Source organism: Pelophylax lessonae (genome assembly GCF_965119305.1).
Source record: "Pelophylax lessonae genome assembly, chromosome: 6".
Classification (NCBI taxonomy): domain Eukaryota; kingdom Metazoa; phylum Chordata; class Amphibia; order Anura; family Ranidae; genus Pelophylax; species Pelophylax lessonae.
The window spans coordinates 34,470,247-34,614,425 of NC_138773.1; the positions used below are offsets into that span (position 1 = coordinate 34,470,247).

At 46.0% G+C, this 144,179-nt stretch overlaps 2 protein-coding genes across 3 annotated transcripts; both read right to left on the reverse strand.

The window, feature by feature from the left end:
• Positions 1 to 731: 731 nt before the first annotated feature.
• LOC309558525 (sulfotransferase 1A3-like) lies at positions 732 to 53,161 on the reverse strand (the record flags this gene model as incomplete). Its single annotated transcript, XM_082261605.1, has 8 exons — positions 732 to 854; positions 6,091 to 6,271; positions 8,623 to 8,717; positions 14,575 to 14,755; positions 17,107 to 17,201; positions 40,632 to 40,757; positions 40,960 to 41,116; positions 53,090 to 53,161. 8 exons carry the CDS (start codon positions 53,159 to 53,161, stop codon positions 742 to 744), a joined length of 1,020 nt encoding a protein of 339 aa, XP_082117731.1. The 3' UTR covers positions 732 to 741.
• Positions 53,162 to 73,982: 20,821 nt separating this feature from the next.
• On the reverse strand, positions 73,983 to 120,745 carry LOC309558163 (sulfotransferase 1 family member D1-like). Of its 2 annotated transcripts, none has more exons than XM_082261173.1 (8): positions 120,626 to 120,745; positions 109,128 to 109,271; positions 108,804 to 108,929; positions 92,791 to 92,888; positions 88,742 to 88,868; positions 81,856 to 81,950; positions 78,020 to 78,200; positions 73,983 to 74,114 (listed from the first exon to the last, which is right to left on the reverse strand). In XM_082261173.1, exons 2-8 carry the CDS (start codon positions 109,255 to 109,257, stop codon positions 74,002 to 74,004), a joined length of 870 nt encoding a protein of 289 aa, XP_082117299.1. In that variant the 5' UTR covers positions 109,258 to 109,271; positions 120,626 to 120,745; the 3' UTR covers positions 73,983 to 74,001. The 2 variants fall into 2 exon arrangements, with proteins under 2 accessions (XP_082117299.1, XP_082117298.1); XM_082261172.1 differs by having other exon boundaries at positions 109,128 to 109,274.
• Between the last annotated feature and the right edge of the window lie 23,434 nt (positions 120,746 to 144,179).

The window sequence follows — 144,179 nt, forward strand, 5'->3', positions numbered from 1 at the left end:
AAATAAAAAATTACTTGATACAATGTAATCTGTTAGGATTACAACTTTGTATCATGCCATTTCACCTAGTGGCTTTTCCAGTGCTATGCCTGTACTTTTTGCGGTTCTTTGTGCCTGGAAAATTGAGAACGTCCATGGCGTCCAAAAAAGTGTTCTTTTAGCTCAAAAACGCTTTTGGACGAACTGGAAAACAGCGACGGTGAATCGGAATTATTTGAAGAACTGAGCGATAGCGATTCGTGGAAAAATTAGTCATCAGGTACGGAAAGTGACAACAGCGACTGAGCCCAGCGATGTGCGGACTTGGTGCTCTATTGACTGCGGTACAGATCAGGCTGCGCCCCCGAGCACAGATTCTCCCTCATAATGAAAAATCTCCACTTGGAAAACAATGAAGAATTTGATGAAATGTATTATTATTGCATTAAAATTTATGATTTCGTGTTTTAAACTTTATCATACCCGGGATGTCTACTAGACTCTTGTTTGGACAGATTTAAGAGAGTTTATTCCTAAGAATTACAGGCCTAAAATATAAAACATATTTCCATGCAAAACAATGTACTGCTTTTTAGCACAGAAATTCTGACATAATCAGACCGCCAGGGAGGTTAACCGGATATGGCGTCACTGGGGAGCCGGGATCTGCTTTGACGCGTTTCGCCCCTCCTACAGGACGTTATCAAAGACATCCGACAAGACAAGATATTTGAAAGGGTGCCTTGACAGAATAATGCATCATCAGTCTTGGAATCGGAAAGTTAGATCCGTGTCGGACATCTCCCGCTCCAAATATGCATCAAAGATTTCATTCTGAGCCACCGTGAGATGATTCTTCCAGTCCCCGCAGACACCTGGAGACAGAGAAACACAGAGGCTGATCCATTAAAGCCGAATTAAGCCGTATCTGAGCACCACAAACCCAAAACGCATTTTAATTCATTTTTTATATTCAAAGCAAACTCCCCCCATCCGTCCATGTCTCCATGATTTGTCCTGCTGATCTCTGGAAAAATTTCCCCCCTTCATGATCAGGCCATTTTTTTTGCGATACGGCACTGCGTACAAACGGTCCTACAACGCTGTACCCAAATAAAATTGATGTCTTTTTTCTCACAAATAGAGCTTACTTTTGGTGGTATTGTATTTAATCACCACTGGGTTTTTTTTTTTTTTTTTTGTGCTATAAAAAAAAAAAAAAAAGACCAACATTTTTTTTACTTTCTGCTATAAAACATATCCCATAAAAAAAAAAAATGTAAAAAATCTAATTTCGGCCTTTTCTACTTGTGCCTTGGAAGGTTTTTTCCCCCTTAATGACCACTGCGCTACTTTAACCACCGGAGGATTTTGCTGTCTTCCGTCCAGGCCACTTTTTGCGATTCGGCGCTGTGCGAATTTAACTGACAATTGCGCGGTCGTGCGACGCCGTACCCAAACGAAATTTACGTCCTTTTTTTCCCACAAACAGAGCTTTCTTTTGGTGGTATTTGATCACCTGTGCGATTTTTACTTTTTGCGCTATAAACAAAAAAAGAGCGTTTATGTTGAAAAAATAACAATATTTTTCACATTTTTTATATGAAATTCCCCCCCCCCCCCCAAAAAAATGTAAAAATCAAATTTTTTTAAAATTTTTGGCCAATTTGTTTTCTGCTACCTATGTTTAGTAAAAAAAAAAAAAATCGCAATAAGCGTATTTTGATTGGTTTGCGCAAAAGTTATTGCGTTTACTAACTAAGGGAAAGATTTCTGTCATTTTTGGTGTTTTTTTTTTTAACGTGTAATGGCGGCGATCTGCGATTTTTTTTTTGCGGGACTGCGACATTGCGGCGGACAGATCGGACCCTTGACTGACATTTTTGACACTTTTGGGGGTACCAGTGACATTTCTACAGTAATCAGTGCTATAAATATGCACTGTTACTGTAAAAATGACACTGGCAGGGAAGGGGTTAATTTTATTGGAGAGGGAGGGGTTAATGTATGCCTGGTGCTTACTGACGTGACAGGGGGGGAGGCGACTGTGTGACAGAAGGACAGATTGGATGTCCAGCTATCACTATGGAGATCCGCCCGCTCTGTTTACACACAGCGGGCGGATCTCCAGACTCGATCCCCGACGATCGGGGCAGAGCAGCGGCAATCGCCGCTGCTCCTCCCCTGGCCCGACTCCCGCTGTGAATGAACACAGCGGGAGCGAGCCTCCGGCGGCGCGCGAGCGCCGCCCACAAGGGGCGGAGTCCAGCGACGTAGGTCTACGTCGCTGGACGGGATCGCGGCACTTTGCCGCAGTAGCCTCCATGTGAGCGGAGTGAAGTGGTTAACTGATAATTGCGCAGTCATGCGATGCCCAAATAAAATTGATGTATTTTTTCCCACAAATAGAGCTTTCTTTTGGTGGTATTGTATTTAATCACCACTGGGTTTTTTTTTTTTGTGCTATAAAAAAAAAAAGATCAACAATTAAAAAAAAAAAAAAATAATAATAATATTTTTTAATTTCTGCTATAAAACATATCCCATAAAAAAAATGTAAAAAATCTAATTTTGGCCCTATCCACTTGTGCCCTGGAAGGTTTTACCCCATTTATGACCAGGCCATTTTTTGCAATGTGGCACTGTGTTACTTTAACTGATAATTGCACAGTCATGCGACCCAAATAAAATTGATGTCCTTTTTATCCCCACAAATAGAGCTTTCTTTTGTTGGTATTTGATCACCTCTACGGTTTTTATTTTTTGCGCTATAAACAAATTAAAAAAATATATATATTTTTTGCTTTCTGCGATAAAACATCCAATAAAAAAGTAAAAAAAAAAAAAAAATCTAATTTCTTCATCAGTTTAGGCAATAATGTATTCTGCTACATATTTCTGGTAAAAAAAATCCCAATAAGTGTATATTGATTGGTTTGCACAAAATGTATAGCATCTACAAGCTATGGGATATTTTTATGGAAATTCTTTTTTTTTTTTTTTCTTGTAATGGTGGCGATCAGCGACTTATAGCGCTATAAACGAAAAAAGACCGACAATTTTGAAAAAAAAAAAAACAATATTTTTTGCTTTCTGCTATAAAACATATCCAATAACAAAATTAAAAAAAAAAAATCGAATTTCTTCATCAACTTAGGCCAATATGCATTCTGCTACATATTTCTGGTAAAAAAAATCCCAATAAGTGTATATTTATTGGTTTGCACAAAAATGTATAGCATCTACAAAACTATGGTATATTTTTATGGAAATTTTTATTTATTTTCTTTTCTTGTAATGGTGGCGATCAGCGACTTATAGCGCTATAAACAAAAAAAGACCGACAATTTTGAAAAAAAAAAAACAAAATTTTTTGCTTTCTGCTATAAAACATATCCAATAAAAAATGTTAAAAAATCTAATTTCTTCATCAATTTAGGCCAATATATATATTCTGCTACATATTTCTGGTAAAGTAAGTGTATATTGATTGGTTTGCACAAAAGTTAGAGCCTCTTCGGCTCTCCTGGCCCCTCCCTCCTGTTAAGTGCCCCCCGAGCAAGCAACTTGCTATGGGGGGCACCTGAGCTGAGTCACTGCTCCCTGTGTCCATTCAGACATGGAGTCGGGGTTTGTTCCCGCCCCTTTCTCTCCTCATTGGCTGACTGACTTTGATTGACAGCAGCGGGACCCAATAGCACTGCGCTGCTGTCTCAGTCAATGAGGAGGGGAGTCTGCAACATCACTGGATCTACAAGGAGCTCAGGTAAGCATTGGGGGGGGGGGGGGGGGTGAGGGGGGCAGCCGCACACAGAAGGTTTTTTATCTTAACACATAGAATGCATTAGGATCAAAAACCTTCTGGCTTTACAACTCCTTTATTTGTCAAAGCAAACTCCCCATCCATCCATGTCTCCATGCTTTATTACGCTGAGAAATCACTTTGAAAAACACCCCCTATCATTTCTGGCTATGGCCATCTTTAATAAGGGCAGATGATACAGGTAGCATTTACTTCCTGGAATCCATCTGCTCTTAGCTCAGGCATGCAGGCAGGAGGGTGTTCTTAGCTAAGAAAACCCCTCCTTCCCTCCTGAAGACTCCTGGGATGTATGACATCATTTGCCTAGGCAAGAAACCAGGAAGTAACTAAAAAAAAAAAAAAAGAAATAAAAAAAAAAAGGTTAAAACAAGTAAATATGGTATACATTCCTATCCATTTACTAATGCTAGCAGCATAAAGAGCCAAAATAGTCAATGCTGATTTAGAGAGTGAAGTTCCGCTTTAAGCTGTAGTGTCCCTAACTTGGTTTCAGTTGTCCAAGTGAGAAGAATAATTAACGTGAGTAATGAATATTTATTCTTCCTAGCCAATCACAGAGGAGTTGGCACAATGGTGTAAGCTTAGGATTGGTGATAAGTGCTTGAAATATCACTCCAGAGTGTTCTGTCCTTTTCTAGGCTCTGCCCAGAGTAAGTTCCTTCTTCTTCTTCTGGGTTTCCCCCAAAGAGAGCCTGTGCTGAGAGTTTTATGTTACTCTTGGCCCTATTTAGCGGATACCAAAATAAATATACTTGCTAGAGTCCTGTCTAGAGGAAGATGTGCTGATGCCGCGACTGAAATATTGAGAGATGCACTGCAACCTGAGGAAGCCCCTGTGACTGCCTGTAAAGAGTAAGCGGAACTGAACCAGCCACAGGAGGAAGCAAGCACAAGAACCTCCTGGCTGACCTGCAGTTACTGATAGAGTAACCAAGCAGACCCAAGAGCCTTGGTTCTGGGTCTCCTGTCTTTCTCTGCTGCATTGGGTGGTACAAGAGCCTTCTACACTTTCTGAAGTTGTTGCATGTGAAAAGCCATAGGGCTGCTGTACATAGAAGTACTGCTATGGTGTTTTGGGGTATACTCTTCCCCAGGGCTTTTTTTCCTCAGAGAATAGGTGCAGGAACTCCTTCCTTCTGAGTCACCTCTTAACTCTGTCCCCTACCCACCCCCGAGCACCATTCCTTGGTTTCACCTCCTAACCACCTCCCAGTATCGCCCCTTTTAGAGAATTAATGATAACAAAAAGGCGATATAATAGATCTAGAAACAATGGACACCACCCCAGCAACAATAGATCCACCCCTGCAACAATGGACTTCCAACATCCAGCATCAATAGACTCTCCAGCAGCATAAGACCCCTCTCTCAACAGTAGATCCCTCCCAGCAATGATTGATTCCCTGCAACATGATACCCCACCAGCAACAACAGACTTCCCCAGCAACAATAGACCTTCTGCGCAAATAGATCCCCTCTAGCAGCAAATAGATCCCCTCCAGCAACAAAAAGATCCCCTCCAGCAACACTAGATTCCCCAGTAGCCAGCATCAATAGACCCTCCAGCAGCCAGCAACAAAGACCCCTCCCTGAACAATATATCCCTCCCAGCAACAACTGACCCACCAGCAGCAAAAGACCCACCCCAGCAACAATAAATCCCTATGAGCAACAGAAGACCTCCCCAGCAACAATAGACCCCCATCCTCCGCAGCAATAGATTCCCTATTAGCCAGCATCAATAGACCCTCCAGCACTCCCCAGCACCCCTTGCCATTACATACATTCAGATCTGGGAGGTGCTGGAAGTGCGTTCCCCAGCGTTCCCACTGAAAAAAAGCCCTGCTTTTCCCTCACCCTCGCCTCTACCTCTTCAATGCTCAATAATAAATCTACTAAAGTAACCAGCGCCCCTTTGTTGTTTGACCGACTACACGCCAAGGATCCAACCATGAGAGTGGATGTGACCAAGGAGCTTTTACTCAAGTAATTGGACGGACTAGGACTTTTGGAGTGTACACCTAGTGGGACACTTGGATGTCTTCTCATATGAACCTGTACTAGTGTTACATACAGTAAGTAATAAGGTGATATAACTGTACCCCGTGTATGTACACAATTACAAACTATATAGTGAAACTCATCAGGGTGATTAAATCAATGTTTATCTTCAAAAAAAAAAAAAAATTGAGATCTTGTAAGCTTTTAAAACAAAGATGAATTTCTACTAGTAAGTATAGATCTGTGGATTTTATCATTTGGAATGGAGTGGGGCTGAGGGTCTTTACCTTTCCGCATAAAAGGGGAGACTTTATGGTCCATGCGTGATGAGGGTAAGGTAGAATAATTGGACATTTTGTTTTCCTTCATAGCCTTGAACGTTGTGTGCTGGTGGATCTTCTCCAGAACATCGTCGGGAAGTTCTTTCTCTATGAACTTTAAAACCTTCTTGATCTCACGCTTTGGATCCTTCACCCAGAGAGAAGGAGATGGAGACAATGAGTCTGATCTTAGCGGAAAGGACAGATACATTCATGAAGTACTTCTCCGATCTCAGAACTAGAAGACCTGAAATCTGCCATCACCAAGAAGGTGATCGGACATCATAAGGATCAGTTGTGGCTGGGAAAACTGAACTTGAAAGGTTTAATGCTGAAATTTTAAAATATGACAGCTTCAACTAATGGTATTTATTAGGGATGCACCGATACCCTTTTTTTTTTTTAATCGGCGAGTACGAGTACCAATGCTTTCAGTCAAGTACTCCCCGATACCGAGTACCGATATTATGTGATGCGAATTGCGTCCATTCTAAATGAATGGGGGCAAACTGCACTGCAAAGAATTAAATGTGATTTAAACAGGAATGCAGTGTGATTACTGTCCTAATCATGTGTGTTTTCCCCATCGCTCCTGAGTGAACCCAGGCTTGTCATAGTGATTTTGAGCCTGCATTCACACAGGAGTGGGGAAACCTCCCTGCATGATGTGTTCCACCAGCTCCGGCTTCCATCCAACTATGGACATCTGCAGCTCCTCCTGCCTCTCCCATGGCTTTGTTCCTCCTAGCCTCCCGCGGCTCTCTCTCCCCAGCCTCCAGGGGTTCAAGCCATCCACAGGACCACCTCCCTATCCCCCTGGTCCTGCTGTACTAGATTGGCACAGAAGGGAAGCTGCTTCACCAGTCTGGGGATTTGAAATCAATGCGCCTTTCTCTCCTTTCCTGACAGTTTGGGCTAGACAGCTTCTGATTGGTCAGCGCTGTCCATGTGACGGTGCTGTCCACCTAGAATCCCTGTATTCTAATCTGTACTGTCAGCACTGGAAGGAGATGGCTCGTACCCCTGGAGGCTTGGGGGAGAGAGCCGCTGGAGGCTGGGGAGAGAGAGCCAGTGAAGGCTGGAGAGAGAGAGACAGTGGAGGCTGGAGAGAGAGAGAGACAGTGGAGGCTGGAGAGAGAGAGCAAGTGCAGGCTGGAGAGAGAGAGCCAGTGGAGGCTGGAGAGAGAGAGCAAGTGCAGGCTGGAGAGAGAGAGCCAGTGAAGGCTGGAGAGAGAGAGCCAGTGGAGGCTGGAGAGAGAGAGCCAGTGGAGGCTGAAGAGAGAGAGCCAGTGGAGGCTGGGGAGAGAGCCATTGGAGGCTGAAGAGAGAGAGCCAGTGGAGGCTGGGGAGAGAGCCATTGGATGCTGGGGAGAGAGAGCCATTGGATGCTGGGGAGAGAGAGCCATTGGATGCTGGGGAGAGAGAGCCATTGGATGCTGGGGAGAGAGAGCCATTGGATGCTGGGGAGAGAGAGACACTGGAGGCTGGGGAGGGAGAGCCGCTGGAGGCTGGGGAGAGAGAGCCGCTGGAGGCTGGGGGGAACAAAGCCAAGGGAGAAGCAGGAGGAGCCGCATATGTGCACAGTCGGATGGGAGTGGGAGCTGGTGTAACCTGTCATGCATGGAGGTTTTACACACTGCTACTGTGTGAACTTCATTTTGACAAGCTTGGGATCACACAAGATCAATCTGGAGACCACATGCGATCACACAGGAATTGCACTACAATCCTGTTCAAATCAAATGCAATTCTTTGCAGTGCAATTTGCATCCATTCATTTTGTATGGACGCAAATTGCATTGCAAAGTATCAGGATCGGGAGCGTTTTCTTGTTAAAATAGTCAGTATCAACACTGATACCGGTATCGGTGCATCCCTAGTATTTATACTGCAGTTATTGAGCTGCTGATCCATTGTTCAGTGGGAGACCTTGTCCATCTTGAAACATTTATGTTTGTCCTATTCACTCTTGTATGAAGGATAGGAAGTTTGTCTTCTGGGAGAAATAAAAAGAAAAGTGTCTTACAATAGGGAGATGAATTTCTCAAAGGTTTTTTTTTTAAGACTACAACTAAAGGTTCTTGTATGAGATGTCTAAACATATACCAAATCCAGGTACTATGTAATGCACAAGCCTCAAAAAGTAAATGTAAAACCTCCTTTACCTCTGTTGAGAGAAATCCTCCTTGATTTGTGTCTCACACGCTCCCCCTCCCAGACACTGCAGCTTCCAGTGGGAGAGTTTCAGCAGCAGAGGCAGTGCTGTCAATCCAGAAGGCAGTGGATGGGACCAGGTGTGGCCAGGTCTAATCAGCATACCCCCAGCAGCCATAGAAACAAGAGCAAAGGACCAGCTAATTGGTTGTTATACACAGGGTTGCTTGGGGGGACAAGGGGGCCTTTGGATGGGAGGTTCATGAAAGTGTACCTGTCCTTTAAGGATCACATGAAGTAACAATTTCCCCTATCCTCTTATAGCAGTTTAGGAGACTATCTCACCTCCAGCATATCCTCATAGAAAATATAGAGCACATTTCTCTGCTGTCTGATCTTCCACCAGCCCTTCACATGCTGGCTCCAGGAGCCAAAGGCAACTGCAAAAAAGAATTCGACAATTTCAGATCACTTACAGCTAGAACCTAAGTTCCAGTTTTATGTGTTTGCTGGAAAGATGAACCCTACACTTGCTTCTTATATCCCTTAGGGAATGGAGTTTTGAGGTGCCCCCAATTATTTCAAATGTTTTTTTTTTTTTTTTTTTTTTTTTTTACCACTTACCCATTGGACACTTTCACCCCCTTACTGCCTAGGTCAATTTCCAGATTTTAGTGCTCTCGCATTTTGAATGACAATTGCGCAGTCGTGCAAAACTGTACCCAAATTCGTTTTTTATCAATTTTTTCCTCAAATAGAGCTTGTTGCCTCGCTGTAGATACGCCCCTGCCTTGGACAAAAAAAAAATATCTGCTACTCTGCTATATAACTAATTGTTGGCAGTGAAAGCACTGTACTGCTTTAAAAAATTGTCATGTAGTGAAAGAATGGCCTTGCAATCTATGTTTGCCAAGAAATTGGAATGGGCATCATTCTTTATTGCAGGAGATACTAACTGGGACTAATTAACCTACCAGCACACTATTACAAGGACACTGTGGCAGGGGTGAACATACAAACTCCATGCAGCTAATGTTCCCAGTGGGAATGCAAAGTTGAAGAGCTAACCAGTTAGTCATGGTGTTGTCTGCTGATAGATCCTAGCTTCATAAATCTCACCCTAGGCAAGGGTACTGTCCAAAAAAACACAGCACTTTCAAAAATTTAGAGTAAAGGACTGGTGATTTTTGTAGTTTTATAGTTACATAGTTTGTGAGGTTGAAAAAGGATATCAGTCCATCCAGTTCAACCTATGATGTGTGTGCATGTGTGTTTGCTGTTAACCGTACATTGTATACCCCTGTATGTTGTGGTCTTTAAGGTGCCCATCTAATAGTTTTTTGAAACTATCGACGCTCCCTGCTGATACCACTGCTTGTGGAAGAGAATTCCACATCCTTACTGCTCTGACAGTAAAGAACCCCTTATGTACTTTAAAGTTAAACTGTTTTTCCTCTAGTTTTAGTGAGTGGCTACGTGTCTTATTGTATTCCCTTTCTCTGAAAAGTTTGTTCCTTATGCTAGGGTCATCACCAGTACAGTATTTGTACATTGATATCATATCCCCTCTCAAGCGTCTCTTCTCCAGAGTGAAAAAGTTCAATGCCTGTAGTCTTTCCTCATAGCTGATGTCCTCCATTCCCCTAATTATTTTTGTTGCCTTTCTCTGGACTTTCTCCAGTTCCAGCACATCCTTCCTGAGGACCGGTGCCCAGAACTGGACAGCATACTCCAGATGTGGCCGGACCAGAGTCTTGTAGAGCGGGAGAATAATCTCTTTATTTCTGGAGTGAATCCCCTTTTTTATACATGCCAGTATTTTGTTGGCTTTAACATAAAACAGAAATAAATTGCGCTAGGACATGAATATATTAGAAATATTAAAAAGGAAAAAAGGAAAAGTCCATGAAGGGCAAATGAGCAGCAGACACAATGTCCTCTTGGTGAAGGATAATCAGAAATTCAAAATAAATTAGCCACGCTCAAAGGAGATACAAAGTCCCAAAACGATCCCCCAGTGAAATTAAAAACAAACTCGTGCTGTCGGTATATCCACCACCAGGAAGGTATAAACATGCAGCCTCTTACCAGATGGTCTAAGGGAAACCGCATTCAATCAGGATGAACCAAATGAAGCAGGCATCTGTTACAGACCAACAGGCGAATCCAACCAGGTAGCATAGATATCAATCATATAAAAGTGTATGTCAAGGGAATTGGACCCAACATTTCGCCTTTACATTTCTTATTACACTCTTTGTAATGCTTGAATGCTGCCAATGACCCCTCAGCCTTGTATTTTTTGAAGGCCTTTTCTTTAGTATTAATATGCATTTTTATGTTTGAGTTTAGCCACCCAGGATTTAGTTTTGCTCTTTTAAATGTATTTCCCTTTGGAATGCACTGGCCAATCCCTTTGTTTAGTATGCTCTTGAAGCACTCACATTTTTCCTCCGTGTTCTTTGTTCCCAGGGTTCTATCCCATTTGATATTTTCTAGCAAAGAGCGCAGTTTTGGGAAATTGGCTCTTTTGAAATTCAGTGTCCTTATATTACCCTTGTGTTTCCTATTACTATGATTAATACTGAAACTAATTGACCTATGGTCACTGTTTCCTAAGTTGCCCCGTATTTCTATATCTGTGATCAGGTCTGTATTGTTGGTAATCAGTAGGTCTAGTACCACATTGTTTCTTGTCGGTGCATTCACCATCTGACCCATGAAATTGTCCTGCAAAACATTTAGGAACTGCCGAGCCTTGGATGAATTTGCGGTTTCTTCTGCCCAGTCTGGATAATTAAAGTCCCCCATTATAATTACATTTCCCATCCTTGCTGCCAATCCAATCTGTGAAAGGAGGTCCGCCTCCCCCTCCTCTCTCTGGTTGGGGGGCCTATAGCATACGCCCAATATTACTTTCCCCATAGTTCTACCCATAGGGATTCTACCTCATCCATAGCTCCATTATTAACCGCTTGCCGATAGTAGGAACCCCTCTTAATGGGCACAGCATGTGTACAGACCTGGGAACTCAAGTGATGCCCTCTCTTCTCCCCTGGGCTCCCCCGTACCCTCGGAGCCTGCTCTGTCTGTGGATAGGCCCGAACCTACCCTGTCTGCCATAATGGACGCTATTCAGCACTGTCAGACCTCGCTTGCCACACAGATTGAGTCTGTCCAGATGGACATGTCGTTTCTCAAACAGGATGTGCACAACCTTCGCCACAGGGTGGGCAACGCGGAGCAGCGTATTAGTGACATGGAAGATGCCCACCGCCCCATGCAGTCCACTGTGTCAGAGTTACAGAGGGGTCATGTCGCTACTACAGACAAGCTAACGGACATGGAGGACCGCCTCAGGCGCAATAATTTGCGTTTTTTGGGCTTTCCGGAGGGATCGGAGGGTAAAAATCCTGAATCATTCATGGAACATTGGCTTATCGATACTTTTGGGAAGGAAGTTTTCTCCCCCTTGTTTGCCATTGAAAGGGCGCACAGAGTGCCATTGCGCCCCTTGCCGCCCGGGGCCCCACCCCGTCCTCTTCTCATCAAGCTCCTGCGCTTTCTGCTATAAAACATATCCAATAAAAAATGTTAAAAAATCTAATTTCTTCATCAATTTAGGCCAATATATATATTCTGCTACATATTTCTGGTAAAGTAAGTGTATATTGATTGGTTTGCACAAAAGTTAGAGCCTCTTCGGCTCTCCTGGCCCCTCCCTCCTGTTAAGTGCCCCCCGAGCAAGCAACTTGCTATGGGGGGCACCTGAGCTGAGTCACTGCTCCCTGTGTCCATTCAGACATGGAGTCGGGGTTTGTTCCCGCCCCTTTCTCTCCTCATTGGCTGACTGACTTTGATTGACAGCAGCGGGACCCAATAGCACTGCGCTGCTGTCTCAGTCAATGAGGAGGGGAGTCTGCAACATCACTGGATCTACAAGGAGCTCAGGTAAGCATTGGGGGGGGGGGGGGGGGGTGAGGGGGGCAGCCGCACACAGAAGGTTTTTTATCTTAACACATAGAATGCATTAGGATCAAAAACCTTCTGGCTTTACAACTCCTTTATTTGTCAAAGCAAACTCCCCATCCATCCATGTCTCCATGCTTTATTACGCTGAGAAATCACTTTGAAAAACACCCCCTATCATTTCTGGCTATGGCCATCTTTAATAAGGGCAGATGATACAGGTAGCATTTACTTCCTGGAATCCATCTGCTCTTAGCTCAGGCATGCAGGCAGGAGGGTGTTCTTAGCTAAGAAAACCCCTCCTTCCCTCCTGAAGACTCCTGGGATGTATGACATCATTTGCCTAGGCAAGAAACCAGGAAGTAACTAAAAAAAAAAAAAAAGAAATAAAAAAAAAAAGGTTAAAACAAGTAAATATGGTATACATTCCTATCCATTTACTAATGCTAGCAGCATAAAGAGCCAAAATAGTCAATGCTGATTTAGAGAGTGAAGTTCCGCTTTAAGCTGTAGTGTCCCTAACTTGGTTTCAGTTGTCCAAGTGAGAAGAATAATTAACGTGAGTAATGAATATTTATTCTTCCTAGCCAATCACAGAGGAGTTGGCACAATGGTGTAAGCTTAGGATTGGTGATAAGTGCTTGAAATATCACTCCAGAGTGTTCTGTCCTTTTCTAGGCTCTGCCCAGAGTAAGTTCCTTCTTCTTCTTCTGGGTTTCCCCCAAAGAGAGCCTGTGCTGAGAGTTTTATGTTACTCTTGGCCCTATTTAGCGGATACCAAAATAAATATACTTGCTAGAGTCCTGTCTAGAGGAAGATGTGCTGATGCCGCGACTGAAATATTGAGAGATGCACTGCAACCTGAGGAAGCCCCTGTGACTGCCTGTAAAGAGTAAGCGGAACTGAACCAGCCACAGGAGGAAGCAAGCACAAGAACCTCCTGGCTGACCTGCAGTTACTGATAGAGTAACCAAGCAGACCCAAGAGCCTTGGTTCTGGGTCTCCTGTCTTTCTCTGCTGCATTGGGTGGTACAAGAGCCTTCTACACTTTCTGAAGTTGTTGCATGTGAAAAGCCATAGGGCTGCTGTACATAGAAGTACTGCTATGGTGTTTTGGGGTATACTCTTCCCCAGGGCTTTTTTTCCTCAGAGAATAGGTGCAGGAACTCCTTCCTTCTGAGTCACCTCTTAACTCTGTCCCCTACCCACCCCCGAGCACCATTCCTTGGTTTCACCTCCTAACCACCTCCCAGTATCGCCCCTTTTAGAGAATTAATGATAACAAAAAGGCGATATAATAGATCTAGAAACAATGGACACCACCCCAGCAACAATAGATCCACCCCTGCAACAATGGACTTCCAACATCCAGCATCAATAGACTCTCCAGCAGCATAAGACCCCTCTCTCAACAGTAGATCCCTCCCAGCAATGATTGATTCCCTGCAACATGATACCCCACCAGCAACAACAGACTTCCCCAGCAACAATAGACCTTCTGCGCAAATAGATCCCCTCTAGCAGCAAATAGATCCCCTCCAGCAACAAAAAGATCCCCTCCAGCAACACTAGATTCCCCAGTAGCCAGCATCAATAGACCCTCCAGCAGCCAGCAACAAAGACCCCTCCCTGAACAATATATCCCTCCCAGCAACAACTGACCCACCAGCAGCAAAAGACCCACCCCAGCAACAATAAATCCCTATGAGCAACAGAAGACCTCCCCAGCAACAATAGACCCCCATCCTCCGCAGCAATAGATTCCCTATTAGCCAGCATCAATAGACCCTCCAGCACTCCCCAGCACCCCTTGCCATTACATACATTCAGATCTGGGAGGTGCTGGAAGTGCGTTCCCCAGCGTTCCCACTGAAAAAAAGCCCTGCTTTTCCCTCACCCTCGCCTCTACCTCTTCAATGCTCAATAATAAATCTACTAAAGTAACCAGCGCCCCTTTGTTGTTTGACCGACTACACGCCAAGGATCCAACCATGAGAGTGGATGTGACCAAGGAGCTTTTACTCAAGTAATTGGACGGACTAGGACTTTTGGAGTGTACACCTAGTGGGACACTTGGATGTCTTCTCATATGAACCTGTACTAGTGTTACATACAGTAAGTAATAAGGTGATATAACTGTACCCCGTGTATGTACACAATTACAAACTATATAGTGAAACTCATCAGGGTGATTAAATCAATGTTTATCTTCAAAAAAAAAAAAAAATTGAGATCTTGTAAGCTTTTAAAACAAAGATGAATTTCTACTAGTAAGTATAGATCTGTGGATTTTATCATTTGGAATGGAGTGGGGCTGAGGGTCTTTACCTTTCCGCATAAAAGGGGAGACTTTATGGTCCATGCGTGATGAGGGTAAGGTAGAATAATTGGACATTTTGTTTTCCTTCATAGCCTTGAACGTTGTGTGCTGGTGGATCTTCTCCAGAACATCGTCGGGAAGTTCTTTCTCTATGAACTTTAAAACCTTCTTGATCTCACGCTTTGGATCCTTCACCCAGAGAGAAGGAGATGGAGACAATGAGTCTGATCTTAGCGGAAAGGACAGATACATTCATGAAGTACTTCTCCGATCTCAGAACTAGAAGACCTGAAATCTGCCATCACCAAGAAGGTGATCGGACATCATAAGGATCAGTTGTGGCTGGGAAAACTGAACTTGAAAGGTTTAATGCTGAAATTTTAAAATATGACAGCTTCAACTAATGGTATTTATTAGGGATGCACCGATACCCTTTTTTTTTTTTAATCGGCGAGTACGAGTACCAATGCTTTCAGTCAAGTACTCCCCGATACCGAGTACCGATATTATGTGATGCGAATTGCGTCCATTCTAAATGAATGGGGGCAAACTGCACTGCAAAGAATTAAATGTGATTTAAACAGGAATGCAGTGTGATTACTGTCCTAATCATGTGTGTTTTCCCCATCGCTCCTGAGTGAACCCAGGCTTGTCATAGTGATTTTGAGCCTGCATTCACACAGGAGTGGGGAAACCTCCCTGCATGATGTGTTCCACCAGCTCCGGCTTCCATCCAACTATGGACATCTGCAGCTCCTCCTGCCTCTCCCATGGCTTTGTTCCTCCTAGCCTCCCGCGGCTCTCTCTCCCCAGCCTCCAGGGGTTCAAGCCATCCACAGGACCACCTCCCTATCCCCCTGGTCCTGCTGTACTAGATTGGCACAGAAGGGAAGCTGCTTCACCAGTCTGGGGATTTGAAATCAATGCGCCTTTCTCTCCTTTCCTGACAGTTTGGGCTAGACAGCTTCTGATTGGTCAGCGCTGTCCATGTGACGGTGCTGTCCACCTAGAATCCCTGTATTCTAATCTGTACTGTCAGCACTGGAAGGAGATGGCTCGTACCCCTGGAGGCTTGGGGGAGAGAGCCGCTGGAGGCTGGGGAGAGAGAGCCAGTGAAGGCTGGAGAGAGAGAGACAGTGGAGGCTGGAGAGAGAGAGAGACAGTGGAGGCTGGAGAGAGAGAGCAAGTGCAGGCTGGAGAGAGAGAGCCAGTGGAGGCTGGAGAGAGAGAGCAAGTGCAGGCTGGAGAGAGAGAGCCAGTGAAGGCTGGAGAGAGAGAGCCAGTGGAGGCTGGAGAGAGAGAGCCAGTGGAGGCTGAAGAGAGAGAGCCAGTGGAGGCTGGGGAGAGAGCCATTGGAGGCTGAAGAGAGAGAGCCAGTGGAGGCTGGGGAGAGAGCCATTGGATGCTGGGGAGAGAGAGCCATTGGATGCTGGGGAGAGAGAGCCATTGGATGCTGGGGAGAGAGAGCCATTGGATGCTGGGGAGAGAGAGCCATTGGATGCTGGGGAGAGAGAGACACTGGAGGCTGGGGAGGGAGAGCCGCTGGAGGCTGGGGAGAGAGAGCCGCTGGAGGCTGGGGGGAACAAAGCCAAGGGAGAAGCAGGAGGAGCCGCATATGTGCACAGTCGGATGGGAGTGGGAGCTGGTGTAACCTGTCATGCATGGAGGTTTTACACACTGCTACTGTGTGAACTTCATTTTGACAAGCTTGGGATCACACAAGATCAATCTGGAGACCACATGCGATCACACAGGAATTGCACTACAATCCTGTTCAAATCAAATGCAATTCTTTGCAGTGCAATTTGCATCCATTCATTTTGTATGGACGCAAATTGCATTGCAAAGTATCAGGATCGGGAGCGTTTTCTTGTTAAAATAGTCAGTATCAACACTGATACCGGTATCGGTGCATCCCTAGTATTTATACTGCAGTTATTGAGCTGCTGATCCATTGTTCAGTGGGAGACCTTGTCCATCTTGAAACATTTATGTTTGTCCTATTCACTCTTGTATGAAGGATAGGAAGTTTGTCTTCTGGGAGAAATAAAAAGAAAAGTGTCTTACAATAGGGAGATGAATTTCTCAAAGGTTTTTTTTTTAAGACTACAACTAAAGGTTCTTGTATGAGATGTCTAAACATATACCAAATCCAGGTACTATGTAATGCACAAGCCTCAAAAAGTAAATGTAAAACCTCCTTTACCTCTGTTGAGAGAAATCCTCCTTGATTTGTGTCTCACACGCTCCCCCTCCCAGACACTGCAGCTTCCAGTGGGAGAGTTTCAGCAGCAGAGGCAGTGCTGTCAATCCAGAAGGCAGTGGATGGGACCAGGTGTGGCCAGGTCTAATCAGCATACCCCCAGCAGCCATAGAAACAAGAGCAAAGGACCAGCTAATTGGTTGTTATACACAGGGTTGCTTGGGGGGACAAGGGGGCCTTTGGATGGGAGGTTCATGAAAGTGTACCTGTCCTTTAAGGATCACATGAAGTAACAATTTCCCCTATCCTCTTATAGCAGTTTAGGAGACTATCTCACCTCCAGCATATCCTCATAGAAAATATAGAGCACATTTCTCTGCTGTCTGATCTTCCACCAGCCCTTCACATGCTGGCTCCAGGAGCCAAAGGCAACTGCAAAAAAGAATTCGACAATTTCAGATCACTTACAGCTAGAACCTAAGTTCCAGTTTTATGTGTTTGCTGGAAAGATGAACCCTACACTTGCTTCTTATATCCCTTAGGGAATGGAGTTTTGAGGTGCCCCCAATTATTTCAAATGTTTTTTTTTTTTTTTTTTTTTTTTTTTACCACTTACCCATTGGACACTTTCACCCCCTTACTGCCTAGGTCAATTTCCAGATTTTAGTGCTCTCGCATTTTGAATGACAATTGCGCAGTCGTGCAAAACTGTACCCAAATTCGTTTTTTATCAATTTTTTCCTCAAATAGAGCTTGTTGCCTCGCTGTAGATACGCCCCTGCCTTGGACAAAAAAAAAATATCTGCTACTCTGCTATATAACTAATTGTTGGCAGTGAAAGCACTGTACTGCTTTAAAAAATTGTCATGTAGTGAAAGAATGGCCTTGCAATCTATGTTTGCCAAGAAATTGGAATGGGCATCATTCTTTATTGCAGGAGATACTAACTGGGACTAATTAACCTACCAGCACACTATTACAAGGACACTGTGGCAGGGGTGAACATACAAACTCCATGCAGCTAATGTTCCCAGTGGGAATGCAAAGTTGAAGAGCTAACCAGTTAGTCATGGTGTTGTCTGCTGATAGATCCTAGCTTCATAAATCTCACCCTAGGCAAGGGTACTGTCCAAAAAAACACAGCACTTTCAAAAATTTAGAGTAAAGGACTGGTGATTTTTGTAGTTTTATAGTTACATAGTTTGTGAGGTTGAAAAAGGATATCAGTCCATCCAGTTCAACCTATGATGTGTGTGCATGTGTGTTTGCTGTTAACCGTACATTGTATACCCCTGTATGTTGTGGTCTTTAAGGTGCCCATCTAATAGTTTTTTGAAACTATCGACGCTCCCTGCTGATACCACTGCTTGTGGAAGAGAATTCCACATCCTTACTGCTCTGACAGTAAAGAACCCCTTATGTACTTTAAAGTTAAACTGTTTTTCCTCTAGTTTTAGTGAGTGGCTACGTGTCTTATTGTATTCCCTTTCTCTGAAAAGTTTGTTCCTTATGCTAGGGTCATCACCAGTACAGTATTTGTACATTGATATCATATCCCCTCTCAAGCGTCTCTTCTCCAGAGTGAAAAAGTTCAATGCCTGTAGTCTTTCCTCATAGCTGATGTCCTCCATTCCCCTAATTATTTTTGTTGCCTTTCTCTGGACTTTCTCCAGTTCCAGCACATCCTTCCTGAGGACCGGTGCCCAGAACTGGACAGCATACTCCAGATGTGGCCGGACCAGAGTCTTGTAGAGCGGGAGAATAATCTCTTTATTTCTGGAGTGAATCCCCTTTTTTATACATGCCAGTATTTTGTTGGCTTTAACATAAAACAGAAATAAATTGCGCTAGGACATGAATATATTAGAAATATTAAAAAGGAAAAAAGGAAAAGTCCATGAAGGGCAAATGAGCAGCAGACACAATGTCCTCTTGGTGAAGGATAATCAGAAATTCAAAATAAATTAGCCACGCTCAAAGGAGATACAAAGTCCCAAAACGATCCCCCAGTGAAATTAAAAACAAACTCGTGCTGTCGGTATATCCACCACCAGGAAGGTATAAACATGCAGCCTCTTACCAGATGGTCTAAGGGAAACCGCATTCAATCAGGATGAACCAAATGAAGCAGGCATCTGTTACAGACCAACAGGCGAATCCAACCAGGTAGCATAGATATCAATCATATAAAAGTGTATGTCAAGGGAATTGGACCCAACATTTCGCCTTTACATTTCTTATTACACTCTTTGTAATGCTTGAATGCTGCCAATGACCCCTCAGCCTTGTATTTTTTGAAGGCCTTTTCTTTAGTATTAATATGCATTTTTATGTTTGAGTTTAGCCACCCAGGATTTAGTTTTGCTCTTTTAAATGTATTTCCCTTTGGAATGCACTGGCCAATCCCTTTGTTTAGTATGCTCTTGAAGCACTCACATTTTTCCTCCGTGTTCTTTGTTCCCAGGGTTCTATCCCATTTGATATTTTCTAGCAAAGAGCGCAGTTTTGGGAAATTGGCTCTTTTGAAATTCAGTGTCCTTATATTACCCTTGTGTTTCCTATTACTATGATTAATACTGAAACTAATTGACCTATGGTCACTGTTTCCTAAGTTGCCCCGTATTTCTATATCTGTGATCAGGTCTGTATTGTTGGTAATCAGTAGGTCTAGTACCACATTGTTTCTTGTCGGTGCATTCACCATCTGACCCATGAAATTGTCCTGCAAAACATTTAGGAACTGCCGAGCCTTGGATGAATTTGCGGTTTCTTCTGCCCAGTCTGGATAATTAAAGTCCCCCATTATAATTACATTTCCCATCCTTGCTGCCAATCCAATCTGTGAAAGGAGGTCCGCCTCCCCCTCCTCTCTCTGGTTGGGGGGCCTATAGCATACGCCCAATATTACTTTCCCCATAGTTCTACCCATAGGGATTCTACCTCATCCATAGCTCCATTATTAACCGCTTGCCGATAGTAGGAACCCCTCTTAATGGGCACAGCATGTGTACAGACCTGGGAACTCAATGTGGGGATAGTAGGAATTCCTCATAATGGGCACAGCAGGTGTACAGACCTGGGAACTCAAGAGTGGGGATAACGGGAACCCCTAATAATGGGCACAGCAGGTGTACAGACCTGGGAACTCAATGTGAGGATAGCAGGAATCCCTCATAATGGGCACAGCAGGTTTGCAAATGCGGAAACAGCCCAGAGGTCTCACAGACAGATCTCCAGGTTGTTTGAAGTAGATTTAAACCCAATAAATACATTCTAATCTAAGATTCAACATGTTAATATCATTCCAAACGTTGCTTTTATTTTTTTTTTAGAACTGTAATTTTCATTAAAGTTATCCCTGGTGATCCTACCATGTCCTTGTTGATGCCCTTCCTGTTATAGGGTGACAACTGTCTCATAGTTGTACTTTTGCATTGACACCCTGTAACAAACTGCTGTGATGGAGAATTTGAGTGGCTGTGCAGAAACACATCATAGAGGCATGGTCCACCATTGACTTTAGACCTACTTTAAATCTCCAAAATCCACCAAGCAATGAAAACAATGTTAAGCCCCTCATACCTTCAAGATAGGTATATAAAAGAAATACATACTTGTCCCCTCCATAAAGCCTTGAAAAAATTCCTCGAATGTCCCAGGATCTGGGTGGAGAACGGCCATTTGATAGAAGTGATAATAGGACACCAACACATCTTTAGGATTGCGTGCCACATAGATCACCTGCACAGAGATGGGAAGGAATCTGTAAAATGAAATCAGATTTTTGCAAAGTGTGAGATATTCTGGCTACAGTATATAGTGGCAGCAAGCATCTGGATTGAACAGGTTCCCCAGAAAAGAAAGAGATAATTTTGGATCTCCAGAATAAGGAATAGAGCAGGCTATCCAGAAACAGGGATAGAACAGGCTCTCAGAATGAGGGATAGACCAGAATTTTCAGAAACATAGATAGGACAGGCTCTCCAGAATAAAATTTATACTGGGCTCTCAGGAACCAAAAGATATGCAGGATCTTTAGAGGGATAGAAGAGATTCTCCAGAATGAGGAATAGACCTGGATGTCCAAAAAGCAGGGATAAGGCAGGCTCCTCAGATTTCCTTTTCATAAGTGGAGAGTATTGAGTGACTTTGTGGGTTTGGTCCCTGAAGGGACAACACCCTGTTGGCTGATACATACAGTGCCTTGCGAAAGTATTCGGCCTCCTTGAACTTAGCGACCTTTTGCCACATTTTAGGGTTCAAACAAAAAGATATAAAACTGTAATTTTTTGTGAAGAATCAACAACAAGTGGGACACAATCATGAAGTGGAACGAAATTTTGTTAACAAATAAAAAACTGAAAAATTGGGCGTGCAAAATTATTCAGCCCCTTTACTTTCAGTGCAGCAAACTCTCTCCAGAAGTTCAGTGAGGATCTCTGAGTTATCCAATGTTGACCTAAATGACTAATGATGATAAATAGAATCCACCTGTGTGTAATCAAGTCTCCGTATAAATACACCTGCACTGTGACAGTCTCAGAGGTCTGTTTAAAGCGCAGAGAGCATCATGAAGAACAAGGAACACACCAGGCAGGTCCGAGATACTGTTGTGGAGAAGTTTAAAGCCGGATTTAAATACAAAAAGATTTCCCAAGCTTTAAACATCCCAAGGAGCACTGTGCAAGCGATAATATTGAAATGGAAGGAGTATCAGACCACTGCAAATCTACGAAGACCTGGCCGTCCCTCTAAACTTTCAGCTCATACAAGGAGAAGACTGATCAGAGATGCAGCCAAGGGGGGGCGTGGCCGGAACTCGGATGTGAAAGCAGCGCGGCTCCGGAGCTCTGTCCCATCTGCCCTGATCCTTCCGTGATCCTGCTGGAACCCGACATCCTACTCACCTGATTCCGACGTCTCCTGTCTCCTGACATCCCGGTGCACCCACGGCGATGGTCAAAATAGGTCCTCCCGGTCCAGAGGCACTCGGTATCCGCCCGCCGGACCTCACGCTGCCACGATCCCAAGATGGCGCCGGCCCGGCGCGTGCTGCGGGCCCTTCCTCCCAGGTCGCTCGCTCTTCGGCTGTGCGGATGGCATCGGCCTCTGTGGAGGGGGAAGCGGTCTCTCCTGGAACGTCTCAGCTGGCGGTGACTGTAAGTGATGCCCTCTCTTCTCCCCTGGGCTCCCCCGTACCCTCGGAGCCTGCTCTGTCTGTGGATAGGCCCGAACCTACCCTGTCTGCCATAATGGACGCTATTCAGCACTGTCAGACCTCGCTTGCCACACAGATTGAGTCTGTCCAGATGGACATGTCGTTTCTCAAACAGGATGTGCACAACCTTCGCCACAGGGTGGGCAACGCGGAGCAGCGTATTAGTGACATGGAAGATGCCCACCGCCCCATGCAGTCCACTGTGTCAGAGTTACAGAGGGGTCATGTCGCTACTACAGACAAGCTAACGGACATGGAGGACCGCCTCAGGCGCAATAATTTGCGTTTTTTGGGCTTTCCGGAGGGATCGGAGGGTAAAAATCCTGAATCATTCATGGAACATTGGCTTATCGATACTTTTGGGAAGGAAGTTTTCTCCCCCTTGTTTGCCATTGAAAGGGCGCACAGAGTGCCATTGCGCCCCTTGCCGCCCGGGGCCCCACCCCGTCCTCTTCTCATCAAGCTCCTGCACTTCCGTGATAGGGAGGCTGTGCTCCGGGCCTCTAGGGACAAGGGCCGAATCCTGTATAATAACCACGCTGTATCTATCTTCCCGGACTTCTCTGCTGCGACCCAGAAACAGCGGGCCTCCTTCATGGCAGTTAAGAGGAGACTGCGGGATTTACAATTGCCGTATAGTATCCTGTACCCGGCTCGTTTGAGGGTCATCTATCAAGGTAAAGCCCACTTTTTTCAGGATCCTCAGGACGCTGCGCAGTGGGTGGATTCCTTGGGACGCCGCTCCCCTCCCTCCCAGGATCATAGGTCTCCTCGTCGGTGATCGCTGGCCTGTGTCCTGCAACTGCTGCTAGGTTTCCCTTTCTTCCTCCTGGATGTCGTTGGGATACACCTTTATACTCTATGATCCTCCTTGCAACTCTTTTTTGTGATTGTCGGGTGTCCTCCTGAATGGGGGGACCCTCCTTGTTCCTCTGGAAGGGCATTTTTGGGGATGGTTGCTCCCCTTCCCCCCCTTTTTTCCTTTTTTTTTGCTACCATTCCTGTCTGCTTCGGGACGAGCAGATCCACGTTTCCCTGAACTACACTGTTTTCTGGTTATGGGATTTCAAGCTCTCAACTGTTGGGGACTGAGGGCCGGGTGGGTTAGGGTGGGATGGGTGTTGGGTTACTATTGTTTTTGTGTTTATCTGGGATTGTGGGGGTCTCTCCCCCCTTTTTTTGATTTGCGTTTACTCCGTCATGTCTTCTTGGACTCTTATCAGGGGTTTTTTTTACGCCTAGGTGCTACGATTTTCATTTCTGCCTTGCTGTACTTGATAATATTTTGGTTCTTGTCTGTGCCTTCTCCTCCTATGCATATTGCCTGCCAGTGGTTTTGCCTGCCATATTGTGAGGTCTTGGTGCTCGGGGGGGGGCCTCCCCCTTTTTTGGGACCCCCCCGGTCACCAACGCTGATTTTTAACATATCACTATGTCTACTCTCCGTTTAGTCTCTTGGAACGTCAGGGGGCTAAATTCTAAAGTCAAGCGTTCCCTGGTTTTCGAATATTTAAAACGTCATAACCCACACATTGTTTTATTGCAGGAAACCCATCTCCAGGGGTCCAGGGTGATGGCCCTAAAGAGGGCGCATGTGGCGTACGCGCTACACTCTACGTATTCCTCGTATGCTCGCGGTACTTCGATTCTAATTGCAAAATCAGCCCCTGTCACCATCAAGCATTTGAAGACTGACCCTTCGGGGTGTTTTATTATTCTTGTCTTCGAATTTCTGGGTAAGCCCTATACCCTGGTTAACGTTTATGTCCCTCCGCCGTTTACTAGACAGTTTTTTGACCGTATGCTGGGTCTGGTCTTGGAAATGGCTGAGGGTCCCCTTATTATGGCGGGTGACTTTAATACGGTCCTCGATGCTGCTCTGGACAGGTCTGGAGCTGTCTCCTCCGCACCAACTCCTTTATGCTCCTACTTGGACAAATTGGATCTCCTGGACGCCTGGAGATGGAAACATGGGGGGATTACTGAGTATTCCTGTTATTCCAGCTCCCATAATACATTGTCCCGCATTGATCTCTGCCTGCTCCCTCGGGAACTGCTAAGTCTTCTTTCGGGTGTCAGGTATCTGCCCCGCGCAGTATCGGATCACTCCCCTTTACTGGTGGATCTCGCATTGGGGTCCCCCCCTAATTATAAACTTTGGAGGCTCAGCCCCCTGTGGCTGGCGGACCAGGCAGTGACTGACCAGGGGTCGGCGGAGATGAACTCATATTGGGCACTCAATAAACAAGCTGGATCTGAATTGTTGACCTGGGAGGCCTTTAAGGCGACCATGAGAGGTACCTTTTCGTCTGCCGTGGGCGGTGCCAGGAAGGCTCGCCAGACTAAGTTGGTTGACGCCGAACTGGCGCTGCATGCGGCTGAACGACAATATACTGATGACCCTACTCCCCAGCACCATGCCTCTTGGCGGGCCAGGGCTCGGGACTTGGATCTGGTGGTTGTGGAGCGTACACAGAAGAAACTCCTTTATCAAAATCAGCGCATTTTTGAACTGGGCGATAAGAACAGTCGCCTCTTGGCTTATTTGGCTAGGCCGGAATACCAGCCCTGTGTCATCCCTCGGATTACCAGCCACGCCGGTGTCATTGTGGAACAAACCCCCGATGTTCTGGCCAGTTTTGTTGCTTTTTATTCCTCCTTGTACCAATCTAGAGCTCATTATATCATTGTTGAACTTGATGATTTCTTATATGATATTACTTTGCCTAAGTTGTCGGCCGGCCAATCTAGTTTTCTGGATTCGCCCCTGACTGCGGATGAGATAAACAAGGCCCTAGCCACTTTCGCACACAATAAGACACCTGGCCTGGATGGTTTTCCTATCGAATGGTACTTGCACTATAGAGAATTGCTGGTCCCCCATTTACTGACTGTGTTCAATTGTGCTCTGAAGGAGGGACGTCTGCCACCCTCTATGACGGAAGCTCTCATTGTGCTCATCCCCAAGCCACGTAAAGACCCCCTTCTCTGTGAGTCATACCGCCCGATCTCGCTTATTAATACTGATGTCAAGATTCTCGCCAAAGTCCTCGCGAGGCGTCTGAATACGGTTGTCACGGACTTGGTGGGTGCGGATCAGTCGGGATTTATTCCTGGCCGTTCTACATCGATCAACCTGCGTAGACTTTTTACTAACCTTCAGACGACTCATGCCTCTGTGGGGTCCAGGGTCGTTGTGACCCTGGACACTCATAAGGCTTTCGACTCCGTGGAATGGCCTTATTTATTGGAAGTGTTGGCGAAATTTGGCTTTGGGCCCGGATTTATAAATTGGGTCCGCCTTCTGTATTATCTACCTCGTGCTCGTCTTCGGGTGAACGGTTTTGTGTCGGACCCCTTTCCCATTTTTCGGGGCACCAGGCAGGGGTGTCCGCTATCTCCGCTGTTGTTTGCCCTGGCCATTGAGCCCTTGGCTGCGCAGATCCGCCTTTGTGAGGGTATTGCGGGCTTTGTGATCAATGGCTTGGAAGAAAAGGTCTCCCTGTACGCGGACGATATGTTGATATATCTGGCGGATCCCTATCAATCCCTCCCTATTCTGTTGAATGTTATCGAACGCTTTGGTCACTTCTCTGGTTTCAGGGTGAATTGGAGTAAGTCCACGCTGTTCCCCCTGGATCCCCAGGCTCTGCCCCCTTCCCTTGCCTCTTGTCCCCTCCAGGTTGTGGATCGGTTTCGATATTTGGGGATTGAGATTCAGCTCCCCTTGTCTCGATTCTTTTCCAACAACCTGGATCCCCTGGTTGCCCGTCTTAGGTCCTCGCTGCGGCTTTGGTCTACGCTTCCCCTCACGGTGCTAGGCCGGATTAATATTTTTAAAATGATTTTTCTCCCCCGTTTTTTGTATGTGCTCAGCCATTCCCCGGTATATGTCCCTAAGCGCCGCTTTCAGGCCATTGACTCGCTCCTGACCTCCTTTATTTGGGGGGGTCGGGCGGCGCGTGTGGCCAGGGATGCTCTGCAGCTGCCGGTTCTCGCGGGCGGGCTGGCTGCGCCTAACTTGCGTCTATACTACTTCGCGTCTCAATTGGCCCATGCTCATTGGTGGTTCCACCCGGAGGATGCTAATGCTGCGGCTTCATTGGAGGCGGCTATTTTCACCTCCTATGAATCACTGCAAAACTTGGTACATCGAAGGTCCGTTATGGGCAGACCGAACACTGCTCTTGTTTCTGTCACCCTGCGGATTTTCGCGGCTGCGGCCTTGGATGGTTCCGACCCTCCAGAGCTGCATTCCCCCAATGCCCCCCTTTGGAGCAATCCGCGGCTGAAGGAGTTCTTTAGTCGGGATGATGGCCTTTTCTGGTCCCGCCTAGGGGTGAAATCTATTTCTCATTTGTATGTCCGGGGAACCTTCAGGTCCTTTGCGGACATGCAATCTACCTTTGGTCTGCCCCCCACGGCTTACTACCGATACTTGCAATTGAGACACACGGCGGCCGCACAGTTTGGCCTCCGTGATGTCTCGCTTGAACCGACCCCCTTGGAAAACCTTCTTTCTGACTCTTCACATGAGAAGCTGGTCTCTACATATTATACTCGACTTTTACATTCTCACTCCAAACGGCTCGCGGTGGTTGAGTCTCAGTGGCGGGAGGATATTCCGGAATTGTCGGATGAGGTGTGGCAAGACGTCCTTCCGGAACAAATACCTGTTGTTATCTCCTCTAGGGATAGGGTTATCCAATTGAAGCTTCTTTACAGGGCGTACTATACCCCAGTACTCCTGCACAAAATGGGTACATTGCCTTCTCCGCTATGCTCCAAGTGTAATGCTGCTGATGGTTCATTTTTTCATATGTTCTGGGACTGTCCACCTGTCCGGGCCTTTTGGTCGGAAGTCACAGCTTTTATTGCAGATATCTCTCAGTTATCCAATATTTGTAGCCCCCTTCGTTGTCTGCTGGGTTATGTGGATGACGAGGACGTCCCTGCTCGTACTAAATTGTTTCTCCGCTTGACATTCTTTTATGCTAGGAAGACTATAGCTACTAGATGGAAGTCTACTGCTCCCCCTGACGTTCCATTATGGATTGCTCTCATTAATCAGGCATTGCCTCTGTATAAAATGACGTATGAGGCCAGAGGCTGCCCCAAGAAGTTCCGGAAAATTTGGTCTTTTTGGGTGGACTCTGACCGGACTGCTTCTTCAGTTTCTGACTAGGGTTCTATACTAATGGTACGGCTGACAGTTATGTATGTTATTTTTGTCATGGCTTTTGTTGTGCAATGGAGTCTTGTGTGTGTCTCTTTTGGCTCCTCAATTGACATGGTTCCGGTTATTTCTCTGTTATGTATTGTTTTGTTTGTTCAATAAAATACCTTTAAAAAAAAAAAAAGAGATGCAGCCAAGAGGCCCATGATCACTCTGGATGAACTGCAGAGATCTACAGCTGAGGTGGGAGACTCTGTCCATAGGACAACAATCAGTCGTATACTGCACAAATCTGGCCTTTATGGAAGAGTGGCAAGAAGAAAGCCATTTCTTAAAGATATCCATTAAAAGTGTCGTTTAAAGTTTGCCACAAGCCACCTGGGAGACACACCAAACATGGGGAAGAAGGTGCTCTGGTCAGATGAAACCAAAAATCGAACTTTTTGGCAACAATGCAAAACGTTATGTTTAGCGTAAAAACAACACAGCTCATCACCCTGAACACACCATCCCCACTGTCAAACATGGTGGTGGCAGCATCATGGTTTGGGCCTGCTTTTCTTCAGAAGGGACAGGGAAGATGGTTCAAATTGATGGGAAGATGTATGGAGCCAAATACAGGACCATTCTGGAAGAAAACCTGATGGAGTGGATGGAGAAGACCTGAGACTGGGACGGAGATTTGTCTTCCAACAAGACAATGATCCAAAACATAAAGCAAAATCTACAATGGAATGGTTCACAAATAAAAATATCCAGGTGTTAGAATGGCCAAGTCAAAGTCCAGACCTGAATCCAATCGAGAATCTGTGGAAAGAACTGAAAACTGATAATCACAAACGCTCTCCATCCAACCTCACTGAGCTCAAACTGTTTTGCAAGGAGGAATGGGCAAAAATTTCAGTCTCTCCGTGTGCAAAACTGATAGAGACATACCCCAAGCGACTTACAGCTGTAATCGCAGCAAAAGGTGGCGCTACAAAGTATTAACTTAAGGGGGCTGAATAATTTTACACGCCCAATTTTTCGGTTTTTTATTTGTTAAAGTTTGAAATATCCAATAAATTTCGTTCCACTTCATGATTGTGTCCCACTTGTTGATTCTTCACAAAAAATTACAGTTGTATATCTTTATGTTTGAAGCCTGAAATGTGGCAAAAGGTCGCAAAGTTCAAGGGGGCCGAATACTTTCGCAAGGCACTGTATGTACATATTATTTGTCTTTTGGAGAATGCTATAATTAGATTTGTTGCACCCACCTATGCTTAAATCTGTTTTACATGTATATACAACTATATGGGTACCTTTGAGATGATCCTCAGGATTATGTGTTGGTTGGGTATACAGTATACACTATGTGACTTTTGTGAGTGATAGTAGCAGTCTCACTTTATTTTATACATCTTGGAGCTCCATTGAGCCCAAAGCCAGGTGGGTGTTGCTTGCTTTTGTTACTTTTTGTACCAGGGGCACCACACTTCTACAATCCTATTCAGTATGTAAGACCTTGAGACACCTTTTTGATATTCTGAAGTTTTATAGACCCATAACTCCAGAAAGAGGGCTTAACCAGCTCTGCAAAAGAATTTGTATCACACCCAAGCCTTGCACCTTGCAGTTCTTTTCCCAGAAGCTCTGTGGGACAAGCTCCACGGGTAGGTGAGATTTGATCACGCGCTGAGTCTTCATTGAATTCAGGATTTCAGTTCCTGGGGGTGAAGAAGCAACCAAATGTAAATTTTTTCTTTGCAATTCCATATTGGTGTACATTTCTCTCCTCCATTTCTGGCCTTTCAAACATTTGCTGTTTCTTGGTGTTTTCAATTCACTATCCAAATATACTATTGCTATTGCCAGAGGAATGGGCCATGGATGATTTTTAAGCTGGACCAATGTAACTATGTATGAAATATCCATACCTTCTTTAAAGCTGAGATTTATCTAAAATCACATTCTTTTTTTCTACAGTTATAGTTACAATATTTACCAATAAAATGTCCAATTTTACTATTTTACTGATTAGACTGCCTTTAACACAATCTGTGAATGGGGGGGAAGAATCTGGGGCCCTGTTCAGACTACTCCATTCACAGATCCTCTTATAGGTGTATTGCTACCCCCTCAGGAGCTGCTGATAGTATTGGGTCCTCTGCTCTTTCCCTTGGCCCTAGGTGGAACCTCATTCCTGCTGACCAGTGGCGGCCCGTCTATTGGGGGTGCAAGGGCGCCGCGCCCCTATCCATGCGTCCGGCCCCCTAATCTACATGCAGGGCGCCGGACACATGGAGTTCAATGGGGTTTTTTTTTTTGAAGCACGTGATTAGAGCCAGAGGCTCTAATAGGCTTAAAAAAAGGGTGGGCTTGAGGCGCAGAACACTGCGCCCCAAGCCCACCCAGTTATGTGATAATAGCGAATGAATATTCGCTATTGTTACACGAATCCTCCTCCTGGCCAGTCAGGAGGTGGGTCCTGAGACCTGTTTCCCGATTGGCCAAAAGGAAAAGCCATGCCATTGGCCATGGAGGAGGAGGGAGGAGACGCAGACGACTGAGGGGGAAGAAGCCGCTGCTGCTGACTGCCCTCCCTCCACATGTCCAGGCATGGTGAGTAAGCCGGCGACCAGGGGGGGGTTGGGTATGGTGTTCAGTCTGGTATGGTCCGGAGGGGGGGGGTATGGTGTGGTCCATCTAATGCCAACACCACCCCCCCCCCCGGCCCATGGAGCAGCAGCCGCCACAGATGCTGACACAACCAGAATACCCTTGTCAGTGGCCTCCCAGCAGTTACTGAAGAAGGGCACACACTGATTGTGGTAAAGCAAACCAGTTGTATTGGCAAAACTAGAAGGGTAGGGCAATACAGCAGTTCAAAGGTTCAAAGTTTACACACAAGGAGTCAAAGCAATGACATTACAATGCTATTACCATCAGTCCCTTTAAGGTGAGGCTATACATGTACTGTACTACCCAGAGTGTAAACAACAGTTCTCTGATTGGGATATAATGCTCCAAGTGTCTTAAAATGGCTAACAAATAGAAAACAAGCTAGCTCACTTAGGAGCTCTCAGTTGGGAGAGTCTGGGCTTAGTCCTGAAAAGTCTGGCAAGTCTCCTGTACACCAGTACTGCTACCAGATAGACCCTTGGATCTGTGTAGCTCTTGAATGCAGCTTCAACCGACTTAGTTGGGGTCCTTTACATTGGTGCGCAAAACAGGGTGATGTTGCTTTAACAACTATAATACTCTGCACTTTCACCCCCTTCATGCCCAGGACAATTTTCATCTTTTAGTGCTATCGCGCTTGGAATGACAATTGCACGGTCATGAAAAACTGTACTAAAATTACCTTTTATCATTTTTTTGAGACATATAAAGCTTTCTTTGGTGGCATTTAATCATGACTGGGTTTTTATATTTTTTTGCTAAACAAATAAAAAAATACCAGAAATTTTGAAAATAAAGAAAGTTTTTCTTAGTATATGTTATAAAATTTTGCTAATAAGTAATTTTTCTTCTTCACTGATGTGCACTGATAAGACTATACTGATGGGCAATGGGCAGTGTAAATGTGCCCTGTAAGCCTTGCTAGTTACTGGCTCTGCTTTCCTCACACAGTGACAGCGTGTGAGGAAAGGAATGTTGATAACCGACAAGTTTGTTTACATGTCATCAGCTGTGATTGGACACAGCTGATCACATGGTAAAGGGCCACTGTGACACAGTGGTCCCAGAGCATGCCCGATGCGCACCCCAGGGGGTACGTGGAAGGCACATACTGAGAAGACACCCATGGACTCCCTCCCAGAACTAGAGAGTTGTGCTGTAGCCGTCTTTTGGCTATGGTGCCATACTGAGGTGGTTAGGTACTATGGCTGTACCTAAATAAAATTGATGTCCTTTTTTTCCCACAAATAGAGCTTTCTTTTGGTGGTATTTGATCACCTGTGTGATTTTTTTATTTTTTGCGCTATAAACAAAAAAAGAGCGACAATTGTGAAAAAAAAAATATATATTTCACATTCCTACAGTAATCAGTGCTAAAAAATATGCACTGTTACTGTAATAATGCCAATGGCAGGGAAGGGGTTAAATGTGAGCCTAGGGGAGTGATTCTAACTGTGGGGGGGCGTGGCTTGTGAAATGACCATAGAGACCTGTGTTCCTATATAGAAGGATCACAGGAGCTCTGTGATCATTCCAGGGAGAAGAACGGTCACAGCTGACCGTTCTTCTCTCTCAGCGGGGAACGATCGCGGGTGTAAGGCAATCAGAGCTGCCTGCCCACTGCATTGGCTTCCCCGCGCTCGCCCCCTAGCCTCCTGCGCGCGACCAACGTATAGCTACGTTGGTTCACCCAGGAGCGGCTGCCTGCTGCAGTATAACTAAAGCGGTTAAGATGGGAGGTCAGTAGGGAAGTTCACTTTAAAATATGAAGTCAATGGGAAAGTTCCATAAAGAAAGGGTAGAACTTAGTCAGTTGGAGTGCCCCTTATGTCTAAGCAAAGGTAAAAGGCTGTTGAAGCAAGGGGTCTGTTAAGCAGGAAGGAAATTGTGAATCCGGTACAGCTATCTGGGTTCAATGGTAGCTTCAGTGTAAAAAGGGTGGCAGCTTAAAGCAATAAATGGCAGCAATATTTTTTACAATATTATTTAATATTTATTTTAACTCTAATCAAAGACAGTGTCCAGAAATTACTATGACCCAAGTAGGTCTGTGAAGCAGCAAAAAATAGCTGTTTTGAGTAGCAGTGAAATAGGGGTCGGTGACCCCCTCACCCAGTGCTCCTGTGGCAGTCTGGGAGGGATGCAGGTTGTCATGCAGCAAGAGGCCCCCTTAAATGGCGATGCAGCTTTGGCAGTCTGCGGGCAGACACTCCTCCCTGGGGCTGGATGATGAAGGATCTCCCAAGAACTGTCTCCTTGGATCAGCACACAGCACAACAGTCCACTTCTTGGCTCTCCAACAGTTCTGGTAAATGGAGCTTGACCTAGCCTGGTACAGACAGCACAGCTTGGAACAGTCATACACACACTCCTTCTAGCTGGCATGTCTCTCCCCAGCTGCCTGGCTTCTTCTCTGGCTTTTCCTTTTGCAATGCCCTTCCTCTTGGCTGGTGCTTGTGGACTTTGCAGTTGTACTGTAACTTCAGCATTACTGTGTACAAAGTCCTGCTTCCAGACTACATCTCCCAGAATGCTTTGATTTTTTTGTATTAAGGCATTGGCAAAGCAAAGTGCTGGATGCTGCCATCTTGTGGGCAAATAGAGTTCTGCATCTCAGTAACTGTGCACAGTGTTACATAGATTATGCAGTTATTAAAAGAACCTCTCTCAATAAGGAGAGGGAAGGAGAGGGTGAATTATCGGCTCATCTTTAGTGCAGTTGAGTCCAGAGATTTAAAGCTGTTAACCCCTACAGCACCAGTAGTTTAGCAGCAGGAAGAGGACAGGGCAGCCCTGCAGAGAAGATTTCCACAGAATCCAGCAGCCTGCACATCATGGGACATACTTCATTACAGTTAAGTAACGTAACTAAAGATGTAGAGAAAAGTTTTTTAAGCTAAAGTTCAACTTTAAGTGTTCAAGTGATAACCACTTGCGGACCGCCCACCGTACATTTTCTGCAGCAGTACGGCCGCTCTGTATCAAATCATGTACCTAGTATGTGATCTGACACTTCCGGGTCTGGGGCGCCCGTGTGCTGCTGGCTACTGTAATGTTCTGGTACCTTTGGTACCCTAATTCCACTTTTCCTAAGTGTATGCACCCCACCATTCTCTTTTGGTAAGGTGCGCATACACCTTTAAGACCGATGCTGTCATCACTGAGCGCCGCTGGAGCGGCTATTTCAACCTCCAGCGGTCTCACTCACATGTTCGTTCAACGCCGCATAATCTGCCTTGAAGCTCTCATGCTTGCAAGCATACCTCGCTATCGGAACCACGCTGCTGATCCCTGTATCCCGTTACCGGATCATCCGCTCTTGCCGAACCTCTCCTCTACTACATTGCTACTAGTGATAAGTACCCCACAGGGGAAACCTCTATAACCTTCATACTAAAGCTTACACTATCTAGCTCTGCATACTAAGGACTATTACTACATCTGCACTAACTAAGATTGCTAGCTCTTGAGCCTAATACCATCTGCTCTTGCACTGGGTTGGTCTATCCTGTATGCTCACCTGCTACTCTATCATCTGCTACCATACATGATTGCTAAACCTATCTGCATCCCATCTGCTACTATCTTACTTTCAAGAACATTCCTTTCAAGTGTCTGTCATCTACCACCTCTACCCAACCTGTCTCTTCAGCCTATCATCACTATATTACTATACATATAAGTCACTCTAGGAACATCTTATTGAGTGTGTGTATTTACTTGCTGAATTGAGACTATCCATACATGATGAGTCTTGGGAGTTGGGATTGGTGTCTCAGCGTTTCTCTACATGACTACTGAAGTGGAATATTTCTGCAGCTGTAAATCCACATTATACATAAAACGCAGGAGCGTTACAGATTGAACGAACCTCAAATGGATTCAGCAGAAATAACCACTCAGGTGACACAATTAACCACTTAAGCCCCGGAAGATTTTACCCCCTTCCTGACCAGGGGGTATTTTGCGATTCGGCACTGCGTGACTTTAACGGACAATTGCGCGGTCGTGCGACGCTGTACCTAAACGAATTTGACGTCCTTTTTTTCCCACAAACAGAGCTTTCTTTTGGTGGTATTTGATCACCTGTGCGATTTTTTGATCACGCGCTATAAACAAAAAAAGAGCGTCAATTTTGCAAAAATAACAATATTTTTCACATTTTTTTATATGAAATTCCCCCCAAAAAAAAAGTAAAAATCAAAAGTTTTTAAAATTTTCGGCCAATTTGTTTTATGCTACCTATGTTTGGTAAAAAAAAAAAATCGCAAAAAGCGTATTTTGATTGGTTTGCGCAAAAGTTATCGCGTTTACTAACAAAGGGAAAGATTTTTGTCATTTTTGTTGTTTTTTTTTTTAACGCGTAATGGCGGCGATCTGCGATTTTTTTTGCGGTACTGCGACATTGGGGCGGACAGATCGGACCCTTGACTGACATTTGTGACACTTTTGGGGTTACCAGTGACATTTCTACAGTAATCAGTGCTATACATATGCACTGTTACTGTAAAAATACACTGGTTGTGAAGGGGTTAACTTTATTTGGAAGGGAGGGGCTGTGTGTATCCCTAGGGGCATGCTTTCTACTGTGATTGGCTGTGGCTTGAGCTGTAAGGACACTGATCAACGGATCTACATACTAGATCCGTTTTATCAGTGTCTTTACAGCGAGGAGAATGACAGGCAGCTTGTTTACACAAGCTGCCTGACATTCTCCCTCTCCCCCGCCGATCGCCGAGCTGGTCACACGCGCGGGGGGGTCCGTGACCACGCGGGAGCGGGAGCGCGCCTCCGGGGGCGCGCGCTCGCTCCCTAGACCCTCACAAGCTAGTGACGTAGCCCTACGTCACTTTGCCTGTGAGGGGCTGACTGCCGACGTAGATCGGCGTTAGGCAGTCGGCAAGTGGTTAAAACAGCAAGTAACTGCATTAATACACGCACTTGCTGAATTAAGAGAAAAAAATCAGGCTCTGACGCAGCAGGTAACCAGACTGACACAACTTACCACTGCTCAATCCCCTGAACCCAAAATAAATCCTCCTTCGGTATTTACAGGCGATCGCAAAAAATTTCGCGAATTTAAAAACGCATGTGAGTTACTTTTCTTGCTAAAACCCCGTACCTACCTTACTGATCACATTAAGGTTTGTACTATTATTTCTTACCTAACAGGCGATCCTCGGGCCTGGGCAGACTCTCAAGAAAAACGATCAGCTTCTCAAATCCTATGCCTTATTTCTAGCAGAACTTACTAGCCTATATGATGATCCCAATAGGCAGAGTACTGCCGATCTTCAATTAAGGTCCTTGAAACAAGGTAGGAGACCTGTGGAAGACTTTGTCGCAGAATTCAAGAGATGGACCCTTGATTCAGAATGGAATGATGCATCTCTGAAAACTCAATTTAGGCTTTGCCTATCAGAGGCCGTTAAAGACGAGCTCGCCCGAGCGGATCTGCCAAAAACCCTGGATGCATTGATACAACTCAGTATCACCATAGATAGAAAACTACGAGAAAGAAAGGCTGAAAAAATGGGAATGCCATTATCCAGTTCTTCTCAGATTTCGGCCGATGACCCCACTCCTATGGAGGTAGGAACCATACGCCCACCTCTATCAACTGTGGAAAGAGCCAGAAGACGATCTGGTAATCTCTGCTTGTACTGTGCATCCCCGGATCACAAGATAAACGTCTGTCCCCTAGTCTACAAAAAGAAGGGTGAGTGTTCACATGTCCTCCTAGGGGGATTGACAACTTCAATTACTAACCCTTACCTTTTTGTTTGCTTAACATTACAGTGGGACCAGAACAGGATTACTACTAAGGCCATGATTGACACAGGATCTTGTGGAAATTATATTGACATACGTTTTGCTGCTTTAAATAAAGTCCCTATTATTTCTAAACCTAAACCTGTCTCAGTGAGTCTTATTAACGGTGTTCCTTTATCCTCTGGTCCGATCACTGATCAGACACAGGCACTCCTAGTCACTACTAACGGGTCTCATATGGAGACCACTACCTTCGATCTAATACCTTCACCCCACTTTCCCATTGTTTTGGGACTTCCCTGGTTACACACACATTAACCAACCATAGATTGGAAGGAACGGACCCTGGCCTTCCTCTCTTGCTATTGCGAGGGTACGTGTAACCTCCCGTCTTCCGGGAAGATTCTGTCTATGGTGACAGATGAGATTGCGCCACTATGTTATCAGGATCTCTCTGAGGTTTTTCTTGAGAAAAATGCTCAAGCACTACCTCCCCATCGAGACTATGATTGTAGTATTGATCTACTCCCAAATAGCAAATTGCCGTTCGGTCATGTTTATCCTCTTTCACAGGATGAACTTTCCCATCTCAAAGAATATTTGGATGAGAATTTGAAAAAAGGTTTTATTAGACCTTCCACTTCTTCCACAGCAGCAGGACTCTTTTTTGTCCGCAATAAGGACTCAAGTCTCAGGCCCATCATCGACTATAGGCAATTGAATGCTATTACAATAAAAGATCGCTATCCTCTACCGCTTATCCCTGAGCTCATTGAGCAGGTGCGTGGAGCTACCTATTTTTCAAAATTGGACCTGAAAGGGGCATACAATCTTATTTGAATCCGTGATGGACACGAGTGGAAGACTGCATTCAGAACCAGATACGGATTGTTCGAATATCTTGTAATGCCATTCGGGCTATGCAACGCCCCTGCAGCCTTTCAACGATTTATAAACGATATTTTCAGAGACTTACTAGATGTCTGTGTTGTGGTTTATCTGGACGATATACTTATATATTCACGATCCTTGTCTGAACACATAAGACATGTAAGACTAGTATTATCGAGATTGCTTGCACACAACCTATACGTGAAACTGAAAAAATGCTTGTTTCATAAAGAAGAGGTACTGTTTCTAGGCTACATCATATCCAAAACAGGAATCAAGATGGACATGAGTAAGATATCCTGCATTCAGGATTGGCCTACACCAACCACCCGCAAGGCGCTACAGCGATTCCTTGGATTTTCTAATTTCTACAGGAAATTCATCAGGAACTTCTCTGCCATTGTGAGACCCCTCACACAGCTCACTAGCATTAAGAGACCATTCAAATGGTCAGATGAAGCAAATAAAGCTTTTCACCTGTTAAAGACAAGGTTTACTTCTGCTCCCATACTACGCCATCCAGACCCATCCCTCCAATACAATCTGGAAGTAGATGCGTCAAACATGGCAGTAGGAGCAATACTCTCCCAACGACCAACTAACACTTCACCACTCCATCCAGTCGCTTCTTTTCTAAATCCTTAAGCAGTCCAGAGGTAAACTACCCCGTGGGTGAAAAGGAACTGCTTGCTATAAAATTGGCTCTGGAGAATTGGCGACATCTACTCGAAGGCACCCGATTACCAATACTTATATACAAGGACCATAAAAATCTTCAATATCTTCAGACTAACAAAACTCTCTCTCTCACCGACAGGTACGATGGTCACTATTCTTTCTAAGGTTTAACTTCCTAGTGACCTACACACCTGCAGATAAGAACAAAAAGGCGAATGCACTATCACGACTAACTGAAGAAAACTACTTCGAAATCCCTTCCGTTCCTATAATACCTCACAAGCGTATTATTGGAGTTGTCCGTTCCTTGAAGGAAGAGGTTTTGCATGGTATAAGTTTGGATTCACCCCCACCACAACTAAATACCGATGCAGAAGGCTTCCTCTACTACAACGACAAACTTTACATACCACCTACCATGCGCACCAAGATCTTGGAATTATCGCATGATGTGCCTATGGCAGGACTTATGAGTATGACAAAGACTCTTAATCTGATTACCAGACAATTCTGGTGGCCTGACATGAAAACATCTATACAAAAATTCGTCTCTTCATGCAATGTCTGTGCCAGGTCCAAAATTGACACTACGAGACCATCCGGTCTACTATGCAGTCTACCAATACCCCAAACTCCATGGGAACTTGTGTCCTTGGACTTTATAGTAGAACTACCTCCTTCCAAAGGATTTAATACCATCTTGGTGTCAGTGGACCATCTGACAAAGATGGCACATTTCATTGCTTTTCGCAGACTACCTTCGTCCAAACAAACGGTAGAACTCCTGATGAAACATGTCTTTAAGTTACATGGTATCCCAAAAACTCTTCTGTCTGACCGTGGATCACAATTTATTTCCAAGTTCTGGCAAGAACTATGTCACATACTACGAATTGAGCGGAAGCTCACTTCTCCTTACCATCCGCAGACCAACGGACAGACTGAAAGAGTCAACCAATGCATCGAGCAATATTTACATTGTTACACTTCTTACCAACAGGATGATTGGGTGGATCTTCTCCCTCTGGCAGAATTTGCCTACAACAACGCAACCCACAGTACGACCAAGCAGAGTCCATTCTACTTGAACTATGGGTTTCATCCCTCTATTCTTCCACCATGCATCCTTCCTTCAAATAACCCAGTAGCCTCAGACTATCTTACCCAAATAAAGGACTCTCTTGGTTTGCTTAATACTACCATTGCACACGCTCACAGTCAACAAAAGAAGTACTATGATCTTCACAGAAGACCTTCTCCTCAGTATGCTATTGGGGACCTCGTTTGGCTCTCAACAAAAAATTTAAGACTGAAAATCCCTAGCAAAAAGCTTGGACCTCTCTTCTTGGGACCTTTCCCAATCAAGAAACTTATTGGAAAAGCTGCAGTACAGCTTACATTGCCAATAGACCTCAAAATACATCCCATTTTCCATGTGTCGCTACTGAAGCCCCATGTTCCTGACCAAGGAATAAGGCCTACTATCCCACTTCCTCCTCCTGTACAAGTTGAAGGTGGAGAAGAATATGAGATAAAAGAGATTCTGGATTCTGGTATCCACAGAAGAAAACTTCAATACTTAGTTCGATGGAAGAACTATGGGCCCCAAGACGACACCTGGCTAAACACCTCTGACATACATGCCCCTAGATTAATCCGCAACTTTCATGCGAAGTACCCAGACAAACCAGCTCCAGAGGCCTTCAGGAGCCGGCCTTAAGGGGGGGTACTGTAATGTTCTGGTACCTTTGGTACCCTAATTCCACTTTTCCTAAGTGTATGCGCCCCACCATTCTCTTTTGGTAAGGTGCGCATACACCTTTAAGACCGATGCTGTCATCACTGAGCGCCGCTGAGCGGCTATTTCAACCTCCGGCGGTCTCACTCGCATGTTCGTTCAACGCCGCATAATCTGCCTTGAAGCTCTCATGCTTGCAAGCATACCTCGCTATCGGAACCACGCTGCTGATCCCTGTATCCCGTTACCGGATCAGCCGCTCTTGCCGAACCTCTCCTCTACTACATTGCTACTAGTGATAAGTACCCCACAGGGGAAACCTCTATAACCTTCATACTAAAGCTTACACTATCTGGCTCTGCATACTAAGGACTATTACTACATCTGCACTAACTAAGATTGCTAGCTCTTGAGCCTAATACCATCTGCTCTTGCACTGGGTTGGTCTATCCTGTATGTTCACCTGCTACGCTATCATCTGCTACCATACATGATTGCTAAACCTATCTGCATCCCATCTGCTACTATCTTACTTTCAAGAACATTCCTTTCAAGTGTCTGTCATCTACCACCTCTACCCAACCTGTCTCTTCAGCCTATCATCACTATATTACTATACATATAAGTCACTCTAGGAACATCTTATTGAGTGTGTGTATTTACTTGCTGAATTGAGACTATCCATACATAATGAGTCTTGGGAGTTGGGATTGGTGTCTCAGCGTTTCTCTACATGACTACTGAAGTGGAATATTTCTGCAGCTGTAAATCCACATTATACATAAAACGCAGGAGCGTTACAGCTACCCGCTTCCACTGTGACCACACACAGCGGGAGCCCAGCGGCAGGTACCGTGGACCCAATGTCCGTAGGCACCTATTGATTACTCATGACATAGGCAGAACGACAATCTGCCTATGTAAATAAGGCAGATTATCATTTTGTCAGAAGGGACGGCATTGATCCTGTGTTTCTGCAAATAAAAAATAAAAAAATATATAATTTTTTTTCAAAATTGTTTGTCTTTTTTTGTTTATAGCGCAAAAAATAAATAAATCGTAGAGGTGATCAAATCCCACCAAAAGAAAGCTCTATTTGTGTGAAAAAAAGGACGTACATTTTATTTGGGTACAGTGTCGCACGACTACGCAATTGTCAGTTATCTATATATAACTTGTTTTTAGTCATGCACACTATAGCTATGACTAAGCACTGTTTTAAACCAGCCAAACATTCAGTGTCTTGCTTGTGATAGTGTTTGTAACAGATGCTTCAAGCTCCCTGTTTGTCTGCCCTGTTCCTGTGCCTGCTAGTTTGGATTCCCTTGCTGATGACCTCAGCTTGGATATTGACTATGCTCAGAACTCAGCCTACCTAGAACCCAGACTGTCGCTGACCACTCTGCCTGTCAGCCAGCCACAAGTACCTGTTGGCTGTGCTGAGTTTGCGCCTGCACCGGTGTGGTAGCCAAACACTGGCTATAGCATTATGTATAAGTTCTGGGGACAAACAAGTACTAGTAGGTCTGCTTGCCTTGTGGGAAAGGGGGCTGCTATAGGTGAAGAACACAGAAGCCTGCTATAATACCTGACCACCTTTGCTAAGGGTTGGCAATGATGTGCTATGCTTTGCTGTATCGTCAGCCCATCAATTCCTCAGACCTTTGCAAAGTCTGTTTTACTCTTGGCTCAGGAAAATAAAAAAAATTGTGTGTTCTGACTTACCCGAGCACGTATCAGGGACATCACACTCTAGGAAGGGCACCCGATCATATATTGGACCTCTGGCTGTCTTCGTTGTGTCTCCACTATTGAGGATCAGATCCAAAATCTCACTCATCCAAGTTGTTCCTGGGAAAGAACAAAGTGAGTCATAAACCATTAATGGGGAAATACTTTTATGTGCAAAATGCAAAAATCCAGAGCCGCCAGCCAGAGTTTACTATACAGCGGCCCTATCAGTTAGGGTGAATCTAAAGCCAAAATTTTTTACATTTTGGATGGAGTGTGGAAGGGTTAGAAAAGTTTTTTGGAGGGTGCATGTGTCTCTCACCTGACTTTGGGTACGTATTGATCATGATATCATCTTCTCTGGCCTGGAAAACCTGAACATTCGCCCAGTTTTCTGCAAAGGGTCCCAGGATCGGCATCCCACTGACAATTTTTATTGGAGGGCGGCTCATGTCTGCAGAACGGTCTGCTGTACGAACCTGCAAAAGGTATTGTAGAAAACTTTCTGACAATTAGATGCAATAACCTTCACCATAAAACACAGAACAGCATTCTTTATTTTCATTTTGTTTGGCATACTTTTCAACAGAATAATATATAACATTTAAAAAAATATATTACATAACAGCACAATAAGCCCCGGTTCACACTGTGTCGCCTCACAGGTCGCCGTAGGTCGCCTTCCATAGGGAAGCTGCGGACCCATTCTAATAGGAGCGACACAAGTCGCTCCGACTTAGAAAAAGGGTCCGGAGCTTCTTTGGGGCGACCAGGAGGCGACCGCCATAGACTTCAATGTTATGAAGTCCGTGGCGGCCGCTCCGAGGTCGTGGCGCGCTGCTCGCACCGCAACCTCGGAGGTCGCGGTGCGAAGTAGCGTCGCCCCGATGTGAACGGGGCCTTAGGATTTTGTTTTCTCTTAGCCATTGATATAGGATGGCCTTGAATGTTACAACCTGAAACTCTTTTAGGACCTGTGTTGAGGGGCTTTGGCCTTGTATTATTGACATCAGTTTGAGAAGCTTCTGAGATCATTCAGAATTCATTGACAGGTCTATTTGATCTGCAGTTGATATTTCTTTTCACCTGCTTCAAAGGTGTGGGCAGGGCTAACTGCGCCCATGTGGGGCCAGGAGAAAATGCTCGCTAGTGCCCCCAAAGGCGGGCCGCTGCTGCCGTTTTGCTGAAAAACTAGCATTAAGACCCCGTTCACACTGGGGCGACCCGACCTTGCCGGGCGACCTGTGAAGTAGCGGTGCGCAGCTTGCACCGCAACCTCGGAGCGGCCGGCATGGACTTCATATCATTGAAGTCAATGCAGGTCGCTCCAGGTCGCCCCAGAGAAGCTCCGGACCCTTTTTCTAAGTCGGAGCGACTTGTGTCGCTCCTATTAGAATGGGTCCTGTGCTGCTCTATGGCAGGCGACCCACGGCGACTTGTCAGGCGACCAGGTCGCCTGACAGGTCGCCCCAGTGTGAACGGGGTCTAAGGCGATGCAATGCAACCAACACAACTAACTACTAGTAATCCATGGCCCAACTTCTATACACATTCCATTGTTCACTACGAATATTAATTCCTCATTACATTTCATAACATTTCTCATACTTTTGTGAAGCATTTCAGAGCCAGTACCGCTAAGCCTGTACAGGACTCCAACAGCCTGGTGACCTGTCACCTCACTCCTAGTGGCATCGATCTGCATATTACACTTGTATACTAGGAAGCTCATCTCTTTATATAACCTATGCTTATTCTCTCCTGAGGCATCACTCCATCTTCCGTGACTTCCAGGCTGGGTCCCTAAGATGCCCAGTATTGAGGTTCTGGTGGCTAGGGAAGGAGCCTAACCACAGAAGCTCCTTTACTACAAGGGCCTTCTGTCATCTTTGTCAAGTCACATCACTTCCCAACTGGCTGGCTGCTTATGCACATAGACCCCAGTACTGTGATCATTGGTAACGACAATATAGCCTCCCCTGAATAGCTTCGTTGCACGTTAGACATTTGTATTGTATCTTCTGTAACACTTTTTGTCCCCTTATTAGGCCCTGTTCCTGTGATACACCATACAAGCATGTATTGTGAGTACTGAGTGCTGGGAGTAATTGGGAGAAGTATCAGTACTAAGGACTGGGAGTAATTGGGAGAATTGTGAGTACTGAGGGTTGGGAGTAATATGGAGCAGTGTGAGTACTGAGGGTTGGGAGTAATTTGGAGCAATGTGAGTAGTAGTACTGAGGGCTGGGAGTAATTGGGAGCAGTGTGAGTACTGAGGGCTGGGAGTAAGTGGGAGCAGTGAGTACTGAGGGCTGGGAGTAATTTGGAGCAATGTGAGTAGTAGTACTGAGGGCTGCGATTAATTAGGAACAGTATGAGTACTGAGGGCTGGGAGTAATTAGGAACAGTATGAGTACTGAGGGCTGGGAGTAATTGGGAACAGTATGAGTACTGAAGGCTGGGAGCAAGTGGGAGCAGTGATTACTGAGGGCTGGAAGTAAGTTGGAGCAGTGTGAGTACTGTGGGCTGATAGTAATTGGGAGCAGTGTGAGTACTGAGGGCTGGGTGTAAGTGGAAGCAGTGTGAGTACTGAGGGCTGGGAGTAAGTGAGAGCAGTGTGAGTACTGAGGGCTGGGAGTAATTTGGAGAAATATGAGTACTAGTACTGAGGGCTGCGAGTAATTAGGAACAGTATGAGTACTGAGGGCTGGGAGTAATTGGGAACAGTATGAGTACTGAAGGCTGGGAGCAAGTGGGAGCAGTGAGTACTGAGGGCTGGAAGTAAGTTGGAGCAGTGTGAGTACTGAGGGCTGGGAGTAATTGGGAACAGTATGAGTACTGAAGGCTGGGAGCAAGTGGGAGCAGTGAGTACTGAGGGCTGGAAGTAAGTTGGAGCATTGTGAGTACTGAGGGCTGTGAGTAATTGGGAACACTGTGAGTACTGAGGGCTGGGAGTAAGTGGAAGCAGTGTGAGTACTATAGCCTGAAACAGAGCTTAGCCTCATCTACTCCAAGGAAGAATTTTAGAACCTGCCGTGGTGCTGTGGACCTATTCCAGCTGTTTGTTCAGAACAATCTTGAAGAAGTCTTTGGAGAGACTGTCACTCTCCTAAAGATTCTCATCACCACACCCATCACCCCAACAGAAGCTGAGAGTTGCTTCTCAACCCTGAAAAGAGTTAAAAGTTTTCTGAGGAACAGCATGACCCAGGAGAGGTTGAATGCATTGGCCATGCTGTCAATGGAAAAGAGACTGGTGACAGATTTGACGGATTTCAACCAGAAGGCGATTGAAAAATTTGCAAACCAGAAGGAAGAAAGAGCTAAATTTCTTTTCAAATAGTACTACTGGACACTGTGTACTAAGCAACTTCACTTTTTGAGGTTTGGATTTCTTTTTTCATGTTTGAATTTTGTCAATAAAATGTTGAAAGCAAGCCATTTGTCATTTTCCTTCCACGTCACAATTATGTGCCGGTCTATCACATAGAATACATTTACGTTTTTGGTTGTAAGTTAACATGACAAAATGTGGATTATTTCAAGGGGTGACTATGAATACTTTTTCAAGGCACTCTACCTTGATTACTGAAGGCCCCTTTTCATTCACGCTTGTGTGACCTCAAAGTCACGCAATTTTTTTCCCCATGTTTTGCCGCGAAGCAATGCTTATTACATTTTTCTGTTTGCGCCCCCCCCCAAAATGATGAGCACCAGCCGCCACTACCTGTCAGTACAGAGGTGGGTGAGATATGGTCAGATATGGAGGTGCAGGCAATAGTAGTTGGGTGGTAGTTAGGCGAGGTAGAGGGTGATGAGGAAAAGGGAAGATGCCATTTTATTTATCAAACATTTATGATTATCAAACATGGATTTATGATTAAGCAGATATATTGGATGTATATGTTGTGAGAAGTCATATTGTATAACAGCTGTTGTATTCAAAAGTCATTTACAGCTCCAGCTGTTAAGATTGCCATCTCGACCCTTGAAGACCTGTTTAGCCAACAAGCTTTGGAAGTGACACGTCTATGTTAAATGTCCATCCGCATATCAAAGAATGTCACCAAAGACTCAGATGTGACTTTAACCACTTTCAGACCGGAGGATTTGGCTGCTCAATGACATTACTGCACGGTAATGTATTTCACTGCACATTTAAATAAACAATTGATCTATGATCACACATATTTTACTTTCCCTTGTATCATTTTTTTACCAACTAAGAACCATTCTTTTCTCTGGGGTTCTAGCAGAAAAAACTTTTGTTGCTCAATGACCAGGCCCTATTTTGCGATTCGGCACTGCGTGACTTTAATGGACAATTGCGCGGTCGTGCGACACTGTACCCAAATAAAATTGATGTCCTTTTTTCCACATAAACAGAGCTTTCTTTTGATGGTATTTGATCACCTGTGCAATTTTTATTTTTTGCGCTATAAACAAAAAAATGAGCAACAATTTTAAAAAAAATAATATTTTTCACATTTATTTATATGAAATTCTCAAAAAAAAAAAAATGTAAAAATCAAAATTTTTTAACATTTCAGGCCAATTTGTTTTCTGTTACATACTTTTGGTTAAAAAAAATAAGCGTATTTTGATTGGTTTGCGCAAAATTTATTGCGTTTACTAACTACGGGAAAGATTTAGGTCATTTTTATGGTTTTGTTTTTTTTAATAGTAATAGTGGCGATCTGCGATTTTTTGCGGGACTGCGACATTGCGGTGGACACTTTGACACTTTTGGGGGGACCAGTGACATTACTACAGTAATCAGTGCTAAAAATATTCATACAGTATATACTGTAATAATGACACTGGCAGGAAAGGGATTAACATTGTGGGTGATCAAGGGGTTAAATGTGACCCTAGGGATGTGATTCTAGCTGTGGGGGGGGGGCGTGGCTTGTGAAGTCATCACAGAGACATGCGATCCTATATAGCAGGATCACATGACAGTTGTGATAACTTCAGGGAGAAGGACAGACGGCTGAGTTTACATCAGCCATCTGTCCTTCTCTGTCAGCGGGGAAGGGGAGATTGTGAGTGGCCGGCGGCCATCGGAGCCGCCTGTCACACGCACTGGCTCCCCAGCTGACGAGGAGTGGCATTGCTAGAGCACAGCAACTCCCTAACTGCAAGAGGAACAACTCGTTCAGTGAGGACGGGGGCAAGGCTAAAGATAGACAGATTCTGGTGGTAGGGGATTCAATTATTAGAACGACAGATAGAGCAATCTGACACATAGACCGGGATAACCAAACAGTATGTTGTTTACCGGGCGCTCGGGTTTGGCACAACGCAGATCAGATGGACAGACTGTTGGGTGGAGCTGGGGAAAGTGCCAAAGTTAGAGGAAGGTGGAGCATCCTAAAAAATAGTTTCAGGGACTTAGGCAGGGCCGGTGCAAGAATTTTTGACACCCTAGGCAAAACAATTTTGCCGCCCCCTTGGCTCTGCCCCTGACTCCACCCCCTTAGTCAGTGTTAAATGGTTTGAGTCAACTCTCTAACTGCTACATCTGCAAGACAGCTTGTTCTTTTAAAAAAAACAATTGACTTACTAGCAGGATCAGTAGGTGAAAATAAAAGCGAGAAAACCTAAAAAGAAAACGAATGCAGCCACTCATCTAAGTCCCAAACTATTCGCCGGCGAACAGTTCCTGGCGAACATCACTTGTTCGCGTTCGCCGATGCGGGCGAACATATGCGATGTTCAGTCCGCCCCCTATACGCCCCCTATACGTAACCTTGTGCAAATGGACTGTTTGCAGTTGTTTGCGGTGCATTAAACGGGGAGTTTGGTCTGTCACTGTGAAGCGGGCGTAACCCTTACACTACCTGATCGATACAACATCATACCTGATCGTATTCACACACTGGATGTTTTAAAGCACGTTATTCCAAACAATTTAGGAATGTTAGGTGATTTATGCCCTTTATGGATTAAAACCCGACTCTGCTTTAACTACGTAATTTTCCATGGGAGTTTTGCCATGGATCCCCCTCCGGCATGCCACAGTCCAGGTGTTAGTCCCCTTGAAACAACTTTTCCATCACTATTGTGGCCAGAAAGAGTCCCTGTGGGTTTTAAAATTTGCCTGCCTATTGAAGTCTATGGCGGTTTACCCGTTCGCGAACATTTGCGGAAATTCCCGTTCGTGAACGGAAAATTTTATGTTCGCAACATCTCTACTAAGAACTAGTAAGCTGCAGTACAATAAATATGTCAGTCGCGTGCGTGGTGCCGTTGGCGTTCCCGCCCCCCCCCCCCACTACATCGGGGAGGCCGATCCATGGGACAGGCGGCCGCGAATGCCGACGGGCACCCGCGATCGCTCCCGGCTGAGAGAGAGAACAATGGTCAGCTGTTGTAAACAAAGCCGACCGTTCTCTCTGAAATGATCACAGAGCGCCTGTGATCCTTCTATATAGGATCACGTCTCTATGATCATTTCACAAGCTCATCCCCCCCACAGTTAGAAATCACTCCCCTAGGCTCACATTTAACCCCTTGATCACCCACAGTGTTAACCCCTTCCCTGCCATTGTCATTATTACAGTAACAGTGCATATTTTTAGCACTGATTACTGTAGTAATGTCACTGGTCCCCCCCAAAAGTGTCAAAAATGTCAGTTAGGGGTCCGATCTGTCCGCAGCAATGTCGCAGTCCCGCAAAAAAAAGAAAAGAAAAAAAAATGTCACAAATCTTTGCCGTAGTTAGTAGATGCGATAACTTTTGCGCAAACCAATCAATATACGCTTATTGCGATTTTTTTTTTTTTTTTTTTTTACCAAAAAAATGTAGCAGAGAACAAATTGGACTTAAAGGATGAAAAATTTTGATTTTTTATTTTTTTGGGGGGGGGGAATGTTATATAGCAGAATGTGAAAATATGTTTTTTTTTTTTTTTTTAGAATGGTCGCTCTTTTTTTGTTTATAGCGCAAAAAATAAAAATCGCACAGGTGATCAAATGCCACCAAAAGAAAGCTCTATTTGTGGGAAAAAAGGACATCAATCTTATTTTATTTGGGTGCAGCGTCGCACGACTGCACAATTTTCCATTAAAGTAAAGCAGTGCAGAATCGCAAAAAAGGGCCTGGTCATTAAGCAGCAAAATCTTACAGTATTAAAGTGGTTAAGGGGGTAAATCCTTCTGGTCCAGAAGTGGTTATTATCACTTTATGTGCTGGTTCACACTTGCGCGATGCCAGATATCGCATGCGATTCACACCGCATTGCTGCCCAGATCACATGCGATGTTTGTGCAATGTGATTTCAGCCATACAAACTGTAAGGCTGAAATCGCATCGCATTTGCACCAATATGGTGCAGGTCCCTATTTTTGGTTTGCACTGGAATCGAATCACATGGGTCTTCACACCTATGCGATCCGATTCCTGCACCATTTCGCAGTTTTGCACTGCAATCTTTGAACCGATCTGGGGGGGTGTCATTAACCTTACATTGACACCCCCAGCGATTCGCAGATTTCAGTGTGAACCACTGTGCAATTCTGGTGCGATGCGGGAACCGGCACTGAATTGCAGGGTTTGCCACATTGCAGCAGTGTGAATCGGGACTAAATGGATAAAGTTAATAAAGTCATTCTGTGATACATCAATGTATAGGGAGATGATGGGAAGGAAGGAGTTTATTAACAGAAAGGGGTAAAGCGATTACCAGTGCTGGCAAAGACGGGGTAGGGGGGGGGGGGGGGTTCAGCGAGACAGAAGGGGGGGTTCAGAGAGAGACAGAGGGGGGGGTCAGGGAGACAGAGGGGGGGGAGTTCAGGGAGACAGATGGGGGTTCAGGGAGACGGGGGGGGGGGGGTTCAGGGAGACAGAGTGATCACTCACTTGGAATGATTCCGGTGGCTCTCTGGCTCATTCAGCAGTATTTCAGTGTGACTGTCTGCTGACTCTTTTTAATCTTCCCGCCCACCTTTCCTTCACAGACGGAGCACGGGGGAGGGGAGAAGGGATATGTGTGAAGCTCAGAGCAGGCTGCAGGCATGTAAAGCCCCGTACACACACGCAACGATTATCGCAACGTTGCGTCGTCCGTCTTTGTTCAGATTGGTGTTTTGTTGGTTGGAATGTGCCTAGACTGCACATGAATTTTCTCGCCCAACAAAATTCTACTTCAGAAGTGATGTCATGTGTTGGTTTGCTTTCTTTGTGTTCTTTCTTCTCTGAGCATGCCCAGTCTTACTCATAAGATTTTTCCCTGTCGAAATCTGTACTGACTGCACGAAAATCGGCCATTGTGTTGACGGCCAGCAAAAATTTTATAGCCTGCACACTAGATTTTTTTCGGCCGAAAAGTCGGAGTTTGTTGTCGGAAGCATCATACTAACAAGCCGAAAATTGGCAGATCGGACGTCGGACGAAAATTCCCTGCCAATTTTCGACGCGTGTGTACGAGGCTTTATACCAGATATAGACTGCACCTAAATGGTGAGCGTTCAGCTCTGTTGGGAGAAAAGATGGTAAAAAAGTTAGAGGGACTTTTGAACTAGGCGGTGGGTAAAGAGATCAGAGGAAGCGATACTTGACAGTAAGCGAAGGTCAGAGGGTGCATTAGTTGCAGTATAGCCTAGAATACCTAAACCCAGGGTGAATGGGTTATCATAGTCTGCAGACTGTATACGTTTCACACAGACTAGAAAGTATACAGTACACTGATTTGGATTACTTTTACAAAAGAAATGTAGCAGAATACATTTTGGCCTAAATTTATGGACAAAGATTATTTATTTGCAACATTTTATAACAGAAACTAAGAAATATGTTTTTTTTTTCAAAATGTTTTGTTATTTTTTTTTTCATTTATATATCAACAAATAAAAAAACCTAGTGATGACTATGGCGCCGTTCACATTGCCGCAATCCAACTTGTGGGGGCGACCTCCGAGGTGGCAGTGCGAGCAGCGCGCCGCGACCTCGGAGCGGCCGCCACAGACTTCATAACATTGAAGTCTAAGTACAAAGGAAAATTCCCCTGAGTTTGGGATTTTTTAGGCACACAATTGTAAAGGATTCAGAAATCTATGCAAAAATTATATCATTTATTAAAGTGATAAACATATGAGTATAAACGATAAAAACATTACAGGCAATATATGATCATCAAGAATACAACCATAACCATGAGATGACCTTTTAGATTGTAAGCTCTAACGAGCAGGGCCCTCTGATTCCTTTTGTTCCAAATTGTAGTGTAACTGTAATGTCTGCCCTCATTTTGTTAAGCGCTGCGCAAACTGTTGGCGCTATATAAATCCTGTATAATAATAATAATGACAGGACCCAGTGCCCAATATATTTCGGAAAGTCAATTTCCTTCTTCAGGGGCGGTTCAAACTGGGAAGTGTTCTGACAACAAAAACAACAATATAATTATGCCTTTGTACATTGTGAGGGCATTCATTATACATAGTATATATCATATATATAAACATAGCATCATGTAAATCCATATATTCTTATATAAGAATATATGGATTTACATGATGCTATGTTTTTATATATATATATATATATATATATATATATATATATATATATATTGTTGTTTTTGTTGTCAGAACACTTCCCAGTTTGAACCGCCCCTGAAGAAGGAAATTGACTTTCCGAAATATATTGGGCACTGGGTCCTGTCATCTCATGGTTATGGTTGTATTCTTGATGATCATATATTGCCTGTAATGTTTTTATCGTTTATACTCATATGTTTATCACTTTAATAAATGATATAATTTTTGCATAGATTTCTGAATCATTTACAATTGTGTGCCTAAAATATCCCAAACTCAGGGGAATTTTCCTTTGTCCTTGCATTTAGGGATGTGGCACATCTCTTTGGATCACCTGCCACAAGCAAACCCCTTTCTTAACATTGAAGTCTATGGCGGTCGCCTCCGGGTCGCCCCAAAGAAGCTCCGGACCCTTTTTCTAAGTCGGAACGACTTGTGTCGCTCCTATTAGAACGGGTCCGCAGCTTCCCTATGGAAGGCGACCTGTGAGGCGACCAGGTCGCCTCACAGGTCGCCTTAGTGTGAACGGGGACTAAATACCACCAAAAGAAAGCTCTCCCTGTCTAAAAAAAAAAAAAAAATTATAATAATGTTATTTGAGTATCGTGTTGTATGACAGAGTAATTGTCATTCAAGTTGTGACAGAGCTAAAAACTTAAAACGGCCAGGACAGGAAAGTCTTCAGTCTTGAGGTGGTTAAAAATAAGTGAACAGTTCAACAGGTTGTCTTCAATACACATTCTTGTGCAAGATCTTCTAAGTGCCCTTTGGTGCCCATTAGGTATTTTCCTGATGCCCCTGCCCCATGAGGTAGTAGGGTAGCCTCCTTTTCTTCAAGCCAAACCCAAACACCTTAGCACAGCAAATATTTTTTTAAGGGGGAACACTGTGGATTCCGGTGTAAAGAGGAACTCTGATGTAGAGGGGTTTCTGCTCACCAAATGCCCCACTTACATCAGAGTTCCCTGTATTCCCCCTTAAATTCGGGTTCCCAAAGCCCCCTTAGGGTTCCCCTTACATCAGAGTCTGTAGAGCACCCCTTGCATCTGATTGCCCCCTCACTTTAGGTAGAAGAGAGAAGGGAGGGAAGGGGTAGACTTCAGTCACAGAAGGTGGATGGTGAACTCACTCACCCGAGGATGGAGGCTCAGGCATCAGCACCTTTCATCCACAACGTTAGCTGCTGGGCTTCAAATCTCCCACCCACACATCCCTTTTCTGAGGCACAGCATGCTGGGGATTGGAGTGTGGGTGGGCAGACACAGAGGGATAGGGGAAGGAGGAGGAGATTGAGCCCTCTCTCCTCTCCCATCCGTGGGGGGGCTGATTGGGAGAGAGTTCCTCAGACACTCGGCTAAGACAACTGCAGTTAGCCCTCCAGACAGTTGGCAACCCTGGTGATTGCTCAGGCACACCTGGCCCTTGTGCAAGCCTATGCACTCAACGCTTGTGGTACTCGGTTAGCCACAGTCTGATCTGAATAATGTGTCAAGACTTCAGGCGGTCTGAAACATGGACACATGATTCAAAACCTTGACTGCCCAGCGAATCCCAGGCGGGAGGCAACCCTATGAGGTAATCATATCTTACATAGGTGTTAAAGTCCTTTAGAGTCCTTAGATGAGATGCAGTCCAAACCCCTGGAAATCCCGACTGGGCTCCCAACAAAGGGGGGGGGGGGGGTTAAGCAGCAGGAAATAAATGACATCCTTAACAGCGTACTTGTCCCTGGATGGGGCAACCTAGAGCCAACTTACTAACTATGACCCCCAATCAAGAGGTGGTTCCCTCACTTTTTATGTGTTTTGTACCTTTACTGAAGCGACGAGATAACACTATCCGGCTCGTAAACCTGATCCATGCTGCCAGAACTACCCACCACCCCCTTGTCTTGCTGTCTACGGATGCGGAGAAGGCTTTTGATAGGGGGTTAGTTGGCAGTTTATCTGTGCCACCTTGGAACATATTGGGCTGAGGTCTTCCATGCTGGGTTGAATTTCTTCCCTCTACTCTTGTCCTTCGGCTGCTGTCAAGGTCAACAAAACGCGTTCTGATATTTTCATGATCACAAATGGAACCCGCCAAGGTTGTCCCCTTTCACCCTTAATTTTCCTTCTCTCCTTAGAACCTTTTCTTTGTACAGTTCGGCGGACCCCTGAATTGCGGGATATCAGAAGTCATCTGGGGATCATAAGGTTGCTGCTTTTACGGACGACCTTATTTTCTTTTTGACTGACCTGCTGGAGTCTCTGCCAAAGTTGTTACAATCATTGCGTACTTAAGGCACCCTATCTTATTTTCAAATCAACTTGTTTAAATCCTCTGCTCTCTCAATCTCGTTAGACCGGGACGAGATTGATAGCCTTTGTCCTTCCTTCCCCTTGGGCGATTGATACCATCTGCTCTCTGGGAGTTAACATTACCTCAGACCCTGTTGCCCTTTATGCAGCCAATATTGACCCACTGCTTATGCGATTGTGGGCTGATCTTCTTCACTGCTACACACTCATTTTGACATGGTTTGGTCACTGTAGTGCCCTTAAGATGACAGTACTATCCAGGATTCTTTACCTGAGGCAGGCTTTCCCTATCGGTTTGCCTCCCTGTTTTTTTCAAACGCATAAACTCCATGTTCCAAGAGTTTTCTTGGTCACATCGGAAACTGCACCTTCAACTCCAGCTTCTCCATCTTCCCAAACTTCAGGGTGGTGTGGGCTTACCTGATATGTGGGCTTACCTGATATACGGGCCTACTATAGAACGGCTCACCTCACTAGGTTGGTTGACTGGCATTGCCATACTGAGGTAAAGCATTGGGTGGCCATGGAGTTGGAGGACTCAGGCAACACGGCAAAGAGTTGGCTGTGGATTTCCTCCCCACTACCGAAGGTGCTTAGTAATCATCCTACCTTAGGAAGCTTATTACAGGTGTCCAGGGAGGCTTTCCATTGCACATTGATCTCCCCATTGCCTTCTCCCATGATCCCTATTCTAGGCAATCCTGAATTCGAAACCCCTGGTGTCTGGTGGCCATCTCCATCTCTGGGACTTCTTGGGGTCGGATGGTAAACTCTCCCCCACTGCAATTGCTTCTGCTGAAGCCCCCCCCCCCCTTAGATTTTTGGAGCGGTCTTCAGCTCCGGCACTTTATCCATAAATGCTTTCATCTGCCGGGTATCTCTCGTCAGCTTGCGGACCTGGAATGTATGTGCCATAGGAGGGAAACGACCTGCCATAGGCTCTCTTATCATCTATTCTGCCCTGATTCAAGCAGCGTTAGATTTTACCCCTACCTTTCTCTCTCGGTGGGAATCTAACCTTGCTACACAATTTACCGACTCTCAAAAAGAGAAAATCCTCCACTTTGCACAGAAATCCTCAATAGCTACGAAGGTCCAGGAAACTGGTTATAAGATTTTGACAAGGTGGTATAGGGTGCCCACAACCCTACACTGTTTTTTACACAGGTGCCTGATACCTGTTGGCGGTGCAATGCCAGCCAAGGCACATGTTGCACATTTTCTGGGAATGCCCGAAACCTAAACCTTTCTGGCAAGCAGTGATCAGTACTATCAAACACCTGACTAATGTTGACCTGACGGACAACCCTGTAGCATGCTTGCTTCACTTTATGCAACGGCCCATCAAAAAAAATACAAGACCTCTTTTACCATCCAGCTTTTAAATGTGTCCAAGGCATGTATTCCTCTGTGTTGGAGGTCTGTGCACCCGCCTTCAAAGTTTCTCTGGTTCTCTAAAATTAACGAACTCAGGGACATGGAAGACCTTACAGCTACCCTTCATAATCAATAGGAGTCCTTTCATGACACCCGGAGACAATGGCAGCACTTCGTTTTCACGGATGCCTATATACAGGAGATCTCGCAACATGGCTGATTCTTCTAAGGGCTGCTGAGAGGCCCCGGGTGAGAGAATCCAACCACTGCTATGGTCCTTCATGTCTCTGTAAGTCCTTATTTCTTTCCTCCGAATGTGCTTCCCCTCCCCCTTTTCCATCTATTTTTCCCCATCTCTTTTAGTAGTATGTTGCTTTTTTTGTTTATTTACACATTTTAGTTTGCAAACCTCTCCGTTGCAGTCTTCTTGCTGCTCTTATGTACTGTATATGATCGTGTTTGGTGGACCGCACCGCACCCCCCTCTTTTTTGGGTAATTGCCCCCGGGGGAAATATATTTTGACCTCAGTATGCTTTACTCTATATCCCACAGGTTTGCAATAATATATTGGGTGTGACGATCGCGGGTATCAGATCCCTGTCCTTCTCACTAACTCGTGACAAAGGACCAGCCAATCTCACACCCTGCTGTCACTTACGTAACAATGCCACTCTCAGCTGCACCCTGCACAAAGATTTTCCAACTTGCGGGACCACAATCTAAATGCCAGCAGGCTGAGATCGATTGTCACCGGGCTAATTTAGCAATTAACCCTTTCACTGCCAACACCCACTCAGGGAAACTCTTAATTTTAGAATACCAATTATGATTTGAGAATAATCATCTGTAACACACACTGTCACCACAGACAGGAATGTTAGGAGGATTCATTCTATACAGCAGCACTCTTCAAGAGACAGGTTCTTTGTTAGCTTGCATTAAGAGCTTAGGAACAAGATTAACACTTTTCAAAATACAGTTTAATAATGACAAGGTTAAAATTGGTGCAAATAAAATATTTACAGAAAAAAGGTGTTTCAAAGAAATATAGACACAATTCACCAATAAGAAATATAAGGTAGAATTGAGAAGTAAGAATACTTGCATTCAATGTTCCTGGTTGTTATCAGAGTGCAATAGCTGAGCCAGTTATGATCGGTTCTCAAACTTGATAGATGTTCCTTCTTGATGTTACCCTGAGAACTGTCCTAACTCTGTTTTAGTCAGATTTTTCTCTGGGATCAAAGGGGTGTTGACAGATGCCCCTGACCAATTAAAACAGAGTGGCAATGGGCTGTCGTGGGGGTTTATGACAATATCAGGACCTCCCTTTTGGACAGATTCATTTCATGATTCATATCTCAAAATATTTATTGGTTGCATTCTTTAAACTGCTAGTTTATCATTAAGCATGTAATTTGGCATCAAGGGATACCAAATACCGATAACATTATCACACAGGGGATATCTTATCGCTATCTTCTATTCTATATGTGATAGGGTGGTCATGCATGGTCTTAATTTGATCAGTATGACATTTCCCATCCAAATATATATGTATTGTTAATGTGTCATGTTCCTGTCTGCATTTATGAATCATGTGTGTATTTGTTAAGTTTTTTAATGAACAGCTTGATTGAGTGCTATTTATGACACAGTTCTGGTCAACCTTAAGGCCCTGTTCACACCTGAGTGTTTTACAGCTTATAAAACGCTCATCTGTGAAACTCCAAAACGCCCAACAATCAAAATCCCATTCATTTCAATGGACCCTGTTCACATCTGAGCGTTTTGTCCCCTGAAGCAAAACGCCTGTAGCTGAAAAAAGTATAGGAGCTTCTTTTTGGGCTGATTACCAGCGTTTATGTTAGTTGTCAATGCCTGCCTCCAAAAACGCCTGAAAAACGCCCGTAAAACGCCTGAAAAAATGCCCAAAAAAATGCCCAAAAAAAGCCCGAAAACAATACGCTCAGGTATGAATGGAGCCTAATGGATTTGCTCAGTTTTACGACCGGCCTGTTCTGGAAGAACAACATCTTGCCAGGTTTCCTGTCTGTGTTGAGATAACGGTTCCTTTGAAGTACACAGCCTAGGCATTCCATGAGTTAATTGAGGTAGGGAGGGGAAAACATATCACTGAGTATACATTTGGCCTGCCAGACTGTCTTACTGAACAAAATGCTTGCTCCTGAACAAAATGGTTGCTTGCGACAACTTTTAGTATATCCAGTGCAGGATATCATTACATTGGGGCCTTTCTATATAGGCTGAAACTATATTTTTATGTTTTTTGGAGTTATTTATCGTTATGTCTTCCCGGCTATGTTTTAATTACCTGACTTGGAATTTGTCATGTTATATATAATATTTTTTGTTGAGCTGTCTTTGTAGTCCTATTGCTGATGTTTACTGTATGTTTTCGGTGGACTTACGTCATTGTATTTTGCTCTACCCGTACCTTGGTTTGTACAATGCAACCTTTGGTTAATCAAAGAATTTACAAATGTAGCACTACTCCCTTGGGAGCTTCTAAATACGGGTTTCCCTGGGTTACCATTAGCAACAGCAGTGGCGGCTGGTGCTCAAAATTTTTGTGGGGGCGCAAACAGAAAAATGTAATAGGCATTGCTTTGCGGCAAAAAACGCTGTAAAAAATTGCGTGACTTTGAGGTCACAAAAGTGTAAAAGGGGCCTTCAGTATTCAAGGTATAGTGTATCCCCTTCAATGCAGAGTGACCACAGCATGCCCCCTTTCAATGCAGAGAGACCAGCATGCCCCCTTTAAATGCACAGTGACCAGTGTGCCATTCTTTCAATGCACAGTGACCAGCGTGCCCCCTTTCAATGCAGAATGACCAGCATGCCCCCTTTCAATGCACAGTGACCAGCGTGCCCCCTTTCAATGCAGAATGACCAGCATGCCCCCTTTCAATGCACAGTGACCAGCGTACCTCCTTTTAATGCACAGTGACCAGCGTGCCCCCTTTCAATGCAGAGACCAGCGTGTCCCCTTTCAATGCAAAGACCAGCGTGCCCCCTTTCAATGCAGAGACCAGCGTGCCCCCTTTCAATGCAGAGAGCAGCGTGCCCTCTTTCAGAGCAGAGACCAGCGTGCCCCCTTTCAGAGCAGCGACCAGTGTGCCCCCTTTCAGAGCAGAGACCAGCGTGCCCCCTTTCAATGCAGAGACCAGCGTGCCCCCTTTCAATGCAGAGACAAGCGTGCCCCCTTCAATGCACAGTGACCAGCGTACCTCCTTTTAATGCACAGTGACCAGCGTGCCCCCTTTCAATGCAGAGACCAGCGTGTCCCCTTTCAATGCAAAGACCAGCGTGCCCCCTTTCAATGCAGAGACCAGCGTGCCCCCTTTCAATGCAGAGAGCAGCGTGCCCTCTTTCAGAGCAGAGACCAGCGTGCCCCCTTTCAGAGCAGCGACCAGTGTGCCCCCTTTCAGAGCAGAGACCAGCGTGCCCCCTTTCAATGCAGAGACCAGCGTGCCCCCTTTCAATGCAGAGACCAGCGTGCCCCCTTTCAATGCAGAGTGAACAGCGTGCCAAGCCCCCCCCCCCCCCACCGAGACCAGTCCCCGCGTCTCCTCGAGTCCTCAGTCCTCCCGCCTCCTCCTCGGCCAATGGCATGGGGTTTGCCTTTCGGCCAATCAGGAAGGGTCTCGGACTCTAATCAGGTGATTAAAAAAAAAAAAAAGCCCCATTGAACTCCATGCGTCCGGCGCCCCGCATGTAGATTAGGGGGCCGGATGCATGGATGGGGGGGGGGGGGCGGTGCCCCTGTGCTCCCAATGCACTGGCCGCCACTGAGCAACAGTAGAACAATCTAGCATGTTTCCAAGTGTTTTACCTCAGACAAGGATCAGTCCAGTTTCTTTGGTTTTTAGGTTTTATTTGGAACTTGGATAGGAGAAGGGATGAGTGGGATACTCCAACTGACTAGAACTATGCACAATCGGCAGGGACGACTTGAAAAATGCTGGTTAACGCTGTGTAACGCTGTGTTGAGCTAGTCACAGCTAGGCCGCTGCTTCACTTTGCCCTTGGCTGTGAAAGGAGTTATTAAGCTTCCTGAGGAAATCCTTTCCTAAGGCAAGCTGTAATTTAAGGTAGACTGTACTTCTGAACAACTTCAGGGCCCTTCCTGGCGCCCCCTTTATCCCTAATCTTCAGGGCTTAACTACTTGGAACCCCCCTTTACTGTAACACTTCGGGTTAGCTGGCTCCTCGATCCCCCTGACATCTCTGGAGTGGTACTGTAATGGTGCTGGTGGCTGAGCCTGACGTGCAGAGGTGGCCTCGTGGGATCTGGTACAACAGGAACACGGACGGGTCACACTGGTGGTAGACACGGGCTAGTCTGAGGTGCGGAGTCTAAGTGCTAGCTGGTTTTCACTAGAGCCCCTGATGGTGGGGATAGACTGCGCTGCAAGCTAACACCAGGTCGCGGTCCCCAGGGTTGCCCCACCAGGAGGTGAACACGTCCAGAATCGGAAGCAGATAAGCCGACAAGGATAAGGCAGGAGAGTGGTCACAGGAAGGAGCCAAGGTCAGGGCGGGCAGCAAGCAGACGAAGTAGTGGACAAGCCAGGAGGTTGATCAGGAAGTCAACAGGAAACAGCAGGTTCAGAATCAGGAAGTACAGGTAAAGCTGCAGACAAGACAGCAATGGCTCAGTGCTGCTGTGGTGTTTAAATAGGCCAGCCTTTTGCCAATTAGTGCAATTACTTTGCACTAAGTTAACTCTTAACTGGCAGATTCATGATAGCACTTCAGTGTACACAGGGAGTGTTCCTAACATTGCCCCCCCCCCTTAAGGGCAACCTCCGGGTGCCCAATAGGTTTTTCTTTTGTGGGTGACTGCGAAAGAAAGCATAGATCAGTTCTTTAGCATGGATATTCCGTTCTGGTTCCCAGGAATTTTCTTCCAGGCCGTAACCTTTCCACTTTATGAGAAATTGTAATTGACCTCTCCTCCTCCTGCAATCCAAAATAGCCTCCACCTCATATTCTTCCTCCTCATCGACAATCACAGGTTCGGGTGGTTCCGAGCTTCTGCCCGGGAAGGAGTTAGGGACTGTAGGTTTTAACAAGGAGACATGAAACACCGGATGAATTCTAAGAGAATCAGGTAAGTGTAATTCATATGAGACCTCGTTGAGTTTCCTCTTGACCGGGAAGGGTCCAATAAACTTGGGTGCCAATTTCTTTGAGGGACAGGCTAGGCGGAGGTTGCATGTAGATAGCCATACTTGGTCACCTGGTTGAAGGATTAGTTCCCCTCTCCTCTTCCTGTCAAAAAATTTTTTAGAGGCTGCTTGTGCCCTTATTATAGCATCCTGCAGCAGTTTACAATTGCGGTTGAGGAAACTAATGATATCCTGTACTGCTGGAACTGTGGGTTCAGCTGGAACGTCCGGTAAGAAGGACGGATGGAAACCATAGTTTGCGAAGAACGGAGCTTGCCCTGTAGCAGAATGTTTAGCATTGTTGTATGCAAACTCTGCCAATGGTAGTAGGGCCACCCAGTCATCCTGGACAAATGTGGTGAAACAACGGATATACTGTTCCAACGTCTGGTTTGTCCTTTCGGTTTGTCCATTAGTCTGAGGATGGTAGGCGGAAGACAAGGACAGCTCAATCTTCAACGCGTCGCACAAGGCTTTCCAGAAGCGGGAGGTAAACTGGACCCCTCTATCTGAAACAATATTTGCAGGAACCCCATGAAGCCTAACGATCTCTTTAATAAAAACTTCTGCGGTCTCCTTGGCTGTGGGCGTATTCCTGAGTGGCAAGAAATGGGCCATCTTAGATAGACGATCAACGACCACAAAAATGGCGGAACAGCCCTCTGAGGGGGGAAGCTCCACTATGAAGTCCATGGCGACCATCTTCCAAGGCCTGTCAGGGACTGGTAGTGGCCTGAGCAGGCCCCACGCCTTGTTTCTTACAGACTTGCTATGGGTACAGACGGTACAAGACTTCACGTACTCCCTGCAACTCTGTTCCAGATCTGGCCACCAAAATGTTCGTTTTAATAGATCCAGGGTCTTATGAGTACCAAAATGGCCCGCCAGAGGGTGGTCATGGCATAACCCTAAAACCGTCACTCGGACCTCTTCAGGGACAAAGATCTTGTCTTCAAGCCATAATAACCCATCTCTGGGTACCAGGGACACCTCAGGGAGACAGAGATTCTTTGCAGAAGCTTGCTTTATTTGGGCCATCAGGTTGGTCTGTAATAACAAAAAATTACCTGCGGACAGGATGGTGTCGGGTACTGGCACTTCCTTTGGATCATCAAACATGCGGGAGAGCGCATCTGGCTTGACATTTTTAGATCCCGGCCGGTAGGTAATATGGAAGGAAAATCTTGAGAAAAACAATGCCCAACGTGGCTGACGTGGCCTCAGCCGTTTAGCAGCTCTTAAATACTCAAGATTCTTGTGATCTGTGAAGATGAGGATAGGATGCGTTGCCCCTTCCAACAAGTACCTCCACTCCTCAAGGGCAGCCTTAATGGCCAGAAGTTCCCGATCGCCAACGTCATAGTTCCTTTCTGCTGGGGAAAGTTTACGAGAGAAGAAGGCTATAGGATGTATGAGATCTTTAGTACCCTGCCTTTGCGAAATAACTGCCCCCACGGCCACTTCTGATGCATCTACTTCGAGAAGGTAAGGAAGGGCAGGATTCGGGTGACTCAGGATGGGAGCAGTTGTAAAGAGCCTTTTCAAGGTTAGAAAGGCAGTCTGGGCTTCAGGAGGCCAATTGAACCGGGTATTCTGCTTCATGAGCTGTGTAATGGGGGAAATGATGTCAGAGAATCCCTTAATAAATCTCCTGTAAAAGTTGGCAAAACCTACGAAGCGCTGGACCCCCTTCTTGTCTGACGGGGGTGGCCAGTCTAAGATGGCTGAGACCTTTTGGGGATCCATCTTAATTCCTTCAGTGGAAATTATGAGACCTAGGAACTGAATACTCTGGCGTTCAAATTCGCACTTCTCAGGCTTGGCATATAATCCGTGTTGGCGGAGTCTGCCGAGGACATTTTTGACATGTCCCCGATGTTGATCCAGGGATGCAGAGAAAATCAAGATATCATCCAGGTAGACAATAACAAAGATATCTAACCAGTCTCTGAAAATATCATTTACAAAATGTTGAAAGGTTGCTGGGGCGTTGCACAGGCCAAAGGGCATCACCAGATATTCAAAATGCCCAAACCTGGTGCGAAACGCTGTTTTCCACTCATCCCCCTCACGAATACGGACCAAATTATAGGCCCCACGTAAGTCTAACTTAGTGAAAATGGAGACTGACCTCAGTCTTTGGAAAAGTTCTGGTACCAGGGGAAGAGGGTAACGGTTCTTGACCGTGATCTTATTTAGTTCCCGGTAGTCCACACAGGGGCGGAGAGAGTGGTCCTTTTTTTCCACGAAGAAGATTCCTGCCCCTGCTGGGGATGTCGATGGACGAATGAACCCCTTCTTTAGATTTTCATCCACGTATTCTTTCAGAGCCTCCAATTCCCGTTCTGACAAAGGGAAGATACGACCGAATGGAATCCCGGCCCCAGGAAGTAACTCGATCGGGCAGTCGTATGTGCGATGAGGAGGAAGGGTCTCGGCCCCCCGTTTACTAAAAACGTCAAGGTAGCCATGATAAGGCTTAGGCACGGCAGAAAGCAGATCTGTGTCAGAGTCCAAACAGAGCAGGGTACTGGCAGGGCTGAGAGAAACCGGTAAACAGGAGTTTATGCAGTAATCAGACTGAAATTTGATCGTTCTTGTCATCCAATCGATCTGCGGGTTGTGGGCCTGCAGCCATGGCAATCCCAGGATAACCGGAAATAAAGGGGAAGCAATAGCATCCAGGCTTAGTAGCTCTTTGTGACCTGAAGAAGTGACCATAGGAAGAGGAGGGGTCTCCTGAGTCACAGGTCCAGACTTAATATGAGACCCATCTGCAAGAAAAATGGAAAGTCCTTGAGTCTTGGTTTGAAGAGGGATGTGTTGTTGGATGGCGAACGTGAGATCGATGAAACAGCTGCATGCTCCAGAATCAATAATTGCGGTGACTGGTATTGTACCTCCCGGGAGTTGAAACGAAACAGGGAGCGCTAAGTGAGTAGCACTGGCAGCGGATGCTGGATAACTTGAAGGAGAGATGGAGAGAAACTTACGTAACTTTGCTGGGCAAGAACGTATGTAATGGCCGGCTTCACCACAGTATAGGCAGAGGTTATTCTTTTGCCGGCGGTGTCGTTCTTCAGCGGTTAGGGTAGACCGCATAATGCCAAGCTGCATGGGTTCTGGGGCATCTGGTGTGAAGTTAGCAGGAGCCAGGTTGGCCGGAATGGGCCTGGTGGAGGTGACATGAGCCGGAGTTGCGAACCGCGGCATCATCCAGAATGGGCGTGGGTGCTGGGCAGACCTTTCCGCACGGCGCTCACGAAGCCGGCGATCTATCTGGATAGCCAATGAAATCAATGCCTCTAGGGAGTCTGGAACGCCAACTCGGGCTAGCTCGTCCTTCAGACCCTCAGATAGGCCTGAGCGGAACTGGTGACATAGTGCTGCGTCGTTCCACTCGGTATCAGTACTCCACCGTCTAAAATCCGTGATGTACTCCTCTACTGCTCTGCGGCCTTGCTGGAGTGCATGAAGAGCAGCTTCCGCTGTGGAAGTGCGCTGTGGATCATCGTATAATTGAGCCATGGCACTAAAAAAAGAAGACAAGGAGTCTATGTGTGGGCTGCGCTTTTCAAGAAGTCGGTGTGCCCAGGACTGGGGTTCATCCAAGAGTAGGGAGATGACAAATCCAACCTTGGTGGCTTCCAAGGAGAAAGTCCGGGGCTGCAGTGAGAAATAAAGTTCGCATGCGATACGGAACGTCCTAAATTTGCCCCGATCGCCTGAAAATCGCTCCGGTGTAGGAACCCTGGGTTCAGGTGGTAGCATCACCACTGTGGGTCCTGAGACCGAACCTGTTGGTGTCGTGGAAGTTGGGGGTACCAAAGAAACAGGAGGGTTCCCTGGGTTAGTCACAGAGTGCAACCGTTCCTCCAAGTGCACATAGCTGTCCTGGAGCGACTTGACTGTTTGCGACAATGCTGCCAAGTGTTGGCAGATCTCGTCCAGAGGAGAAGCCCCTCTTGCAGGCTCCGACATGGCTGTCTTGTACTGTAATGGTGCTGGTGGCTGAGCCTGACGTGCAGAGGTAGCCTCGTGGGATCTGGTACAACAGGAACACGGATGGGTCACACTGGTGGTAGACACGGGCTAGTCTGAGGTGCGGAGTCTAAGTGCTAGCTGGTTTTCACTAGAGCCCCTGATGGTGGGGATAGACTGCGCTGCAAGCTAACACCAGGTCGCGGTCCCCAGGGTTGCCCCACCAGGAGGTGAACACGTCCAGAATCGGAAGCAGATAAGCCGACAAGGATAAGGCAGGAGAGTGGTCACAGGAACGAGCCAAGGTCAGGGCGGGCAGCAAGCAGACGAAGTAGTAGACAAGCCGGGAGGTCGATCAGGAAGTCAACAGGAAACAGCAGGTTCAGAATCAGGAAGTACAGGTAAAGCTGCAGACAAGACAGCAATGGCTCAGTGCTGCTGTGGTGTTTAAATAGGCCAGCCTTTTGCCAATTAGTGCAATTACTTTGCACTAAGTTAACTCTTAACTGGCAGATTCATGATAGCACTTCAGTGTACACAGGGAGTGTTCCTAACAGGTTCCCTCTCTTAGGCAGACCCCTGGACAGGTCCTTGAGTACTCATGATACTGTTTCAGCAGTATCTCCACTGGTCAGCACACTGGATCCTCGGCAGCACAGCTCAACCCCTGGTCCCTAGGCCGACCGCCTGAACCACCTTCCTCACTTCAGCAGGAGCAGAGACAGCCGTCCACCTCCTCCTGGGACTTTGCTCCTGCCAAAAGACACCCTGTCACACATAGGCGGCTCTCTAATTAGGCAAATTAGGCGGTCGCCTAAGGCCTCACACCTACAGGGGCCTCGCAGCCAGTGGCGGAGCGACAACATTTAGAAGGGCGCAGTCAGGGAAATCTCACAAGTAAAAGATTGTTTTAAATCCTCGGATATAAAAGTTGCAGCAGTGTGCTGCAGTCCCTTCACTGCGGCTGCCAGGTGTCTGTTGTCCGCTGACACTTACCCCGCCTTCTCTGCCTGGGGATTGGCCTTCTGATCATGTAATCCTAAGATGTGGAGGAATCGGTGGGAGTGTACCTGCATCAGTAGGAAATGACTGCCAGGTCAGCTCACTCTGCTATCATCGGTTGTTGCTCTGGGAGGAGAGCTCTGCCCTGGCACATACAGGTGACCAGGCCCCGACTTGTCACTCTGCAGGCTGGTCATAGATTTGTGGTGTCTACTACGCAAAGGGGGTGAGTAGCCCCAGGGAAGTTGGAAGAGTCTTAGAATGGTTGTTGGAAGAGGAGGAGAAGAAGAAGGCCCTAGATGGCTGGGGGAGGAGAGGGTGGCTGGAAAAGAAGGAGAGGGTCCCTGGGTGGCTAGGGGAAAAGAAGAGGGTCCCTGGGTGGCTAGGGGAAAAGGAGAGGGTCCCTGGGTGGCTAGGTGGAAAAGTAGAGGGTCCCTGGGTGGCTAGGGGAAAAGGAGAGGGTCCCTAGGTGGCTAGGGGAAAAGGAGAGGGTCCCCTGGTGGCTAGGGGAAAATGAGAGGGCCCCTGGGTGGCTGAGGGAGAAGGAGAGGGCCCCTGGGTGGCTGAGGGAGAAGGAGAGGGCCCCTGGGGGGCTGAAGGAGAAGGAGAGGGCCCCTGGGGGTTGAGGGAGAAGGAGAAGGCCCCTGGGGGGCTGAGGGAGAAGGAGAGGGTCCCTGGGTGGCTGGAGGAGATGGAGATGGCCCCTGGGTGGCGGGGGGAGAAGGAAATGGCCCCTGGGTGGCTGGGGGAGAAGGAGAGGGCCCCTGGGTGGCTGGGGGAGAAGGAGAGGGCCCCTGGGTGGCTGAGGGAGAAGGAGAGGGCCCCTGGTGGCTGGAGGGGAAGTAGAGGACCTCTGGGTGGCTTCGAGAGTAGGAGAGAGCCCCTGGGTGGCTTTGGGAGGAGGAGAGGGCCCATGGGTGGCTGGGGGAGAAGCAGAAGGCCCCTGGGTGGCTGGGGAAGAAGGAGAAAGCCCCTGGGTGGCTGGGTAGAAAGAGAGGTCCCCTGGGTGGCTGGAGAAGGAGAGGGCTCCTGGGTGGCTGGAGGAGAAGGAGGAGAGGGACCGTGGGTGGCTGGAGGATTGGCCTTCTGATCATGTAATCCTAAGATGTGGAGGAATCGGTGGGAGTGTACCTGCATCAGTAGGAAATGACTGCCAGGTCAGCTCACTCTGCTATCATCGGTTGTTGCTCTGGGAGGAGAGCTCTGCCCTGGCACATACAGGTGACCAGGCCCCGACTTGTCACTCTGCAGGCTGGTCATAGATTTGTGGTGTCTACTACGCAAAGGGGGTGAGTAGCCCCAGGGAAGTTGGAAGAGTCTTAGAATGGTTGTTGGAGGAGGAGGAGAAGAAGAAGGCCCTAGATGGCTGGGGGAGGAGAGGGTGGCTGGAAAAGAAGGAGAGGGTCCCTGGGTGGCTAGGGGAAAAGGAGAGGGTCCCTGGGTGGCTAGAGGAAAAGGAGAGGGCCCCTGGGTGGCTGAGGGAGAAGGAGAGGGCCCCTGGGTGGCTGAGGGAGAAAAAGAGGGCCCCTGGGTGGCTGAGGGAGAAATAGAGGGCCCCTGGGTGGCTAGGGGAGAAGGAGAGGGCTCCTGGGTGGCTAGGGGAAAAGGAGAGGGTCCCTGGGTGGCTAGGGGAAAAGGAGAGGGTCCCCTGGTGGCTAGGGGAAAAGGAGAGGGCCCCTGGGTGGCTGAGGGAGAAGGAGAGGGCCCCTGGGTGGCTGAGGGAGAAGGAGAGGGCCCCTGGGGGGCTGAAGGAGAAGGAGAGGGCCCCTGGGGGTTGAGGGAGAAGGAGAGGGCCCCTGGGGGGCTGAGGGAGAAGGAGAGGTTCCCTGGGTGGCTGGAGGAGAAGGAGATGGCCCCTAGGTGGCGGGGGGGGGAGAAGGAAATGGCCCCTGGGTGGCTGGGGGAGAAGGAGAGGGCCCCTGGGTGGCTGGGGGAGAAGGAGAGGGCCCCTGGGTGGCTGAGGGAGAAGGAGAGGGCCCCTGGTGGCTGGAGGAGAAGTAGAGGACCCCTGGGTGGCTTCGGGAGTAGGAGAGAGCCCCTGGGTGGCTTCGGGAGGAGGAGAGGGCCCATGGGTGGCTGGGGGAGAAGGAGATGGCCCCTGGGTGGCTGGGGGAGAAGGAGATGGCCCCTGGGTGGGTGGGGGAGAAGGAGATGGCCCCTGGGGGGCTGGGGGAGAAGGAGATGGCCCCTGGGTGGCTGGGGGAGAAGGAGAGGGCCCCTGGGTGGCTGGAGAAGAAGCAGAAGACCCCTGGGTGGCTGGGGAAGAAGGAGAAAGCCCCTGGGTGGCTGGGTAGAAAGAGAGGTCCCCTGGGTGGCTGGAGAAGGAGAGGGCTCCTGGGTGGCTGGAGGAGAAGGAGGAGAGGGACCGTGGGTGGCTGGAGGAGGAAAGGGACCCCGGGTGGCTGGAGGAGAAGGAGGAGAGGGCCCCTGGGTGGCTAGGGGAAAAGGAGAGGGCCCCTGTGTGGCTGAGGGAGAAAGAGAGGGCCCCTGGGTGGCTGAGGGAGAAAAAGAGGGCCCCTGGGTGGCTGAGGGAGAAATAGAGGGCCCCTGGGTGGCTAGGGGAGAAGGAGAGGGCTCCTGGGTGGCTGGGGGAGAAGGAGAGGGCCCCTGGGTGGCTGGGGGAGAAGGAGAGGACCCCGTGGTGGCTAGGGGAGAAGGAGAGGGCCCCTTTGTGGCTGGGGGAGAAGGAGAGGGCTCTTGGGTGGCTGGGGGAGAAGGAGAGGGCCTGTGGGTGGCTGGGGTAGAAGGAGAGGGCCCTTGGGTGGCTGGGGTAGAAGGAGAGGGCCCCTGGGTGGCTGGGGTAGAAGGAGAGGGCCCCTGGGTGGCTGGGATAGAAGGAGAGGGCCCCTGGGTGGCTTGAGAAGAAGGAAAGGGCCCCTGGGTGGCTTGAGAAGGAAAGGGCCCCTGGGTGGCTGGAGGAAAAGAAGGAGAGGGCCCCTGGGTGGCTGGAGGAGAGGGAGAGGGCCCCTGGGTGGCTGGGGGAGAAAGAGAGGGCCCCTGGGTGGCTGGGGGAGAAGGAGAGGGCCCCTGGGTGGCTGGGGGAGAAGGAGAAGGACCCTGGGTGGCTGGGGGAGAAGGACAGGGCCCCTGGGTGGCTGGAGGAGGAGTAGGAGAGGGAACCGCGTGGCTGGAGGAGGAGAAGGAGAGGGACCCTGGATGGCTGGAGGAGGAGAAGGAGAGGGACCGTGGGTGGCTGGAGGAGGAGAAGGAGAAGGACCCTGGGTGGTTGGAGGAGAAACAGGAGAGGGCCCCTGGGTGGCTGGAGATGAAGAAGGAGAGGGTTCCTGAGTGGCTGGAGGAAAAGGAGAGGGCCCCTGGGTGGCTGTAGGAAAAGGAGAGGGGCCCCTGGGTGGCTGGGGAAAAAGGAGATGGCCCCTGGGTGGCTGGGGGAGAAGGAGAGGGCCCCTGGGTGGCTGTGGGAGGAGGAGAGGCCCCCCGTGACGCCAGAGTCAGTTGCCAGGGAAGAGAGTGGAGCTGGAGCCCTTTGCCCTACACAATGACAGCACCCGAGGTGGAAGGTGAGGGGTAGCGGGGCTGTGACATTATTTAGAATATGGACTCTGTACATTATTGGTAGTTTTGGTTGGAGTTGTCCTTTAGATGTTTAACTGTTATTTTTCCCCCCAGCTATGAGGGACTGAGGAATGATAGCCCACTATGCTGGGACTTATAGTGCCCTAGAATGTGGAGGACTGAGGAATCCTCAGTCCCTCACAGAGGGCACTATAAGTTCCAGAATAGCAGGCTGCCATGCCTTAGTCTCCACAGAGGGCACTACAAGTCTTAGCATAGCAGGCAGTAGTTCCTCAATCTCCCCTACAGCAGTGGTCCTCAACTCCAGTCCTCTGGGCCCACTAACAGGCCAGGTTTGCAAGATAACTAAATTACATCACAGGTGATCTAATTTGCTGCTCAGTGATTGCAGTATTCTAGTCTGCATCTCCCCAAGGTAATACTTAAAATCTGGCCTGTTAGTGGGCCCTGAGGACTGGAGTTGAGGACCACTGCCCTACAGAGAGCAGTACAAGTCCAAGCACAGCAGGCTTCCATTCCTCAGGGAGGAATGGCAGTGCACTATACTGGAATTTACAGTGCCCTCTGTGGGGACTCCGGTATGGCAGCCTTCTGCAGTGGGACTTGTCGTGCCCTAGACTGTGGCGGACTGAGGAAGGGAAGTGTAAGAGGGTCTCTGGAAACTCTGATGCAAGGGGGAGCTTTAGTGATCACAGAGGTCCCTTTTACACCAGAGACCCCAGCTTTCCCCCTCAAATTAGGGTTCCCAGAACTCTCCTTACATCAGAGTCTCCAGCATTTCCCCTTTAAATCGGGGTTCCCAGAACCTTTCTTCAGAGTCCCCAACATTCCTCCTAAATCAGGGTTCCCAGAACTCCTCTTACATTAGAGTCTTCAGAGTTTCCTCTTACAGTGTAAGGGGGAAACTCTGGACACTCTAATGTAAAGGGGGCTCTATGAAATTTGATTTAAGAGGGGGACTCTAATGTAAAGAGGAATTCTGTGGACTCTGATGTAAGAAGGAGATGCTGGGGGGAACTGATTTAAAGGAGAACTCTTATGTAAGGGGGGGGCAATGAACTCTAATGTAAGGAGGGACAATCATGACCTATAGGGAAATGCTGGGGACTGTGATGTAAGAGCAGACATACATATATATATATATATATATATATATATATATATATATATATATATATACAGTGGGTACGGAAAGTATTCAGACCCCCTTAAATTTTTCACTCTTTGTTATATTGCAGCCATTTGCTAAAATCATTTAGGTTCATTCTTCTTCCTCATGAATGTACACATAGCACCCCATACTGACAGAAAAACACAGAATTGTTGACATTGTTGCAGATTTATTAAAAAAGAAAAACTGAAATATCACATGGTCCTAAGAATTCAGACCCTTTGCTCAGTATTTAGTAGAAGCCCCCTTTTGATCTAATACAGCCAGGAGTCTTTTTGGGAAAGATGCAACAAGTCTTTCACACCTGGATTTGGGGATCCTCTGCCATTCCTCCTTGCAGATCCTCTCCAGTTCTGTCAGGTTGGATGGTAAACGTTGGTGGACAGCCATTTTTAGGTCTCTCCAGAGATGCTCAATTGGGTTTAAGTCAGGGCTCTGGCTGGGCCATTCAAGAACAGTCACGGAGTTGTTGTGAAGCCACTCCTTCGTTATTTTAGCTGTGTGCTTAGGGTCATTGTCTTGTTGGAAGGTAAACCTTCGGCCCAGTCTGAGGTCCAGAGCACTCTGGAGAAGGTTTTTGTCCAGGATATCCCTGTACTTGGCCGCATTCATCTTTCCCTCAATTGCAACCAGTCGTCCTGTCCCTGCAGCTGAAAAACACCCCCACAGCATGATGCTGCCACCACCATGCTTCACTGTTGGGACTGTATTGGACAGGTGATGAGCAGTGCCTGGTTTTCTCCACACATACCGCTTAGAATTAAGGCCAAAAAGTTCTATTTTGGTCTCATCAGACCAGAGAATCTTATTTCTCACCATCTTGGAGTCCTTCAGGTGTTTTTTAGCAAACTCCATGCGGGCTTTCATGTGTCTTACACTGAGGAGAGGCTTCCGTCGTGCCACTCTGCCATAAAGCCCCGACTGGTGGAGGGCTGCAGTGATGGTTGACTTTCTACAACTTTCTCCCATCTCCTGACTGCATCTCTGGAGCTCAGCCACAGTGATCTTTGGGTTCTTCTTTACCTCTCTCACCAAGGCTCTTCTCCCCCGATAGCTCAGTTTGGCCGGACGGCCAGCTCTAGGAAGGGTTCTGGTAGTCCCAAACGTCTTCCATTTGAGGATTATGGAGGCCACTGTGCTCTTAGGAACCTTAAGTGCAGCAGAAATCTTTTTGTAACCTTGGCCAGATCTGTGCCTTGCCACAATTCTGTCTCTGAGCTCTTCAGGCAGTTCCTTTGACCTCATGATTCTCATTTGCTCTGACATGCATTGTGATCTGGAAGGTCTTATATAGACAGGTGTGTGGCTTTCCTAATCAAGTCCAATCAGTATAATCAAACACAGCTAGACTCAAATGAAGGTGTAGAACCATCTCAAGGATGATCAGAAGAAATGGAAAGCACCTGAGTTAAATATATGAGTGTCACAGCAAAGGGTCTGAATACTTAGGACCATGTGATATTTTAGTTTTTCTTTTTTAATAAATCTGCAACAATGTCAACAATTCTGTGTTTTTCTGTCAGTATGGGGTGCTATGTGTACATTCATGAGGAAGAAGAATGAACTTAAATGATTTTAGCAAATGGCTGCAATATAACTAAGAGTGAAAAATTTAAGGGGGTCTGAATACTTTCCGTACCCACTGTATATATATATATATATATATATATATATATATATATATACATGCATACCCGATGTTTAATGATCTTTGATTAAAGAAGAATTGGTTAGAGATAATTCAGCGCAGCAGGGGGGATTGTGACCGATAAGCGCACTCGCCTAGCTCACGACAGTGTTGACTACCTCACATTTCTAAAAATGAATGAGGCATGGATCTTGGAGGAATTCAACACATGTGACCAGTAGACCATGTTTGATTCAAATTCCTCATGACAGGCCACAAATATCCGCCACCACCCGAAACAATTCATGGTCCCTGTCTTAGCTAAATACAGCGGCATAAAAGGCCTTTTATGTCCGCTGAATGCCTAATTTTTGGGGCCTGTAATGGCCGATACTTTTTTATCTTTGAATGCCTAATGTACCTCCAGCCACAGAATAAAAAATGCTATGCTGTCAGGTGAACGCCTGTCGGCTAATTTTTGGGGCCTGTAATGGCCGACACTTACTTCTGTATTCTGTCAATGCCTAATGTACCTCCAGCCACAGAATACAAAGTTCTTTGCTGTCGACTGAATGCATGTTGGCTAACTTTTGGGGCCTGTAATGGCCGACACTTACTTCTGTATCCTGTGAATGGCTAATGTATCTCCATCCACAGAATACAAAGTTCTTTGCTGTCAGGTGAACGCCTGTCGGCTAATTTTTGGGGCCTGTAATGGCTGACACTTACTTCTGTATCCTGTAAATGGCTAATGTACCTCCAGCCACAAAACAAAAAGTTCTTTGCTGTCAGGTGAACGCCTGTGGGCTAAATTCTGGGGCCTATAATGGCCGACACTTCTATATCCTGTCAATGCCTAATGTACCTCCAACCACAGAATACAAAGTTCTTTGCTGTCAGGTGAACGCCTGTGGGCTAATTTTTGGGGCCTGTAATGGCCGACACTTACTTCTGAATCCTGTGAATGACTCATGTACCTCCAGCCACAGAATACAAAGTTCTTTGCTGTCAGGTTAATGCCTGTGGGCTTATTTTTGAGGCCTATAATGGCTGACACTTACTTCTGTATCCTGTCAATGCCTAATGTACCTCCAGCCACAGAATACAAAGTTCTTTGCTGTCAGGTTAATGCCTGTGGGCTAGTTTTTGGGGCCTGTAATGGCCGACACTTCTGTATCCTGTCAATGCCTAATGTACCTCCAACCACAGAATACAAAGTTCTTTGCTGTCAGGTGCACGCCTGTGGGCTACTTTTTGGGGCCTGTAATGGCCGACACTTACTTCTGTAACCTGTCAATGCCTAATGTACATCCAGCCGCATAATACAAAGATTTTTGCTGTCAGGTGAATGCCTGTTGGCTAATTTTTGGGATCTGTAATGGCCGACACTTACTTCTGTATCCTGTGAATGCCTAATGTACCTCCAGCCACAGAATACAAAGATCTTTGCTGTCAGGTGAATGCCTGTTGGCTAACTTTTGGGGCCTGTACTGGCCGACACTTACTTCTTTATCCTGTGAATGCCTAATTTTTCAGACTGGAATTGAAAATCAATGGGTCTGTTAACGTTACGCTAAATTGTGGAACAGATGCAAACCCATTTTACAGACATGTGAATGGACCCTATATGTATTTGACATGTATTTACTGGCTGCTCTCAGTTCTGGCTGATTTAGGCCGAGCTATTACACTAAAACCAAGCAATATTACAAAAAACAAAATACACGTTATAACTATATAAACAATTTATATAACTTATAAAAAAAAAATTTATGGCAACTTTTCTAATAGCAGGGTCATCTCCTGCACCCCCCTCATAGCCTGGCGTTGCCTCTCCTCCATGGCCTTCATGCGCTCCTGAATTGACGAAATTTTAATTTTAATTTTAAATTTTAAAAAATAAAAAAAGAATGCTTGTTGATCACAGATTCGCTTAATACTTCTGGTATGTCAGTGTCCATGTTGTCGGACTATGTGTGCACAGCTAGTAAGTATTTTGTAGCTGCAAATATGACCTGGAGGTTTCTCATGTTCGCCTGCCATTAAAATGAATGGGACCAGCCGCAAACCTGCGGTTTGTGAACATTTGAGTGAGTTTGCGCGAACCGTCCGTGAACCGTCCCGTCAGATGTTCGTCCATCACTATGTGGGACTTGTTACCCGACTAACTCAGGCACAGACCGATTGGAGGTCTGGTGCCTGGTTAGTCTACCTTAGGGGGGAAGATATGTGACGGTACTCGCCATCGCTGGGAGTGAAAGACAGATACTTAATGGTTTGGATTGCTTCAAATGGGGTCTGTATTTACACTTATGCTAATGTGTATTGTACTTCAATGTCAGACAGGCTCTCCCTATTGTTTGTGTAATGAGGTGGGATGTGTATTCTGTCCAGACAGCTAGATAATTAGTTCAGGTTAATTCGATTTCTGTATACAATCTCCATCTGCATGTGATAATGTAATCAGGTAACCCCTGACCTGTGTGTGGTAATTTGATCAGGAGGGGGGATGTCCATGCTGTATATAAATTCTGTGTGACTGTTCAATAAAGGGTGATTCCAGTACAAGCTAAGTTGTTGGCTAGCTTTGTATGAGGGTGGTTGGGAAAATCTGGTATATATGTTCATGACTGAAAGGAAGCCATATACTGATGGAAGACCACAAGTACAGTGTGGGTCGGTGGTTCTGTTACAGGAATGTTTGACCATTCTTCCAGAAGTGTATTTGTGAAGTCAGGCTCTGATGTTGGAGAGAAGGTCTGGCCCGCAGTCTCTGCTCTTATTCATCCCAAAGGTGTTCTGTTGGGTTGAGGTCAGGCACTGATGTTGGATGAGAAGGCTTGGCTCGCAATCTCGGCTCTAATTCATCCCAAAGGTGTTCTATCGGGTTGAGGTCAATACTCTATGCAGGCCAGACAAGTTCCTCCACCCCAAACTCGCTCATCCATGTCTTTATGGACCTCGCTTTGTGCACTGGTGTGCAGTCATGTTGGAACAGGAAGGGGTCATCCCCAAACTGTTCCCACAAAGTTGGGAGCATGAAATTGACCAAAATGTCTTGCTATGCTGACGCGTTAAGAGTTCCCTTCACTGGAACTAAGGGGCCAAACCCAACCCCTTGAAAGACAACCCCCCACCATAATCCCCCCTCCACCAAATGATTTGGACCAGTGCACAAAGCAAGTCCCATAAAGACACGGATGAGCGAGTTTTGAGGTGGAGGAACTTGACTGGCCGGTGTGGCTGGATTGTGCATTATTTGAAAGGGTGCCTTGACTGAAAAAAAGTTTGAGGAACACTGACCTAGACAATCTATTTCATGTACTTCTAATTAGGTAGACCCTCACACTACATAGTTGTAGGTAAAGCTAAAGGAAATTGTATAATTAGGTGCGGGGCCAGCTTTAGCTTTATTTATTATATATATTTATGTTTCGTTCAGCCCCTAGTATTTAAGAAGCAGAATGAAATGAGCCGCTAGACCGTGTCAGAACATATTATACCTATTTTTCTTTTTTATTTAAGGAATAACAGTACAAGTCTTCTGACCACAATGACTACAGTATAGTCACCAAATGGCCCTGTAAGAAAGGGGTTGTGGGAAGTGGGAGATATTTTTCTATTAATGCATTATCAGTCCTGGAATCGGAAAGTTAGATCCGTGTCGGACATCTCCCGCTCCAAATATGCATCAAAGATTTCATTTTGAGCCACCGTGAGATGATTCTTCCAGTCCCCGCAGACACCTGGAGACAGAGAAACACAGAGGCTGATCCATTAAAGTGGAATTAGGCTTTATCTGAGCACCACAAACCGAAAACGCATTTTTTTTAATGCATTTTTTATATTCAAAGCAAATTCCCCCCCCCCCATCCGTCCATGTCTCCATGCTTTATCCACTTGACCTCCAGAAGATTTACCCCCTTTATGACCAGATAATTTTTTACGATACGGCACTGCGTTACTTTAACCACTTGCCGACCGCCATCAGTATATTTACTGCGGCGGTCAGCCCCTCCTGGGAAAAGTGACATAGGGGTACGTCGCTCGCCCACGAGCCTCTAGGGGACGAGCGTGCGCTGCCGGAGGCGCGCTCCCGCCCCCATTCATTCACTAACATTCCCGCGCGAGTGACCGGCGGCTCCGATGTCCGCCGGTCACTCGCGATCTCCCGCTGGAGAGGGAGAAAGGCAGACGGCTGATGTAAACACAGCCGTCTGTCATTCTCCCTGGTGAAACTGCAGAGACTATACGATCCTGCTATGTAGGATCATATGTCTCTGTGGTAACATCACAAGCCACACCCCCCCACAGTTAGAATCACGCCCCTCGGGATACATTTAACCCACTGTTTACCAATAAAGTTAACCCCTTCCCTGCCAGTGTCATTTTTACAGTAACAGTGCATATCTATAGCACTGATTACTGTAGTAATGTCACAAAAGTGTCAAAAATGTCAGTCAAGGGTCCGATCTGTCCGCCGCAATGTCGCAGTCCCGCAAAAAAATTGCAGATCGTCGACATTACTAGTTAAAAAAAAAACAATAAAAATGACATAAATCTTTCCCGTAGTTAGTAAACGCAATAACTTTTGCGCAAACCAATCAAAATACGCTTATTGTGATTTTTTTCACCAAAAATATGTAGCAGAAAACAAATTGGCCTTAAAATGTTAAAAAATTTTGATTTTTACATTTTTTTGGGGAATGGTGCCGCACTGCTGTCTCAGTCAATAAGGAGGGGAGTCCCTGACAGCCGAGTCTCTTGTGCAATATCGCTGGATCTAGATCAGGGGTGGGGAACCTTTTTTCTGCCAACGGCCATTTGGGTATTTATAAAATCATTCGGGGGCCGTACAAAATTATCAACTTAAAAATGTGCCTGTTCTATTTGGTCAAACATTTAATTAACTCACCCCTAATGTAATGACTGCAACTGCTTCTCTTTGGTGAGGTGCGTGATGTTAGCTGGTATTGATAATGTTGCTACTCGCAACCGGTTTTTCAGGTTTGCGTCGGTCAGTCTGGAGCACAGTCGACTTTGTGGCGGTAAGTTTTGAAAAGAACTGCTGGCGGGTACTGCTGGTGGGTATAGCTGGCTGGTACTGCTGGTGGGTACAGCTGGCTGGTACTGCTGGCTCAGGCTGGTACTGCTGGCTTGTACTGTGCTGTGGGTACAGCTGGCTTAGGCTGGTACTGTGCTGTGGATACTGCTGGCTGGTACTGCTGGCTCAGGCTGGTACTGCTGTGGCTACTACTGGCTCAGGCTGGTACTGCTGTGGGTACTGCTGTGGGTACTTCTGGCTGGTATTGCTGTGGGTACTGCTGGCTCAGGCTGGTACTGCTGCCTGGTACTGCTGTGGGTACTGCTGGCTGGTACTGTTGTGGGTACTGCTGACTCTGGCTGGTACTGCTGGTTCTGCTGTGGGTACTGCTGACTCTGTCTGGTACTGCTGTGGGTACTTCTTGTTCTGCCTGGTACTGCTGTGAGTACTGCTGGCTCTGGCTGGTACTGCTGGTTCTAGCTGGTACTGTTGTGAGTACTGCTGGCTCTGGCTGGTACCGCTGTGAATACTGCTGGCTCTGGCTGGTACCGCTGTGGGTACTGCTGGTTCTGGCTGGTACTGCTGTGGGTACTGCTGGCTCTGGCTGGTACTGCTGGTTCAGGCTGGTACTGCTGCTTCTGGCTGTTACTGCTGTGAGTACTGCAGGTTCTGGCTGGTACTGCTGGCTCTGGCTGGTACTGCTGTGAGTACTGCTGGTTCTGGCTGGTACTGCTGGTTCTGGCTGTTACTGCTGTGAGTACTGCTGGTTCTGGCTGGTACTGGCTGGTACTGCTGGTTCTGGCTGTTACTGCTGTGAGTACTGCTGGTTCTGGCTGGTACTGGCTGGTACTGCTGGTTCTGGCTGGTACTGCTGTGAGTACTGCTGGCTCTGGCTGGTACTGCTGTGTGTGCTGCTGGTGGCAAATTCTGGCTAGCAGTGGCGCCGCGCTGGAGGAAGAGGCGATGTTTCCTGTTTTGGTCACAGACGGAGTGCATTTGAATCACTCTGCCTGTGACCCACTCAGACTGTCAGAATGGAGCCGGAACTATACAGGAAGAATCGGCTCCGTTCTGACAGATCAGCTGAGAGACACAGACTCAGCTGCACGGGGGCTGGACCAAATGACTTTGGGGGCCGCAGGTTCCCCACCCTTGATCTAGATGGAGCTCAGGTAAGCATTAGGGGAGCTGAGGGGAGCTGCCGCACACTGAAGATTTTTAATCTTAACACATAGAATGCATTAGGATTACAAATCTTCTGGCTTTATAAATAATTTAATTGTCAAAGTAAACTCCCCATCCATCCATGTCTCCATGTTGTATTACGCTGAAAAATCACTTTGAAAAACACCCCCTATCATTTCTGGCTGTGGCCATCTTTAATAAGGGCAGATGATACAGGTAGCATTTACTTCCTGCAATCCATCTGCTCTTAACTCAGGCATGCAGGCAGGAGGGTGTTCTTAGCTAAGAAAACCCCTCCTTCCCTCCTGAAGGCTCCTGGGATGTATGACATCATTTACCTAGGCCAGAAACCAGGAAGTAACTAAAAAATGTAAAAAAAAAAAAGGAAGTTAAAACAAGTAAATATGGTATACATTCCTATCTATTTACTAATGCTAGCAGCATAAAAAGTCAAAATAGTCAATGCTGATTTAGAAAGTGAAGTTCCGCTTTAAGCTGTAGTGTCCCTAACTTGGTTTCAGTTGTCCAAGTGAGAAGAATAATTAACGTGAGTAATGAATATTTATTCTTCCTAGCCAATCACAGAGGAGTTGGCTCAATGGTGTAAGTTTAGGATAGGTTATAAGTGCTTGAAATATTACTCCACAGTGCTTTGTCCTTCTCTAGGCTCTGCCCAAAGTAAGTTCCTTCTTCTTCTGGGTTTCTCCCAAAGAAAGCCTGTGCTGAGAGTTTTATGCTACTCTTGGCCCTGTTTAGCAGATGCCAAAATAAATGTACTTGCTAGAGTCCTGTCTAGAGGAAGATGTGCTGATGCCGTGACTGAAATATTGAGAGAGATGCACTGCAACCTGAGGAAGCCCCTGTGACTGCCTGCAAAGAGTAAGCAGAACTGAACCAGCCACAGGAGGAAGCAAGCACAAGAACCTCCTGGCTGACCTGCAGTTACAGATAGAGTAACCAAGCAGACCCAAGAGCCTTGGTTCTGGGTCTCCTGTTCTTCCCTGCTGTATTGGGTGGTACAAGAGCCTTCTAAAGCTTTCTGAAGTTGTTGCATGTGAAAAGCCATAGGGCTGCTGTACATAGAAGCACTGCTAAGGTGTTTTCGGGTATACTATTCCCTCACCCTCTACCTCTTCAATGCTCAGTAATAAATCTACTAAAGTAACCAGCACCCCTTTGGTGTTTGACTGACTACACACCAAGGATCCAACCATGAGAGTGGATGTGACCAAGGAGCTTTTACTCAAATAACTAGACTAGGACTTTCGGAGTGTACACCTAGTAGGCCACTTTGGTGTCCTCTCACATTAACCTGTAAAAATGGAGTTCTTGTAAGCTCTTAAAACAAAAATGACTTTCTACTAGGAAGTATAGATCTGTGGATTTTATTATTTGAAATGGAGTGAGGTTGAGGGTCCTTACCTTTCCGCATAAAAGGGGAGACTTTATGGTCCATAACTGATGAGGGTACGGTAGAATAATTGGACATTTTGTTTTCCTTCATAGCCTTGAACGTTGTGTGCTGGTGGATCTTCTCCAGAACATCGTCGGGAAGGTCTTTCTCTATGAACTTTAAAACCTTCTTGATCTCACGCTTTGGATCCTTCACCCGGAGAGAAGGAGATGGAGACAATGAGCCTGGTCTTAGCAGAAAGGACAGATACATTCATAAAGTACTTCTCTGATCTCTGAACTAGAAGACGTGAAATCTGCCATCACCAAGAAGGTGAGCAGACATCAAAAAACTGAACTTGAAGCTGTCAGATTTAAAAATTTCAGCATTAAACATTTTAACTAATGGTATTTGTTAGTGATGCACCAATACCCATTTTATTATCGGCGAGTACGAGTACCAATACTTTCAGTCAAGTACTCCCCGATACTGAGTACCGATATTATGCGGTGCGAATTGCGTCCATTCTAAATGAATGGGCGCATATTGAACTGCAAAGAATTAAATCGAATATTACTATTTTATAGACCACGTTCTCAGCACTGATATAAATAATAGTGTTCTTTTATATAATAATATGTGAATAATGAACACCAAAAGTGCTCCAAAATGGTGACTTGATCATGAATAAACTCCAACTCTTCCAAGGAACCGTGAATGTGATGATGTGTTCATCCGCCATCAAATAAAATGCCTACTCACCAGAAGTAGGATTTTTAACACTTGTTCAATCAATAAGAGGTCCCCCTCATGGCAATGGATACTTCCCACGATTGGCACTATTCCAGTGGAGCTACAAGTTTTTTAAACATAAAGTGAGGGAAAGAACAGAAGACCCTTCATAGTGTAGCATTTTACCATTTACTAATATCGCATAATGGTTAAAAACTTGCAAGACAGATGATCCACAAGAGCTATTCGTACAGCAGGGATGCCGTTCCGTGTTCCACGCAGCTGGAAAACACGTGGAACTGCGTCCCCGCTGTACGAATAGCTCTTTTGAATCATCTTTTTAACAATTATGCCCTACTAATAAATGGTAAAATACTACACTATGAAGGGTCTGTTCTGTTCTTTCCCTCACTTTATGTTTAAAAAACTTGGAGCTCCACTGGAATAGTGCCGATAGTGGGAAGTATCCATTGCCATGAGGGAGACCTCTTATTGATTGAACAAGTGTTAAAAATCCTACTTCTGGTGAGTAGACATATTATTTGATGGCGGATGAACACATCATCACATTCACGGTTCCGTGGAAGAGTTGGAGTTTATTCATGATCAAGTCACCATTTTGGAGCCCTTTTGGTGTTGATGGACAATTCTTTTTTCTAATTCATTTTTTCTTCTAAATTTCTTTATACACACATTATTATATAATAGAACACTATTATTTATATCAGTGGTTGAGAGCGCGGTCTATAATATAGTAATATTCATATTTTCCCTTCATTTGGCCTATCATGGCTCAAGACCAGTTGCTTCGCTTTGTTTAAATTTTGTTTAAATTTGGTTCATTTTGCATTATTAGGTTCATAGTTTTTGTTTCAAATTAATCCAAGGTGCGCAGGCAAAAAAAAAAAAAAAAAAAAGGTATTGTTAAAGAATTAAATGTGATTTGACCAGGAATGCAGTGTGATAACTGTCCAAATCATGTGCGGTTTCCCCACTGCTCCTGTGTGAACCCAGGCTTGTCATAGTGATTTTGAGCCTGCGTTCACACAGGAGTGGGGAAACCTCCCTGCATGACGTGTTCCACCAGCTCCAGGTTCCATCCGACTATGGCTCCTCCTGCCTCTACCATGGCTTTGTTCCTCCTATCCTCCCGCGGTTTTCTCTCCCCAGCCTCCAGGGTTTCAAGTCATCCACAGGACTACCTCCGAATCGCCCCGGTCCTGCTGTACCAGATTGCCACGATCCCAGGCTGTTAAAAAAGCTTCTTCACCAGTCTGGGGATTTGAAATCAATGCGACTTTCTCTTCTCTCCTGACAGTTCAGACTAGATGGCTTCTGATTGGTCAGCGCCGTCCATGTGACAGTGCTGTCCACTTAGAATCCCTGTATTCTGTACTGTCAGCACTAGAAGGAGATGGCTCGAATCCCTGGAGGCTTGGGGTAGAAAGCCACTGGAGGCTGGGGAAAGAGAGCCGCTGGAGGCTGGGGAGAGAGAGCCACTGGAGGCTGAGGAGAGAGAGCCAGTGGAGGCTGAGGAGAGAGAGCCAGTGGAGGCTGAGGAGAGAGAGCCAGTGGAGGCTGGGGAGAGAGAGCCAGTGGAGGCTGGGGAGAGATAGCCAGTGGAGAGAGCCAGCGGAGGCTGGGGATAGAGAGCCATGGAGGCTGGGGAGAGAGAGCCAGTGGAGGATGGGAAGAGGGAGCAGGTGGAGGCTGGGGAGAGAGAAAGCCAGTGGATGTTGGGGATAAAGAGCCAGTGGAGGCTGGGGAGAGAGCTGGTGGAGGCTGGGGAGAGAGAGCCAGGGAAGGCTGGGAAGAGAGAGCCGGTAGAGGCTAGGGAGAGAGAACCGGTGGAGGCTGGGGAGAGAGAGCCGCTGGAGGCTGGGGAGAGAGAGCCGCTGGAGGCTGGAGAGAGAGAACCACTGGAGGCTGGGGGGAACAAAGCCAATGGAAAAGCAGGAGGAGCCGCAGCCGCAAATGTGCACAGTCGGATGGGAGTGGGAGCTGGTGGAACCCGTCATGCAGGGAGGTTTCCTGCACCGCTCCTGTTCGAACTTCATTTTGACAAGCTTAGGATCACACAAGATCGGTCTGGAAAACACACGCGATTCGGACAGAAATTGCACCGCATTCCTGTTCAAATCGCATGCAATTCTTTGCAGTGCAATTTGCACCCATTCATTTTGTATGAACGCAGAGTCCTTGTGAAAATACTCGGTATCGACACCGATAATGATATCAGTATCGGTGCATCCCTAGTATTTATACTGCATTTATTGAGCTTCCGATCCATTGTTCAGTGGGAGACCTTGTCTAGCTTGAAAAATGTATGTTTGTCCTATTCACTCTTGTATGAAGGATAGGAAGTTTGTCTTCTGGGGGCAATAAAAAGAAAAGTGTCTTACAAATAGGGAGATGAAATTCTCAAAGTACCAATAAAGTTTTTATAGAGCACAACTAAAGGTTCCTGTATGACAGTCTAAACATGTACCAAATCCAAGTACAATGTAATGCACAAGCCTCAAAAAGTAAATGTAAAACTTTGTTTACCTCTGTTGAGAGAAATCCTCCTGGACTTGTGTCTCACACGCTCCCCCTCCCAGACTTCCACTGCAGCTTCCAGTGGGAGAGTTTCAGCAGCAGAGGCAGTGCTGTCAATCCAGTAAGCAGTGGATGGGACCAGGTGTGGCCAGGTCTAATCAGCACACCCCCAGCCATAGCACCAAGAGCAAAGGACCAGCTGATTGGAGGTACGGGTTGTTATACACAGGGCTGCTTGGGGGGCCAAGGGCAGGGGAGGACTGGCAAGGGGGGCAGGGGGGCAATTGCCCCCCGGGCCACTCTGAAAAGTGGTAAAAACTGGTAAAAAGGCCTCACTCAGGGCTGGATTAATGTAGGGGGCCAGACACTGTATACAGCTGCAAGTCCAAAACCAGGTGGGCATGGATGGTAAGCTGATTCGATGGTTCAATGGGCCACTTGACTGGACTTGCCCCCCAGGCCTAAGGCTGCCAGCCCTCCCCTGGCCAAGGGGGTCTTTGGATGGGAGGTTCGTGAAAGTGTACCTGTCCTTTAAGGATTGCACAAAGTAACAATTTCCCCTATCCTCTTATAGCAGCTTAGGAGACTCTCTCACCTCCAGCATATCCTCATAGAAAATATAGAGCACATTTCTCTGCTGTCTGATCTTCCACCAGCCCTTCACATGCTGGCTCCAGGAGCCAAAGGCAACTGCAAGAAAGAATACGACAATTTTAGATTGCTTACAGCTAGAACCTAAGTTTCAGTTTTATGTTTGCTGGAAAGCTGAATCCTATACTTGCTTCTTATATCCCTTAGGGAATGAAGTTTTGAGGTGCCCCCAATTATTTCAAATGGTTTTCTTTGTTGTTTAACCACTTGCCCACTGGGCACTTTCACCCCCTTCCTGCCCAGGCCAATTTCCAGCTTTTAGTGCTCTCGCACTTTGAATGTACCCAAATTAATTTTTTATTTTTTTTTATTTCAGATAGAGCTTGTTTGCCTTGCTGTGGATACGCCCCTGCCTTGGACAAAAAAAAAAAAAAAAAGATCTGCTACTCTGCTATATAACGAATTGTTGGCAGTGAAATCACTGTACTGGGTATAAAAGTTGTCATGTAGTGAAAGAATGGCCTTGCAATCTATGTTTGCCAATAAAATAGAATGGGCATCATTTTTTATTGCAGGAGATACTTACTAGGACTAATTAACCCACCAGCACACTATTACAAGGACACTGTGGCAGAGGTGAACATATAAACTCCATGCAGCTAATGTTCCCAGTGGGAATGCAAAGCTGAAGGGCTAACCAGTTAGCCACTGTCTGCTGATAGCTTCATAAATCTCACCCTAGGCAAGGGTAAAGTCTAAAAATACACAGCACTTTCAAAAATCTAGAGTAAAGGACTGGTGATTTTTGTAGTTTTATATAGGGCTTAGTGGGCTTAGTCAGCCCCTGTGTTCTTAGGGATCTTTAATGCTTCAACTGCCACAATTCCCTACTCTGCTCCAGCCTACCTGGGAGTTTTGGGTGTTCTCACTCACCTTTGGTATTCCTTCTCCCCCTGGTACATTCCCCATAATGTATAAATAAATAAAAACAGGGATGGTGGGAGGTGTGCAGACTCAGGAACTCAGAGCCGGGATAGTTATAACCCCTCATAATGGGCACAGACCCAGGAATTCAGAGCCAGGATAGTGGGAACCCCTTATAATGGGCAGAGCAGGTTTTCAAACCTGGGAACTCAGAACGGGGATAGTAGGAACCCCTCATAATGGGCACAGCAGGTGTACAGACCCGGGAACTCAGAGTGGGGACAGTGGGAACCCCTCATAATGGGCACAGCAGGTGTACAGACCCGGGAACTCAGGGTCGGGATAGTGGGAACCCCTCATAATGGGCACAGCAGGTGTACAGACCCGGGAACTCAGAATGAGGATACTGCTGTGCCCTCATAATGGGCACAGCAGGTGTACAGATCTGGGAACTCAGAGTGAGGATAGTGGGAACCAGGGTCATCTTTAATATTGATTGGACCCTGGGCAAACATTTTCTTGGGCCCTCTTGAATCCACTTATCAACTATTTGTGGGCAGTGCAGGCTCAAGGGGCAGCTGCTTTGGGCCCTGTAGTGTATTAACACAGACAGGCTTGTACAGGTTGCTTCTTTATTCACTGCACATCAGCATGCAACTAACTTCAGCCACACCCAGCTCCCAGACATATACATAATTGTAACATTTTGCAGACAGCAACTTAACCCGTTGCTTACCATACTACATTCCCTCCTCTCTTTGAATAAAACATAACATGCACAACGTATTAATAAGATTAACAAAATGCATGGATGAACAACTAAAAATTTAACCTATAAACTCCTGACTATACACATAGTCCTTAAGGTAGGCCGGTGGATTTGTTGCTCGTTTTTCTCTTGGCCATTCCGATGTGGATGGTTGTGGATTGAAGTCTGGATCACTGGCAGTATCATCACTACTCTTTGCCTGTTCGCCATCTTCCGATACTTGACCTTCTGACTCAATAAATTTCTTCACAAATGAGGAATTACGCACTTTTGTGTGTCCATCTAAATCCTCTAAAACCACTTGAGTACCTCTTTTCTCCTTTACAACATAAGGCTCAGGTTCAAAGGACGGAGCCAGTTTGTTAAACCGATCACTTTGAAGCAACACCTTATCACCCTGTTGAAGGCCACTAGGTTGACAATGGCGGCGGTGGTTTGCATACTGTTCAGCCCGGATCTTCCTTTCCTCATCAATATGCCGAAAAGGTTTCTGACTCGTAGGAGGACCCCCAATGTCTGGCAATTTTGTCCTGAATTTGCGACCACAAAGAAGTTCCGCAGGACTAACGCCAGTGACAGTATGCGGAGTTGTGCGATAAGCCAAAAGAAAACGCCACAGTTCCTTTTTCCAGTCTCTTCTCTCTAAATGAGCAATCCGCAAAGCTTTCAGCAAGGTTCGATTCTGGCGTTCCACTTCCCCGTTAGCCTGTGGCCAGTATGGAGTTGTACGATGATGTTCAATAGCATTTGAGTTCAGATAATCCTGAAATTCCTGAGAAGTAAATTGGGCGCCATTATCACTCACAATCCGTTTAAGCAACCCATGAGATGCAAAAATGCTCTCCAACCCCTCAATTACAGTTGATGATGTAGCTTTAGTGAGAACTACCACCTCTTGCCACCTTGAATAATAGTCCACAACAACTAAAAGATGGTGTCCAGATGGAATGTCGCACAGATCAATGGCTAAATCTTCCCATGGTCCCTCAGGTAGAACAGTGTGAGTTACTGGTTCTGGTTTAGGTTTGCTGCCCACCAACTGACATGCTCGACATGAAGAAACCAAACGTTCCACATCCTTGTCAATTCCTGGCCACCAGACTTTCTCACGTAATCTTTGTTTGGTGCGTACAATGCCTTGATGGCCCTCATGGGCTAAATGTAATGTACGTTTCCGTAAGTCTTTAGGCATCACAATACGATTGCCACGTAGAACTAGTTGTCCTGCAATACTCAGCTCTTGTTTGATTCTGTGATAGCTTGGGTCACAATCCACCCAAACCCCTTGTCTTACACATTTTCTCAACCGAGCAATTTCCGGATCCACAGATGACAATTCTTCAACCTCCCGTGGTGTCAATGCCTGAGGCATGGCGTTAGTAGCCACAAAACGAATGTACTCTTCTGCCAGGTTATGAACAGGTGCAGAAGACTGAGGCAATCTGGAAAGTGCATCTGCCGCATTAGTCGGTCCAGGTCTGTACCGCACTGTAAAGCGATATGGTAACAATCTGAGAACCCATCTCTCAATTCTGGCGGATGGTTTTGAGCGTGGCGAATATATCACTTCCAGAGGCTTGTGGTCTGTGATGATTTCAAAATCAAGGCCGTAGAGATAGGTGTGAAACCTTTCACATCCCCAAACAACAGCCAAAGCTTCTTTCTCGGTCTGAGAATAACGTCTCTCTACATCAGTGAGGGATCTGCTTGCATACTGAATAGGCCTGTAATCGCCTGTGCATTGTCTCTGAACCAAGATGGCACCTAACCCCACAGGGCTAGCATCGACAATAACTTGGGTGTGTGCAGTAGGATTGAAATAAGCCAAAGTTGTGGCGCAAGTCAGCCGTCTCTTAAGTTCATCAAATGCACCTTGTTCCAAAAAGCCCCACTTCCACGGGACTGCTTTGCGAGTCAACAATCTCAAATGTTCACTGACAGTCGCCATATTTGGAATAAACTTGGCACAGTAATTCACTAGCCCAAGAAAACTGCGTACTTCTGCAGGGTTTTCAGGATTTCTGGCATCAGACACAGCTTTAATTTTACAGTCCTCCGGACCAATGCCCCTGTCAGACAGCACATGGCCCATAAAAGTCATTTTATTCATTTGAAATGTGCATTTCTTCTCATTTAACGTTAACCCTTTCTCCTGCAAGCGATTTAGCACTGCACGGAGACGTTCGTCGTGCTCCTGTGTGTTTGTTCCCCACACAATTATATCATCAGAAATGTTATGTGTGCCTTCACAACCATGTAGCACTTGCTGAATCACATGTTGATAGGCCTCCGGTGCGGACGATACGCCAAACATCAACCTCTTGTATCTAAAAAGACCTTTATGGCTTGCAAATGTAGTGATGACTCTAGATGCTGGGGTCAATTCAATCTGATGATAACCCCATTTCAAATCCAGTTTACTGAAAACACTTGCCCCATTCATTGCATGCAGAACATCTTCAATAGTGGGAATTGGATGTCTCTCTCTCTGCACAGCTTGGTTAGCACATCTCATGTCCACACAAATCCGAATATCTGTGCCCTTTGGTACAACAACTAACGGCGATACCCACGGAGTGGGCCCTTCCACAGGTTCAATAATGTCAAGGTCTAGCAGCTCTGCCAGTTTGTGCTCAACAGGTGATCTCAGGCTATAAGGAAGTCTGCATACTGGCTGTGCAATAGGCTTTACATGTGGATCAATGTGAAGCTCCAACTGAAAATCGTTTAATTTTCCAAACCCAGAGAAGCAATCTTTAAATTCCTCTTTCAATGCAGAAATAGCAGGAGACACCATATTCACTCTTGCGCTGCCTACATCACGGCCAATCTGTAACACCCCTAGTGCCATTGCGGTTTGACGACCAAGCAGAGGCGACCCTGTGCCATCTACAACATAGAATTCGGTCTGCAATGGAGGACCAGTCTCATGTGTTTGAACAGAGGTATAAAATTTGCCTTTAAGTTGCAGTGGTGTACTGGATCCATAAGTATAAATCTGTTTAGTGGTGTTACACAATTTAAGGTGATTTTCTCTGCCATTAAGACTGTGCCAAGAAGCCAAGTCCATAACATTGCATGTAGCTCCAGAGTCAATCAACACTGACACATCTGTATTTCCAATCTTAATGGTTAATGTCCCAGCTTGCAGAGAACACAGCGAGAATATAAATTCACAGTCAGGAGCACTCTCTTTATCCTCAGCTATAACATTTACTTGTGCAGATTGTCCTTTGGTTTTGTTATCTCTGGTTGTACTTCTACACACAGCTGCAAAATGACCTGGCTTTCCACAAGCATAGCACATTTTATTCTGTACCACAGTGCAGTCCTGACTTGTGTGTCCCGCCCTGCCACATTTATTGCAGGTGATATGTAAAGTCCTCTTTGGAAAACTCTCTTTCCTACTCCAGATATTCCTATTATTATAGGTAGGTTTGGAGACTGTATTGACAGATGCAGTGTTCTTGGTTTCAATATGCAGAGCCTGGAGCTCAGACAGTTCAATGGCTCTTGCAATCTCCTGCAGACTAGTAAGTGTGAGACTAGGTTCTCTCAATAATCTCCTCCTGAGGTGCACAGATGTGCATTTCTCTATGACCTGATCTCTGAGGTCTCCTCAGTTACAGTCCCAAAATCACAAGACTGCCAGATATTTCAGCCTAGTCACATAACTGTCTGTGGTTTCTCCCAGTTCTTGCACAGCCTGTCTAAACTTATATCTTTCATAGGGAATATTTTTCTTTGGCTCAAAGTACTCACTCAGTCTATTCATGGCTGTCTCATAGTCTGAATCTTCCCCTGTTGCTCCCAGGGTTTCAAAAATGTCCTGAACTTGAGGTCCAGCTAGATGCAGCAGCATGGCTCTCTTCTGAGCAGGTGTAGTCACTCCTGTGGCTATAACATAGAGCTGAAATCCCTTCTTCCACTTGTCCCAGCGCTGTGAGAGACTAGTGTGGTCTCCAGACACATCAAACGGTCCGATAGCCGGTAAATCCAGAAAGCTAGCCATCCTCGTCGCCAAAATGTAGTGTATTAACACAGACAGGCTTGTACAGGTTGCTTCTTTATTCACTGCACATCAGCATGCAACTAACTTCAGCCACACCCAGCTCCCAGACATATACATAATTGTAACATTTTGCAGACAGCAACTTAACCCGTTGCTTACCATACTACAGGCCCCACAACAATGAATGGACCTGGGGCAGCTGCCCCTTTTGCCCTGTGTTAAAGTCAGCCCTGGTGGGAACCCCTCATAATGGGCACAGCAGGTTTTCCAACCCGGAACTCAGAGCGGTGATAGTAGGAACCCCTCATAATGGGCACAGCAGGTGTACAGACCCAGGATTTCAGAGCCAGGATAGTGGGAACCCCTTATAATGGGCACAACACATGCATAGACCTGGGAACTCAGAGTGAGGATAGTGGGAACCCCTGATAATGGGTACATTAGGTTTTCAAACCCGGGAACTCAGAGCGAGGATAGTAGGAACCCCTCATAATGGGCACAGCAGGTGTACAGACCCGGGAACTCAGAGTGAGGATAGTGGGAACCCCTCATAATGGGCACAGTAGGTTTTCAAACCCAGGAACTCAAGAGCGGTGATAGTAGGAACCCCTCTTAATGGGCACAGCAGGTTTTCAAACCCAGAACTCAGAGCGGTGATAGTAGGAACCCCTCATAATGGGCACAGCAGGTTTTCAAACCCGGAACTCAGAGCGGTGATAGTAGGAACTCCTCATAATGGGCACCGCAGGTTTGCAAATGCAGAAACAGTACAGAGGTCTCACAGACAGATCTCCAAGAGATAAAACCGGGTGGTTTGAAGTAGATCTAAACCCAATAAATAAATTCTAATCTAAGCTTCAACATGTTAATATCATTCCAAACCTTGGTTTTAATTTTTTTTAGAACTGTAATTTTCATTAAAATAATCCCTGGTGATCCTGCCATGTCCTTGTTGATGCCCTTCCTGTTATAGGGTGACGACTGTCTCATGGTTGTACGTTTGCATTGACACCCTGTAACAAGCTTCTGTGATGGAGAATTTGAGTGGCTGTGCAGACACACATCATAAAGGCATGGTCCACCATTGACTTTAGACCTACTTTAAATCTCCAGAATCCACCAAGCAATGAAAAAAAATTTAAGCCTCTCATACCATCAAGATAGGTATATAAAAGAAATACATACTTGTCCCCTCCATAAAGCCTTGGAAAAATTCCTCGAATGTCCCAGGATCCGGGTGGACAATGGCCATTTGATAGAAGTGATAATAGGACACCAACACATCTTTAGGATTGCGTGCCACATAGATCACCTGAACAGAGATGGGAAGGAATCTCTAAAATGAAATCAGATTTGTGCAAAGTGTGAAATATTCTGGCTACAGTATATAGTGGCGGCAAGCATCTGGATTCTATAAAAAGAGACTCCACACATTGCACACTGAGAGCTGGAACACTCTCTGCAGTACAGTGCCTTAAAAAAGTATTCATACCCCTTTATATTTTCCACATTTTGTCATGTTACAGCCAAAAACATAAATCTATTTTATTGGGATTTTATGTGATAGACCAACACAAAGTGGCACATAATTGTGAAGTGGAAGGAAAATCATAAATGGTTTTCAAAATTTTTTACAAATAAATATCTGAAAATTGTGGCGTGCATTTGTATTTGGGGATGTCTCTACCAGCTTTGCACATCTAGAGAGGGACATTTTTGCCCATTCTTCTTTGCAAAATATCTCAAGCTCTGTCAGATTGGATGGAGAGCGTCTGTAAACAGCAATTTTCAGATTCTCAATGTGATTTAGGTCTGGACTTGACTGGGCCATTCTAACATATGAATATGCTTTGATCTAAACCATTCCATTGTAGCTCTGGCTGTATATTTTGGGTCGTTGTCCTGCTGGAAGGTGAACCTCCGCCCCAGTCTCAAGTCTTATGCAGACTCTAACAGGTTTTCTTCTAAAATTGTCCTGTATTTGACTCCATCCATCTTCCCATCAACTCTGACCAGCTTCCCTGTCCCTGCTGATAAAAAAGCATCCCCACAACATGATACTGCCACCACCATGTTTCACAGTGGGGATTGTGTGTTCAGGCTGATGTGCAGTGTTAGTTTTCCATTTTGCTTTTAGACCAAAAAGTTTAATTTGGGTCTCATCTGACCAGAGCTCCTTCTTCCACGTTTGCTGTGTCCCCCACATGGCTTCTCGCAAACTGAAAACAGGACTTCTTATAGCTTTCTTTCAATAATGGCTTTCTTCTTGCCACTCTTCCATAAAGGGCAGATTTGTGGAGCGCACGACTAATAGTTGTCCTGTGGACAGATTCTCCCACCTGAGCTGTGGATCTCTGCAGCTCCTCCAGAGTTACCATGGACCTCTTGGCTGCTTCTCTGATGAATGCTCTCCTTGCCAGGCCGGTCAGTTTAGGTGGACGGCCATGTCTTGGTAGGGTTGCAGTTGTGCCATACTCTTTCCATTTTTGAATGATGGATTTAACAGCACTCCATGAGATGTTCAAAGCTTGGGATATTTTTTTATAGTCTAACCCTGCTTTAAACTTCTCCACAACTTTATCTCTGACCTGTCTAATGTGTTCTTTGGCCTTCATGATGCAGTTTGTTCACTAATGTTCTCTAATAAAGCTCTGAGTGCTTCACAGAATAGCTGTATTAATGGATTAAATTACACCCAGGTGGACTCTATTTACTAATTAGGTGACTTCTGAAGGCAATTGGTTCCACTAGATTTTAGTTAGGGGTATCAGAGTAAAAGGGGGTGAATACAAATGCACGCCACAATTTTCAGATATTTGTAAAAGATTTTGAAAACCATTTATGATTTTCCTTCCACTTCACAATTATGTGCCATGTTGTGCTAATCTATCGCATAAAATCACAATAAAATACATTTACGTTTTTGGCTGTAACATGACAAAATGTGGAAAATTTCAAGGGGTATATATACTTTTTTAAGGCACTGTAGATGAGCTGAGCAGACCAAAAGGAACCGCCATCACTGGCCTTATTCTTGTCATAGAAGATTGGTATGTCATTCTGACATGTACAGTACATGTGCAAATGCAGACTAAAAAATGTAAAATTTTGTAGATGGGTAAAAAAAAGGTAACAAAATAAAAAATATACCAAAATATAATTAAAAAAATAAAGAAATAAAATTGATATGCCTCCTTTGGATGTCTGATTTTCTTCTCAGCCTTATATAGAGGAACTTGTTTGTTTTTCTTAGAAGCAGACATATAAGTTTCTTTGAGTGTTTGAGTGGATACTTCTCAAACTGGTGTAATTACTGTATGTAACTGAAGTCAACAAGTCAAGTAAGCAATGGTCAATGTAGCTTGACCTTTTGACATATATGACCTATGGCATGTATGATCCAACAGTGTCATCTAGAGGTTGAGTTGAGAAATGCTCACTCATACAAAACTATGGGGAAGGATACGCCCATGTGGGATTGTCTAATTGAACTTTCCAAAAAAAAAAAAAATTGGCAGCCTAAGCTAACAGGAGGCCTCTAAAATTACGTAACACCAAGGAAGGCCTGTGCCAGAAGAAACTTCATCTGACAATGCATTTTGCCCGATCTCCTGCAATTGCTTCTAGAGTAAGCCTGGGCTCCTGGTTGCCTACAGAGATTGTAAAGTCGCTATAACCTGAGCTACGTAACCTTTTTGTGTATTCCTATTGTATAAAGACCATAGTTCATGTTTATTCGCTAGGAAGTAGGTGGCATTTTTCTTGTTATATGCATATCTGTCAGTCTTGTATTGTTTTCCTATAATTGTAATAGGTTGTATGTGCAGCATTTCTATTTAGTAAAAAAACATTAATACACTACAGAGGTCTAAGCTTTCTTGCTTCTAACCAAAGTGACTTTAACAGACACAAAGCGAAACAGGGTTACATCATGCTCTTCAGACAGACCTGGTTCTCCAGAAAGATAGACTGTTCGGGCTTTCTGGATTAAAATATGTGTCAGGCTTTTTAGAATAGTGTATTTGTCTTTTATGAAGAAGAGGTAGACATGACTTTCCAATATAGAAGATTGACCAGACTCTAAGGAAACATAGACAGGGCAGGCTCAATGATGTGAGAGGAAGACCAACGTGTACAAAAGATGGATGTTAAAGATTAAAGAGGACACCGTTTTAAATTAGAGGGGCAAAGGTTTAAAAGTAATATGAGGAAGTATTACTTTACTGAGAGAGTAGTGGATGCATGGAATAACCTTCCTGCAGAAGTGGTAGCTGCAAATACAGTGAAGGAGTTTAAGCATGCATGGGATAGGCATAAGGCTATCCTTCATATAAGATAGGGCCAAGGACTATTCATAGGATTCAGATATATTGGGCAGACTAGATGGGCCAAATGGTTCTTATCTGCCGACACATTCTATGTTTCTATATACTAGAAAGGGAGACAGAGCATGATCTCCAGAAAGAGAGATAATTTTGGATCTCCAGAATAAGGAATAGACCAGGCTCTCCAGAAACAGGGATAGAACAGGCTCTCAGAATGAGGGATAGACCAGAATCTTCAGAAACATAGATAGGACAGGCTCTCCAGAATAAAAGTTATACTGGGCTCTCAGGAAACAAAAGATATGCAGGATCTTCAGAGGGATAGAAGAGATTCTCCAGAATGAGGAATAGACCTGGATGTCCAAAAAGCACGGATAAGGCAGGCTCTCAGATTTCCTTTTCATAAATTAAGAGTATTGAGTGATTTTGTGGGTTTGGTCCCTGAAGGGACAACACCCTGTTGGCTGATACATGTGTACATATTATTTGTCTTTGGGAGAATGCTATAATTAGACTTGTTGCACCCACCTATGCTTGAATATGTTTTACATGTATATACAAATATATGGGTACCATATACAACTATATAGGTACCTTTGAGATGATCCTCAGGATTATGTGTTGGTTGGATATACAGTATACACTACGTGACTTTTGTGACTGATAGTAGCAGTCTCACTTTATTTTATACATCTTGGAGCTCCATTGAGCCCAAAGCCAGGTGGGTGTTGCTTGCGTTTGTTATATTGCTACTTTTTATACCAGGGGCACCACACTTCTACAATCCTATTCAGTATGTAAGACCTTGAGACACCTTTTTGATATTTGGAAGTTTTATAGACCCGTAACTCCAGAAAGAGGGCTTAACCAGCTCTGCAAAAGAATTTGTATCACACCCAAGCCTTGCACCTTGCAGTTCTTTTCCCAGAAGCTCCATGGGACAAGCTCCACGGGTAGGTGAGATTTGATCACGCGCTGAGTCTTCATTGAATTCAGGATTTCAGTTCCTGGGGGTGAAGAAGCAACCAAATGTAAATTTTTTCTTTGCAATTCCATATTGGTGTACATTTCTCTCCTCCTCCATTTCTGGCCTTTCAAACATTTGCCGTTTCTTGGTGTTTTCACTTCACTATCCAAATATACTATTACTATTGCCAGAGGAATCGGCCACGGATGAATTATAAGCTGGACCAATGTAACTATGTATGAAATATCCATACCTTCTTTAACCACTTAAGCCCCAGAAGATTTTACCCCCTTCCTGACCAGGGCCTATTTTGCGATTCGGCACTGCGTCACTTTAACGGACAATTGCGCAGTCGTGCGACGCTGTACCCAAACGAATTTGACGTCCTTTTTTTCACACAAACAGAACTTTCTTTTGGTGGTATTTGATCACCTGTGCGATTTTTACTTTTTGCGCTATAAACAAAAAAAGAGCGTCAATTTTGCAAAAATAACAATATTTTTCACATTTTTTTATATGAAATTCCCCAAAAAAAATTTAAAAATCTAAATTTTTTAACATTTCAGGTCAATTTGTTTTCTGCTACATATGTTTGGTAAAAAAATCACAAAAAGCGTATTTTGATTGGTTTGCGCAAAAGTTATCGCGTTTACTAACAAAGGGAAAGATTTTTGTAATTTTTGGTGTTTTTTTTTTTAACGCGTAATGGCGGCGATCTGCGATTTTTTTTGCGGTACTGCGACATTTCGGCGGACAGATCGGACCCTTGACTGACATTTTTGACACCTTTGGGGGTACCAGTGACATTACTACAGTAATCAGTGCTATACATATGCACTGTTACTGTAAAATGACACTGGCAGTGAAGGGGTTAACTTTTTTGAGAGGGAGGGGTTATGTGTGTCCCTAGGGGCGTGATTCTAACTGTGATTGGCTGTGACTTGAGCTGTATGAACAGTGATCAACGGTCCTACATAGTAGAACCGTATGATCACCATTCATACACAGGGGAGAATGACAGGCGGCTTGTTTACATTAGCCGCTTGCCTTTCTCCCTTTCTAACGGACGATCGCGAGTGACCGGCGGACATCGGGTCCGCCGGTCACACGCGCGGGGGGGTCCGTGACCGCGCGGGAGCTCGCTAGACCCTCACAGGCTAGCGACGTAGCCCTACGTTGCTCTGCCTGTGAGGGGCTGACTGCCGACGTAAATAGTCGTGCGGCAGTCGGCAAGTGGTTAAAGCTGAGATTTATCTAAAATCACATTTTTTACAGTTTTGGTTACAATATTTACCAATAAAATGTCCAATGATGTGCAGACAGCTGGATTCTGTAGCAATCTTCCCTGCTGGGCTGCCCTGTCCTCTTCCTGCTGCTATACTTCTTTAGCTGTGGCGTTAACAGCTTCAGGTCTCTGGGCTCAGCTGCACTAAAGATGATTCAACGGGGACACGCCCCTCTACTATTTCCCCCAATTAGAAAAGTTATTTTACTGATTAGACTGCCTGTAACACAATCTGTGAATGGGGGGGGAAGAATCTGGGGCCCTGTTCAGACTACTTAATTCACAGATCCTCTTATACGTGTAGTGCTACCCCCTTTAGGGACCCAATGATAGCATTGGGTCCTCTGCTCTTACCCTTGGCCCTATGTGGAACTTCACCAGGGGAGGACTGGGCCAGGGGGGCAATTGCCCCCTGGGCCGCTCTGATGCCCCTTAAAAAGGCTGCACTGCTTCTGCCAAAGACATGCCTAAAGGATTCCTGATGAAGAGAAGTAAAAAGTCTCCGCCAGTGACCTACTGAGTGTGGGATGAAGACCAGGACAGAGTGCAGGCCTCCCCCTCCAGCATGGATGTTGTAAACTGTGTCTTAACAGAGGCTGGTTCCATGCCCCACTGGAGACTCTTCACCCCTGGCCAGCCCCGACCCAGGTCGGGAACATGGATTCAGCCAGTAAATAGAGAGTACCTTTAGCAGGGTTTCAGCTTCGAATGGGGGTCAAGAGGAGGACTGGAAGAGGGAGAGTGGGAGGGGAGATGCACCATGGGCCTCTAGTTTGTACTTGCCCCCTGGACCAAAGGTTGCCAGTCTGCCCCTGAACCTCACTCCTGCTGACACAACCAGAATACTCTTGTCGGTGGCCTCCCAGCAGTTACTCAAGAAGGGCACACACTGATTGTGGTAAAGCAAACCAGTTGTATTGGCAAAACTAGAAGGGTAGGGCAATACAGCAGTTCAAAGTTTACACACAAGGAGTCAAGGCAATGACATAACAATGCTATTACCATCAGTACCTTTAAGGTGATTCTATATATGTACTGCAGTACCCAGAGTGTAAACAATAGCTCTCTGACTGGGAAATAATGCTCCAAGTGTCTTAAAATGGCTAACAAATAGAAAACAAGCTAGCTCACTTAGGAGCTCTCAGTTGGGAGGGTCTGGGTTTAGGCCTGAAAAGTCTGGCAAGTCTCCTGTACACCAGTACTGCTACCAGAAAGACCCTTTGATCTGTGTAGTTCTTGAATGCAGCTTCAACCGGCTTAGTTGGGGCCCTTTACATTGGTGTGCAAAACAGGGTGATGTTGCTTTAACCACTATAATACTGGGCACTTTCACCCCCTTCATGCCCAGGCCAATTTTCATCTTTTAGTGCTATTGCGCTTGGAATGACAATTGCACGGTCATGAAAAACTGTACTAAAATGACCTTTTTATCATTTTTTGAGACATATAAAGCTTTCTTTGGTGGCATTTAATCACCACTGGGTTTTTTTATTTTTTGCTAAACAAACAAAAAAATACCAGAAATTTTGAATATAAAGAATGTTTTTCTTAGTTTACGTTATAAAATTTTGCTAATAAGTAGTGTTGAGCGAACACGGACTGTATTATTCGTGTTCGTACCGAATAATTGGATTTTTTGTACCCGAACACGGACACGGACACTTTACTGTATGTTCGGGTAAAAATCCGTGTTCGGTCGTTTTATTTCCGGGTTTTGCATGCTTTGGCGCTCTTTTCATGGCGGGCTTTCAACAGCCAATCAACAATCGTTTAACTGGTGTGCCTTAAGCCATCCCAGCCATGCCTGCAAATGTCTCAGTAGCTGTGATTGGCCGTCTGAAGCATGTGACCAAGTCTTTATAAGTTCGAGGCAGCCGCAGCGGCGTCATTATGCTGCTTAGATTCAGGGACAGAGCACACATCAACGTGCTGGCTGCTGATTAGGGAAAGATAGGCAGGAAAAAACCATTTGTGTCCGGATAGAATTGAGGGACAGGTCGGAGTGTTTAGGCAGGGCGAGTTGTAGGCATTTTAGGGATAGAGTCTGCTGAATTATAGGGTCAGTGTCTTCTACAAACTACAATCGATATTGCTGTGTGGGGGGTGGGGTCTGCACTCAATCCTGATCTACGATCTCTTCTCAATCCTGTTAGGGACAGAGTCTGCTGAATTTTAGGGAAACTGTGTTCTACAAACTACAATCGATATTGCTGTGTGGTGTGGGATTGGAGATAGGCAGGTGTCAGTGATCCACATCCATTTTTCTGTGTGTGAGCTGCAGTGAACACAATCTTTTTGGGCTGCAGTGAACACAATCTTTTTGGGCTGCAGTGAACACAATCTTTTTGGGCTGCAGTGAACACAATCTTTTTGGGCTGCAGTGAACACAATCTTTTTGGGCTGCAGTGAACACAATCTTTTTGGGGTGCAGTGAACAAAATCTTTTTGGGGTGCAGTGAACACAATCCTTTTTGGTGTGCAGTGAACACAATCTTTGTGGGGTGCAGTGAACAAAATCCTTTGTGGGGTGCAGTGAACACAATCTTTTTGGGGTGCAGTGAACAAAATCCTTTTTGGGGTGCAGTGAACAACATCCTTTTTGGGGTGCAGTGAACACAATCTTTTTGGGGTGCAGTGAACAAAATCCTTTGTGGGGTGCAGTGAACACAATCTTTTTGGGGTGCAGTGAACACAATCTTTTTGGGGTGGAGTGAACAACATCCTTTTTGGGGTGCAGTGAACAAAATCCTTTTTGGGGTGCAGTGAACAAAATCATTTTTGGGGTGCAGTGAACACAATCTTTTTGGGGTGCAGTGAACACAATCTTTGTGGGGTGCAGTGAACACAATCTTTTTGGGGTGGAGTGAACAACATCCTTTTTGGGGTGCAGTGAACAACATCCTTTTTGGGGTGCAGTGAACACAATCTTTTTGGGGTGCAGTGAACACAATCTTTGTGGGGTACAGTGAACAGAATCTTTGTGGGGTGCAGTGAACACAATCATTGTGGGGTGCAGTGAACTCAATCTTTGTGGGGTACAGTGAACACAATCTCATACTTCTGAAGGTTTGAGGGTGCTGCCTGTTCCATACCCCCCCTACTCCTCATCTAGCCTTTTAGGGGTACAAACAATAGTAATTGGGGCCTAGTGTGGTTGTGTACGTGTGATATACATACACTTTTTTGGGATCATATTTTCTATTCCGCTATTTAATCAAAAACCTTTGGGGATCAGTTAAATTGGGGGATAGTCTGTGTTGGTACGTGTGAGAGAGATCCACCTTTCCAAGTTGTTGGGGTTCATCTCATACTTCTGAAGGTTTGAGGGTGCTGCCTGTTCCATACTCCCCCTACTCCTAGCCTTTTAGGGGTACAAACAATAGTAATTGGGGCCTAGTGTGGTTGTGTACGTGTGATATACATACACTTTTTTGGGATCATATTTTCTATTCCGCTATTTAATCAAAAACCTTTGGGGATCAGTTAAATTGGGGGATAGTCTGTGTTGGTACGTGTGAGAGAGATCCACCTTTCCAAGTTGTTGGGGTTCATCTCATACTTCTGAAGGTTTGAGGGTGCTGCCTGTTCCATACTCCCCCTACTCCTAGCCTTTTAGGGGTACAAACAATAGTAATTGGGGCCTAGTGTGGTTGTGTACGTGTGATATACATACACTTTTTTGGGATCATATTTTCTATTCCGCTATTTAATCAAAAACCTTTGGGGATCAGTTAAATTGGGGGATAGTCTGTGTTGGTACGTGTGAGAGAGATCCACCTTTCCAAGTTGTTGGGGTTCATCTCATACTTCTGAAGGTTTGAGGGTGCTGCCTGTTCCATACTCCCCCTACTCCTAGCCTTTTAGGGGTACAAACAATAGTAATTGGGGCCTAGTGTGGTTGTGTACGTGTGATATACATACACTTTTTTTGGGATCATATTTTCTATTCCGCTATTTAATCAAAAACCTTTGGGGATCAGTTAAATTGGGGGATAGTCTGTGTTGGTACGTGTGAGAGAGATCCACCTTTCCAAGTTGTTGGGGTTCATCTCATACTTCTGAAGGTTTGAGGGTGCTGCCTGTTCCATACTCCCCCTACTCCTAGCCTTTTAGGGGTACAAACAATAGTAATTGGGGCCTAGTGTGGTTGTGTACGTGTGATATACATACACTATTTTGGGATCATATTTTCTATTCCGCTATTTAATCAAAAACCTTTGGGGATCAGTTAAATTGGGGGATAGTCTGTGTTGGTACGTGTGAGAGAGATCCACCTTTCCAAGTTGTTGGGGTTCATCTCATACTTCTGAAGGTTTGAGGGTGCTGCCTGTTCCATACTCCCCCTACTCCTAGCCTTTTAGGGGTACAAACAATAGTAATTGGGGCCTAGTGTGGTTGTGTACGTGTGATATACATACACTTTTTTGGGATCATATTTTCTATTCCGCTATTTAATCAAAAACCTTTGGGGATCAGTTAAATTGGGGGATAGTCTGTGTTGGTACGTGTGAGAGAGATCCACCTTTCCAAGTTGTTGGGGTTCATCTCATACTTCTGAAGGTTTGAGGGTGCTGCCTGTTCCATACTCCCCCTACTCCTAGCCTTTTAGGGGTACAAACAATAGTAATTGGGGCCTAGTGTGGTTGTGTACGTGTGATATACATACACTTTTTTGGGATCATATTTTCTATTCCGCTATTTAATCAAAAACCTTTGGGGATCAGTTAAATTGGGGGATAGTCTGTGTTGGTACGTGTGAGAGAGATCCACCTTTCCAAGTTGTTGGGGTTCATCTCATACTTCTGAAGGTTTGAGGGTGCTGCCTGTTCCATACTCCCCCTACTCCTCATCTAGCCTTTTAGGGGTACAAACAATAGTAATTGGGGCCTAGTGTGGTTGTGTACGTGTGATATACATACACTTTTTTTGGATCATATTTTCTATTCCGCTATTTAATCAACAACCTTTGGGGATCAGTTAAATTGGGGGATAGTCTGTGTTGGTACGTGTGAGAGAGATCCACCTTTCCAAGTTGTTGGGGTTCATCTCATACTTCTGAAGGTTTGAGGGTGCTGCCTGTTCCATACTCCCCCTACTCCTAGCCTTTTAGGGGTACAAACAATAGTAATTGGGGCCTAGTGTGGTTGTGTACGTGTGATATACATACACTTTTTTGGGATCATATTTTCTATTCCGCTATTTAATCAAAAACCTCTGGGGATCAGTTAAATTGGGGGATAGTCTGTGTTGGTACGTGTGAGAGAGATCCACCTTTCCAAGTTGTTGGGGTTCATCTCATACTTCTGAAGGTTTGAGGGTGCTGCCTGTTCCATACTCCCCCTACTCCTAGCCTTTTAGGGGTACAAACAATAGTAATTGGGGCCTAGTGTGGTTGTGTACGTGTGATATACATACACTTTTTTGGGATCATATTTTCTATTCCGCTATTTAATCAAAAACCTTTGGGGATCAGTTAAATTGGGGGATAGTCTGTGTTGGTACGTGTGAGAGAGATCCACCTTTCCAAGTTGTTGGGGTTCATCTCATACTTCTGAAGGTTTGAGGGTGCTGCCTGTTCCATACTCCCCCTACTCCTCATCTAGCCTTTTAGGGGTACAAACAATAGTAATTGGGGCCTAGTGTGGTTGTGTACGTGCGAGATACATACACTTTTTTTGATCATATTTCCTATTCCGCTATTCAATAAAAAACCTTTGAGGATCAATTGAATTGCGGGATAGTCTGTGTCGGTACGTGTGAGAGAGATCCACCTTTCCAAGTTGTTGGGGTTCATCTCATACTTCTGAAGGTTTGAGGGTGCTGCCTGTTCCATACTCCCCCTACTCCTCATCTAGCCTTTTAGGGGTACAAACAATAGTAATTGGGGCCTAGTGTGGTTGTGTACGTGTGATATACATACACTTTTTTTGGATCATATTTTCTATTCCGCTATTTAATCAAAAACCTTTGGGGATCAGTTAAATTGGGGGATAGTCTGTGTTGGTACGTGTGAGAGAGATCCACCTTTCCAAGTTGTTGGGGTTCATCTCATACTTCTGAAGGTTTGAGGGTGCTGCCTGTTCCATACCCCCCCTACTCCTCATCTAGCCTTTTAGGGGTACAAACAATAGTAATTGGGGCCTAGTGTGGTTGTGTACGTGCGAGATACATACACTTTTTTTGATCATATTTCCTATTCCGCTATTCAATAAAAACCTTTGAGGATCAATTGAATTGCGGGATAGTCTGTGTCGGTACGTGTGAGAGAGATCCACCTTTCCAAGTTGTTGGGGTTCATCTCATACTTCTGAAGGTTTGAGGGTGCTGCCTGTTCCATACCCCCCCTACTCCTCATCTAGCCTTTTAGGGGTACAAACAATAGTAATTGGGGCCTAGTGTGGTTGTGTACGTGCGAGATACATACACTTTTTTTGATCATATTTCCTATTCCGCTATTCAATAAAAACCTTTGAGGATCAATTGAATTGCGGGATAGTCTGTGTCGGTACGTGTGAGAGAGATCCACCTTTCCAAGTTGTTGGGGTTCATCTCATACTTCTGAAGGTTTGAGGGTGCTGCCTGTTCCATACCCCCCCTACTCCTCATCTAGCCTTTTAGGGGTACAAACAATAGTAATTGGGGCCTAGTGTGGTTGTGTACGTGCGAGATACATACACTTTTTTTGATCATATTTCCTATTCCGCTATTCAATAAAAACCTTTGAGGATCAATTGAATTGCGGGATAGTCTGTGTCGGTACGTGTGAGAGAGATCCACCTTTCCAAGTTGTTGGGGTTCATCTCATACTTCTGAAGGTTTGAGGGTGCTGCCTGTTCCATACTCCCCCTACTCCTCATCTAGCCTTTTAGGGGTACAAACAATAGTAATTGGGGCCTAGTGTGGTTGTGTACGTGTGATATACATACACTTTTTTTGGATCATATTTTCTATTCCGCTATTCAATAAAAACCTTTCTAGGGCAAGATCTTAAATTACAGAAATATGAGGAGACCGTCAAATAAGGGCCGTGGCCTGGGTCGTGGTGCTGCTGGTAGAGCTCCTGTTGCAAGGAGAGGACATGGTCGATCTGTGCCAGCTACACGCACAAGTGAAACACCTTCCTCAAGTGTGAGTAGGCGACAGAACCTGCATCAGTATTTGGTAGGGCATCAAACGCCCCTAGAAGTGATGAGGCCAGAACAAGTTGAGGCGATAGTAGATTGGTTTGCTGCTGACAGTGCCTCCAGTTCCTTCACATTGTCTCCCACCCAGTCTACTGCAGAAAGGTCAGAGTTGGCACCTGCAGCCAATGTCCAACCGTCTTTCACCTCACCCCCTTGCAAATCAGGCCAGCAGTCTGAGCCCCAAGCCATACAGCAGTCTCTTATTCTTTTTGAGGACTCTGTCAGCAGGGTTTCCCAGGGCCATCCACCTAGCCCTGCCCCAGAAGTGGAAGAGATTGAGTGCAGCGATGCCCAACCACTTATTTCTCAAGATGAGTACATGCAAGGATCATCGCAGCACGTCTCCGATGATGACGAAACGCAGGTGCCAACTGCTGCGGCGTTCAGCATTGTGGAGACCGACAAGGAGGGCAGGGGTGAAGACTGGGTGGAAGATGATGTGGAGGACGATGAGGTCCTCGACCCCACATGGAATGAACGTCATGCAGGTGACCTGAGTAGTTTGGAGGAAGAGGCGGTGGTCGCACAGAGCCACCAGCACAGCAGAAGAGGGAGCAGGGTGCAGAAGCGGAGCGGCCGTGCCCTAGACACTACGCCCGCTACTGCCCAACGCAGCAAGGGAACGAGCGCACCAAAGTCAGCTCAAAGGAGTTCTCTAGCGTGGAAGTTCTTTAGAAAATGTGCTGATGACAGGACACGAGTGGTTTGCACCCTGTGCAATCAGAGCTTGAAGCGAGGCATGAACCTTCTCAACCTGAGCACAACCTGCATGATCAGGCATCTAAGTGCAAAGCACGAGCTGCAGTGGAGTACACACCTTCAAAACCAAGAAACGTCTCTGGCTCATCCTGCTTCCTCTTCTGCTGCAGTCTCGGCCGCTCCAGCCACATCTGTAGTGATACCGGCACCTGCCACCCCGCAAACAGACGATCTGTCAGCAACACCACCACCTGGGTCACCAACAACCATCTCCACAATGTCCCGTGGAAGCGTTCAGCTTTCCATCTCCCAAACACTTGAGAGGAAGAGGAAGTACCCCCCTACCCACCCGCGATCCCTGGCCCTGAATGCCAGCATTTCAAAATTATTGGCCTTTGAAATGCTGTCATTCCGTCTGGTGGAGACGCACAGTTTTAAAAACCTTATGTCGGTGGCTGTCCCACAGTACGTCGTGCCCAGCCGCCACTACTTTTCCAGGCAAGCCATCCCTTCCCTGCACAACCAAGTGGGGGAAAATATCAGGTGTGCACTGCGCAACGCCATCTGTGCCAAGGTCCACCTAACTACGGATACGTGGACCAGTAAGCACGGTCAGGGGCGTTATATCTCCCTAACGGCACACTGGGTAAATGCAGTGGCGGATGGGCCTGAGGCGGATAGCAATTTGGCGCATGTCCTTCCACCACCGAGGATTGCAGGGCGCTTCAGTTTGCCTCCTGTTCGTAACTCCTCCTACTCCGCTTCCTCATCCTCTACCGCCTCCTCATCCGGACAGCGTAACACCTTCACCACCAACTTCAGCACGGCCAGGGGTAAACGACAGCAGGCAGTTTTACAACTTGCCTGTTTGGGGGACAAACCACACACCGCGCAGGAGTTGTGGAGGAGCATGGAACAGCAGACAAATGAGTGGTTGCTGCCAGCGAGCCTCAAGCCCGGCCTGGTGGTGTGTGATAACGGGCGAAATCTCATAGCAGCTCTGGGCCTAGCCGGTTTGACGCACATCCCTTGCCTGGCGCATGTGCTGAATTTGGTGGTGCAGAGGTTCCTTAAAAACTACCCCGATATGTCAGAGCTGCTGCAGAAAGTGCGGGCCGTTTGTGCGCACTTTCGGCGTTCTCACCCTGCTGCTGCTCGCCTGGCAGCGCTGCAGCGTAACTTCGGCCTTCCCGCTCACCGCCTCATATGTGACGTGCCCACAAGGTGGAACTCCACCTTGCACATGCTGGAAAGACTGTGCGAGCAGCAGCAGGCCATAGTGGAGTTTCAGCTGCAGCACGCACGCGTGAGTCGCTCTGCGGAACAGCACCACTTCACCACCAATAACTGGGCCTCCATGCGAGACCTGTGTGCCTTGTTGCGCTGTTTTGAGTACTCCACCAACATGGCCAGTGGCAATGACGCCGTTCTCAGCTTAACTATCCCACTTCTATGCCTCCTTGAAAAAACAATTCGGGCGATGATGGAAGAGGATGTGGCACAGGATGAGGAGGAGGAGGAGGATGAAGAGGTAACATTTCCAAGGCTTTCAGGGCAGTCATTCGCAAGGGGCTCCGAGGGTGGGTTCCTGCACACGCAAACGCCAGGGACGCAATTGTCCAGCAGGGGCACAGTTCTGGAGGATGAGGAGGATGAGGAGGAGGAGGAGCTGGAGGAGGAGATGGAACCATGTTCACAGCAGGGTGGCACCCAGGCCAGCTCATGGCCATCACTGGTGCGTGGCTGGGGGGATACAGAGGACACGGACGATACACCTCCCACAGAGGACAGCCTTTCGTCGCCTCTGGGCAGCCTGGCACACATGAGCGATTACATGCTGCAGTGTCTCCACAACGACCGCCGAGTTGCCCACATTCTAACTTGTGCTGATTACTGGGTGGCCACGCTGCTGGATCCCCGTTACAAGGACAACGTACCGTCCTTAATTCACTCACTGGAGCGCGATCGCAAGATGCGCGAGTACAAGCGCACGCTGGTAGACGCCATGCTGCTGGCATTCCCATCTGACAGCGGGGCCACAGTGGAAGCACAAGGCAGAGGAGGAGGAGGAGGAGGTCGCCAACGCAACCAGGGCACCGCCAGCACCTCAGAAGGCAGGGTTAGCATGGCCGAAATGTGGAAAAGCTTTGTCAGCACGCCACAACAAACAGCAGCACCAGCAGCTCAGATGGAACGTCTTAGCAGGAGGCAGCATTTTACCAACATGGTGGAGCAGTATGTGTGCACACGCCTACATGTAGTGAATGACGGGTCTGCCCCCTTCAACTTCTGGGTCTCCAAATTGGGCACATGGCCTGAGCTTGCCCTTTACGCCTTGGAGGTGCTGGCGTGCCCTGCAGCCAGTGTATTATCTGAACGGGTATTTAGCACGGCTGGGGGCGTTATAACAGACAAGCGCAGCCGCCTGTCCAGAGACAATGTGGACAAGCTCACGTTCATTAAAATGAACCAGGCATGGATCCCACGGGACTTTTCCGTACCTTATGCAGAATAGCAATGGATACCGACCTTACCCACCCATTGTTCCATTTTTGCTCTTTCTCACTCTTTTGGGGTGTACCCTCATTTAAAATTTTTGAAAAGAAGCAGTGTTGGCTACCTCGTCCTCCTCCTCAGGGCCAGATTAATGTAGGGGCTATTGGAGCTGCAGCTCCAGGCCCCTACCTTTTATATAGGCCCCGGGTTGGCCATATTCACTGTTACCGCTCTTCTGTCACTTGTAAACACAGAAGTCTGGCTTCTATGCTCGCTTCCCCAGGCAGCACCCTCAGAACCTCCCCACACAGCGTGAAGGCCGGACAAGGAGGGACAGTTGGCGATGCATGGATGTGTTTATGGGCTTCAGAGACAGCATCCCATGTTGAATTAGGCATGCATGGCTGCACCCTTCCTCCTCTGGGTGCATGGCAAGGCACGGCCCTTAAGGCCCTTCAAAATCCTCAGCACCAAGCCCATGATGCTGTTAATCCGGCCCTGGTCCTCCTCCACCGCCGCTTCCACCTACACCGCCCATAGGTGTGCGCAGCCTATTGCATTAAGGTGTGCACCCCAAAGTTGAAATACACATGCATGTGTTTGCCAGCAGGGAGAGTAATGTATCGGGGCCATGTACCTGTAGGCAAGGAGAAATAGAGCAGAGCAGGTCCCAGGGAGATCTTTCCCATCTCCTCACTGGCAATGCTATGTGCCCTAGGTGATTAGGGTGTGCCCAGGCACACCCAGCACACCCTGTGCGCACGCCTATGTCACCGCCACATCCACCACCACCTCAACCTCCCTCCTACTCCATATGGGCCTCGTCCTTCAGAGATGAAGAAGAACATTGTTTTATTTTTCTGTTTTTTTTTTTGTTGTTTTAAGTTATTTCCCTATCCACATTTGTTTGCAGAGCACTTGCCATGCTCTTAATTACGTTTTGCTGCCATTTGCAGCACTCTAGCCCTTTCCTTTGGTGTTTTAGAGCCATTTTAGTGCCTTAAAGTTCGGGTCCCCATTGACTTCAATGGGGTTCGGTGTCCGGGAAAAGTTCGGTAAAAGTCCGGGACACGGACCCGGACTTTTTTTTAAAGTTCGGCCGAACCCGTCGAACACGGACATCTAGGTGTTCGCTCAACCCTACTAATAAGTAATTTTTCTTCTTCACTGATGTGCGCTGATGAGACTGTACTGATGGGCAATGGGCAGTGTAAATGTGCCCTGTAAGCCTTGCTAGTTACCGGCTCTGCTTTCCTCACACAGTGACAGCGTGTGAGGAAAGGAATGCCGTTAACCGACAAGTTGGTTTACATGTCATCAGCTGTGATTGGACACAGCTGATCACATGGTAAAGGGCCACTGTGACACAGTGATCCCAGAGCGTGTCTGATGTGCAACCCAGGGGGCACGCGGAAGGCACATACTGAGAAGACACCCATGGACTCCCTCCCAGAACTAGAGAGCTGTGCTGAGGTGGTTAATGTATGGAGTCAATGAAGAGGTTCACAGTTCGCTTTAAGATGGGAGGTCAGAAGGGAAGTTCACTTTAAAATATGAAGTCAATGGGAAAGTTCCATAAAGAAATGGTAGAACTTAGTCAGTTGGAGTGCTCCTTATGTCTAAGCAAAGGTAAAAGGCTGTTGAAGCAAGGGGTCTGTTAAGCAGGAAGGAAATTGTGAATCCGGGACAACTATCTGAGTTCAATGGTAGCTTCAGTGTAAAAAGGGTGGCAGCTTAAAGCAATAGATGGCAGCAATATTTTTTACAATATTATTTAATATTTATTTTAACTCTGATCAAAGAGAGTGTCCAGAAATTGCTATGGCCCAAGTAGGTCTGCGAAGCAGCAAAGACTAGCTGTTTTGCGTAGCAGTGAAATATGGGTCGGTGACCCTCTCACCCAGTTCTCCTGCAGCTGTCTGGGAGGGATGCAGGTTGTCATGCAGCAAGAGGCCTCCTTAAATGGTGATGCGGCTTTGGAAGTCTGCGGGCAGGCACTCCTCCCTGGGGTTGGATGATGAAGGATCTCCCCAGAACTGTCTCCATGGCTCAGCACACAGCACAACAGTCCACTTCTTGGCTCTCCAACAGCTCTGTTAAATGCAGCTTGACCCAGCCTGGTACAGACAGCACAGCTCGGAACAGTCATACACACACTCCTTCTAGCTGGCATGTCTCTCCCCAGCTGCCTGGCTTCATCCCTGGCTTTTCCTTTTGTAATGTCCCTCCCCTTGGCTGGTGCTTGTGGACTTTGTAGTTGTAACTTCAGCATTATTGTGTAGAAAGTCCTACTTCCAGACTACATCTCCCAGAATGCTTTGAGTTTTTGTATTAAGGCATTGGCAAAGCAAAGTGATGGATACTGCCATCTTGTGGGCAAATAGAGTTCTGCATCTCAGTAACTGTGCACAGTGTTACATAGATTATGCAGTTATTAAAAGAACCTCTCTCAATAAGGAGAGGGAAGGAGAAGGTGACTTATCTTTAGTGCAGTTGAGCCCAGAGATTTAAAGCTGTTAACCCCTACATCACCAGTAGTTTAGCAGCAGGAACAGGACAGGGCAGCAACAGGACAGGGCAGCCCTGCAGTGAAGATTTCCACAGAATCCAGGAACCTGTGCATTGTGGGACATACTTCATTACAGGTAAGTAACGTAACTAAATATGTAGAGAAAAGGTTTTTTAAGCTAAAGTTCAACTTTAAGTGTTCAAGTGAAAACCACTTGCGGGCCACCCACCGTACATTTTCTGCAGCAGGACGGCCGCTCTATGTCAAACCACGTACCTAGTATGTGATCTGACACTTCCAGGTCTGGGGCGCCCGCACTCTGCTGGTGACCCTCTACCACTGTGTCCACACACAGCGGGAGCCCAGCGGCAGGTACCACGGACTCTATGTCCATCGGCACCTATTGATTACTCAGGACACAGGCAGAACGACAACCTGTAAATAAGGCAGATTGTCGTTCTGTCAGAAGGGACGGCATTGATCCTGTGTTTCTGCAAATAAAAAAATATTGTTTTTTTTTAATCAAAATTGTTGGTCTTTTTTTGTTTATAGCGCAAAAAATAAAAACCGTAGAGGTGATCAAATACCACCAAAAGAAAGCTCTATTAGTGGGGAAAAAAAGACATACATTCTATTTGGGTACAGTGTCACATGACTACCATGTAATTGTCAGTTATCTATATAACTTTTTATTAGTCATGCACACTATAGCTACGACTAAGCACTGTTAGTAGTGTGAATCGCGTCAGCTGTCTTTGATCTGGACCTCTGTATGCTGTGGTATTTTTTTCCTCTTTTCAATAAATATTTGCAATAGACTGCGGCTGTCCAGACATACTTTATGCTCTATAAAGTAATGCAGTGCCGTTTCGCAAAAAATGGCCTGGTCATGAAGGGGGTAAATCTTCCGGAGGTCAAGTGGTTAAGTAGTGTCAATGGCTTGTCCACAATGGCTTACTCACTTTATACAGGGGTGTGTAGGTCTTAAGTGACCTACATTTCTTCATATGATGTCAGCATTATTCAATGAAATAGGAAAGGTGGAGGAGTGCACCTTTGTAGAAAAGTTATGTGTTGCCTCTGCAGTGTACGGTTCATTATTTTAGTAACGTGTTACTCTGGGATAGTGTCAGGAGTGTGTGGCGCTCCTGTTCCATGACAGCTGCTGGTCTCACTCCAGCATCCTGGTTTTGGCTCAGCTGTATTCTCCCTGTCTGCCTGTCCACCTGCAAGGTAATTGATGTAGCCAGTCTCTGGGTGGAGACCAAACCGGTTTCAAACCAGCCAAACCTTCAGTGTCTTGCTTGTGATAGTGTTTCTAACACACGGTTCAATCTCCCTGTTTGTCTGCCCTGTTCCTGTGCCTGCTAACTTGGATTCCCTTGCTGATGACCTCAGCTTGGATATTGACTATGCTCAGAACTCAGCCTACCTAGAACCCAAACTGTCGCTGACCACTCTGCCTGTCAGCCAGCCACAAGTACCTGTTGGCTGTGCTCAGTTAACGCCTGCCCTGCTGTGATAGCCAGACACTATAGCATTGTATATAAGTCCTGGGGGCAAACAAGTACTGGTAGGCCTGCTTGCCTTGTGGGAAAGAGGGCCGCTATAGGTGAAGAACACAGAAGCCAGCTATAATGCCTGACCACCTTTTCTAAGGGTTGGCAATGATGTGCTATGCTTTGCTGTATCGTCAGCCCATCAATTGCTTCCTCAGACCTTTGGAAAGCTTGTTTTATTCTTGGCTTAGGAAAATAAAAAAAAATGTGTGTTCTGACTTACCCATGGGCATATCAGGGACGGCATACTCTAGGAAGGGCACCCGATCATATATTGCACCTCTGGCTGTCTTCGTTGTGTCTCCACTATTGAGGATCAGATCCAAAATCTCACTCATCCAGGTTGTTCCTGGGAAAGAACAAAGTGACTCATAAACCATTAATGGGGAAATACTTGTATGTACAAAATGCAAAAATCCATAGCCCCCAGCCAGAGTTTACTATACAGCGGCCCTATCAGGGTGAATCTAAAGCCAACATTTTTTACATTTTGGATGGAGTGTGGAAGGGTTAGAAAAGTTTTTTGGAGGGTGCATGTGTCTCTCACCTGACTTTGGGTATGTATTGATCATGATATCATCTTCTCTGGCCTGGAAAACCTGAACATTCGCCCAGTTTTCTGCAAAGGGTCCCAGGATCGGCATCCCACTGACAATTTTTATCGGAGGGCGGCTCATGTCTGCAGAACGGTCTGCTGTACAAACATGAAAAAGTTATTGTAGAAAACTTCCTGACAATTAGATGCAATAACCTTCACCATAAAACACAGAACAGCATTCTTTATTTAAATTTTTTTTTTGCATACTTTTTTTTTGCAGAACAATATATGATAAAATTTAAAAAATATATTACATTGCAGCACAATAAGGATTTTGTTTTCTCTTAGCCATTGATATAGGATGGCCTTGAATGTTACAACCTGAAACTCTTTTAGGACCTGTGTTGAGGGGCTTTGGCCTTGTATCAATGACATCAGTTTGAGAAGCTTCTGAGATCATTCAGAATTCATTGACAGGTCTATTTGATCTGCATTTGATATTTCTTTTCACCTGCTTCAAGGGTGTGGGCAGGGCTGACTGCGCCCATGTGGGACCAGGAGAAAATGCTCGCTAGTGCTCCCAAAGGTGGGCCGCGGCTGCCGTTTACCAAAAAACTGGCGTTAAGGCGATGCAATGCTTTTCCAAGCCAACAATTAACTACTTGTATCCATGGCCCAACTTCTATACACATTACATTGTTCACTACAGACATCAATTCCTCATTACAGACATCAATTCCTCATTACATTTCATAACTCTTCTCATACTTTTGTGCAGCATTTCAGAGCCACTGAGCCTGTACAGGACTCCAACAGCCTGGTGACCTGTCACTTCACTCCCAGTGGCATCGATCTTCATATTACACTTGAATACTAGGAAGCTCATCTCTTTATATAACCCATGCTTATTCTCTCCTGAGGCATCACTCCATCTTCCGTGACTTCCAGGCTGGGTCCCTAGGATGCCCAGTATTGAGGTTCTGGTGGCTAGGGAAGGAGCCTAACCACACAAGCTCCTTCACTAGCAGGGCCTTCCATCATGTTTGTCAAGTCACATCACTTCCCAACTGGCTGGTTGCTTATGCACATACAAAGTAGACCCCAGTACTGTGATCATTGGTAACGACAATATAGCCTCCTCTGAATAGCTTCGCTGCACGTTAGACATTTGTATTGTATCTTCTCTAAAACTTTTTGTCCTCTTATTAGGGGCCCTGTTCCTGTGATACACCATACAAGCATGTATTGTGAGTACTGAGGGCTGTGAGTAATTGGGAGCAGTATCAGTACTAAGTGCTGTGAGTAATTGGAAGAATTGTGAGTACTAAGTGCTGGGAGTAATTGGGAGCAGTGTGAGTACTGAGGGCTGAGAGCAAGTGGGAGCAGTGAGAGTACTGAGGGCTGGGAGCAGTGAGAGTACTGAGGGCTGGAAGTAAGTTGGAGCAGTGGGAGTACTGTGGGCTGATATTAATTGGGAGCATTGTGAGTACTGAGGGCTGTGAGTAATTGGGAACACTGTGAGTACTGAGGGCTGGGAGTAAGTGGGAGCAGTGTGAGTACTATTAGCTGGGAGTAATTGGGAGCAGTGGGCTGGGGGTAATTGGGAGCAGTGTGAGTACTAAGGGTTGAGAGTAATTGGGAGCAGTGTGAAAACTCAGAGCTGTGGGAAATTGGGATTATTGTGAGTACTGAGTGCTTGAGTAACTAGGAGCATTGTGGGTACTGAGGGCTTGGAGTAATTGGGAGGCATAGTGAGTACTGAGGACTGTGAGTAACTGTGAGTGCTGTGAGTACTGAGGGTTGAGAGTATGGCTGAGTGATTTTCAAATGGGAGCAGTAAGAGAGGACACACCACACCAAGGACCATGTGATAAAGAGGAGGAGAAGCGTACACCAGGTACCGTGTGGTTAGTGGGAAGAGGCAAGGATCAGGGAGCAGAAACAGGAGGAGAGGACGCTGGGGGCCATGTGATTAGGGAACAGGAGGAGAGGACGCTGGGGGCCATGTGATTAGGGAACAGGAGGAGAGGACACTGGGGGCCATGTGATTAGGGAACAGGAGGAGAGGACGCTGGGGGGCCATGTGATTAGGGAACAGGAGGAGAGGACACCTGGGGGCCATGTGATTAGGGAACAGGAGGAGTGGACGCTGGGGGCCATGTGATTAGGAACAGGAGGAGAGGATGCTGGGGGCCATGTTATTAGGGAACAGGAGGAGAGGATGCTGGGGGCCATGTGATTAGGAACAGGAGGAGAGGACGCCTGGGGGCCATGTGATTAGGGAACAGGAGGAGAGGACGCTGGGGGCAATGTGATTAGGAACAGGAGGAGTGGACGCTGGGGACATGTAATTAGGGAACAGGAAGAGAGGACGCTGGGGGCCATGTGATTAGGGAACAGGAGGAGAGGACGCTGGGGGCCATGTGATTAGGGAACAGGAGGCGAGGATGCCTGGGGGCCATGTGATTAGGAACAGGAGGAGAGGATGCTGGGGGCCATGTGATTAGGAACAGGAGGAGAGGACGCTGGGGGCCATGTGATTAGGGAACAGGAGGAGAGGACGCTGGGGGCAATGTGATTTGGAACAGGAGGAGTGGACGCTGGGGGCCATGTGATTAGGGAACAGGAGGAGAGGACGCCTTGGGGCAATGTGATTAGGAACAGGAGGAGAGGATGCTGGGGGCCATGTGATTAGGAAACAGGAGGAGAGGACGCCTGGGGGCCATGTGATTAGGAACAGGAGGAGAGGATGCTGGGGGCCATGTGATTAGGGAACAGGAGGAGAGGACGCCTTGGGGCAATGTGATTAGGAACAGGAGGAGTGCACACTGGGGGCCATGTGATTAGGGAACAGGAGGAGAGGTCGCGGGGGGCCATGTGATTAGGGAACAGGAGGAGAGGACGCTGGGGACCATGTGATTAGGGAACAGGAGGAGAGGACGCTGGGGGCCATGTGGAGTTGGGGAAAGTGCCAAAGTTAGAGGAAGGTGGAGCGTCCTAAAAAATGATTTCAAGGACTTAGGGACTATATTGAAGAAAATGACCTCCAAGGCGGTATTCTCAGAAATACTGCCTGTACCTCAAGATACACCAGAGAGGCGGCAGGAGATTAGGGAACTTTACAAGTGGATGAGGAACTCTTGCCGGAAGGAGGGTTTTGGGTTCCTGGAGAACTGGGCAGACTTTTCAGTCGGTTACGGGCTCTATAGCAGATATAGACTGCACCTAAATGGTGAGGGTTCAGCCAGTGGTGTATTTTAGTTTTGTGCTGCTCTAGGCAAGACTAAAATTGGGCGCCCCCTCCTATGTAAATGTGCCCCACTCCTTCCTTTTTAATGGATGTGACTCCCTCAAATACTGAAAGACTACAAGTCCCAGCCTGAACCCCTGAGATCTCATGAGAGAGGGGGTGGGAGGAGGGAGAGAGGGGGATGAGAGAGAGAGGGGGATGAGAAAGAGAGAGGGGGTGAGAGAGAGGGGGGAATGAGAGAGGGGATTAGAGACCGAGAGAGGGGGGGTGAGAGAGAGAGGGGGGATGAGAGAGAGAGGGGGTGAGAGAGAGGGGGGGATGAGAGAGAGAAAGAGAGGGGGGATGAGAGAGAGAAAGAGAGGGGGATGTGAGGGAGAGAGAGGGGGGTGAGAGAGGGGGGATGAGAGAGAGGGGGGATGAGAGAGAGAACGAGGATGATAGAGGGGGATGAGAGAGAGGGGTAATGAGAGAGAGGGGGAATGAGAGCGGGAGGGGGATGAGAGAGAGAACGAGGATGATAGAGGGGGATGAGAGGTAAAGAGAGAGAGGGGTAGGTGAGAGAGAGGGGGTGACAGAGAGAGAGAGAGAGAGAGGGGGGTGAGAGAGGCAGCTCTAGCAACTAGTGGCCAATAGAGTCTAAGGTGGAGGGGACTTTTTTGATGGCCCTCTGCAAAGTGCTGCCCTAGGCCTGGGCCTTGTTGGCCTAGGCCAAAATACAGCACTGGGTTCAGCTCTGTTGGGAGAAAAGATGGTAAAAAAGTTAGAGGGACTTTTAAACTAGGTGGTGGGGGAGAGATCCGAGGAATCGATAGATGACAGTAAGCGAAGGTCAGAGGGGGCATTAGTTGTTGTATAACCTAGAATACCTAAACCCAGGGTGAATGGGTTATCATAGTCTGCAGACTGTATACGTTTCACACAGACTAGAAAGTATACAGTACACTGATTTGGATTACTTTTACCAAAGAAATGTAGCAGAATACATTTTGGCCTAAATTTATGGAGAAAGATTATTTATTTGCAACATTAAAAATGGCCTGGGCAGGGGGGGGGGGGTGAAAGTCTTCAGGCTTGAGGGGGTTAAAAATAGGTGAACAGTTTAACAAGTTGTCTTCAATACACATTCTTGTGCAAGATCTTCTAAGTGCCCCTTGGTGCCCATTAGGTATTTTCCTGGTGCCCCTGCCCCATGAGGTAGTATGGTTGCCTCCATTTTTTCAAGCAAAACACACCAAAATATTTTTTTAAGGGGGAATGCCGTGGACTCTGGTGTAAAGAGGAACTCTGATGTAGAGGGGTTTCTGCTCACCAAAGCCCCCGATTTCATCCCAGCATTCCCCCTTAAGTTAGGGTTCCCCTTACATCAGAGTCTGTAGAGCACCCCTTGCATCTGATTCCCCCTCACTTTAGGTAGAAGAGAGGGAAGGGGGAGACTTCAGTCACAGACAGTGGATGGTGAGCTCCCTCACCCGAGGATGGAGGCTCAGGCATCAGCACCTTTTATCCACAACTTTAGCTGCTGGGCTTCAAATCTCCCACCCACACATCCCTTTTCTGAGGCACAGCGTGCTGGGTATTGGAGTGTGTGTGGGTAAACACAGAGGGATAGGGGCAGGAGGAGGAGAAGCAGATCGAGCCCTCTCTCCTCTCCCATTCATGCGGGGGGCAGATTGAAAGAGAGTTCCACAGACACTCGGCTAAGACAACTGCAGTTAGCCCTCCAGACAGTTGGCAATCCTGGTGATAAAGGTGAGCTCAGACACACTCGGCCCGTGCGCATGCCTATGCACTCAATGCTTGTGATACTCTGTTACTTGAAGCCACAGTCCAATCTAAATAATGTGTCCAGGTTTCAGGCGGTTTGAAACCTGGACACATGATTCAAAACCTTGACTGCCCGGGGAATCCCGGAAGGGAGGCAACCCTATGAGGTAGTCATACCTTAAATAGGTGTGAATGTCCTTTAGAGTCCTTAGATGAGAAGTATAAGTCCATACCCCTGGAACCCCGACTGGGCTCCCACAAGGGGTGGTTAAGCAGCAAGAAATGAATCACATCCTTAACAGCGTACTTGTCCCTGGATGGGGTAACCTAGAGCCAACTTACTAACTATGACCCCCAATCACTTCTTATGTGTTTGACCCAGCACAATGGCAGGATTTGTACCTTTACGGAAGCCATGAGATAACACAATGCGAGTCGTGAACCTGATCCATGCTGCCAGAACTACCCGCCACCCCCTTCTCTTGCTGTCTAAGGATGCGGAGAAGGCTTTTGATAGGGGGTCAGTTGGCAGTTTATCTGTGCCGCCCTGGAACATATTGGGCTGAGGTCTTCCATGCTGGGTTGGATATCTTCCTTCTACTCTTGTCCCTCGGTCAAGGTCAACTAAACATGTCCTGATTTTTTCATGATCACAAATGGAACCCGCCAAGGTTGTCCCCTTTCGCCCTTCATTTTCCTTCTCTCCTTAGAACCTTTTCTTTGTATAGTTCGGGCGGATCCCTGAATGGCGGGATATCAGAAGTCATCTAGTCACAAGGTCGCTGCTTTTACGGACAACCTGATTTTCTTTTTGACTGACCTACTGGTGTCTCTGCCAAAGTTGTAACAATCATTGCGTACTTATGGCACCCTATCTAATTTTAAATCAACTTGTCCAAGTCCTCTGCTCTCTCTATGTCGTTAGACCGGGCCACGGCTGGTAGCCTTCGTCCTTCCTTATCCTTTGGTTGGGCGACTGATACCATCTGCTATCTGGGAGTTAACATTACCTCAGACCCTGTTGCCCTTTATGCAGCCAATTTTGACCCATTTGTTATGCGATTGCGGGCTGATCTACTTCACTGGCACATGCTCATTTTGACATGGTTTGGTCGCTGTAGTGCCCTTAAGATGACAGTGCTATCCAGGATTCTTTACCAGAGGCAGGCTCTCCCTATCTGTTTGCCTCTCTCTTTTTTCAAATGCATAAACTCCATGTTCCGAGAGTTTGTTTGGTCACATCAGAAACCCCGCCTTCAACTCCAGCTTCTCCATCTTCCCAAACTTCAGGGTGGTGTGGGCTTACCTGATATACAGGCCTACTATAGAGCGCCTCACCTCACTAGGTTGGTTGACTGGCATTGCCATACTGAGGCAAAGCATTGGGTGGCCATGGAGTTGGAGGACTCACCGGCAAAGAGTTGGCCGTGGATTGCCTCGCCACTGCCGAAGGTGCTTAGTATTCATCCTACCTTAGGAATCACATTACAGGTGTCCAGGGAGGCTTTTCATTGCACATCGATCTCCCCATTACCTTCTCCCATGATCCCATGATCCCTAGTCTCTGGGACTTCTTGGAGTCAGATGGTAAACTCTCCCCCGCTGCAATTGCTTCTGCTGCAGACCCCCTCTTAGACTTTTGGAGTCTTCAGCTTCGGGACTTTTTTCATAAATTCTCTCGTCTACCAAGTATCTCTCGTCAGCTTACGGAGCTGGAATGTATGTGCCATAGGAGGGAACTGACCTGCCATAGGCTCTCTATCATCTACGCTGCCCTGATTCGACTGGCGTCCAATTTTACCTTTACCTTTCTCTCGGTGGGAATCTGACCTTGCTACGCAATTTACCGACTCTCAAAAAGAGAAAATCCTCCATTTTGCGCATAAATCCTCAATAGTTACGAAGGTCCAGAAAACTTTTGACAAGGTGGTATAGGGTGCCCACAACCCTACACTGTTTTTTCCACAGGTGCCTAAAACGTGTTGGAAGGGCAATTCTGGCCGTGGTACCATGTTGCAAATTTTCTGGGAATGCCCGAAACTTAAACCTTTCTGGCAAGCAGTGACCAGTACTATCAAACACCTGACTAACGTCGACATGACGGACAACCCTGCAGCATGCTTGCTGCACCATATGCAACGGCCCATCAAAAAAAATACAAGACCTCTCTTACCATCAAGCTTTTAAATGCGGCCAAGGCATGTATTCCTCTGTGTTGGAGGTCTCTGCACCCGCCTTCAAAGTCTCTCTGGTTCTCTAAAATGAACAAACTCAGGGACATGGAAGACCTTACGGCTACCCTTCATATTCAGGAGGAGTCCTTTCGTGACACCTGGAGACCATGGCAGCACTTTGTTTTCACGAATGCCTATATACAGGAGGTCTTGCAACATGGGCTGCTGAGAGGCCAATCCATTGCTATGGTCCATCATGTCTCTTTAAGTCCTTGTTTTTTTCCTCCATATGTGCTTCCCCTCCCCCTTTTCCATCTATTTTTCCCCATCTCTTTTAGTAGTATGTTGCTTTTTTTTTGTTTTTATACACATTTCAGTTTGCAAACCTCTCCCTTGCAGTCTTCTTACTGCTCTTATGTACATGATCATGTTTGGTGGACCGTACCCCCCCCCCGCCCCTCTTTTTTGGGTAATTGCCCCCTGGGGGATCTATTTCAACCCCAATATTCTTAATTCTGTATCCAACACGTTTGCAATATTACGTTGGAGCCTTTCCATATGGGCTGGAGTTATTTACCATTATGTCTTCCTGGCTATGTTTTACTTATCTGACTTGAAATTTGTCATGTTATATATAACAGCCTTTTTCTACCAGGGTGCCTTGAGGCTTCTTCAGGGGTGCCTTGATCAAAAAACATTGATCAAAAATTGTATACAAACCAGCAGGTGGATGAAGCCTGCTTTTAAGTTACATAAAGCCATGGGTTTTCATTGTGCACCATTACGACTTTCTAGCCACTGGCATCCTAACAACCAATGATGTCATCAGTTAATAAGGAAGATGTCTGCTGCCTCCGCAGCATCCTTGTTTGACCCTCTTCTGCCTCTCTCCATCAGCACTGGGTTCACATTAGCTGACTGATGGAGAGAAAGGGAGGGAGAAGAGAAACATTGGAACACTAGTCAGTTCCAATGTACAAAAGTGTATTTGCTTTTGAAGAAAACCTCTAACGTTGGGTGTCCTACATGTGTGGATGTTGTTGCATTATGTAAAACTATCAGAAAAGTTTTTTATATTTTAGAATGGGGTACCTCGAGACTGTCCATAATTTTAAAGGGTGCCTTGACTAAAAAAAGAGGTTGAGAAACTCTGATCTATAATATGTTTTGTTGAGCTGTCTTTGTAGTCCTATTGCTGATGTTTACTGTATGTTTTCGGCCGACTTACGTCATTGTGATTTGCTCTACCCCTACCTTGGTTTGTACAATGTAACCTTTGGTTAAAGAGGTTATAAACCCCCCTCTGTAAGTTGTAACTATAGGTAAGCCTATAATAAGGCTTACCTATAGGTACTGCAAATATCTCCTAAACTTGCACTGTTTAGGAGATATTTACTTTTCTTGCAGCCGATGACGTCATCGGCGCATGCGATCTGAAGGAACAGCCACCCGTGCCCTTCCTTCAGAGCCCTGTGCCATAAACGGTGGCTCCCGCGCGCATGTCATCGCGCCTCCAGCCAATCAGATGGCCGGAGGATGCGAACCAGGAAGTAGGACGGGCGAAAATGTAGGCTGTGTTACTGCTGAGTGGGCGGCACTGTGGGGGCTTCGTTCTAAGGCAGGCATGTCCAACCTGCGGCCCGGGGGCCGCATGCGGCCCAGAACCGCAGGCAATGCGGCCAACTGCCCCCTGACAATATTTTTTTTTTGCTGGGGAGGAAGGAAGTTGGATCGGGGGCATGGCCACAGCAGCTTACAACTAAGGTTAGGCAGAGGCTGCCTCGAAGGGGGGAAGCGAGAATGTGCAATGTTTCTGACTCCTACCACCATGACCACTTCAAAACACTGAAGTGGTCATGGTGGTTTATTATCTCTCAGAAGAAGTAAACCTCTGGATACTGATTCCATTTCATTTGATCATCCTCTAGTTGTGCTAAATTAGTGCAGGGGGCGTGGGAAGGGTGCGGCGACATTTTATTACTTATATACCTTAAATATAGTATATATTTTATATGCGGCCCGAGAACATTTCTCCACACTCAATGTGGCCCAGAGAAGCCAAAAGGTTGGACACCCATGTTCTAAGGTATGTATTTTCATAATGAGCTAGTATGCGATGCACACTAGCTCATTATGCCTTTGTCTTACAGGTTTTTTTTTGTTTCAGTTTTTTTTTTTTTTGAGTTTACAACCTCTTTAACCAGTTCCTGACCACCCACCACCTTTTTACTGTGGCAGGGTGGCTCGTACAGGCAGAACAATGTAGACCTACGTCGCTCGCCTGAGAGGAACTAAGAGGCCTGCTGGCTGCACGCTCCCGCCCCTGATCGTCATGGGGAAGCCGATGCTTGTGTCAGGCAGCTCCGATGGCCGTCTAACACTCTTGATCATTCCCCGCTGAGAGAGAAGGACGGTCGGCTATTGTAAACACAGCCGACTGTCCTTCTCCATGGGATGATCGCAGAACCCATGTGGTCCTGCTATATAGGATTACATGTCTCTGTGGTCATCTCAGAAGCCACGCCCCCCTCCCGTTAGAATCACTCCCCCAGGGTCACATTTAACCCCTTGATCACCCATAGTGTTAACCCCTTCCCTGCCAGTGTCATTATTACAGTGACACTGCATATTTTTAGCACTGATTACTGTAGTAATGTCACTGGTCCCCCCAAAAGTGTAAAAATGTCAGTTAGGGGTCTGATCTGTCCACTGCAATGTTGTAGTCCCGCAAAAAATCGCAGATCACCGCCATTACTAGTAAAAAAAAAAAACAATAAAAATTGCATAAATCTTTCCCGTAGTTTGTAGACGCGATAACTTTTGCGCAAACCAATCAAAATACGCTTATTGTGATTTTTTTACCAAAAATATGTAGCAGAATTTTTTTTCAAAATTGTTGCTGTTTTTTTGTTTATAATGCAAAAAATAAAAATCGCACAGGTGATCAAATACCGCCAAAAGAAAGCTCTATTTGTGGGGGGGAAAAAAAGGACGTAAATTTCGTTTGGGTACAGCGTCGCGCAACTGCGCAATTGTCCGTTAAAGTAACGCAGTGCCGAATCGCAAAATAGGGCCTGATCATTAACCTTCCTAGCGGTATTCCCGAGCGTGACCCAGGGTTAGATTTTAGAGCCAAAAGCGGTAACCCCGAGCCACACTCGGGGTAGCGCTAGGAAGATCGATGGATCCTGGTAGAGGTTTTACTTACCTTTTCTCCGGGATCCAGCGAAGTATGCGGGCGGTATGCGGCGGCGGAGCTTCCTCCCGATCGTCTGCGAGCCCTGGCTTCCGTCTCCGGCGACGTGACGTTCGCAGGGGGGTGGAACTGGCGGCAAATTCAAATGTAAAACTCACCAAACACACTGATACAATTCAAAATAAAAAAAATTCACATTACATTGCCCCCCAGTGCCCTTTCCTGCAGTTTTACTGTACTTTTTATGTAAATATATATATATACGTAATTCTTGTGAATGAGCAGCACAAACCAACTGTATACATTTATTATATATATATGTATATATACGTATATATATATATATATATATATATGTATACATATATTATATATATGTATATATACGTATATATATATATATATATATATATATATATATATATATATATATATATACGTATATATACATATATATATAATAAATGTATACAGTTGGTTTGTGCTGCTCATTCACAAGTATTACATGCAAAATAATGGTACCGCTTTCAGCACCTAAAATCCAAAAGAATCATACCGCCAGGGAGGTTAAGGGGGCAAATCCTTCCAGTCCAGAACTGGTTAAATAAAGGAATGACAAAAAAATAAAAATGAAAAATAAACTATTAACACTTCTATTTCTGAAAGCATTCTTCATTTACAGCGTTTTTTCACACCTGCCTAAAACTTTTGCGCAGCGCAGTGGTGTAAATCAAAGAGAACTCAGTAGAACATTCAATAAACATAAAACATTTGACATCCACTTACTTACAAGTGGGATTTGCATTCCTATAGACTTGGCGTTAAAGTTCATGTTTCCATTCTGCAAATGTGTCCCAAAAGACCGTTACACATTAACCCTGTGTGTTCCTCGCAGACACCAATGCGATGGAAACTAACTAACTAACTAACTAACTAACTAACTAACTAACTAACTAACCCTTTCTCTCCTAGAACCATTTTTCTGTTTTTGCACACATGATTGAAAAATTATTTTAGGCCTGAAGATTAGTTAAAAAATGAAATGTTTTGGCTGTACATGCACTTTAAGACTGGGCGGATCGCCCGCATTTGTGCCACGTACAGTCAGAAAAGTGCCTCTTACCTGACGGATGAACAGGACAGAGCGGGAGGGGTTGGTGAGCAGTTTCTGTGTACGGAACGAGAAGATTCACAATCAGTTCTGAGACCCGGAGGAAGGGAGAGAGGCCAAGGCTGAGGGTGAAGAGGCGGTTACTGTACTGCTGCCAAAAAAAAAGGAAACATGGCTTTTATGCCAGATGGCTCTGTGCCAGATACAGGCCCCCTAAGCTTGTAATTATACATAAGCCGAACTGTATGGATAGCGACGCAACCGGGACACAATTATATTTGTTAGATCAAGTTACACGCAGTTTAATTTGCTGGAACTTGGAATTTCTTGGCTAGGGCCGGCCATACACGGTTCCAATCTCAGCCGGTTCAGCAGCAACCAGCCGAGATTCAACCTGTGGATCCACAAACTGCGGCCCTCCAGCTGTTGTGGAACTACACATCCCATGAGGCATTGTAAAACTCTGACATTCACATACATGACTAGGCATGATGGGAATTATAGTGCCTGAACAACTGGAGGGCCATAGTTTGAAGACCCCTATGTTAAAGTGTTACTAAACCCAGGAACCTGCATTCACTATATCTGGTCTCCCACAGTACACAGAACATGGAAATGCAATTATTATAGTTAATATAAACTGCTAAATACCTTTTCTCATCAGCAGTATATAGCAGTATATACACAGTATCTCACAGAAGTGAGTACACCCCTCACATTTTTGTAAATATTTTATTCTATCTTTTCATGTGACAACACTGAAGAAATGACACTTTGCTACAATGTAAAGTAGTGAGTGTACAGCTTGTATAACAGTGTAAATTTACTGTCCCCTCAAAATAACTCAACACACAGCCATTAATGTCTAAACCGCTGGCAACAAAATTGGGTACACCCCTAAGACAAAATGTCCAAATTGGACCCAAAGTGTTAATATTTTATGTTACCACCATTATTTTCCAGCACTGCCTTAACCCTCTTGGGCATGGAGTTCAACAGAGATTCACAGGTTGCCACTGGAGTCCTCTTCCACTCCTCTATGATGACATCACGACATCAAGGTTAGAGACCTTGCGCTCCTCCACCTTCTGTTTGAGGATGCCCCACAGATGCTCAGTAGGGTTTAGGTCTGGAGACATGCTTGGCCAGTCCATCACCTTTACCCTCAGCTTCTTTAGCAAGGCAGTGGTCATCTTGGAGGTGTGTTTGGGGTCGTTATCATGTTGGAATACTGCCCTGCGGCCCAGTCTCTGAAGGGAGGGGATCATGCTCTGCTTCAGTATGTCACAGTACATGTTGGCATTCATGGTTCCCTCAATGAACTGTAGCTCCCCAGTGCCAGCAGCACTCATGCAGCCCCAGACCATGACACTCCCACCACCATGCTTGACTGTAGGCAAGACACACTTGTCTTTGTACTCCTCACCTGGTTGCCACCACACACGCTTGACACCCTCTGAACCCAATACGTTTATCTTGGTCTCATCAGACCACAGGACATGGTTCCAGTAATCCATGTCCTTAGTCTGCTTGTCTTCAGCAAACTGTTTGCGGGCTTTCTTGTGCATCATCTTTAGAAGAGGCTTCCTTCTGGGACGACAGCCATGCAGACCAATTTGATGCAGTGTGCGGCGTATGGTCTGAGCACTGAAAGGCTGATCCTCCACCCCTTCAACCTCTACAGCAATGCTGGCAGCACTCATACGTCTATTTCCCAAAAAGACAACCTCTGGGTATGACGCTGAGCATGTGCACTCAACTTCTTTGATCGACCATGGCAAAGCCTGTTCTGAGGGGAACCTGTCCTGTTAAATGGCTGTGTGGTCTTGGCCAGTGGCCACCATGCTGCAGCTCAGTTTCAGGGTCTTGGCAATCTTCTCAAAGCCATCTTTATGTAGAGCAACAATTCTTTTTTTCAGATCCTCAGAGAGTTCTTTGCCATGAGGTGCCATGTTGAACTTCCAGTGATCAGTATGAGAGAGTGACAGCGATAACACCAAATTTAACACACCTGTTCCCTATTCACACCTGAGACCTTGTAAAACTACCGGAGAGGTAAAATGGCTAACTGGGGCCAGTTTGGACATTTTCATTTAGGGGGTGTACTCACTTTTGTTGCCAGCGGTTTAGACATTAATGGCTGTGTGTTGAGTTATTTTGAGGGGACAGCAAATTTACACCATTATACAAGCTGTACACTCACTACTTTACATTGTAGCAAAGTGTCATTTCTTCAGTGTTGTCACATGAAAAGATAGAATAAATTTTTACAAAAATGTGAGGGGTGTACTCACTTTTGTGAGATACTATATATATATATATATATATATAATGAACTGTATGTGTAATGAAACAGCTAAGAATATGAAAGGATATGTGATCTGCTACAGATAAATCAATCTCATGCCTTCCTGTGTATCTTCCCCTCCTCCTTATGGGCCAGATTAGGCACACAAACTTCTTAAGCAAAAAGAACAAAAAAGTATAGACAGTGAATCAGAGAAAGAGAGGGACGATATGGAAGTTGCGATGTCTCTTTTTTACTTCTATAAGAGAAGGAGAAAGAGTGAATTAGTCTCCAGGGAATTAAGTTTCCCTACAGAGAGAAGTAGGGGGTTGAAACCAGGAATAGGAGAGTAATATAAAGTGGTTGTATACCCTTCCATATACCCAGTGAAGTGATTGGCCTCAGGTTATGCACAGCGATGAAACAAATCCTCCTACATAAGTTGTACCTGTTTATCTGCAGTGTATAGCCATCTTTCTCCTACACCCATTCAAAGTGCAGAATTTACACAGAATCTCTCAGCTCTGAAAAAAGGGGGCGGAGAGCTAAAGTTAAATCAGTGAGGAGAGATCTGAGAGCTGATTGGAGGGAAGGAACACCCCCCTCCTTCGCACAGCACCCAGGAACAGAGCTGAGGCTGTCAATCAGCTGGGGGTCCCTCCCCTGTCACCATTTTTCTCTTGGTGTCAGGGAAACTTGTCAGAAGTGACTCATGCTGATAGCAGAGGAAGGAGGGAGCGGACAGAAATGAAACTTTGTGCTCTGCATTGAGACAAGTACACACTATAGTGCAGTGATAGTGAACCTTGGCACCCCAGATGTTTTGGAACTACAGTTCCCATGATGCTCCTGCACTCTGCAGTGTAGTTGAGCATCATGGGAAATGTAGTTCCAAAACATCTGGGGAGCCAAAGTTCGCCATCACTGCTATAGAGGAATATGCTTTGTTCATATTTCATGTCTGAGGTTTACAACCACTTTAAGCTGGCCAGACACCATTAGACATTGCTCACATGGGCGTACTTAAGCAATGCTGTTGCGAGAGCTGTGTTTGCCCGAACAGGGATGCACAGGTGTACGCTTAAATACGCCCATGTGAACGAGGCCTTAGATTTTGTTGCTCATAGAAAAAACAGCCTTTAGAACATTTTTTTTACCTTTATTAAATCAACTATTTTTATTTGAAAGCACTGAAAGAAGTTGCAAAGTATGTATTAGGATAAAAGGCCTTCTGTGTGCAGCAGCCCCAACAGCCCCCTGATACTTACCTGAGTCCCATCTCTCTCCAGTGATGTCCACGAGTCCCTCAGCCATCCAGGACTCTCCCTTCTGATTGGCTGAGACACAGCCCACGGCTGTCAATTAAATTAGCCAATCAGGAGAAAAAGGGGCGGGGCCGAATGGCAGCTGAATGGAGCTGCTTCCTGTGGGGGCACTCAATAGGAGTGAGGAGCCAGGAGCAGAATCAAGGGACCCGAGAAGAAGAGGGTTTGGGCTGCTCTGTGCAAAACCAACTGCACAGAGGAGGTAAGTATAGCATGTTTCGTCCAGTCCTGCTATTTGAATGGAACCCCAGTCATATTAAACAGGTTCCATTACAATATGTATAAACTTTCCCAAACCAAAACCACAATCACGGTTTTGTTTGTTCAAGAAAAAAATTCATCCTGCTCCTTCAAATTTTTGAAGTCTGAAGGAGATGCAAAGGAATTTCTTGATTTCACCCAGTCCACTATCCCTTTGTCTTGGCACTAGGTAAGAAAACTACTGACCCTGATGACCTCTCTGCTGATTTTTGGGCCACAAACTGTTCATATGTGAGGCTTCTCAAAAACTGCCCACCAGAACAAAATAGCCGTAAAAGCTTGACTGAAGCCACCCCAGGCACCTCAGTACCATCTCTCCAGGATAAAGTTGTTGGGCCCATGACCCAACTTCAAATCCCCCCCAAATTTTCCCTTTTAGCATAAATACCCCCCAATCATCCCTACTAGCACAAACCCCCCCCCCCCCCCTGCCCCTTTACCATATCACCTCTTCTAGCACAAACCCCACAAATCCTTACCGCCCTTCCCAAAACAAATCCCCCCAAATCACCATTCCTAGCACACACCCCTAATTTCCCCTCCTATGGCAATTCTTATCCCCTTCCACTCTCCAAATTCCCCCTCCCAACACAAATCCCCCTCCCCAATCTCCTCGAGTAGCCCCACCTCACCGCTCATGCACAGTGCCCAGGGCAGCCGTCCCTTCTGCCCACCCCTAGTCCCAGCCCTGCCCTACTTACCAAAATTCCTGAAAGTGCAAAATCCTGTTCGGTAATCAGTTTGGCTAATGCATTCTTTTCAGCCCCTTTGAACCCTGAGGGTTACTTATTTTTGTACCTTTAGGGGCAAACAACTTACCTGGATTTATTTACTGGTATTGACATCTAGTCCCTCTGAGTTTTCCAAAGCACTTTTTAACACTTTTGGCTAGCTAGCTCCTGAAGGATATGTTCTTTTGCAGTATATTGATTACCAGTTGTTGGACTGTGACTCAGAAGCAGTTTGTAGAACTACTTAAGACCCAATTTGTGGAACTACTTAAGCCACAGTTTTGTCAACAGAAGTTTTTTTTCTGGGTCACTGTTTAGCACCCTCTACTGTACATAGTTAGGTACTGTAAATGTAATTTGGCTCACAAGTAGCTAAAGTGAGCATGTCTGCGAGGTTTAAGCTCTGGTCAAGCTGGAGGGCTCTGCAGGTCAGGCATCTGTCGCTTCCCCCTGGTTCTAGAGGTTTCCAGAAACTTCTGGAAGCTAGTGGTTGGAGGTACAGGGGCAGGGATCTGAATATTAAGGGGAGTTTGGCCAATCCCCAGGCAGAAGGCCTGGTAGGATGGTAAGATTAAGGTCTGGGGAATTTCCTGGCCACGGACCCAAAATGTAGATGTTTTTTACCCTAAGCCACTAGGGGCTGACTGGCAACTTTCAGCCAGGGGGCAAGTACAAACCAGAGGCCCATGGTGCAGCAACTAAGCCCCCCCCCCCTCTCTCCCTTTTCCCTGTCTCCTGACCCCCATTCCAGGCTGAAGCTTTGCTCCAGGTACTCTCTACTCCAAATCCAGGTTCTCTAACTGGCCAGCAGGAAGGAGTTGGGGGGAGCTGGGACAGCTCAGTTGGAGCTGTCTGGGGGAGGAGAGTCTCCAGTGGGGCATGGAACCGGCCTCTGCTCAGACACAGTTTACGCCAGGAGTTCCCAAACTGTGGGTCGGGACCCACTGGTGGGTCGCGAGCTGTGTTTGAGTGGGTCTCGATGAGTTAGAAATCACTGAGAGTGGGCCCGCTTAAATAATGCTGTGTGAGCCCGCGCAAATTACAGAGAGCCAAAGCAGTCAAATTGTGATAGATTCAGGACCCCTCCCATGCAGTTTACGGAGGCTGGTCTGCATTTCCCGCAAGGAGGATACTTGCATCAGTGAGTACGTATGTGGTCTGTTATGTAGGATATGTTCATGGGGTGCAGAGCCAGCTCCTCGGTCCTGCTGGCGGCAGCGGTGGTGGCTAGACTGGTGGTGGGATTCTCTCAGCTATAGTGGGCAGAAACGGCAGCCTTGGTGTCATAGGAGGACTAGATGGCCCGGCGGTGTCAGGAGTTCATGGCAGCTTCTGTGACCCCGGTAGAGAATCTGAAAGGGAAGAGCCAGGACACCAAGACCAGCATAGAGCTCCTCATCATGGAGACTGGGTGAGGTGTGCTGGGACCTGGAGAGGGCAAACAGGGGCTTCTCCTTCACTGTGGACCGCTGGGAGAGAAAGGAAGGTGAGTGCCATGTAGCCTTATATTTATTTATATATTAATTGAGTGTATTCAATAAAAAATTAAAAAGTAGTACATTTCTATTTTTAATTTAACATCCCCCTCCCTTTAAAGTATGCATTATTATTATTATTATTTGCATTTATATAGCGCCAACAAATTCTGTAGCGCTTTACAATATTCAATCACAAGCAAGTGGGTCCCGAAAAATAACTGTATTCAGAACTGGGTCTCGGCCCAAAAAAGTTTGGGAAGCCCTGGTTTACGCCATCCATGCTGGAAGAGAGGCCTGCGCTCTGCCCTTGTCTTCAATCAGTAGGTCAGCAGTGGGGACTTTCTACTTCTCTTCACCAGGAATCATTTAGGCATGTCTGTGGCAGAAGTGGTGCAGCCTTTTTAATGGGCATCATAGTGGCCCAGGGAGACATGACACCTGTGTTCCTATATAGAAGGATCACAGGCGCTCTGTGATCATTTCAGAGAGAACAACGGTCAGCTGTGTTTACAACAGCAGACCATCGTTCCCTCTCAGCTGGGAACGACTGTAGGCCCTATGGATCAGCTTCCCCGCTGCCTAATGTGGGAGGGCGCGCCCCTGGCGGCGTATAGGTATGGTGGTTCGCACAGCCAAGCCAACCTGCCACAGTTTATCTGCGGCGGGCGGTCGGCAAGTGTTTAAGCTGACCATATACTAGTAGAAGATTGTTCTTTAAATTTTCTAAGTGTTAGAGGGGTCACATTGGCATTTGTTTTTGACTATAGTAACGAGAAATTTAGAGGGAGCAGAACGGAAAGTTTTTCCCGTATGGACAAACTCCAATAGTATATTTGATTTCTGTTAACTCCAAAATGGAATGTTAAAAGGAAATGAAAGTTTGAAGTACATTTGGAACCACATTCATCAAATCATCCAATGTACTAAGAATGTTTTGTAGGAATATTCATACAATTCTTCAATCGAAATTCTACTAATGCATGGCCAACTTTAAGTTACATTAATGGCACAGGAGAGGGGAAGTTCCATTTACTTTGCTAACAATTGGAGTCTCCTGATATTGAGACTAGTATAATTTCATGGTTTCTCAATGTAACTATTAGTATGTTTAATCCTCATCGTAACAACAGATCCCTGGCCCTCCCTGATGACATTCATTTCTTGTGTGGCAGAAGAGCCGAAAATGGTTTCCTTTAATTCCATTGGTAAGGGAAAGCCCTGATATCTCCTAATACAGTGCCTTGCAAAATTATTCGGCCCCCTTGAACTTTTCGACCTTTTGCCACATTTCAGGCTTCAAACATAAAGATATCAAACTGTAATTTTTTGTGAAGAATCAACAACAAGTGGGACACAATCATGAAGTGGAACGAAATTTATTGGATATTTCAAACTTTGTTAACAAATAAAAAAACTGAAAAATTAGGCGTGCAAAATTATTCAGCCCCTTTACTTTCAGTGCAGCAAACTCTCTCCAGAAGTTCAGTGAGGATCTCTGAATGATCCAATGTTGACCTAAATGACTAATGATGATAAATAGAATCCACCTGTGTGTAATCAAGTCTCCGTATAAATGCACCTGCACTGTGATAGTCTCAGAGGTCCATTTAAAGAGCAGAGAGCATCATGAAGAACAAGGAACACACCAGGCAGGTCCGAGATACTGTTGTGGAGAAGTTTAAAGCCGGATTTGGATACAAAAAGATTTCCCAAGCTTTAAACATCCCAAGGAGCACTGTGCAAGCGATAATATTGAAACGGAAGGAGTATCCGACCACTGCAAATCTACGAAGACCTGGCCGTCCCTCTAAACTTTCAGCTCATACAAGGAGAAGACTGATCAGAGATGCAGCCAAGAGGCCCATGATCACTCTGGATGAACTGCAGAGATCTACAGCTGAGGTGGGAGACTCTGTCCATAGGACAACAATCAGTCGTATACTGCACAAATCTGGCCTTTATGGAAGAGTGGCAAGAAGAAAGCCATTTCTTAAAGATTTCCATAAAAAGTGTTGTTTAAAGTTTGCCACAAGCCACCTGGGAGACACCAAACATGTGGAAGAAGGTGCTCTGGTCAGATGAAACCAAAATCAAACTTTTTGGCAACAATGCAAAACGTTATGTTTGGCGTAAAAGCAACACAGCTCATCACCCTGAACACACCATCCCCACTGTCAAACATGGTGGTGGCAGCATCATGGTTTGGGCCTGCTTTTCTTCAGCAGGGACAGGGAAGATGGTTAAAATTGATGGGAAGATGGATGGAGCCAAATACAGGACCATTCTGGAAGAAAATCTGATGTAGTCTGCAAAAGACCTGAGACTGGGACGAAGATTTGTCTTCCAATAAGACAATGATCCAAAACATAAAGCAAAATCTACAATGGAATGGTTCACAAATAAACATATCCAGGTGTTAGAATGGCCAAGTCAAAGTCCAGACCTGAATCCAATCGAGAATCTGTGGAAAGAACTGAAAACTGCTGTTCACAAACGCTCTCCTTCCAACCTCACTGAGCATGAGCTGTTTTGCAAGGAGGAATGGGCAAATATTTCAGTTTCTCGATGTGCAAAACTGATAGAGACATACCCCAAGCGACTTACAGCTGTAATCGCAGCAAAAGGTGGCGCTACAAAGTATTAACTTAAGGGGGCTGAATAATTTTGCACGCCCAATTTTCAAGTTTTTTATTTGTTAAAAAAGTTTGAAATATCCAATAAATTTCGTTCCACTTCATGATTGTGTCCCACTTGTTGTTGACTCTTCACAAAAAATTACAGTTTTATATCTTTATGTTTGAAGCCTGAAATGTGGCAAAAGGTCGCAAAGTTCAAGGGGGCCGAATACTTTCGCAAGGCACTGTACTTGCCTGGTCTTTGAGTTAAGAGTTTTTTTGGAGCAGATATGTTTTCTACAATGAGCCCTTCATGGACAGGATGTAAAAAAAATATACAGTATGTAGCACTGCCCCCTAGGGAGCTGCTGAGTGTGGATTCCCCTGGGTTACCCATAGAAACAGTCCGTAAAACGTATCACTTTAAGGCTTGGCTCAGACAATGAACAGTCCAGGGGATTTGGTTTTTGAGTTTTATTTTAGAACTTGGATGGGAGAAGGGATGAGTGGGATGCTCCAACTTGAACTATGCACAATTTCTGAGGACACTAACTATAATGAGTGCGGCAAGGCCGCTGCTTCACCTTGCCACTGAAGTAGAAAATAGGTTCCTGAATGAATTTCTCTTCAGGGTCCTGACTTTGCCCCCCCCCCCCTTTCTCACTTCTGAAGCATGCTAGCCCCTTGTCCATTGACTCTCCACTGGAGTGGTCCCCCTTCCTGGGCAGACCCCTGGCAAGCTTCCCGGTACTCACGGACACTGTTTTTCCCTGGGTTGCTCTGCTTTCAGCTCCACTCGTCAGTATCCTGGACCTCCTGGCTCAGCATCCCACACTTGGTCCACTAGGCCCCCTGCCTGTGACCACCTTCCTTGCTGACAGGAGGAGAAACAGACGTCACCCTCCTCCTGGGACCTGGCTTGCTGCCCAAAGATGCCCTTTTATGACCTATCCCAGAATGCACCACTCTTGTGCCCTCCCACTGGGACAGCCACAGAAGCCTGTGTGTCATTGGCTGGGTTTCCTCCACTGTCCAACAGGCTCCCCTATTGGATACAGTGGGGACACTCCCTCAGACAAAGTGAATCACACATGGACACATGTAACAGGGAAAACTACTGACCAGGCTCCCTGATAAGCAGATGGAGCTAAACAATACCTTTACCTAGCACCTACGTAGGAGGGTGCTACAGGTACATAATAAAAAGATAAAAGTGTATGCTGGGTCGATCAGATAATCACCATCAGATGACCACTTATGCTGTAGCAAAGATTACAGTAGAAATGGCTCAAGTGAGTAAAGTGATATTGCAAAATGGCATGGCTGATGGCTATCAGTTGGCAGTTCAAGCTGGAGTCTGCAAACTGGTGTCAGATGCTGACACCTTTATTTCAGATCATGGCCTCTGCTGTAAGAAGGACATGGACATTTTTCCCATGGACCCCAATAAATTGCTTTTAGCAGGGATTCCCCAAATCATGAAAATTATTTCAAGGGTTCCTCTGGATGAAAAAGTCTGACAAAGGCTGGCCGCTCTCAAGACAGCGGCCGGATTCTTCTATACCAGCCACTGTTTTTCTGCTTCCCATCCTGGGATGAATTTTATAGTCATGCTGCCATCTTGTGGACGATTTGTTATCTGCAGTAGAAGTAGAGTACCATGTCAGCCGTTAATTAATGCAAAAAAATAAAAAAATAAAAATGGCTTTTTACCACTTACCCACTGGGCACTTATACCCCCTTCCTAACCAGACCAATTTTCAGCTTTCAGTGCTATTACATTTTGAATGACAATTACTCAGTCATGCAACACTGTACCCATATGACATTTTTGTCCTTTCGTTTAGTGGTATTTATTCATTATTGTTTTTTTGTTTTGTTTTGTTTTGTTTTTTTTTTTTTGCGCTATAAAATGAAAAAAGACCAAAAAAGTTTATAAAAAAAAAAATGAATTTTTCTTCTTTTCGGTTTTAAATTTTGCAAGTTTAGTACTTTTTCTTCATAAGTTATGGCCAAAACTTATACTGCTACGTGTCTTTGGTAAAAATAACCCAAGTACAGTATATATTATTTGGTCTTTGGGAAGGTTATAGAGTCTAGAAGGTATTGTGCCAATCATTGAAAATTGATCACGCCTGATGTACCGACGGCCTATCTCATTTCTTGAGACCCTAAAGCCCCGTACACACGTACCGATCGTCGGCCGAACGATCGGCCGTCTTTTGTCCGAGGGCTGTTTTGTCTGTTGAAAAGTGCAAAAGACTGCACACGAATTTTGTCGGCCAACAACAGCCGACTGCAGAAGTGATGTCATGTGATGGTTAACTTTCCTGGTCTTTTTTCTTTTCTGAGCATGCCCAGTCTTGCAAATCTGCTGTCTGTCGGCCGAAATCTGTACTGACTGAGGAACAATCGTCCGTTCTGGTGTTGGCCAACAAAAATTTTAATGCTTGCACGACAGATTCTGTTCGGCCGAAAAAGCGCTGTCGGCTGTCGGAAGCATCATACTAACAAGCCTACAATCGGCCGATCGGTCGTCGGCCGAATCTTTACGGCCGACAATCGGTACGTGTGTACGGGCCTTAACAAGCCAGGACAGTAAAAAATATCCCCCAAACGACCCCTTTTTGGAAAGTAGACATTCCAAGGTATTTAGTAAGAGGCATGGTGAGTTTTTTGAAGTAGTAATTTTTACCCACAATTCTTTGCAAAATGAAGATTTTTTATGTATTTATTAATTTTCACAAAATTGTTATATTACAAAAATAATTAGGGGAATGGAGAACATCAGCTATGAGGAAAGACTACAAGCATTGAACTTATTCTCTCTGGAGAAGAGACGATTGAGGGGGGATATGATATCAATGTACAAATACTGTACTGGTGACCCTAGCATAAGGAACAAACTATTCAGAGAAAGGAGATACAATAAGACACGTGGCCACTCACTAAAACTAGAGGAAAGGCGGTTTAACCTAAAAATACGTAAAGGGTTCTTTACTGTCAGAGCACTAAGGATGTGGAATTCTCTTCCACAAGCAGTGGTATCAGCAGGGAGCATCCGTAGCTTCAAAAAACTATTAGATGGACACCTTAAAGACCTCAACATACAGAGGTATACAATGTACGGTTAACATCAAATCACACACACACACATCATAGGTTGAATTGGATGGACTGATGTCTTTTTTCAACCTCACTATGTAACTGAACCAGACATGCGTCGGTTTGTTGATAAGTGATCGCTCCATCATTGGACGGAGCAATAACATGGTAAAGGGCCGCTGTCATTGGCCCTTTACCACAATCCTTGATGCGGCAAGCATGGACACTTCCATGTGCGTGCCCCAGGGGGAAGCGCGATTCTGGGAGGACATCATTGTATGCCCTCCCAGAATAAGCCGACCACGCTGTAGCTGTCATTCGGCTATGGCCCGGTCAGCAAGAAGTAAAGTGTTAGTGTTAGCTCCTGCACAGAGATCTCACACTGGATTACTGCACAGATCTTGAAGAAATACACAAAGTTCACCGAGGATCAGGAATACACATGACAAATGGATTTAGACAATATTTGCTGATTCTGCAGTTCAGCTTTTTTATAACAAGCTAGACTTCTGAGAGACCTCATGGTTGGCATTGCCAGCGTGTAAAACCTAACTCCACACATTTCTGAGTAGATTAGGAAGAATATAAATTTTTCATTCTGTTTTTGTTATACTGAGGAGATTTTCTCTCACTTCCTGTGCCGGTGACCCCTGTACAAGAAATGAGTGGAGTGGTTGTCACTGAGACAGGAAGGCACAGACAGCATTAAAAACATTGTAATCATTCTGCACTCTACTAACAATGAGCCCCAGTATCATCTGTGTTCCTGCCAGGGAAATGTTCTATTACTTTGAGCCTATTTGGACCTTGGTATTCTGGTACATTGGGTAAGCGCTAATGCAGTGCGCCAGGACGCCAAGCTCTGAACTGGTCCTACATCATCCCCTTTCCATTCCAAAACACCTCAAAAAGTTTTGCCTGAAATTGGGCTTTAACATATTTCACTAATATTCCACAGAAAAGGAGGAGGTGGGGCAGCGGCTGCAGGCTCTGAACAGTTACGTTTGCTAAAGCCATGTGCAAAATAATCAACTGCATTTACGTAGAAGAGAGCAGAGTGACAGAGAGATGAGCTCATCACTTTGCTGCTTCTCCTTTCACTGTCTAGTCACAGGCTGGGGGCTTGTCCGGGATGACATGGGCTCAGAGGAAGTGTGTTGAATGATGCTGACCATCAGACTGCAGGCATCTAGTGGCAGAACAAAGTACTGTGTATTACAACAAAAGCTGATTTTATTTTATCTTTTAATCACTTGCCAACCGTAAGCCATCATATGATCCTCGGTTGGCAGTGGTTATACGGGGATGATGCCTGCAGCTACATCATCCCGGTATTACAATTTTCAGGCGGCGGTTGGCTTTAATGCAGAAATGATTTGAGTGGCTAAACAGCCACTTGATCACTTCTGCACACAGCGGAATGGAGTGGTTCCCCCTCCCTCCACCTCTTCTGGGCTCTCTCACTCCTACCAGTGGGGACAGCTGCATATTACAAAGAGAGAGGAACTGGAGTTGTTCCTCTGTCTCTGTGACCCCAGGAACCGGAAGCGACAAAATGTTGTCACTTCCGGTTCCGCCTCTCTGTTTACCTGGTTGCTAGTGGCCAGGAAAGCAGCCAATCAGACTGATCCGTGTCTGATCGGCTGCATTGGAGGCCAGAGGAGAGATTTGGGAGTCTAATAGACCCCAGATTTTTCCATAAAGAGGACCTGTCACAGCACGTGCTGTCACAAGGGATGTTGTTGTTCATCCTTTGTGATAGCAATAAAGTTAATAAAAAAAAAGATGAAACAGTTTAAAAAAAAAGTTTAATGTGATAGAAAAACCCACAACAGTAAAATCAGTCTGTATATGCAGTAAAGCATGCATATTATACTCACTGTGGAACCTAAGGGGTTAATCCTCTGCATTGTGTAAAAAGGCTGTTTGATTCTGTCCTCTGTGATCCTCCCCTTCTTCCACTGTCCCCAAGCCATCTGCTGATAGTACAGAGCCTTTGCACATGCTCAGTTTGGTGTGTATTGCTAGAGAGGTTTTTTTTTTTTTTCTAGCGAGGGTGCATGTGATCAGCACAGGGCCAATCAGCACTGTCCAGACAGAGGGTCAGGGGTCATGCAGCCTCATAGGACAATCAGGGGAGAATGAAAACTCCTCTTACAAGCTATAACCAGACTCTGCTAGAAGTCACAATATTGCTATATACTGCTGATGAGAAAAGGTATTTAGCAGTTTATATTTACTAAAATGATTGCATTTCCATGTTCTGTGTATTGTGGGAGAGCAGATATAGTGAGTGCACGCTCCTGGGTTTAGTAACACTTTAATAAAAAATAAATAATAAAAGTAATTAAAGAAAACATTTTTATAGCATTGCCTATCAAGATTTTTAAGTAGCGTAGTTTAGCCCCATTCCATGGGAATACGCAATTGTAAAGCGCCACATGTTTGGCCTTTATTTACTCAGCATAACATCATCTTTTACATTTTATCAAATAGTGGGTATTATACTCTGTTTGTGTGCTATAAAAAATTCATGAAAGTGTATTTTTTTTCCAAAAAAATGCGTTTGAAAAACTGCTGCGCAAGTACAGTGTGACACAAAAAAATTGCAAAACCCACCTTTTTATTCTATAGGGCCTTTGCTAAAAAAAAAAATATATATATATATATATATATATATATATATATATATATATATACATATATATATATATATATATACATATATATATATATATATATATATATATACACATATATATATATATATATATATATATATATATATATATATATATATATATATATATATATATTTATTTATTTTTCTTGGGGGGGGGGGGGGGTTTCTACGTCATTTTCTAGCAACAAAATGTCGACTTTTACATGTAGTAGAGAAGTGTCAGAATTTGCCCAGTTGGCAAGTGGTTAATTGGCCATTCACTTTTATTCATTGCTTTAATGGGTCTTTATATATATAAAAAAAAAATTACTGTGTGAATGTCACAGCAATCATTAATTCTGACATATACTGCTGAACCACTTCAGCTCTCTGGTCTTTGGGTGATTGAGGTGATTGAGGAGCTGTCTCTAGGGCTAGAAGTGCTCAGTCAGTGATGCAGGACATGTGCTTGATTAGCTGCAGTGGAGGGCAGGGGAGATAATGGGCGTCTGTTACTTGAAAAATGCTATCACTCACTTATTATTCCGCTTGTGAAAGCAATAAACCTGAATACAAAAAAAATTATAATAAAGAAATTTAAATAACCCCTTTGCCTGCACACACCTGCAAATGCAAAGGCGCACACAGGGTGCACACATTTATGTAAACCATGATTGTACCCCACATATTACTTCTAATGATGGAGTGGGAGCAATAATTCTAGAGCCACCATTTACAGTTTATCCTAAACCTGTGGTCTGCAAACTGTGGCACGTGAGCCTGATGTGGCCATTTGTGTGCTTTTATCCGGCCCCCTGGGGCACCATTCCTCCCACAAACACCAATGATAAGGCACCATTCCTCCCACTATAACCATTGATGGGGCATTATTCCTCTCACTGACACCAATGATGGGGCACTATTCCTCCAACTGACACCAATTATGGGGCACCATTCCTCCCACTGACACCAATGATGGGGCACCATTCCTCCCACTGACACCAATGATGGGGCACTATTCCTCTCACTGACACCAATTATGGGGCACTATTCCTCCCACTACATCCATTGATGGGGCACTATTCCTCTCACTGACACCAATGATGGGGCACTATTGATCTTTTATTGAAAAGAATCAAGCAACATATTTTATACAAAAGTAAAAAACAGAACTATAGTACAATATTCCAACAGAAAACAAAGAAATACACATCCATGTGCAGAATATATACAATATATACATAATCCACTTCCAACATTTTTAGAAAACTATTTACATAAAGCAGCAGAGAGGGCCTAAGAGGCACAACCCATCACCTATGTATGCAGCCATTTATCAAAAACTAAGCATTTAAGAAAAAATCTAGGGTGATAAGAGACAGAAAGCCACACCCGGAAAAGAGACTCCTGGCAGTCAGGGAGGCTTGAAACCCCTCCACGCCTTCAGCCAAGCCTTCTGACCCCACTTGTCTCTCTCAAGCGCCCGAATCTTCCCCACCTCATGCAGAATGTCACACACCACCACCTGAACAGGAAGGATTTTACGCCGAAGGGTGACCTGACACCGTGCGTTCCATGTGTAATAACGGACTACTAGGCTAAATAAAAAAAGTGTATCCAAGAAAAAAACCCCACCAGTATTGAATGCTCTGTACACCCACTCAGCATAACCCAGGCTGAAGAGGAAAGTAACACAGAGGGCCCGCCCCACCTGTTTGTATACCTCTATGTTAAAAGGGCAACGAAGCAGAAAATGGTCCATAGTCTCCTCCTCACCTGTACATTCCTCCCGAGGACAACCACGATCCATCCCACTGCGGAATTTCAAATTGCCCCGAACATAGAGCCTCCCGTGGAAGCACAACCAGGCCAGATCCCTGAATTTCAGGGGGACTCTAGCCAAATTAATCAATCTTAACCCTTCCCTCAAAATTGGGCCTGGGCAATCCCTTAAGGCCAGTGGGTCATGAAAGACTTCGCTCAAGACTCGGCTCATAAGGACTTTCCTCGGAGCGGATCTGAGATCTTCGGCCGACAGTCGCCACTGCCGCAGCAACTTCAGACACGGAGCGACATAGGCTGGGAGCTGACCACGATGACCCCTGAGATTCTTCACTTGGCCACCTTCTTCCTAAAGTCGCAGAAAAGGCCTAAACCAAGATCTAAACATGCCTGCCCATCCAGGAGGTTCCACTGCAAGCATACTACCAATATTAAACTTGAGAAATAGCAGTGAAAAGAAAAGAACGGGGTTGACCATACCTAAGCCATCCTCCGTCCTGGATAGATAGGTGACATTCCTCTTGATGGGGTTCAGTCTGTTCCCCCACAGCATCTGGAAGAACACACTATAGATCCTAGCATAGAGAGACACTGGCAAGATGCAGACAGGGCTGACATACAAGAAGATCGGTATCAGGTAAGTCTTAATCAGATCAACCCTTTCCCTGAGAGATAACTTCCATCTCTTCCAGCTGACCACCTTAGTATTGACAACTTCCAGCCTGCCTTCCCAGTTTTTGAGGCCATAATCGCCAGGTCCAAATTCAATGCCTAATATCTTAATTTTTTCCTGGGGCACTGGAAAGGTGTCCGGGAGATCAAACCCCTCACCTTCCTTTCCCATCCAAAAAACTTCACTCTTTTCCTGATTGATCTTGGAGCCTGATGCTTCAGAGTACCGTGATGTCAGAGAGACCACCTCCTCCGCTTCATCCGTCCCAGTGACAATCACTGACACATCATCCGCATAGGCAACAACCCTCAAAAGGCGGCTCACCCGGGATTCCCACTGGTACCCCACACAACATGCTGCTCTCTAGCCTCCTGATGAAGGGGTCGATTGCAAACACATAGAGCAGGGGACTCAGGGGACAACCCTGGCGCACCCCAGAGCCAACCTCAAAGGACTGTCCAACCCAACCATTAACAAGAGGGAAGCTTTCTGCCCCCTTATAAAAGACTTTTAACCAATCGACAAAACCACCCGGCAGACCGTACTTACTAAAGAGCAACCACAGGTACTCATGGTTGACACGATCAAAAGCCTTTGCCTGATCCAATGCCAGTAGATACTTTCCCCAGCCTGCAGCCCTGCACTGCTTCAAGGCCTCCCGGACAGCTAAAACCGCTGTGAAGGTGCTCCTACCCTGGATCGAACAGTGCTGATGGCGAGAAAGCAAAGACTCTGCTACTGCCGATAGGCGCCAGAAAAGTATCTTCGCCAGCACCTTTCTATCGACATTGAGAAGGCTGATGGGGCGCCAATTCTCAATCATCGAAGGATCTTTACCTTTTGAAAGAAGAATCACAGCTGAGTGTCTCATGGAAGGGGGAAGCACCCCCTCAGCAAGACAACTGTTAAAAACCTCTACCAAATGTGGGGCCAGAATAGACTTAAAGGCTTTGAAAAACTCAGCCGTCAGACCATCCGGTCCAGGTGACTTTTTGATGGCAAGCTGTTCAATTGCCCTCGTCACCTCTTCAACTGTGATCCCTTCTGTCAAATTCATCAAAGGGACATCTCCACCATTTAGACCTGGAGTAGAGTCCAAAAAGCTTTCCATCTTGTCTCGGTCAAGCTCTTTCCTCCCAAGAAGTTCAGCATAAAAAGACCTCACGACCTCCAGGATCCCTGACCTGGACTTTGTCAAGGAACCTGTACTATCCTTAAGGCCAATGACCATCTTAACAGCTACACCCTGTTTACAGTTCTGGTAAGGGTCAGGCGAGTGGTATTTCCCATAGTCCCTCTCCAGAACCAAAGAGGTATGCCGGTCATATTGACACTTCCTGAGGATTTTCACTTCAGAGATTGCCCCAGGATCTCCTCCTCTCGAGACAAGAATATCCAGCTTCCTCCGCAAATGTTGGTAGGTCATGTATCTATTAAACTGTTTTTTATTGGCTAGGCCCCTGAAGAATCCAGCAATCCTCTTTTTGGTCAGCTCCCACCACTCAGCCTTGCTGCTACAAAAGTCCAGGATTGTCACCTGTGCCTGAAAGAATTCCTCAAAGGATTGTCTAACATGTTCTTCCTCAAGGAGAGTCGAATTTAATCTCCAGATGCCTTTGCCCCTCTGAGGGAAGTCTGAAGCATTCAAGACCACAGATAGCATACAGTGATCAGAGAACTCCACTGCCTGCACCACTGGGGGTGAGAAAGCAGAGGCCTCCTTCAAAAAAAACCTATCTATCCTACTCTGACTATTACCTCCATGAAAGGTGAACCCTGTGTCATCCGGAAGGTGCTTAATGTGCACATCCACAAGACCAGCATCCCTAACCATACTATTTAAAAAAACGCTATCATATCCCAGCCTGTCATTGAAGTCCTTCCTGTCCTTGGGCCTAGTCACAGTATTAAAGTCACCTCCAAAAACCACTTGCCGGGATGTAAAAAGAAATGGCTTGATCCTTGTAAAAAGGCATTTCCTGTCCCACTTTGTGTGCGGTCCATAAATATTAATTAGGCGCAGGTCCTGCCCTCCCACAAGAACGTCTAAGACCATACATCTCCCAATCTCCACCTCAATAACCCGCCGGACAGTTACCATGCCGGTTTTAAACAACACCGCCACCCCGCCGTAAGGCTCGGCCGCAAGAGACCAGTAAGATGGACCATACCTCCACTCTCTCTTGGCCATATGAATATCTGCCAAGGAGGTGAGCCTAGTCTCCTGCAAAAATAAAATTTCAGCATCTAATTGGCTGAACAAAAAGAAGGCCATAGAACGAGCTCTTACTGACTTACTTGTCACCACTTTTAACGGAGGGGGAACCGCCATTTGGGTTATTGGGTGGATTGCTTCTTAGCTCCCCACTGCTGCTCATCACCAGAAGCCTCTCTCTTTCTTGAAGCCTCCTCCAACTCCATTTCAATTTCTGAATTCTGCTCAGAAGAATCCCCAGATGAGGAGATATCCCAAGCAGAAGTCCTATACCGGTTGGAGACAGTCACTGGGGCATCCTGTCCCTGTTCCATCCTCCCCGTCTGTCTCTTCCGCCTTACAACCTTCCTTCTCTCCTCCAGGTACTGCAGGTCAGATTCAGAGATGCTTTCATCTCTTGTTTTCTTCTTCTTTGAAGTCTTCACAGAAGACTTCTTTACAGAGGAAGCCGCAGCAGCACCCTTTTTGGTACCCTCTACCACTGGTGGGTGGGGGGCTTCTTTAAGGTCACACTTAGGAAGGGAAGATTTATCGGGAATAACTGACTCGGGGGGCACAGACTTGGAAGGTTCTGACACAAGAGGAGCGGGTACAGTAGGCTGGGGGGACACAGGGACAGACACAGAAGGAATACTTACAAATACAGGAGGGGTGGGCACAGGGACTGGGGAGGAATCCTGAACAAGACCAGGGGGTCAATCACCGCAGAGGAGGGTGGTACACCAGGGGCCTCATCCTCCATCCTGTCCAGCCTTAAGAGGTCATCTATCACCTCTCTATCCATATTATGCCAGGCTTCAGGACATCGGCTGTAGGGGTGGCCAAGGCGCAGGCACAGGTTGCACCTTATCGCCTGGGTGCAGTCCCTGGCCACATGACCCTGTCCCCGACACACTGAACAGATCAGTGCTGAACAAGAGGAGCTAAAATGCCCCTTTTCTCCACAGCGGTGACACAGTTTTGGCTGACCGGGATAAAAAATAGTCATCCTATCCCTCCCTATAAAGGCAGAGGAGGGCAAGTGACGGACAACATTACCATCCCGAGCCAACCTGACCGTTACCGACCAACCCCCGGTCCAGATGCCACGCTCATCATAAATTTTATCTGGCTTGGTCAAAACATCCCCATAATTTCTCAACCAGACCTCTAAGTCCCGAGCAGGAACACTCTCATTTGGGAGGATAATAGTGATTTTCTTTACTGTTGACCTTTGGGAAACTGCCACTGGCACCAGACCTTCCCATTCGGGTCTTGACCTGCACCGAGCCATATATCGTTCCCAGAACAGGTCAAGACCCTCTGGTCTGGTGAAACTAACCGTGTACTCCCGACTTCCAGCGACATGTATCAAGGCATATAGGTCATTAGCCCCAAAACCCATATCCAAGATCAGGTCTACCACCATACGCCGTGCTACAGGGACTGCACCACCTTCCCATTTAAGGAGGACTACGTTCCGCCTTGGACCCCCAGCAGGAGCCATAGACCCAAGACCAGATCCAATGGTGCTCATAGTGGCAGCCTGCAAGGGAAAACCCCGATTGGAAGCGGAGCTCCTCCTTGATTGTATTCCTGGCTTGATGATATTGCCAGGAGCACAGCTTACCACCTGTGCAAATGTAGGTTTATTAGGGCCAAGACCCCACACTGATGTCACATTATCAGGTATATTACTATTATTATTATTACTACCAGCTTGTCCTAAACCAGCAATATTATCAGTTGCACATACAATGGTGGGATCCACCACACCTGCAATGTTATTAGGTATAACTGTTTCTGATGCAGTACAAAGTGCTTCCTGCTGCTGCGCTGTAGAGTCCTGGTTAGTTATTACTGAGACAGTTTTGGGCTTAGCAGAAGCAGGGTTAATCGGCTCTTCTGGGTTTTGTAGTTCCTGAGCAGAAATGTCATTTTTTAAACGTAACATTTTCTCAGCAGGCAAAGCATTGCTGAGCACAGGGGTATCATCCTGGGTGTCACTGGGAAAAACCTCATTATTAGGCAAGGTGCTAAAAGGCACAAAAACAGTTTTGTCTATTACCTGAGACTTGATAGCCTTTATCTTATCAGGTACATGATCTGGCAAGTCCTCCACACCACCAAACACCAGCTTATCTCCCTGCACTGGAGACTCCATTACCTGGATTACCTTTAGCATGCCTCCTGAGCCCTGAGATGGCAATGGGCTGCTTACCTCACCTTGAGGGGGAAGGGGGTCAGAACCGGGGGTCTCCTCCTCCACCTCCATCTTTGCAAACCTTCGGTCGTTGCCAAACTTTTCCCTGAAAGGACCATCCCTGCCTTCCATCATGGCCACGATGGTTTCCTGATGTTCCACACGGACTTTCGCTAATTGGACCTCTGAATCCATGGATCCACGGTTCTTGCTGAACAAGCCTTCACGCTGCTTTCTCAGGCGCTTTAAATCCGCTCTAAGCTTGTAGAGCTTGTCTCTTTCCCTATTGAGGACTTTGATCCCGGCCACCACTCGCTCCCGAATGGATCCAGCATCTTCATCCTCACCAGGTGCAGAGAGATCACCAACCACGGCTTGTTCAGGAGCAGGGGTGCCATCCATCCGCCCAGGGGATTGCTGAGAGCTTCCAGCAGGAGGGGCCCCGCTGGCCTGCATGGCCTCCCCAGATAGGGGCCAGCAGGGCTGGGAGAGATTTTACCAGACTCCCCTCTCAAGCAGATCACCTGGAGCAGCTCCAGACACACAGCCAGAGAACCTTCCTGCAGCCACACCCGAAGCTGAATGATGGGACACTACTCCTCCCACTGACAGCAATGATGGGGCACTATTCCTTCCACTGACACCAATTATGGGGCACCATTCCTCCCACTGACACCAATGATGGGGCACTATACCTCTTACTGACACCAATGATGGGGCACTATACCTCTTACTGACACCAAAGATGGGGTACTATTCCTCTAACTGACACCAATGATGGAGCACCATTCCTCCCACTGACACTAATTATTGGGCACCATTCCTCCCACTCACACCAATGATGGGGCACCATTCCTCCCATTGGCACCAATGATGGGGCACTATACCTCCCACTGACACCAATGATTGGGCACTATTCCTCCCACTGACACCAATGATGGGGCACTATTCCTCCCACTGACACCAATGATGGGGCACTATTCCTCTCACTGATAGCAATGATGGGATACTATTCCTGACACCAATGATGGGGAACTATTCCTCCCACTGGCACCAATGATGGGGAAAAATTCCTCCCACTGATACCAATGATGGGGAACAATTCCTCCCACTGACACCAATTATGGGGCACCATTCCTCCCACTGAAACCAATTATGGGGCACCACTCCTCCGACTGACACCAATGATGGGACATCATTCCTACCTTGAATGCCAAGAATGGGCCACCATTCCTTCCACTGATACCAACAATAGGGCACTATCCCTTTCACTTCAAACCAATGATGGGGCCCTGTTTGTTCTCACCGACACCATGGCTTTTCTAGTCCTACTGGCCACAGCCTGGCCCCTCTAAAACCCCTAAGGCCAGTAAACTGGCCCTTTGTTCAGAAAGTTTGGAGACCCCCTATCCTAAACCCATGACAAATACCAAATACAAAAAAAAAGAGTGAGAAGATGGAGGCTGTGTTCCCCAAAGCACAGTCTACTAACGGGGGAGGGGGAAGGGGAAACAAGAAACTGTGAATTTGGACTTTCTAGGTACCCCAAATGTTATGGTTATCTATAGCAAACATATTTATAAAAATAGATGTATTCAATACACAGCATAAAAAGTCATAAGAGACAAAGGGAATTCATTCTTAAGAAGACATGAAATTCATATCATACAAACACTGACTGAAACCAGTTGTTACACTTAGGACAGAATGTGACAATTCCATTGAAGTATCTGTTGCCTCATTTGCTGTTTCTTGTTTCCCCTTCCCCCCTCCCCCGTTGGTAGACTGTGCTTTGGGGAACACAGTCTCCATCTTTTCCTTCTTATTTTTTTGGATCTTAACCTGGATGTTGGTACCCAAATTACCCATTATTCAAACACCAAATACCACCTAAAAATAATTTTGGACACCCAAAATGTTTTGTCATTTTCTAGCGTTGAGGCTTCACACATTTGATATCTATTTACTCTACACTACCTTTATCTTTTATTTCCTGCAAAGAAATTGGGGGTTAAATTTTGGTTTGCGTGATAAAATTCACTTCAGTGTATTGTTTCCCTAAAACATAAATTTCATAAACGGTTGCGCAAGTATCATGAAACTTTCAAAAATTGCAACTGGTTTATTTATTCTTTGCAAAGCATTTGCTTTCAGAGAATAAATAATGTTCGGGGGGGGGGGGGGGGTAAGCAAAAATGAAAATGCAGAGAAATGAAAAAAAAAAAAAATTGCTCTAGCGGGGAACTGGTT

What these genes read in the sequence shown, in the direction of transcription:
- LOC309558163 (XM_082261173.1), bottom strand. Translation starts at nt 109,257, where the DNA reads ATGAGCCGCCCTCCGATAAAAATTGTCAGTGGGATGCCGATCCTGGGA. An exon ending in AGGCTTTATGGAGGGGACAA is followed by an intron (nt 81,951 to 88,741) that starts GTATGTATTTCT and finishes TCTTTCTTGCAG; the next exon opens with TTGCCTTTGGCTCCTGGAGC. An exon ending in CTCCCCTTTTATGCGGAAAG is followed by an intron (nt 74,115 to 78,019) that starts GTAAGGACCCTC and finishes CTCTGTCTCCAG; the next exon opens with GTGTCTGCGGGGACTGGAAG.